Here is a 121,896-nt window from a genome sequence, read left to right as displayed (position 1 = left end):
TATTGAAGTGGAAAGATACCTCTGCTCCTACACAAATTCAGTGGTTTTCCCAAGTAATGTTATGTCTTAGTTTGGAAAAAATTAGAAGTAGAACTTATGATCCCCAATTCGATTTTGAGAGAAGGTGGGGCTCTTTTGCTAAATATTATCATTTAATTTTAATCAGTTTACACGGTTTCCTTCCAATTCTATATTATATAAATGTGATTTGGTGGTTGTTGTTTTCTTTTTCTTTTTTATATATACATATAAATGATTGTAAGATGTATCGCACTGGGAGTTGGTTCCTAATGGGTTTTTTTTCCTCTTTTTTTTTGTTTTATAGTTAGTGGGTTTTTTTTAGTTAGCTGGGGTTGTCTTTTTTTCCTTCTTTTTCTTTTATAATTTTTTTTCATTTGTATATATATGTTTTTTTCAGCTTTATTAATTATATATATATATATACTAATTTGCTGAATTTCTGTACTTTATAGCTGTAGATTATATTAATAAAAAGATTTAAAAATGAATAAAAATGAGATTTGAAAGTGGGAGGGGGAGGGGGAGATCTGAAATGATAGGAGAAGACAGGACCGATTTCCCTCTCCCCCTCTCCCTCCCACTTCCAAATCTCTTACTAGCTTTTCTTTCAATTAGTCCTGACGAAGGGTCTTGGCCCGAAACGTTGACTGTACCTCTTCCTAGAGATGCTGCCTGGCCTGCTGCGTTCACCAGCAACTTTTATGTGTGTTGCTTCTCAATACATCATGGAAACCAGCCTCCCCTCCATCTAGACTCTATCTACACTTTCCTCTGCCACAGCAAAGTAGCCAGCATAATCACGTTCCAAACACCACCCACTCTGTACGCTGTCACTTTTTCCCCTCCAAAAGAGCAGAAGATAAAAATGCCTGAAAGCATATACCATCAGATCAAAGGCAGCTTCTCCTACATTATAAGACAATTGCACCCTACTATGATAAGATGGACTCTTAACCTCACAAATTACCTCATTATAACATTGAATCTAATTGTCTACCTGCACAGCACTCCCTTTGTAACACTTTATTCTACATTGTTAATGTTTTACATTTTACTACCTCAATCCACTATGATAATAATCTGCATGGGCACTTTGCAAGACATGTTTTTCACTGTATCTCAGTACATGTGACAATAATAAAGCAATTTCCTTTCAGTCAGGATGGCACCAGGCTTCAATGTATGTCAACTTACTTTTTTATTAGTTTTCTTGAGATGGTTTTGGGGACAATGCAGGGAGTTAGGGGTCACATTAGGGTTTAAGGGCAGAGATGGGAGTTTGAGGCCAGGGGCAGAAAATGAATATTCTGGGCAGGAACCACTGTTTGGAGTGCTCTGAAGTCAAAGGTCAGCAATCCAGAGGTCATATCGCCAAGCACTGAGGAGACCCAGGTCGGCAGTCCAGACAGCCAGGACTCGGAAGAGCTGGAGACCCTCCAGGTCACTAGGTTCGGAGCTCCGTACAAGTCTAGAAGTTGGGGTCCGAATGTCAAACCCACGATCTGCGAGTCCTTAGGTTGAAACCCGAAGGTCAAACCCTTGATTGGTGAGTTCTGGGGCAAATACCTGGACGGCAGCGAAGTCCAGAGGCCAAAGCAAAAGATCAAGATGGTCCAGTGCTTAGCGAGTCTGGAGATAGAAGCATGGTCACAGTTTTATGTCAGTGAGCCGTGAGGTAGAGGCACGAATTAATCACAAGGGCCAGTAAACCTCTCAGGTCATCAAAGTAAGAGGTCTGTGCAAGTTTGGAACTTGAGACCTGAAGGTCAAACCCATGATCAGCGAGTCCTGCAGTAGACACTCAGATGACAGCAAAGTCCAGAGGGCTCAGAGTAAAGGTTGTGGCATATTTACTATTTAGAAAATTTATGTATTATATTCATTATCATAATTAATTATTGGGTATTTCACAATTATATTAACAGATTAAAAAATTATATCAACAAAATTCCAGCTGTGTGGCAACAAAGGCTATGTGTATGGGAACACTTCAGTTACTGTGTGGCTGCGCAGCTTACGGGAACAGTCCCCACCACCACCCCTGGAACCAGACTCCCATCTACCTGTGACACCTCACTTCCATCACTCCCCCCACCCCTATCACAGTTACTTCAGATGCGTCCTCACCAGTCATTTAAAATCAAAGGCATGAAATCTATTGTTGTTCATGTGCTCACACTGAAAGGCTGGGGATGAGGGAAGGGGAGAAGAGGGTGGAGATGAAGGGAGGGGGAGAGGGGGAGGGTTAGGGGAGGATGGTTAAGAGGTCCCGGCGCTCCTTTCGCGATCAGGCAATTGAACGGTCTCCTTAGCGACGCGTCGGTGCTGAGTGAGGACCCGCGTGGGGGTTAAGGGTGGCCGGCGGAGGCAAGATGGCGTCGCGATGGCTGCTAGCGGCAGCAGTTCGAGGACGTCGGAGTTTGGGGGATCTGCGGCCGCAGGTGGTGAGGAGAAAGGAAATCGAGATGCGGGGACGGTCGGAAGAGGGGATGGGAAGGGGATTGAAGGTCATGGGAGAAGATGGTCATAGGTCGCCGGGAGACTGGAGGTCATGGCAAGAGGGTTCGAGGGTATGGAGGTCACAGAGATATTGATTGTGGCAAGGTGCATGGAGATCATGGTAAAGGGGGATGGAGGTGACGGGGGTATGGAAGACATGGGAAGGAAGGAGGTCAAGGGGTGGGTTTAGAGATCTTAGGGAGAGAGATTAGATGCCATCGCAAGGGTGATGGATACGGGGGTTGGAAGTCACACGCTATATTTTAAATTATTTTTGATATATTAAATTAATGTATAATTATGTTTTATTAATTTATTTATGGTAATATTTAGGTTTGTGTGCAGTGCGTGATGTATGTTTTGTGGGTGCACCATGATCTGGAGGAATGGTGTTTCATTTGACTGTACAGTCAGATGACAGTAAACTTGAATTTGAACTTGAGAGAGTGGAGGTTATGGCAAGGGGCTGGGAGGTTACTGCAAGGAGGCTACCATAGGGGAGGTGGTGTTGAAGCTCACTGCAAGGGTGGTCACTGACTGAAGAGGTGTGGAGGCAGGAATTCTCACACAATTAGAAGTATGTGAATTGCCAAAGGCAATTGTTTAGGTGCTGGAAATGATAATCGTGTTGATGGGATCTTACTGATCATTATGGGCCAAAGGGCCCGTTTCTGTGCTGTGTGACTCTGCCTCCATGAGAGAAATGAGTAATAGTGGGGAAATCAAAGTAATGGAGATGAGACTGAATGAGTGGTCACTGAGTTGTGAGGTGCAATAGAGGCATGGGAAAGGTGAGTGAGATAATTACAGGGAGGACAAGAGGACTTCCTTTTGAAAATGTTGAACACTATCTTTGAGTTTGACACCAATTGGAGTAATTATTTTGTTGAATGAAGTCTGTGCACTTGTTCTGCCTGTCATTTTGAGCAGATTTGATCCTGTTATCTTCCTCAGTCCTGCCTACTGCATCTCATTATCTAAAAACCACCCAGTGGGGTGTATTAAGGTGATATGAATGCTGAATGTGTGGGAGCAGGAATCTGTGTGTAGCAGTTGACCGGAGGGATTGGCAGCAGCCACTGGAATGTGGGGGTAAAGATGGAGGGATTGAAGTGTGAGGTAGAGTAGAAGATCAGAGGGTTTGGATCCCCATGAGTGGGGATTCATGTGGCTGAAGGTGTTGGAGTTTGTTTTGGTGCAGGACGCAGGATGTACAGTAAGGGAATATCTTCGCAACCTTGTAGGCCTTCAGGTTTACTGCTGTGGGAGTAATACCAGCAGAGGGCTTAGAATGCCCAGGGAAGTTTTTCTGTGCTGCTTGAAAACAAAACAATTTCAGGCTTGCAAGCTTGGCTTAAACCAAGAGTACCCAGTCAAACTTTCTCAATGATGAAAAGTAAGAAAGAAATAGTTGTCACTCTTACAATTTACACATGAACATTATATAAAGTTGCATAATACTTGCAGTAAAGCTGCCCATCTAAACTTGTTCCATAGGTCTGCATGTGGTTCATACTTTTCTAAACCTTTTGTATCAATGTGTATATCCAAGTGTCTTTTAGGTATTATTAACGCACCTACTTGAATTATTTCCTCTGGCACCTCATTCCATGCCACCTTTTTCCTGATGAGAACGTCAATACCTCACACCATCCAGGGTTCCTTATTCCTACCAGTCTTGCCCTTTACATCTTGTCATCTTCAGAAGTTTTCGAATGACTCTGCCGTAGTTGGATGCATCAGGAAGGGAGATGAGGTTGAGTGCAGGGCTACGGTAGGAAACTTTGTCACATGGTGTGAGCAGAATTATCTGCAGCTTGATGTGAAAGAGACTAAGGAGCTGGTGGTAGACCTGAGGAGAGCGAAGGTACCAGTGACCCCTGTTTCCATCCAGGGGGTCAGTGTGGACATGGTGGAGGATTACAAATACCTGGGGATACGAATTGACAATAAACTGGACTGGTCTAAGAACACTGAGGCTGTCTACAAGAAGGGTCAGAGCCGTCTCTATTTCCTGAGGAGACTGAGGTCCTTTAACATCTGCCGGACGATGCTGAGGATGTTCTACGAGTCTGTGGTGGCCAGTGCTGTCATGTTTGCTGTTGGTGTGCTGGGGCAGCAGGCTGAGGGTAGCAGACACCAACAGAATCAACAAACTCATTCGTAAGGCCAGTGATGATGTGGGGATGGAACTGGACTCTCTCACGGTGGTGTCTGAAAAGAGGATGCTGTCTAAGTTGCATGCCATCTTGGTCAATGTCTCCCATCCACTACATAATGTACTGGGTGGGCACAGGAGTACATTCAGCCAGAGACTCATTCCTCCGAGATGCAACACAGAGCGTCATAGGAAGTCATTCCTCCCTGTGGCCATCAAACTTTACAACTCCTCCCTTGGAGGGTCAGACACCCTGAGCCAATAGGCTGATCCTGGACTTATTTCATAATTTACTGGCATAATTTACATATCACTATTTAACTATTTATGGTTCTAATACTATTTATTATTTATGATGCAACTGTAACGAAAACCAATTTCCCCCGGGATCAATAAAGTATGATTATGACTATTACCGGGAAGAGGTAGACCTTGAACTTCCATTTTCTCACTCTTTTGTGTGAAATAATATGTTGAAAATGGGCTGAAGGCCCATCAGTGTCTAGAGCAGGGGTTCCCAATCTCTTCTATACCATGGACCAATACCAATAAGCAAGGGGTCTCTGGACCCCAGCTTGGGAACCCCTGGACTAAAGAGATTTGTTTTATTTTTTTAATTGTTGTTCTTAAGTAATTTGGGTGAACATTTAGTTTTATTTTATGTGTTTGGTAGTAGATGTTTTTAAACTGGTAACATGAGGATCAGTTGCTCCCTGTGCGAAGAACAACTGCCCTACAGCGTAAAGTTGCAGGCTTGTAACTGCAGTTGTTTACATCCATTCTAATTAGGTCATATTGGAATTGCTCGGCCGTTGTGAAAGGAAGACATTGATTTTTTTTGCATCTTTCCTGAAGAGATCTTTTCTGTACTTGTTAAGTATAGTCATTGTGTCTTGGAAACACAGTAGATATTGGCGCTCAGCAAGACTCCACCAAGAAAATAAGAGCCGGGATAGGCTTGTCAGCCTTTCAAGCTTGCCCCAACAGAAACGATTTTGTTAAAATCTGAGCCTCAGTTGGAAGGCTCATTCCAAAGATATTACAGAACACCTTCAGCTCTTGCTGTAGGTTTCCAGGGTAGATAATGTGTCTGAGTCTGGTGTGAGGGTGGCAAGGTAGCACAGTGGTTAGCACCATCACGTTACAGCACTGGCAATCACCAGTCAGGGTTTGATTCCTGCTGCTGTCTGTATATGTGAAAAAGGAAAGTTTTCATGTTCTTGCTGTGAGCGCTTTGGTTACCTCTGGCTGCTTTGGCTTTCTTCCACATTCCAAAGACAAACTGGTGAGGGTTAGAATGTCGTGAACGTGCTGCGTTGGCGTCAGAAGTGTGGTGACACTTGGAGCAGTCTTGGATTTGTTGGTTAGATTTGATGTAAGTGCACATTTCTCCGAATGTTTCAATGTAAATGGGACAAATAAAGCTAGTCTTTCTGTAAGCTTTCTGATTCCTGACATGAATGGCATTGTCAAAGTTAATAGGAAAGCCAAGATATCACTGGGCTGTACCTTAACACAAGCCCTTCATTGTTTCTGTGCAGCTGGTGACCACTTGGGTACAGAGCCACCTGTCCTTTTGGTCAGGATTGGCTTGGAAAGGTGCTGCGTTGCTTGTACAACCTTGGCAAACATGTCTAACTGTAGTGGAGAAGTCAGGAGCGTTAACTAATTCACTGTGCACTACCGACGTTTTTTCCAGTAGTTCACCATTGACGTTGTGTTAAAAGAGTAGATTCTCCCCTGCACGTCTAACAATTTGTTCCCATTTCTTGCTTGCTCCAGGCTCAGATCCATACAAGTTCCCAGAGAAAGATCATCTATGGGTGGTGGGCCTACGTCCTAGGAGAAAGAACATTGAGCAAATTCAAAGAGAACAGTAAAATCATCACTGTTGAAGGGAACTTAGCTTCCGGGAAAGGTGACTTCGCCAAAAGACTAGCTAACAAACTAGGTAAAGTGTTGCTTTTGTTTTATATTCCAATCTGCAGTTAATATTAAATATTCCTCCTTAATGTATGGTTACGCTTCATCTTTTGTCCCTGTTGCAACGCACACAAAATGCTGGAGGAACTCAGCGGCCAGGCAGCATCTATGGGAAAAAATACAGTCGACATTTCAGGCTGAGACCCTTCGGCAGGGCATGTAGTTTAAGTTACTGATGTTGTTATAGATTGCAGCTACTACTATGCGATAGTTCAAAGTCAAAGTCAAGTTTACTGTCATTTGCCCAAGTATACACGTGTACACTTACAATGGAAAAACTTATTTGCAGCAGCACCACAAGGCACATAGCTTCATATAAGCAGCATTCGTAAGACCGTAGGAAAGCAGTGTCCATCATCAAGGATCCTCACCACCCAGGCCATGCTCCTTTCTGGCTGCTGCAGTCAGGTAGAAGGCACAGTGCATCAGGACTCGCACCAGCAACAGCAGTCACTACCCCTTGACCATCAGACTCTTGAACAAAAGAGGATAACTACACTCATCTATTGAGATGTTCCCACAATCAATGATCTCACTTTAAGGACTCGTTATCTTGTTATTTCATGCTCTCATTATTTATTGCTATTTATTTATATATGCATTTGCACAGTTTGTTGTCTTCTATGCTCTTGCTCTTTTGCTGACCCTGTTTACAGTTATTGTTCTATAGATTTGCTAAGTATGCCCATAGAAAAAGAATCTCAGGGTTGTATGTGCTGACATGTAGGTACTCTGATAATAAATTTTACTTTGAACTTTGGTAAATAAAAGAACATCATTTTTAATGCAAAGTGGTCATAGGGTTGTTAAAACTGCAGTGATTTGAGTTTTGCCAGTCGGCACAAGGACTGAGTTCTTGAAGGTGAGTAGCTGCTCTTGAGCCTGGTGGCGTGGGACTTCAGGTTTCGGTACCGATGGTAGCTGTGAAAAGATGGTATGGTTGAATGGTGAGATATGTTGATCAAGTTGTATGGTATAGAAATGAGTTTTTCCTATACTGTGGGGGGGAGGTGGTGTGGTGTGGCAGCACGGTAGTGTAGCGGTTAGCACAGCACTATTACTGCTTGGGGCTTGGGAAGTGCCGAGCTCAATTCCAACATCATCCGTAAGGAGTCCTCATGGAACGCGCAGGTTTTCTCTGGGTGCTCTGGTTTCCTCCCACAGTCCAAAGGGGTACCGGTTAGTAGGTTAATTGGTCGTTGTAAATTGTCCTCGGGTTAAATTGGAGGTTACTGAGCAGTGTGGCTCAACGGGCCAGAAGAGCCTATTCTGCACTGTATCTCTAAAGAAAGTAAAATAATCTGCACTCAGTGTTCCAAGTGTATTCTGAACAGTGTTTTGTAAAATTGCAATATAACATCCCAAATCTTAAATTCTGTGCTCCAACGCATGAAGGCAAGCATGCCATGTGCCTTTTCACCACCCAATCTACTTGTGTTGCCACTTTCAGAGAAGTGTGGACTTGAACGTCTGTTTATCAACATTCCTTACTGCTCTACTATTTACTGCGCGTGATCCAATTCTTATTTGACTTCCTGAAATGCTTCACCTGCACTTCATGGGATTAAATTCCATTTGTCAGTGTTTCACCCAACTTTCCATCCAACCTTTGTCCTGCTGTTGCTTTGGAAAGCCTTCCTGCTATGCCCCAATTTTCGTGTAATTTAGAAATTTGCATACTTATCGTACTCTTACTACTTGTGCTCACTTGTTGAACAGGAATTATCTACCATAAGTTACAGTTTCCTTGCAACTCTTGCCAATTTATCTCCTGGAAATGGTGAGTAATCACAAATACAACTTCATCTTGTCTCCCAGATCCAATTTTTACCTTTCGTAGTATTTTCAGCACTTTTCTTCACATGCTACAACCTTTGTATAAATTTTCTTGCTTCTAATGGAAAACTTGAATACTCTATATCTATCATTCAACTTCTCATCAATCCCGACCAAATTTCCTGTCCTTGCTGCTGAAAAGCATCTCCATAGCATGATGCTACCTCCACCATACTTTACAGTTGGAGTGGTGTTACCTGGCTGATGTACAGTATTAAATTTATGCCACACGTACATGCCGCTTAGAGTTGAGGCCAAAAAGTTCCGCTTTATTCTGTCATCCAACCACAAGATCATCTTCCACATCTTTCCAGTATCTTCTAGGTGAGACTTTGCAAAGGAAAGGATATGTTTTTTTTAGTGGTAGATGTGGTATAAAGCTAATACTGGTGGAGGTAGCATCATGCTATTGGGATGCTTTTCAGCAGCAGAGACTGGAAATCTGGTCAGGAAGAGGAATGCTGCTAAATACAGAGGGGTCCTGGATAAAAACCTGCTACCCTTTGCTAGAAAACAAACTGGGGAAGAAGTCCACCTTTCAGCAGGACAGCGACCCAATGCACACTGCCTGAACAACCATGAAGTGGCTTCAAATGAAGAAAAATATTGTCCTTCAGTGGCCCATTCAGAGTCCTGACCTCAGCCAGATCAAACATCTCTGACAAGACAAACAACACACATAAAAGTTGCTGGTGAACGCAGCAGGCCAGGCAGCATCTCTAGGAAGAGGTGCAGTCGACGTTTCAGGCCGAGACCTTTCGTCAGGACTAACTGAAGGAAGAGTGAGTAAGGGATTTGAAAGCTGGAGGGGGAGGGGGAGATCCAAAATGATAGGAGAAGACAGGAGGGGGAGGGATAGAGCTGAGAGCTGGACAGGTGATAGGCAAAAGGGATACGAGAGGATCATGGGACAGGAGGTCCGGGGAGAAAGACAAGGGGCGGGGGGGACCCAGAAGATGGGCAAGGGGTATATTCAGAGGGACAGAGGGAGAAAAAGGAGAGTGAGAGAAAGAATGTGTGTATAAAAATAAGTAACAGATTGGGTACGAGGGGGAGGTGGGGCATTAGCGGAAGTTAGAGAAGTCGATGTTCATGCCATCAGGTTGGAGGCTACCCAGACGGAATATAAGGTGTTGTTCCTCCAACCTGAGTGTGGCTTCATCTTTACAGTAGAGGAGGCCGTGGATAGACATGTCAGAATGGGAATGGGATGTGGAATTAAAATGTGTGGCCACTGGGAGATCCTGCTTTCTCTGGCGGACAGAGCGTAGGTGTTCAGCAAAGCGGTCTCCCAGTCTGCGTCGGGTCTCGCCAATATATAAAAGGCCACATCGGGAGCACCGGACGCAGTATATCACCCCAGCCGACTCACAGGTGAAGTGTTGTCTCACCTGGAAGGACTGTTTGGGGCCCTGAATGGTGGTAAGGGAGGAAGTGTAAGGGCATGTGTAGCACTTGTTCCGCTTACACGGATAAGTGCCAGGAGGGAGATCAGTGGGGAGGGATGGGGGGGACGAATGGACAAGGGAGTCGCATAGGGAGCGATCCCTGTGGAATGCAGGGGGGGGGAGGGAAAGATGTGCTTAGTGGTGGGATCCCGTTGGAGGTGGCGGAAGTTACGGAGAATAATATGTTGGACCCGGAGGCTGGTGGGGTGGTAGGTGAGGACCAGGGGAACCCTATTCCTAGTGGGGTGGCGGGAGGAGGGAGTGAGAGCAGATGTACGTGAAATGGGGGAGATGTGTTTAAGAGCAGAGTTGATAGTGGAGGAAGGGAAGCCCCTTTCTTTAAAAAAGGAAGACATCTCCCTCGTCCTAGAATGAAAGGCCTCATCCTGAGAGCAGATGCGGTGGAGACGGAGGAATTGCGAGAAGGGGATGGCGTTTTTGCAAGAGACAGGGTGAGAAGAGGAATAGTCCAGATAGCTGTGAGAGTCAGTAGGCTTATAGTAGACATCAGTGGATAAGCTGTCTCCAGAGACAGAGACAGAAAGATCTAGAAAGGGGAGGGAGGTGTCAGAAATGGACCAGGTAAACTTGAGGGCAGGGTGAAAGTTGGAGGCAAAGTTAATAAAGTCAACGAGCTCTGCATGCGTGCAGGAAGCAGCGCCAATGCAGTCGTCGATGTAGCGAAGGAAAAGTGGGGGACAGATACCAGAATAGGCACGGAACATAGATTGTTCCACAAACCCAACAAAAAGGCAGGCATAGCTAGGACCCATACGGGTGCCCATAGCTACACCTTTAGTTTGGAGGAAGTGGGAGGAGCCAAAGGAGAAATTATTAAGAGTAAGGACTAATTCCACTAGACGGAGCAGAGTGGTGGTAGAGGGGAACTGATTAGGTCTGGAATCCAAAAAGAAGCGTAGAGCTTTGAGACGTTCCTGATGGAGGATGGAAGTATATAGGGACTGGACATCCATGGTGAAAATAAAGTGGTGGGGGCCAGAGAACTTAAAATCATCGAAAAGTTTAAGAGCGTGAGAAGTGTCACGAACATAGGTAGGAAGGGATTGAACAAGGGGGGATAAAACTGTGTCGAGATATGCAGAAATGAGTTTGGTGGGGCAGAAGCAAGCTGAGACAATAGGTCGGCCAGGACAGGCAGGTTTGTGGATCTTGGGTAGGAGGTAGAAATGGGAAGTGTGAGATGTGTGAACTATAAGGTTGGTAGCAGTGGATGGGAGATCCCCATCTCTGACAAGACCTCAGGATTGCCATTCACCGCCACTCCCCAACTAACCTGGCACAGCTTGAGCAATTTTGCAAGGAGGAGTGGGCAATTCTTGCTCCATCATGTTGTGCAAAACTAATAGAAACTTACAGCCATAAAGACTTATGGCTGTAATAGTACCAAGCAAAGGGGGACCTGCTGACATTATAGTTTTTGAATTTTTGGTTTTTCATGCTTTACAGTTTTCCCTGTTTTTTGGACTCTACATTGAACAAAGGAGCATATGATTCACAAATAAAAATTCTCAGTTAAATTGATCAAAATCCCTGGTTGTAATACTCATTTATGAGAACAAGGAGTTGGTGGGGAGGAGAATACTTTTTCAAGGCTGTATAAATTTGAATTTTGGGTAACTCACTGAACCTAATTTGGAGAGTGGTCAGCAAGCTAAAGGTGACATTCAGAAACACTTTCTATGCTATTTGTGGTCTAATTATTTTTACTCTTCCACTCTGAGACACTGGTGTGAAAGGCAGCTCCGAAGAATCCTGACATTCCTTTTGTGATTTGCTTAAATTGTCATTCTTACTTCCAAGTTAATTTTGGGCCGTTGGATTTAAGAAGTATTGATCCTGTCCTTCCATGACCACCTTTCTTCCATTGATAGGCAAATTATCTTAGTTCTGATTGAAGTACTGCTTGTTTCCTACCTAACTCTGCAATTCATAGATACCAAGCATATCCTAATGGGCCCTGACCAGATGGCCATCTATAAACCAGAGATTAGAGCCAAGATTTTCCTGGTGTGTGCCACTCTTCTCTACCAAGAAGTTGGCACTATATCTGGATTCGCTGCTTTGAGTTATTGGGACATGATGTTTATGTCATGCATTTTCTATGATTATAAATGTAGTTCACACTTGCAAAGGTATGACAATGAATTTGTGGTTTTGAAGGAGTTTGTTTCCTTTGACACATTCCTACATGCTGTTGGTATAGGTTTTGAAGGTACGGTGCCAGTTCTTTAAAGAAATTATTAGTGGAAGCTGGAGATAGACCAGGTTTTGGTACAGCATAATGGGGTTAAGAAATGGCTGCCCTGCCAAGTAACTGAATACCGAGGCAACTGCATGATGGCATGTCAACTACAGTACTCTGCAGTAGTGGTACTGAATCAGAACCTTTCACTGTTAAGACAGGAGTAAAACAGGGCTGCATCATTGTATCCACCGTATATGCCATCTTTATTGCTGCCATCCTGCATCTCACTGGTCAAGACCTGCCGTAAGGAATCCCAATCGTGTCTGGAATGGACAACGGACTTTTCAGCCTCAACTGGTTCAAGGACAGAACCAAAGTCAGCGCCACTACTATCATGGAGCTTTATAACACAGATGACATCTCCATCTCAACACGCTCTAAAGAAGACCTCCAAAATATCCTGAACATCTTCACCAAGTCATATAGGGCCCTAGTCTTGTCTTGAATATAAAAATGTTACTGGTCCTATATCAGCCACTCCCCAACCCTTCATAAAAGTTGATGACATCACCCTTGAAAATATAGACCACTTTCCCTACCTTGACAGCATTTTCACCTCAAAAGCAGATATTAACTCAGAGATCAACCACTGCCAGAGATGTGCTAGTGAAGCCTTTGCAAGATTGAGGAAGAGTTTTTGAAGACCATGACCTACAGGTCCAAACAAAACTTTTGGTCTACAGAGCAGTTGCCCTTCCTATATTGGAGCTGAATCATGGACCATGTACTTTAGACACCTGAAAGCCACAGAACAATACCACCAAAGATTTTTACAAAAGGTTTTAAGGATCATCTGGAAAGCGTAATAGAGGAGGCCAACATGAACAGCATCTCCACTACGATAGATACAATACTACCTCTGCTGGATTGGTCATGTCATCCTCATGTCTAGCTCACGTCTCTCCAACAGATCCTTTACTCCCAATTGAAGGAAAGTCATTCAGCCCCTGGTTGGCAAAGGGAACTCTTCTAAGACCTGGAGGAAATCTGTTCAAGAATGACATCTGCTGTGAAGTGGCAGCTGTGAAAGGAAAGACTGAACAACCAAAACAACCAACCACTAACCACAGCCATCACTTACTCTTGTTCATACTGCATCAGAATATGTGGATCCCAGATCGGCTTCTATAGCCTCTTGAGGACCCACCAGTAGAGAATCCCTTAGGCAAGCATCATACTCAACCAAAATGATCACACTTCTGCTACTAGTGGCGTTAGAAACACAAAATGTCCAGAGCATTCAGCTTATCATACAGCATTTGTATAGAAAGAGTTAACATTTCTATGCAAATAGAGGGCTATGTGTGTGGAAAGGGTTAGCTTGATCTTGGAGTAGGTTAAAGGGTCAGCACAGCATTGTGGGCTGAAAGGCCTGTAATCTACTATGCTGTTTTATGTTGTGTATTTCATCAGAACTGGGAAAGAAAAAAAGAAGTTAATTTGATTTTTCAAGTGTTGGGACTGATGCTCTTAATTCTTTTGTTTAAGAATATTTAAGAGTATATTCTACCTGTTTTTCAGAACTTGGCCAGGTATTTAAATAAATCCATTGTGCTGCATACTCTCTTGCAACTGAATGGGTGAGTTTAGGGCTAAATACAAACCAGGAATTGTTCTGGCATCCCTAAAGTTAATCACAAAAGCAGATACACACTCTAGGAGAGACTATCCTTTTTCCTTCATCTTTTTTAATACTGTGACTCACTCACGTGAATAGCTGCTGAGATTCTGCCACTTGTTAGCCACGTCATTCCTTGTATTACATGTTCACTTCATATAACTGCATTCTGATATTTATGGCAGCTGACATGTAGATGTGAACCAATAAACATCTCTTTTTTTAATCCAGTATATGTGATTATTGGAAAAGGCATAACCTAACACTTTATTGTTTGTCATCCTGCAAGTTATCACTGATTCGCACTTTTCCAGACATGCTGTACCTCCCAGAGGTTGATGTCCATTACTGGGATTGGAAGACGGGTGATGGCAAGCTATTAAGTACCAAATTTAATGGTAACTGCAGTGTGGAAAAATTCTACGCTGATCCCAAATCTTCGGATGGTAATTCCTACCGGCTGCAAGCCTGGATGTACCATCTTCGCACGCTGCAATACTCAGATGCACTGGAGCATCTGCTCGAGACAGGTACTAATTTCGTGCAGAGTAAACTTGAATAAAGATTATGTTCCATTAAATCTGAGTCTAATTTTGTATGTAAAATGCTCTAAATACTTCAGATGTAGAATTAAGCAAAAAAAAAAGACTTCTTCAAGTATATATATTTTAGATCAGTTTCTACCTTAAAAATGTGGAGGATGCAGATATATTTGAGCTTTTCAAGAGGAACTGGATAAATATTGCGGGGGAATCAATTTGCATGGCTTTGGGATAGCAGGAGAGTGGGACAAATTAGATTAATCTGGGTAGACTCGATTGCTTTACTGGCCCCATGCTATTTTGTTTCTTTTATCTATATGGATTTACGTCATGTTTATTCACTGTCTGTGTAATTTTCATTAAAATCTTCTGAAGGTATTCTTCATTCAAAATCTGATCACATAGGCACAGAGTTTGGAAATAGTGAATTTCACTGTTAATCTCATTTTTATATTTCACTTTAGTACATTGCTTGTGGAAGGTTTAATTTAGCTGTCAAACCATTCTCTACACTGGTTTGTGGAATACTATGGTACTTCTGATAGCAATACCAAAGTTACCAAATACACAGATCTGAATCTTGTAGTCTTGAGTCCTTGTGTTCTTAAGTCCAAAATCAAAGGAATAACAGTGCAGAATAAAGTGTTACGGAGAAAGTGCAGTGCACAGACAGTGGTGGCTTCCTGGAATGCTCTGCCAGTGCTGATAGTGGAAGCAAATAAGATAGACGTGTTCATGAGGCACATGAATGTGTAGGAATGGGAGGATACGGACATTGTCTAGACAGAAGGGATTAATTTAGTTGTGCATTTGATTACTAATCTAACTAATTCTGCACAACATCAAGGGCTGAAACGTCTGTTCTTGTGCTGTACTGTTCTCATGACATTGGGCAGATGTCAGGAAAAGATCTTTATTCCATTGGCTATTCACAGCTAAGCTCCAATGGGTGGATAGACTAGAAAAGCTGTGCGTGGAAAGAATGAAGGGGTGTTACAGTAAGCAAGGGAAGCTGTCTTGTATGGTCAAACATTTAGTAGTTCTCAAACTCTTTGGGGTTACCACTCCCTTGGCTCACAGACCATCTCCCCAGAATGCCTCTCTCCCTTTTCAGCCATTACATAAAAACTATAAAGAATTTTGATTTATGATGCATAGTGAAAGAAAATAGGAAGTGCAAATTCAAGGTGGTAACAAATAATTACAAAAATTATTCAAATCTATTTAATGCTACAAACAAGTAAAATCTTTCTTTAATTATAGTAAAAACAATTTTCATCAACAATTTTAAGAGTGTACATTGGTAGTTCAACTGCTCACTTCTTCATTGCTTTTACACATTCCCCCAGCTACTTAGCAGCACCCTCCCAGCACCCCATTTATCTTTTTGCCCCCTGTAGAAACTCCCACTGCCCTAGGAGGCAGATAAACCACTGGTCTGAATGCTTCCTGCCAGCACAAATCACTGAATTTGTGCACAGGATGATGTACAATTGTAGGCATTTCACTTTCAAATATATTGGGTCAAGAAAAAAGTTGCTGCTGATTTGCCAAAATAATCATTATTGCTATGCAGAATTCATTCAAGGGAAGTATTGGGAATATGGAAGATGGAGCTCTTATTTGCTTGTAGTTTTTAGGATTTTGTAAGGAAAGAGGGAAACCTTTTTTACTGGTGGAATTCAGGATAATATATACTGTATTTAATAACAACAGAGTCGGAGGTTTAAGGTAGGGAACTTTTCCAGGGAAAGACAGAAGTGTGGAGTTCACTCACTAAATAAACAGTTCATGCTACTTCAGATAAATCTCACATCATAGAATTTCTCTTGGTCTCAATGTATGTAGACACATTGCAGTCTAATGGAAGTTGAGGTGTAACCACCCATAATCTCATCAAGTGACAAATAATATTTTGAGATCTGACTGACTTACCCGTGTTGTCGTATTTCACCATTGCTAATCCGTTGATCAGAAAAAAATTGCCCTTCACACGACCCAAGGTTGCCCGTGCTTTCATGTGCTTAATTTTTTTGAAATATATACGATAAATGTAATAACACTATAAAATTGCAGTTGGAATTTGCATAATTTTGGGATGTGACATATTCTGTAAATTGGCAAGCTTCACTTTTGGCACAAATCTGGTTGAATTTTCATTCCATTGTCACTGTTCACCTTCAATTTGTTTGCTGAAGTTCAGCAATCCTTCTCATGTACAGTCCTGGTGGCTAGCTGTCCAACATTAGAAAGCACAGTGGCTGACCATATACCTCCCATCCGCTGGCATCTACAAATCAGAGTTTTCTCTCTTTTTGCTTGGTTATCTATTCCTGTTCTTTGTACTTATCCCAGAGCAGTAATTCTTTTTTAAAATAGCAGTTGAGGACAGATTAGCAAACATAGCTTCAGCTGGTCAGATGTGACTTAATTACTTGTGCACCCATTGGCTCCCTGTTCGAGAGAACTTATGTTGAGCTTCCAACTGCCAAAGTGATTTACAAACATGGTAAAACAATATATAAATGTCGCATGATATTCCAGTCTCAGATGCAAGTATGAGAGTTAAATGAGATGTAAATGGCTTCCTGAAGGGTTGACAGTCACAAAAGGTTCTGTCAGCTATATCTTGGTATAGTCAACAGGATAAATACAGTTTGATCCGATTGCCTGTTTATGCCAACAGGGCAAGGTGTGGTGTTGGAGCGATCGCTGTATAGTGATTATGTTTTTCTGATGGCGATGTTCAAGCAAGGCTATATCCGGAAAGAATGTAAGTAGCACCTTCTGCAAGAAAGTCTTTTTACTCATTGTATTCAATAATTACTGAGGGTTGTTTCTGTTGTCCTGTTTTCTTGAAGTTATTTATTGCTGCAGGTCTTAAGTCTGGAAGAGCATGTAACATTGCTTAATGTGAGAAAGGACACAGGAGATACCTTACCATGCCATAATGTTGATGAGACCCATTTATTGTACACGTGTATTAATAAGTCTATATTTTGTTATAGTCCTCTGTGTTAACCTCATCTCGGTTTGGAAGCATCACAGATCTGAAATTGAACTTGTTGATTCTCAGTCCATGTAAATGCTGCTCAGGTATACTGTATACTTCTAATGCTGTTCCTCATGGAATTCTACTTCTCACAATTTACCAATACAAGTGACCCCCAAATGGCATAGAGCCTTGCTTATAATTTTGTGAACAGCTCTAGTCTCTTTAAGACAGAAGCACCGGATTGTTTCCAAAAAAAAATTACTGCATAATCTGATGCGTTTGCCATTGAATTGGATGTTTGTTTGTAAATGTAAAGAACCTTGTATTCTACTTCTCAATTAAGTGGCAAGTTGCCAACATTTATTGTCTTAAGCCTGAAGCAAATCTTTAGACTGTCAATCTGTTTGCTAACCCCGGGACAGTGGTGACCAGCTGAATGGTCAGTCTATCATTTCATTTTGCTGCAAGAAGCAGACTTGATCTTTTGCCTAATTCTGTGAGGAAACTATAACCATGATCTGGAGGATGAAGGGTATAGTGCCATACACCTGCCCTTTCTATCACTTTCACTTCACCTCACATTACTCCAGCCCTGGGGGGAAAAACACATTCTTTGACACTGAAAGCTAATGACAAAGATAAGTTGCAGAAATTTGATACTGGGGTACCCTCCACCCTCCAACTGTGTGGAAATTAATGGATAAAATCATTAAAGATCTTGTGGCTTTTAATACTTTTTGTTAGTGGATTTGTAGAAACCTTGTATTTCACATTACAACAGGACTGATTAACCTGAACTAGGTAGTCTTTGTTACCTATGTGGTAGATCATCTCCTTTGCCAGTCCTTTAATGTTTTGTCAGGGCCAAGCTAATTGCAGGTGACTTTATGTCAGTTATCTTCTGTAAGTTGCCTCCCTCTTCACCCTGATTTTGACATGCCATGCATGCTTGTAAATATGAAATCTACAAAGGTAATTTTAAAATTCTTAACCATAGTTGTGACTAAATTTTAACTTTCATTTTTAAGATATCAAGTCATTTGTATTGTGAAAGCAGATAAATCAGGGCAATTTTTATCAACGTTTTGATGTACATTTGTAGATTCCTGTTTTTCGGAAATTGGCCATCGTAAATGGTACAACATTTTACAAAGTTTTAATTTGAACTTTGCTGTTCACCATCCACTACTTTCCTTCTTTTGTAGTGTCTTAACAATTTTTGTATCCCTCGGCTGCAAGTTACTATGCTCATGCAGTGTTTGTTTTTTTAGGTGTCAATCATTATAATGAAATAAAAGAGAATAGCATTTGTGAGTTCCTGCCTCCTCACCTGGTTATCTACCTGGATGTACCTGTTGAGGAAGTAAAGAAGCGATTGAAACAGCATGGAAAGGTAAGATTTTAATACTTTATATTTATTTTATTAGCATATAACAATTCCACATACATATAATGCAAGTATACTGTACACGCACTGGCCACTTTATTAGATACACCTATACACCTCAGTAATGCAAATTTCTAATCAGCCAATCATGTGGCAGTAACTCATTGCATAAAAACATGCAGACATGGTCAAGGGTTTCATTTGGTGTTCAGACCAAACATCAGACTGGGGAGGAAATGTGATCTAAGTGACTTTGACTGTGGAATGATCATTGATGCCAGACTAGGTGACTTGAGTATCTCAGAAACTGCTGATCTCCTGGGATTTTCACACACAACAGTCTCTAGAGTTAACAGACGACGATGCGAAAAACAAAAAAAAAATCCAGTGAGCCGCAATTCTGTGGACATAATTGCCTTTTTAATAAGAGAGGACAGAGGAGCCTGGCCAGACTGGTTCAAACTGACAGGAAGGTAACAGCAACTGAAATAACCAGTGCTACAGCATTGGTGTGTGGGAGAGCATCTCTCAATGCACAACATGTGAAACCTTGTAGTGGATGGACTACATCCACTACGACCATAAACATGCACTCAGTGGCCACTGACAGTACTTTAGTGACCTTCTATTTTTACCAGCTTAGTTAGATATATTGTAATTGGATGAACAAACTTGCTTTTTTCATATAATGCTGGAGTTATTGACTGAAGGATGCACTTCTGTGCAAATTAAACTTCGGTATAATGGTACAGAAACTTAGAGGTGCTTTTAACAGAAGAAAATACAAGCAGGAGTCGGCCACCAGGTCCTGAAACCTACCCCACCAAAGTGACGATGGCATTCCATGTGATAGGCTGAATTCAACTCCTCTTCTGTGCCACTGTTTCAAATATTTATGTATGTCCTTACATATTTCTTTTGATCTGGCTTAGTGGTGAAGGGATGTTGTGTGAGTTTTCCTAGAAATACAGGCCAGCACTGTATTATGGGAAGTAGCAGGGTGTCTGTGTTGTGTTCCTAGAAAATGGTCCATATCTTAATTTTCTGTTAAATGAAGTCATGTCATTTATGCGTGTCAGGAAGAGAGAGATGAAAATAGTAGAAAACATAGAAGAAAGAGAATAGCCTTTCACTCGGCAGTGGAGTTATCGGGGCACCATCATGATGGTGTTTCTGTAGCAAGCTATTCCTGTTTCTACGAGGCGGAGTTGCTAGCTCGATGCTCAACCTGACTTGGATTCGAACTGGGGATCCTTCACTCCAGAGTCCGGCACTGATATTATTGCGCCACCAAGCGGGACTGTAGAAAACATAGAAATGTAGAAAACCTACAGCACAATACAGGCCCTTTGGCCCACAAAGCTGTGTCGAACATGTCCTTACCTTAGAAATTACCTAGGGTTACCCATAGCCCTCTACTTTTCTAAGCTCCATGTAGCCATCCAGGAGTCTCTCTGCCTCCAACACCGTTGCCGGCAGCCCATTCCACGTGCTCACCACTTACTGCGTAAAAAAAACTTACCCCTGACATCTCCTCTGTACCTACTCCCAAGCACCTTAAACCTGTGCCCTCTCGTGCTAGCCATTTTAGCCCTGGGGAAAAAGTCTGACTATTCACACGATCAATGCCTCTTATCATCTTTTTAAATCTTTTTATTGAGTAAGTATACAAAAAAGGTAAGCCATATAAACATTAATACAATGTTAAAGTATAATAAAATTCCAAAAGATAACAATACCAAAAAGAAAATACTACAAACAATGTAATTTAAGCATAAGAAACCAAGATAACATAATAGTATACTAGATTTTATATATATCAATGGAAAAAAAAAGAAAAAAAAAACCCCAAAAAAAAACCCACCGTGCAACTAACTAAAAGCAAAGCAAAGCAATGGGCTAACTTGAAACCAAACAGAGTTAAACTTAAAATCACGTCCTCAATCCCGACCTCCATTAAAACAGTGAGAAAAGAACAAGAAGGGTAAATATTACATTAAATGAAAATATCGAATAAAAGGTCCCCAAATCTGTTCAAATTTAAATGAAGAATCATAAAGGTTACTTCTAATTTTCTCCAGATTCAAACATAAAATCGTCTGAGAAAACCAAAAAAAGGTAGTTGGAGCATTAAGCTCTTTCCAATGTTGTAAAATACATCTTTTCGCCATCAAAGTAAGAAATGCAATCATTCTACGAGCTGAAGGGGAAAGATTACTAGAAATTTTAGGTAGTCCAAAGATAGCAGTAATAGGGTGAGGAGAGATATCTATATTTAATACCTTAGAAATAATATTGAAAATATCTCTCCAAAAAGTTTCCAAAGTAGGGCAAGACCAAAACATATGAGTTAAAGAGGCTATCTGCCCCGAACATCTATCACAGAAAGGATTAATATGCGTGTAAAAACGCGCTAACTTATCTTTGGACATATGTGCTCTATGAACCACTTTAAATTGAATTAGGGAATGTTTAGCACAAATAGAGGAAGTATTAACTAATTGTAAAATCTGCCCCCAATCATCCACAGAAATGGTAAGCCCCAATTCCTGTTCCCAATCTACCCTAATCTTATCAAATGGAGCTTTCCTAAGTTTCATAATAATATTATAAATCATAGCCGATGCACCTTTCTGACATGGATTAAGGTTAATTATCGAATCTAAAATATATATAGGAGGAAGCATTGGAAAGGAAGAAAGTATAGTACTTAGGAAATTTCTAACTTGTAAATATCTAAAAAAATGTATTCTTGATAAGTTATATTTATTAGATAATTGTTCAAAAGACATAAGGGAACCATCTAAAAATAAATCCAAAAACCGTAAAATACCCTTAGTCTTCCAAGTTTGAAAAGCGCGATCCGTAAAAGAGGGAGGAAAAAATATGTTACCTAAAATAGGAATCGCTAACCCGAATTGATTAAGATCAAAAAATTTTCTGAATTGAAACCAAATACGCAAAGCATATTTAACGATCGGGTTAGAGACCTGCTTAAGGCGTTTCGAATCAAAGGGAAGAGATGAACCTAAAATAGAACCAAGTGTATAACCCTGAACAGATTGTAATTCCAATGCTACCCATTTAGGAATAGATAGTATGTCCCGGTCAAGTAACCAAAATTTCATATGTCGAATATTAATAGCCCAATAATAAAATCTAAAGTTAGGTAATACTAAACCTCCATCTCTCTTAGCTTTCTGTAAATGTATTTTACCCAGTCTCGGATTCTTATTCTGCCAAATAAATGAAGAAATTTTAGAGTCGACTTTATCAAAAAAAGATTTAGGAACGAAAATTGGTAATGCCTGAAACACATATAAAAATTTTGGCAAAAAAAACATCTTAACTGCATTAATACGACCAATCAAAGTTAAATATAAGGGAAACCATTTAGATGAAAGTTGAGTAATATGGTCTATTAATGGTAAAAAGTTAGTCTTAAATAAATCTTTATGTTTACAAGTAATTTTAATCCCAAGATATGAAAGGTAATTATTAATCAATTTAAATGGAAATTTATAATATAAGGGAAGATGTTTATTAATCGGAAAAAGTTCACTCTTACTAAGATTTAATTTATAACCTGAGAAAAGACCAAATTGTGCTAATAACTCTAAAACAGCAGGAATAGATCTCTCAGGATTAGAAATATATAAAAGTAAATCATCAGCATAGAGTGATAATTTATGGGACTTTAATCCCCGAGTTATCCCAGTAATATTTGAAGATTCTCGAATAGCAATTGCAAGAGGTTCTAATGCAATATCAAATAATAGGGGACTAAGAGGACAGCCTTGTCGAGTACCACGAAAGAGAGGAAAAAAAGGTGAGTTTAAAGAGTTAGTACGAACCGAGGCTACAGGGGAGTGATATAACAGTTTAATCCAGGATATAAATTTCAAGCTAAAATTAAACATTTCAAGCACCTTAAATAAATAAGGCCATTCTACTCTATCAAAAGCTTTCTCGGCATCTAAAGAAATAACACACTCAGGAACATTTTGTGAGGGAGTATAAACGATATTTAACAATGTACGAATATTATAAAAAGAGTAACGACCTTTAATAAAACCCGTTTGGTCTTCCGAAATAATAGAAGGAAGTACTTTTTCTAGTCTATTTGCTAATAACTTAGAAAAAACTTTAGAATCAACATTTAATAAAGATATTGGTCTATAAGATGCACATTGAGCAGGGTCTTTATCCTTCTTTAGTATTAAAGAAATTGATGCTCTATTAAAAGATTCCGGAAGTTTACCAAGTTTCAAAGAAGCCTCAAAAACCTTATAGAGCCAAGGAATCAATAAAGAAGCAAAACATTTATAAAATTCAACGGTAAACCCATCAGGGCCAGGAGCTTTCCCCAGATTCATAGAAAAAATAACATTCTTAATCTCATCCATTGTAATGGAAGTATCTAATAAAGAAGACATATCCTGTGAAATCTGAGGGAAGTCTAACTTATCTAAAAAATCATTCATATATTTAGAATCTCGAGGAGACTCTGATTGATATAAAGAAGAATAAAAATCACAGAAGGTTTGATTAATCCCCACATGATCCAATATCAATCGATCATTTTGGTTATAAATCTGATTGATTTGAGATTTAACATAATTAGATTTCAATTGATTAGCCAGCAGCTTGCCAATTTTATCACTATGAACATAAAAATCACTTCTTGTTTTCTTTAATTGGTTTACAATCGAGGACGAGAGTAATAAACTGTGTTCCATTTGAAGTTCAGTTCTTTGTTTGTATAGCTCCTCAGAAGGAGCCATAACATATTTCTTATCAATTTCTTTAATCTTGTCCACAATTGCCATCTCCTCCTGCTTCTGTTTCTTCCTCAAAGCAACGGAATACGAAATAATCTGACCCCGAATATAGGCTTTAAAAGTGTCCCAAAGAGTGTTAACCGAAATATCTTCTGTATGGTTAATTGTAAAAAAAAGCTCAATCTGTTCATTCATAAAATTAACAAAGTCCGAGTCCTGAAGCAACAGCGAATTAAAACGCCATTGTCTATTGTTTGGTATATTGGCCATAATTTTAATAGAAAGCTTAAGTGGAGCATGATCCGAAATGGTTATAGAATCATAATCACATTTAATCACTGAAGGAATGAGACGAGAGTCAATAAAAAAATAATCAATTCTTGAATAGGAATGATGAACATGTGAAAAAAAGGAAAAATCTTTTTCCTGAGGATGCAGAAAACGCCAAATGTCCGTCGACCCAGAATCAGAAAGAAAAAAATTAATCAAATTTGCAGATTTATTAGGTAAAGTCCGTAAAGGAGCCGAACGGTCCAAAGCTGGAGATAAACAGGTATTAAGATCTCCGCCCCAAATCAATGAAAACTCGTTCAAATTCGGAAACTGATCAAACAATGATTTATAAAATTCCGGACAATCCATATTAGGAGCATAAACATTAACCAAAACTACTTTTTTATTAAATAGTAAACCACTAACCAATAAAAATCTACCATTCGGATCAGAGATAATATCCTGTTGTATAAAAGTAACTGAGGAATCTATAAAAATAGAGACGCCTCGAATCTTAGCATTGGAGTTCGAATGAAATTGTTGTCCCTTCCAGAATTTGAAAAAACGTAGTCTGTCCCCCCTCCGTACATGGGTCTCTTGTAAATATAAAATTTGTGCTTTAAGTCTCCGGAACACTTTAAAAACTTTTTTTCTTTTAATAGGATGATTAAGACCATTAGTATTCCAGGAGACAAAATTAATAATAGACTCCATAAATCCTAAAGTCAACCCACAACAAGGAGGATTGACAATAGGCGCGACCCACAAACCCGGAGAGGAAACAGAACATACAAAAGATACCGGGGAAAAGGACGCAACCAGTACTTCAATAATGTATATAGCCCAAAGAAAAACAAACTAAAACGTGAAGCCCCTCCCACCACCCCCCAGCCCAAGACCCCAAGGCAAAATCTAAAGCAGACCCGCCAGAAAGAAGCAAGCACTAAAACTACCCCCATGACTTCCGGTATACGCTCCCTAAAAAAAAGGTATAAATATGAAAAGGATCAGCTAATTGTAAAACAGTAAAAAAATAAGTAAAAAAAAGTTAGCTCAATTAGAATACACACAGAACAGAACAAAAGCCGGAAAATATATATTAAAAAAAACCACAATAAACCTCAAACTCATGAATAGACACAGCAACAAAAAAAAAATAGGATTATTAACATAAAGTGATTATAAAAAGCAAAACAGAATAAAATTTAAAAAAAACTACAAAATTTAAGGCCGCACAGGAAATACGTAAGATGACAAAAAGGAAGTAACCACCCAGAATCCCCTGGGAAAAGAAAGAAATGACGCAGTTAAAAAGAAAGTTTAGCAGCCATATTAAGAAATCAAAAGTAAACTTTTCTGCCCAAATAGGGCACAGAAAAGTTAAAACCAACCAATTCACAGCCTCCGATCAACGGAGAAAATTAAAAAAAAAAGGCAATTAAGATGTTGAAGATGAAAGTTGATCCAGATAACTCTGGGCATCCGATGGAGAATCAAAAAAACGAAGGGCTCCATCTAACATGCGAATCCTTAGACGTGCAGGGTACAGCAGCGCTGGTCTTAAATCCATCTTATAGAATTCCGACATCACGGATCTGTAACGGACCCGTTGGTCCCAGATTGGTTTACTGAAATCTTCCACGAATCGGAACTTAAGATCCGAAAAATCAATGAAACCTTTAGATCGAGCGAATCGAAACAGTCTCTCCTTGTCTTGAAAGTAATGAAAACATAAAATAACATGCCTAGGTCTATCTGACCTAGACGAGTATGATGGGATTCTGTGAACACGATCCAGTAGCGGTGGTTGATCAGGAAATACAGTAGGGAATGCATCTTTTAAAAGTTGAGAGAAATATTTCATGGGATTGTTAGCTTCAACGGCTTCTCTCACGCCGATCATTCGTAAATTCTGCCGTCGCATTCTAGATTCCAAGTCAGAGTTTTTAAAAGTCAAAAAGTCAAGTTTCTTCTTCATTACATTAATTGTTTCTTCGATTTTCCCCATCTTAAGCTCACTTTGTTGCGCGAATTTTTGAAGATCAGATATAGCCGACTGATGTTCCGCAATACATGTTTGCATCTTATCAATTAAATCGGCAATTTTCTGGAAATTAGTTGAGATTTCCGCATGAATCAGATCTTTAACAAAGCCTGCAATTTCCGTACGAATCATCTCCCTAACAGAGGTTGAAATTTCCCTCTGAATTAACTCCGATATCGCTTTCAAAGTCACCGGTGATTCAGTCGGAGGGAGATCCGTAGCTTTCGGTTTAGCCGAAGGTTTACCATCCTTGCCGTTTTTCCCGTTCTTAGACATAGCAGATCAAGTATCATCCAATTGTCAGAGAATTCAGTTTAATTCAAAGTATTATAAAAATTGATGCCTTAATGGTTAATTAAAGTATAGCTGACCATAGAGTAAAAAAACTCAGAGGTAATGGAGCGAGTCAAGAACGCGACTTCACTCCATGAGCGCTACCGGAAGTCCCCCGCCTCTTATCATCTTATATACCTCTATCAGGTCAGCTCTCATCCTCCGTCACTCCAAGGAGAAAAGGCCAAGTTCACTCAACCTCTTCTCATAATGCTTGCCCCCCAATCCAGGCAGCATCCTTATAAATCTCCTCTGCACCCTTTCTATGGTTTCCACATCTTTCTTACAGTGAGGTGACTAGAACTGAGCACAGTACTTCAAGTTGGGCCTGACCAGAGTCCTACATAGCTGCAACATTACCTCTCGGCTCTTAAACTCAATTCCACGATTGATGAAGGCCAATGCACCTACGCCTTCTTAACCAGAGTCAACCTGAGCAGCAGCTTTTGAGTGTCCTATGGACTCAGACCCAAAGATCCCTCTGACCCTCCACACTGCCAAGAGTCTTGCCATTAATTCTGCCATTATATTTGACCTACTAAAATGAATCACCTCACACTTATTTGGGTTGAACTCCATCTGCCACTTCTCAGCCCAGTTTTGCATCCTATCAGTGTCCCGCTATAACCTCTGATAGTCCTCCACACTATCCACAAAACCCCCAATCTTTTTGTCATCAGCAAATAGACTAACCCATCCCTCCACTTCCTCATCCAGGTCATTTATAAAAATCACGAAAAGTAAGGGTCCCAGAACAGATCTCTGAGGCACTCCACTGGTGACCGACCTCCATGCAGAATATGACCCATCTACATCCACTCTTTCCCTTCTGTGGGCAAGCCAATTCTGGATCGACAAAGCAATGTCCTGTTGGATCCCATGCTTCCTTACTTTCTCAATAATCCTTGCATGGGGTACCTTATCAAATGCCTTGCTGAAATCCATATACACTACATCTACTGCTCTATGTCCAGTGTTTTATGTTTTTATTTATTTACTTACACAAATTTCATGAGAATAAATTTTATTACTTGCATATATCAAAATTCTGAGTAGTGGTTTGTGAATTCTGTAAGAGCAAATGTCCTTTACCTGAACAAACAACACAGTGGTCACCTGTACCATATAGCCCTTCATTAACGCAGCTAGTGTCTGTTTTCCATGGTTGGGGTGTATAAAACAAGAGGAAATAAGTTCCTGTGAGAGGAAGGAGATTGGAGGATTATATTTTTCACACAAGTAGTTGGTATCTAAAATGAGCTACCTTAGAGGTAATCAAGGCAGGAAGAGTAACAATATTTAAGAGGTCTTTGGACAGGAATTAGGATGAACTGGGCATGGAATTAATGCTGGCAGATGGGATTTATGTAGGTAGGCATGATAGTTTGCTTAGATATGTTGGGCTGAAAGGCCAGTTTCTATGCTATACAGCTCTATTTGATTTTCATTTAAAAAACCTTCCCTTGAACTCAGCAGCTTGTTTTTAAATAGCACCTTGTATAGCAAACATTCCCACAAATTTTAGACTGTGATTTGGTGCCTAGCTACATAAGGCGATATAAGGGCACATGACTGAAAAATTGGTCAACACATTTTTTTTTTAAAGGAACCTGATAGGAGTTGAACAGCAGTAATGCAGAGGTTAATGTAGGTATTTCCAGAGCTTAGGGCATTGGCATTTGACAGCATGCTGTTCAGTGTTGGAGCAATTTTATTTGAGAGTGAACAAGCAGAGATGGAGGAGAACAATATCTCACTGTGATATGGGGCTGGATGAGATTTAAGTGTTTTGGAGAGAGGACTTGTAGTGATTTGGAAATGTGGAGTTTTGGATTCCAAGAGGTAAAATGGAGAAAGCCAACCTGATGGATGTTGGAACAAGCAAGTCTAATGGTAATTATTATATATAAATGAGCCGGTGAGCCAAGTTAGGAATGGAAGCAGTCAGTATGTGTAGTTGAAACATGAGTCAAACAAATATGAGCCCCAAGTCATAGGAATATTAATAAACTCCACACTGTTCACTGTAATTCTTGGTCTGCAGATTTAGAATATACATAACGAGAAACCTACCTCCATCAAGGTGTTCTGATCCCCTACTGCTTGAATGATGATTGTTCTTTGGCTCTCCTATAATCCTTCAACCTATTGGCTTAAAACTATGCCCTCTTCTCCAATATCATTGGAAATTTTGATGTGGTGGGCCTGGGGAATATTGGTTTCTGGGTGACATCTTACACCATTCCCATGTGTCAAGAGGCTGCATGTGAATCAGAATTAAGGATAAATCTTTTACGATACTGTATGCAGTATGTGGGCACGGTCAGAGAACAGTGATAAAATACATAAGTTTAGTTCCATCGTGATGATGTCCTATTGGAAGAGAAAAATACATTTGAGTACATTTGCTTGGATGAGGCTTACAGCCATTTACAAGATGTCTGCACTACTACACCAACCAATAATCAAAGTTTTCATTACAAAACATTTAATTGTGCTGCTGAATGCAATGAGATTGGAGTAGTACATGTTTAAACTCCATATATTAACCTTCACTGAAAATGCAAGTTTCCTCACGGTGCTGCTGAATACTTAGAGTGAGTGTGTGTGTTTGTTCGTTCCTAATGTTGGAATTAAAAAGATGACCAATTGCAATATCAACCTATTTTTATTGGAGCTAGTTTGAATTTTTAATGAGATAATGATCTGGGACCAATAATGTACTATCATTCCAGTAATATTCATCCTTGTGGAAGGTCTCTGAGGTAATCATATCTTATCTGGAACAGTTGAGTAGCGTGGGTGTTGAGGACAATCCAGTTTTACTTGTTTTTATTTTGCCTGAAGCCTTTAAATTACAGAGTGTCTTGCACTGCAGCAGATTTAACATTTGGCAAACTGGTGCAGAGTGAGAAGCAAAATAGCACTATTCGAAAAAACTGCTTTGACTGCTTCAGTTACTGTGACTGCAAGCTGCACTTTGGGGGTTTGTTGAGAATAAAATGGTGTTGCATTCAATGCTTATACAGGGAGAGACACGGTGGAAATGTCCAAAAAGAATATGAGCAATGGAAGTCACTGAAAGCAAGATCAGCTTAACAAGTTCTGTAAGGAAATGAAGTTTCATTTATCCTGTGCCATACTTATGGTCCTCCCAAAATACTTTTTTTAAAATCAGCATGTTAGCATTGATGCTATTCCATAAAGCAGATAGTTTAGAGCAAGAGTTCCTTGGTGGTTTTGAAGAGATTCTGAGAGGGCCAAGTGAATGAGGTTCCTTTTTATTGTGATGTTGCCTAATGTGCCACTGTAAAAATAATTGTGGGATGATTGGGAGTCTGGAGTGAGGAGGAATTTTTGAATTGGAGAGAATTTGATTAAAAGGATTTCAGTAAAATTCTCAACAGGTTTCAGGGATTTGAGCATCCTATATAGAAATATTATTTAGCTGTGCCTTGCCCTGAAAGCAGGCTATCTGGCAAGGAACACCTTCCATGGGTTTCTGCCTTTATCTATATGCAAGAAGTCTTCAGTCCTACAGCGATGACCCGAGCACTTGATATTCCTAAATATGGGCAAAAATAGACTTGGAAGCAGAAACTGGACTAAATTCTGGTCTTTCCTATCCACATAACTTAATGACCTACCACATAAAGAAATTTCAGCTCTGTAGTTCTGATCTTATTGCTGGAAAATGAAATCAGAAGCTTTTTATAAATAGCCATGTTTTTAGCCATTTACCTACACAATGCTGCAATTGCGTCTATTTAAAATCACTAATTCAAGTCGGATTACATAGTTAGCTCCATTTAAACAATGTTTTACAAACACAACAACTTAATTCCTCCTCCAGGAGAAATTTCAATTGCACTGCCTCTGTCTTGTGTCATGTTCCTGTCAATGGTTTTTGAATGCATTGACATAATTTCTTCTTGTTATTTTAATTCCTTCAGTCTGGGCCTTGACTTTCTGGTTATTATAAACCTCTTTAAATTGTTCAATAGTTGTGAGTTCCTCGTTATTCACCTCAATCTCTTTCTGACACAGAAAGCAAATTATGTTCACTCTGTACTCTGTGACTCTATTCTCCATTTAACCTCTCCTTTATATCAGTTCTTGTCTAGATATTTGCCTATCTTTTCTAAAATAGATTTCAGTGTTTTTTTTTTGGTGTTATCTCCCAACTTGACATGTGTTTTCCTCATTTATACAATGTCCTCAGATATTGTGTTGGTTCTTAGGAATACGCACCTTTATTTCCTACATTATGATAAAAGATGCCGTGAGAATTGTTGCAATCCAGTTATTCCTGCCAAGACTTATTGTTGTCACTTTTCTTGGCTTACTTGTTAACTTATCTGAACTTGCACTCTGGGTCTTCTCTGTGTTCTGATTAAGCTCTGAGCCATGTGCTCCTCATCAGCACTACTTATTTCAGTCTCCAAAACATCATTTACCTTTACTAATGAATCATCAAGCTGTTATTTGCATCTTAAATAAATTCCACTCTGCCTGCTTTCTATATAGGTTTAATAACTTGCTGTTGGGTGCATCTCCTGCCTCAGCAAGGACCTGGACCTGTTGCAATTTGCCTAACGCCACAATTGGTCAACGGCAGATACAATCTCAAGGGCTTTTCACGTGGCTTTAGACCACCTGGACAACACAAACACCTATGTCTGGATACTGTTCATTGACTATTGCTCAGCATTTGATACCATCATTCCAACAATCCTGCTTGAGAAGTTGCAGAACCCGGGGCTCTGTACCTCCCTCTGCAACTGGATTCTCGACTTCCTAACTGGAAGACCGCAATCTGTGGGGATTGGTGATAACATCTCCTCCTCGCTGACGATCAACACTGGTGCACCTCAAGGGTGTGTGCTTAGCCCACTGCTCTACTCTCTACATACCCATGACTGTGTTGCTAGGTATAGCTCAAATACCATCTATAAATTTGCTGATAATACAACCATTGTTAGTAGAATCTCACATGGTGACAAGAGGGCATACTGGAGCAAGATATGCCAACTAGTGGAGTAATGTCGCAGCAACAACCTGGCACTCAACATCAGTATGATGAGAGAGTTGATTGTGGACTTCCAGAAGGGAAGACAAAAGAACAAATACCAATCTTCATAGAGAGATCAGAAGTGGAGAGAGTGAGCAGTTTCAAGTTCCTGGGTGTCAAGATCGCTGAGGATCTAACCTGGTTGGTTAGATCTCTGAGGATCTAACCAAAATATCGATGCAGTTATAAAGAAGGCAAGACGGCGGCTATACTTCATTAGGAATTTGAAGAAATTTGGTATGTCAACAAATACACTCAAAAACTTCTGTGGATGTACTGTGGAGAACATTCTGGCAGGCTGCATCACTGTGTGGTATTGGGGAGGGGTGGGCTACACAGGACTGAAAGAAGCTGCAGAGGGTTGTAAATTTAGTCGGCTCCATCTTGAGTACTAGCCTACAAAGTACCCACTCTTCAAGGAGCAGTGTCTCAGAAAGGCAGTGTCCATTATTAAGGACCCCCAGCACCCAGGGCATGCCCTTTTCTCACTGTTACCATCAGGTAGGAGGTACAGAAGCCTGAAGGCACACACTCAGCGATTCAGGAACAGCTTCTTCCCCTCTGCCATCCGATTCCTAAATGGACATTGAACCCTTGGACACCACTTCAGTTTTTTAAAATATATATTGTTTTTGTTTTTTGCATGATTTTAAATTTATTCAATATATGTATACTGTAATTAATTTACTTTATTATTATTATGTTATTTTGTTTTCTTTTTCTTCTATATTATGTATTGCATTGAACTGCTGCTGCTAAGTTAATAAATTTCACGTCACATGCCGATGATGATAAATCTGATTCTGATCTTTAAAGCAGTGAAGTAGCTCAAAACTGGAATGGACTGTCGACTGGATTTTCATTAGTTTTTTGTTCTCAACTGTCTTCCATTTTCAAAGGATTTAACCCAAAACTAACTCAGTTCATTACCTCTTTCTCCTCTCACATTATTCTGCAGATTTCCATGTTGGGTATTAAAGCATGCAAGAGTCTTGACACTAACCTTTAGAATACATTCCATCTTGCTTCCTCTCTCTGTACTCAATGTTGACTATATTTTCTTAATCCTTGCTCACTGTTCTTTTTGATCTCTGGAGTCTGATAGAATGTTTTTCTTTATTAAAGATGTAAAATTAAATGCATGTTGTGTTATGATTAGCTAATTACAGACCACAGGATTGATTTGTGCAATCTGAACCACTCTGATGAAAACATTGTGAATGGCAAAGCCACGACAGTCAGTGTATCCAAATGTGACACATACTTCATCCAGATTTGTCTGTTGATCATTATCAGTACAGAGATTATAAGATTTTTGAATGTGGTTTTCCTTGCATTGCTTTATTTTTGTTTTAACAAGGTTTTGTGGACCAAAAAGTGCCACATCACAGAAAGTTTTGGATAGTTGCATCAGAATCTGTAGTTTTACTTCACTTGTATCTAACTGAGGTGTATGTGAGAAACTTCAGGAATAATAAAACTTCAAAACACTTAATTATTTTAATAAAATCTTGTATCTGCATTTAATATAGAGAGTTACACCAAGGAACTTAACTAAACAATATCAGTTAAAATATTTAAAACAAAAGGCCAAAGAGAAGAGGGAAACAGAGGGAACTTATAACAGGGTGGGTACAAAACCAATGTTCCCCCTGGCTATGGTGTTTAGAACTGGAGTTCAGATTCTCAAATTAAAGGATTAGCAATTAAAGGATCAGCCATTAAAGACAGAGATGAAAAGAGATTACTTTACCTAGAGGTGAAGTAATCTTTGGAATTCTCTGCCCATGAAAGTTATAAACCCTGTTTGAGCATATTCAAGACCAAAAATGGTAAATTGTTGAAAATTAAGAGAATTAAAGTATATGGACTTGGTACAGGAAAGTGGTGCTGTGGCAAAATAACAGCCTTAATCACTTTGACTGCATGAGCAGGCTGAAGAGTTAGGAAGCATATGCCTGCTTTGACTTCTTATGTTCTTACGAATTGCATAGCTTCGGACTTCACATGGTGTAACATCTGGCTGTCACTGAATGAGGTCCGTTCTTCCAGATGGAGGAGAAAATAGGGTAGCCAATTTTGGCAAAGGGTGCATATATGTGGAAAACAGAATTCTTGTCAAGATCTGTCACAAAGAATGTTGTTTTGTAACTTGAGAAAGAGCTGTTTCGATTTTCAAATGGAGCTGTTGTGGGAGCAATATCTGTCAAATTTAAATTTTTGGTTTGGTTTATATATAACAAATATTTGACAGCATAGATAAAAATCATGCCCATTTGCCCATCATCATATGTAATATACTGAGCACCAAACTGCCTCCCCCCCCCCACACAAATTGCATAAGTGGTCTGACCCCCATTTAGCAACAAAAGGCAATTTTGCATCTGAATACCAAACTAACATGTGACTAATTAAAGATGACTTTCCAATTTGTTTCTTTACCCCAGTGGGACTTGGGTTTTCCCATTGGACATTGGCACCCAAAGTTTACTCTGTCACTGTTGTACTGAAGGGAGTTTACAGTCAATATTTTCTATGTTGCTATATCAATCAACTCATTTAGTCCCACTTCAAGCTCAACACTTGTTTAATCTCCAGGCCAGATTTGTTTTCCTTGGAATAGATAAAACTCAGGGGAAATCTGATAGAGTATTGCAAAACTCTTAAATACAATAATTTTCTCCATAGTAAAGATGCCTAGTGCTGTAGGTCTTGGGTAAGTGAAGAGTAAGAATCTGAGGAACTTATCACAACTATTTTACACCCAGATGGTAGTCACAATCTGGAAAGCACTGCTTAAGGGGGTGGTGGAGGCAAGACTTAACAACATTTAAAAAGCATCTAAATTGCTAAGACATTGTAAACCATGGACTAAATGCTGGTAAATGAGATCAATATAGATGGGCAGCATGGCCTCTGTGGGCTGAAGGGCCTCTTTCTGTGTTATATGATTCTGTACTTATCATGCTTAAAAAATACCCACAATCAGAGGGAAGGATAAGTACTATTCTTTATTATGAATCCTTTGCAGTAGTGGAACTTGCCTTCACCTTGATCAGGGCACAACTTCCTCTTTGTTCTTCCTCCTTTCATCAACAGAACTAAGAAAGGAAAAGGGGCAGGATATCAGCATTATAAATGTTCCCGGTTAGGAAGGTACAGGATATTGGTATGACAGAGCAAAAGACTTCAGTTTCCTCCAGAAGATTGTAGCAGAGAGGAAGTGCAGAAGACACATCCACCTCTTTCAATGGCTTATTTCAATTCAGCATTGTCTGAAGGCGTGCTAAGTATTTCTACAAATAAAAATCTGCAATCAGCTCATTTTCTTTTTGAATTGGCCACTGGTTGAACGATGAGTAAATGGAAGAAATCTTGAAGCTCCTGACGGATTGGTTTTTATTGCTCTCTTCCCACCCACTCACCATCTTTCTCTGAATAAGGCACATCATCTTGGTGCATCCTCATTAGCCCTCTGGTGAGAAGAGAACTGATGTAATCAGTCCCAAGGAACAGTGAAGCTCCATCAGTAATATTTCTGATCATTCGTTTCAAGTCTTCATTGAGTATTGACCAACCATTTTACCTAATCTTAGGTTAATTCCACTTTTTTGTTCTCCCCCATTCTTGTCAGCTCCCCCTTATTCTATCAGTCACTCGCACACTAGGGGCTATTTACAGCAGCCAATTAACCTAACAATCCACGTGTCTTTGGGATGTGGAAAGAAACTGTGGCACCTGTTGGAACCCCGCACGATCACAGGGAGATCATACAAACTCCACACCCAGACAGAATTGAACGTGGGTCTTTGGTGCTCTGAGACAGTGGCTTTGCCAACTGCACCTCTGCGCTGCCCAAGATGTTTGTCTTGTGTATGCCTAGTTATCCATGGAGAAATGTATTCAATGTAAATGGAGCTGTGTTACTTAGAAACCCTATAGTGATTGACTGTTTTATGTTTTATATTCTAAAAGAGTATGATTTTCCTCAGTACATAAACATGAACTATTTATTAGCTGCATATTAAAATAAGATTGTTGGTATCACTTTCCCTTAGTTTTTCTGTGGTTTTGTTATGTACCAGCAGCAATAGATATGAAATTTTGAGTTGGGTTTTTATAAATAAACAGTGAAATTTATTAACCTCTACTCAGAAACATCGAAAAGTAAACTAACGACTAACTTAAGCGGAAGTTAACAGTGTTATGCGTCTATAGTTATCAAACATTCGAACTTAAAGACAATTCTTAACAGATCTTACTTAAGCACAGTCTTAAGGTGGTAGTTTAATGTCCATATGATTTATGAAATGAATGAGAGGAGAGACTTCCCGAACCAGCGATCAATTCCTGAAGCATAGATGAAACTGTGGACGCAGATTCCAGCCGAGAAGTACCTTTTTCCGAAGATACTATGAAGAGTGAGTTTTCTCAAAGTAAATGACCTTTCACCAAAGTGGTCACGGCACAACACCCAAACCATGTAAGGGTTAACAAAATTGCATGCCACATATGGATTGTGCCAAGTGTCAGCCACCCCTGAAATGCACTCAATGCTGCTGATTAACCCCAATCCTTGGGGTTCATTCGAAGCCTGCAATCCCTCCCTTCCCCCTCTTCCCCCCCCCAATTGCGTAACCACCAACTGTGACTCCCCAACAAAACACCTACGTAACAAACTATGATTTCCCCTTTATACTGGTTGGAACATGACATCATGTGACATCACATCGCCCCGCTATCATGAGACAATCACATCATGTCCATCACGAGATAATTACATCATGCTCACGGGACAGGTAACAGTGTGCAGTGGTGCCAGAAAGTTTGTGACCCCTGTAGAATTTTCTCTTTTTGCATGGATCTGACCTAAAATGTGATCAGATCTTCACGTAAGTCCTAAAACTAGATAAAGAGAACCCAATAAAATAAATAACACAAAAAATATTATAGTTCATTTATTTATTGAGAAAAATGATTCAATATTTCATGCATTCGTTGGAAGAAGTATGTGAACCTCTGGGCTAATGCCTTCTACAAAAGCTGTTTGGAGTCAGGTGTTCCAGTCAGAGATGAGATTGGCGGTGTAGGTTGTAGAGATGCCCTGCACTATAAAAAGACACACAAAGTCAGGTTGCTGACAGAAGCCTGCTCTGCTCAAGAAAGATCTGTTTATGTGCACCATGCCTTGATCAAAACAACTTTCAAAGGACCTTAGGAGAATAGTAGAGATGCATGAATCTTGAAAAGGCCACAAGAGCACTTCTATAAGACCTGAGTGTTTATCAGTCCACGGTAAGAGAACTACAAATGGCTACAAATGGACAAAACTCAGTTGCTAGTCTCCCTAGGAGTGGGCATCCTGAAAAGATCATACCGAGACCACAGTGTGCAATGCTGAAGGAGGTGTAAAAGAACCCAAGGGTTACAGCAAAGGACCTGCAGAAATCTCTAGAACTTGCTAAAGTCTCTGATCATGTGTCCACTATAAGAAAAACACTGAACAAGAATGGTGTTCATGGAAGGACTCCACGCAGGAAACCACTACACTCCAAGAAAAACATTGCTGCATGTCTGAAGTTTGCAAAAGACCACCTGGATGTTTTACAACACTTCTGGGACAATTGGACAGATGAGACAAAAGTTGGACGTTTTGGCAGAAATGCACATTGCTATGTTTGGAGGAAAAAGGGCACTGTACATCAACACCAAAACCTCATCCCAACTGTGAAGCTTGATGGAAGGAGCATCAGGGTTTGGGGCTGCTTTGCTGCCTCAGGGCCTGGACAGCTTGCAATCGTTGAGTGAACAATGAATTCAAAATTGTATCAGAACATTTTACAGGAGAGTGTCAGGGTAGCAGTTCATCACCTGAAGTTTAATAGAAGCTAGGTAATGCAACAAGACAACTCCAAAAGACAAGAGTAAATCAACAACAGAATAGTTTAAAAAGATTATTCATGTTTAGGGCCGAGTCAAAGTCCTGACCCTAATCCTACAGAAGTGCTGTGGAAGGACCTGAAACAAGCAGTTCATCCCAGAGTTGAATCAGTTTTGTAAGGAGGAATGGCCTGAAATTCCCCTAAGCGGATGTGAAGGACTGATCAACAGTACCGGAAACGTTTGGTGAAGTTATTGCTGTGCATCGGGGTCACACCAGTTACTGAAAGCAAAGGTTCACATACTTTTTCCAACAAATACTTGTAATATTAGATAATTTTTCTTAACAGATCAATGAACAGTTCTTTTTGTTATTTATTTAATTGGGTTCTCTTTATCTAGTTTTAGGACATGGCTGAAGATCTGATAACATTTTAGGTAAAATTTCTGCAGAAATAGGGAAAATTCTTTAGGATTCACCAACTTCCTAGTACCTCTGCATAGATTAGTAGGACAACCTGGGGGTGTGGTGGGCAAGATGAGAAACTTTATATTTAAAGAAAACACAATTAGATTAATGTAACTGGGTCTACATGGAGTGTGCAGGCTGAAGAGCCCGTTTCCACTTTGTATAGCTGTGATTTTTTTTAATGCCATTAATCTGTGATTGCTCAACCTTCTTATAGGATGGTTGGGATATAAAATAAACAAGTGACTTCATGTCAGTTGTCAATTGTGGAGGAGCTTCAAACTTCTGCTGGTCACATGCAGATGTGTTCCTAAAATCCTTGAGTCATAGTTTGGGTTATGCTCCCTAGTATCTCAGAGGATAAGAAATGATTTTTTCCTCATCAAAGGATAAAAAAATAAATGTTTTAGCTAAATGGCTTAGACTCTGTGTTTGCTGTTTGGAGTGCAGTTACTGAGGCAATAATTCAACATATATAATATAGAAGCTGTGTTTCTTTGCTTCAGAAATGAATGTTGAGTCTTCATGGAGAGCTAAAGGAGGGTGATGGAAGGAATAAAAGGAATATCTGTAATAGGGTGAGATAATGTTGCAGTTAAAGGGTAATTAAGCTCCATTAACTGTGCAATTTGTTCAAAGTTTCAAAGTACATTTATTATCAAAATATGTATTCAGTCTACACCCCTGAGAGTCATCCTCCTGCAGGCAGCCATGAAACAAAGAAACACCATGGAGCCCATTTAAAGAAAACATCAAAAATCCAATGCACTAAAAAAGAACGAATCAAGCAAACAGCAAAAAGACCATAAGACACAGGAGCAGAATTAGGCAATTCGGACCACCAAGTCTGCTCTGCCATTTGGTCATGGCCAATCCATTTCCCTCTCAACCCCATTCTTCTTCATTCTCTCTGTAACCTTTCACGCCCTGACTTATCAAGAATCTATTAACCTCTTCCTTAAATACACTCAATGATCTGCCCTCCACAGCCGCCTGTGGCAGTGAATTCCACAGATTTACTATCCTCAGGCTAAAGATATTATACCTCATCTCCATTCCAGATGGACGTCCCTCTATTCTGAGATTGTGCCCTCCAGTCCTAGACTTCCCCACTATAAGAAACGTCCATATCCAATCTTTCTAAGCCTTTCAACATTCGATTGGTTTCAGTGAGATAACCTACTCGTTCTTCTAAATTCCAGAGAATACAGGCCCAGAGCCATCAAACACACCTCATATGATAAGCCTTTCAATCCAGGAATCATTTTTGTGAATCTCCTTTGAAACCTGTCCAATGTCAGCACATCTTTTCTTAGATAAGAGGCCCAAAACTACTCTCAATGCTCCAAGTGAGGCCTCACCAGTTCCTTATAAAGCTTCAGCATTACATCCTTGTTTTTATATATTTGTCCTTTCAAACTGAATGCTAACATTGTATTTGCCTTCCTCACTACTGACTCAACCTGCAAGTTAACCTTTAGGGAATCCTGTATGAGGACTCCCAATTCCCATTGCACCTCAGATTTTTGAATTTTGTCCCATTTAGAAAATAGTCAACCCTTTTATTTCTTCGACCAAAGTGCATGATCATACACTTACCAACATTATATTCTATCTGCCACTTCTTTATCCATTCTTCTAATCTCTCCAAGTCCTCCTTCAGCCTATCTGCTTCCTCAACACGACCTGCCCTTCCACCTACTTACATATTGTCTGCAAACTTGGTCACAATGCCATCAATTCTGTCATTTAAGTCATTGACATACAAGGTAAAAGAAGCAGTCCCATTGCCAACCCCTGTGGAGCATTACTCATCACTGACACCCAATTGGAAAAGATGCCCTTTATTCCCACACTTTGCCTCCTGCCAATTAGCCAATGCTGTATCCATGCTAAGCACCCTCATGTGGCACCTTATCAGAGGCCTTTTGAACATCTAAGTACACAACATCCACCAATTCTCCTTTTTCTGTAATGCTTGCTATTTATTCAAAGTATTCCAACAGATTTGTCAAGCAACGTTTTCCCTCAAGGAAACCATGCTGACTTTGGTCCATTTTATCACATGCCTTCAAGCACCCCAAAACCTCATTCTTAACAATTGACTCTTGCGTCTTCCCAACCACTGAGGTCAGGCTAACTGGCATATAATTTTCTTCCTTCTGTCTCACTTCTTTAAGAGTGGAGAGTCATTTGCAATTGTCTAGTCTTCTGGAAGCATTCTAGAACCTAGTGATTTTTGAAAGATTATTACTGAAGCCTCCACAATCTCTTCAGCTACCTCTTTCAGAACCCTCACGTGTCGTCCATCTGGTCCAGGTGACTTTTCTAACTTGAGACCTTCCAGTTTCCCAAGTAGCTTCTTGGTAATTAGCAACTGCACTCACTTCTGTCCCCTCATAGTCTTCAACATCCAGCATCCTGCTACTGTCTTCTACAGTGAAGGCTGATGCAAAATACCTAGTCAGTTTTTCCACCATTTCTTTGTTCCCCATTGTTACCTCTTCAGTGAATTTTTCCAGCTGTCCAATATCTACTGTCAGCTCTCTTTTACTCTTTATATATCTGAATAAATTTTTGGTATCCTCTTTAATATTGTTGGCCAGCTTAACGTCTTTGCGCTCCTTATGGCTTTTTTAGTTGGCTTCTATAGGTTTTTAAAAGCTTCCCAATCCTCTAACTTCCCACTAACTTTTGCTCTATTATATGTCTTTTCTTTTGCTTTTACTTTAGCTTTAACTTCCCTTTCAGCACATGTGTCATTCTGTCTTTAGAATACTTCTATCCTGCGCCTTCTGAATTGATCCCAGAAACTCCAGCTCTGTCATCATCCTTGCTAATGTCCCTTCCAATTAACTTTGGCTAGCTCCTCTCTTAATCCTCTGTAATTCCCTTTAGTCCACTGTAATCTGATATATTTGTCTTTAGCTTCTCCTTCTCGAATTGCTGGGTGAATTTTATTATATTTTCACTGGCTCCTATGGTTCCTTTACCTTAAGCTCCTTAATCAGATCCGGTTCATTACACATCACCAGTCCTGAATAGCTGATCCCGTCGTGGGCTCAGCCACAAGCTGCTCTAAAAAGTCATCTCGTGGGCATTCTATAAATCCCCTCTCTTGCGATCCAGCACCAACCTGATTTTTCCCAACTTACCTGCATATTGAAATCCCCCATGACTATCGTAACATTGCCTTTCTGACATGCATTTTCTATCTTCCATTATAATTTGTAGCCTGCATCTTGGCTACCCTTCAGAGTCCTATATAACACTTCCGTCAGGGCCTTTTTACCTTTTCAGTTCCTTAACCTGTCCACAACAACTCTGCATCTTCCACTCCTACGTCACCTCTTTCAAAGGATTAGATGTAATTTTTACTTACCAACAGAGTCAACCCACCCCCTCTGCCTACCTGCCTGCCCTTTTGATATCCTTGGACGTCAAGCTCGCAGCTATAATCTTCTTTCAGCCACGACTCAGTGATTCTCACAATGCCATACCTGCCAATCACTAACTCATCTACCTATTCCATATACTGCATTCAAATATAACACCTTCGGGCTTGTTTTCAATTTTATCCTCCTGTTACACTGCAACTCATTCCACTGACTATAATTTTGCCCGATCATCTGCCTGTCCATCCTGACAGTCTCACTACACCCTGCCTGTGCTTGTATACCAACTGCCCTTCCTCAGCCCTATCACTCACTTTCCCATCCCCCTTGCCAAATTAGTTTAAACCCTCCCCAATAGTTCCAGCAAACCTGCGTGCAAGGATATTAACCCTCCTCTGGTTCAGGTGTAACCCTTTTTTATATGTCATACCTTACCTTGAAGAGTTCCCAATAATCCAGAAACCTTAATCCCTGTCCCCTGCACCAGTTCCTCAGCCACACATTCATCTGCCAAATCATCCTATTCTTTCCCTCAATTTAGTTTGGCACAGGCAGCAGTCCAGAGATTACTACCCTGGAGGTCTTGCTTTTCAGCTTTCTACCCAGCTCCCTAAATTCCCTCTTCAGGACTTCCTCCCTTTTACTACCTGTGTTACTGGTGTCAGTGTGTACCAAGACCTCTGGCTGCTTACCCTCTCCCCTTTAAAAGGCCATGGATCTGAACCAAGACACCCCTGACCCTGCCATCTGGAAGGCAACGTACCATCCAGGTGTTTGTATCGCATCCACAGAAACTTGTGTTCACTGCTCTAACTGTGGAATCCCCTATCACTACTGCAGTCCTGTTCTCTCCCCCCCCCCCGCCCCTCCCTTCTGAGCCACAGATCCTGACTCAGTGCCAGAGATTCGGTCGCTGCGGCTCCCCCAGTAGGTCGTCCACCCCAACAGTATCCAAAGTGATATACTTATACAGGGTACTCTGCATTGGCTGCTTATTTCCTTTCCCTCTCCAGACAGTCACCCAGGTACCTGCCTCCTGCAACTTAAGGGTGTCCACCTCCTTGTAGCTCCTATCTATCGATTCATCCTCCTCAGTTTCCCATATGAGCCAAAGGAGCAAATAACACACAGAATATTAAACATCAAATCACAGATTCCCCAAAATGGTCATGGTCACAGCCACTGAGTCAGTTCAGTTTAGCACTGTGTTGTTGACTGCAGGCTACAGCTGCAGAACCTGTTCTGTGCCAAAGCACCACAACCAAGTCGTGCAAATAACAAAAAAGGGAAACCAGAAACACACGGAACGTGAACCGTAGAGTCCTCCGAAAATGAGTCAACAGCTGCGGAGTGTGTTCAACACTGTAGACGTTAAACCTCAAACTGCAAACTCCTACAAAAACGAGTCCCACAGCCAGGAGCCACACTGAGGCGATTGAACCTACAACTCCCTCTGGCAGCAGCGAGAGGGAGAACGGTCAAACGAAGGCAGGCATGCTTAACACCCAGTCGTCTTCTACAATCCTCCTCGATTTCAATCTTCTTCAATGCTTTAATCAGCGAGGAGTAATGGAGCCAGCCATGGGTTGGCTAATGTTGTAAAATCTGGGTAATGTTCTTCTGTTTTGCCTGCAGCGGTATGCCCAATTCTGAAACAGAAAGAACGAGTTCAAAGTTGCGTTTATTATCATGCACAGGTACATGCATGCACATCTACTAAGGAAAAGCTTATTTGCAGCAGCAGCAAAGGCACATAACATCATATAAGACAATTGCTAATTTATTTTCTTTCTCAAATCTGTTCTCCTGCCTTCTCCCTGTAAGTTTTGACACCATTAAGAATCAAGAACCTATCAACGTTTGCTCTAAATATATCGAGTGACTTAATCGGAACGTCAGTTTAAATCGCAATCATGGTAAATGTAGGCGCAGTGTACTGAAGGATGTACTTTTACCCGAGGGGGACCAATATCCTTGCAGGCAGGTTTGCTAGAGTTTGTTGGGGAGCGTTTAAATTAATTTGGCAAGGGGATAGGAAGCAGAGTAATAGGGCTGAGGATGGGATAGTTGTTTTACAAACAGGGGCAGTGAGATGAACAGGTGAAATTTGCAGTCAATGGGATGAGTTGCAATGTAAACAGGGAACAAAATGGAAAAGGTTGATGAATGCAGAACTGAAGGTATTATATTTGAATGCATCCAGTATACCGGATAAGGTACTTGAGCTTCTAGCACTGTTAGAGATTGGCAGGTATGATGTTGTAGGTGTCACTGAACTGTGGCTGTAAAAAGCTGATAACTGGGAGTTCAATATCCAAGGATACACACTATAGCGAAAGGACAGGCAGGTAGACAGAAGGGGTGGGGTGGCTCTGTTGGTAAAAAAAAAACAGAGATCAAATCCCTAGACAGAGGTGACATAGGATCAGAAAGTGTAGAATCCTTGTGAGTAGAGCTAAGAAACTGCAAGCTTAAAAAGACCCTATTGGGAGTTATGTACAGGTCTCTGAACAGTAGCAATGCTGTGGGCTACAAAATGCAACAGGAGATAGGAAAGGCATGTCAAAAGGGCAATGTTACAATAGTCATGGGAGATTTCAATATGCAGGTAGATTAGGAAAATCAGATGATACTGGATCTCAAGAGGGATAATTTATAGAAAGGCAGGAAGATGCAACCATGGCTGACAAGGGAAGTCAAAGCCACCATAAAAGCCAAAGAAAGGGCTTATAATAGAACAAAAAATAGAGGGAAGTTAGAAGGGAAGCTAGCCAATATTAAAGCAGATACCAAAAGTTTCTTCAGATATATAAAGTGTTAAACAGAGGTGAAAGTAGATATTGGCTACTAGAAAGTGATGCTGGAGAGGGAGTAATGGGGAACAAGGAAATGGCGGATGAACAGAATAAGTATTTTGCATTGTTCTTCACTGTGGAAGGCACTAACAGTATGCCGAAGTATGAGAGTGTCAGGGGACAGAGTTGAGTGAAGTTGCCATTACTGGGGAGAAGGTGCTTGGAGAAACAAATGTCTGAAGGTAGATAAATCATCTGGTCTACACCCCAGAGTTCTGAAAGAGGTGGCTGAAGAGACCATGGAGGCATTAGTAATGATCTTTCAGGAATCATTAGCTTCCGGCATGGTTCCGGAGGATGGGAAAATTGAAAATGTCACCACTGTCCAAGAAGGGAGAGAGGCCGAAAAAAGAAAATTATAGGTTAGTCTAACCTCAGTGGTTGGGAATATGTTGGAGTTGATCGTTAAGGGGTACTTAGAGGCACATGATAAAATAGGCTGAAATTAGCATGGTTTCCATAAGGGAAAATCTTGCCTGACAAATCTGTTGGAATTCTTTGAATAAATAAGCAGGATCGACAAAGCAGAATTTGGTGGATGTTGTGTACTTGGATTTTCAGAAGGCCTATGACAAGGTGCCGCACATGAGGCTGCTTAACAAGTTAAGAGCTCGTGGTATTATAGGAAAGATAATAATATGGATAGAGCATTGGCTGATTGGCAGGAGGCAAAGTGTGGAAATAAAAAGAGCCTTCTCCGGTTGGCTAGTGGTGACTAGTTGTTTTCTGCAAGGTCTATGTTGAGACTGCTTCTTTTACATTATTTGTCAATGATTTAAATGTCAGAATGGATAGCTTTGTGGCCAAGTTTGTGAACGATACGAAGATAGTTGGAGGGGCAGGTAATGTTGAGGAAGCAGAGAGGCTGCAGAAGCACTTAGTCATAGTCATAGTCATACTTTATTGATCCCGGGGGAAATTGGTTTTCGTTACAGTTGCACCAACCAAGAATAGAGTATAAATATAGCAAAATAAAACCATAAATAATTAAATAGTAATATGTAAGTTATGCCAGGAAATAAGTCCAGGACCAGCCTATTGGCTGACCCTCCAAGGGAGGAGTTGTAAAGTTTGATGGCCACAGGCAGGAATGACTTCCTATAACACACTCTGTGTTGCATCTCGGTGGAATGAGTCTCTGGCTGAATGTACTCCTGTGCCCAACCAGTACATTATGTAGTGGATGGGAGACATTGTCCAAGATGGCATGCAACTTGGACAGCATCCTCTTTTCAGACACCACCGTCAGAGAATCCAGTTCCATCCCCACAACATCACTGGCCTTACGAATGAGTTTGTTGATTCTGTTGGTGTCTGCTACCCTCAGCCTGCTGCCCCAGCACACAACAGCAAACATGATCGCACTGGCCACCACAGACTCGTAGAACATCCTCAGCATCGTCCGACAGATGTTAAAAAACCTCAGTCTCCTCAGGAAATAGAGACTGCTCTGACCCTTCTTGTAGACAGCCTCAGTGTTCTTTGATCAGTCCAGTTTATTGTCAATTCGTATCCCCAGGTATTTGTAATCCTCCACCATGTCCACACTGACCCCCTGGATGGAAACAGGGGTCACCGGTGCCTTAACTCTCCTCAGGTCTACCACCAGCTCCTTAGTCTTCTTCACATTAAGCTGCAGATAATTCTGCTCACACCATGGGACAAAGTTTCCTACCGTAGCCCTGTACTCAGCCTCATCTCCCTTGCTAATGCATCCAACTAGGACAGACTTGGATAGATTAGGAGAATGGGCAAAGAAGTGGCAGATGGAATATAGTGTCGGGAAGTGTACGGTCATGCACTTTGGTAGAAGAAATAAAAGGGTAGTCTATTTTCTAAATGGAATGAAAATTGAAAAATCGGAGGTGCAAAGGGACTTGGGAGTCCTTGTGAAGGATTTGCTAAAGTTTAATTTGGAGGTTGAGTCACTGGTGAGAAAGGCAAATGCATTGTTAGCATTCATTTCAAGAGGACTAGAATATAAAAGCAAGGATGTAATGTTGAGGCTTTAAGGCACTGGTGAGGATGCCCATGGAGTATTATGAGCAGTTTTGGGCCCCTTCTCTAACAAAGGATGTGCTGACGTTGGAGAGGCTTCCGAGGAAGTTCACGAGAATGATTCTGGGAATGAAAGGGTTACCATATGAGGACCAATTAATGGTTCTGGGTCTGTACTCACTGGCATTCAGAAGAATGTGGGAAGATCTCATTAAAACCTGTCAAATATTGAAAAGTCTCGATAGAGTAAATGTGGAAGGGATGTTTCCTCTGGTAAGAGAGTCTAGGTCTAGAGAGCACAACCTCAGAATCGAGGCATGTCCATTTAGAATGGAGATGAGGAATTTCCTTGACCAGAGAGTGGTGAATCTGTGGAATTCGTTGCCACATTTGGTTGTGAAGGCCAAGTCATTGGGTATATTTAAGGCAGAGGTCGAGTTTCTTGATTAGTCAGGGCATGATGGGTAATGGGTAGAGGGTAGGAGATTGGGGCTGAGAGGGAAATGAATTAGCCATGATGAAATGGTGGAGCAGACTCAATGGGCCAAATGACCTAATTCTGCTCCTATATCTTATGGTCTTATGGTTAAGCTGCATTCACAAGAAGAACATAAATTTGTCATAACTTGTACATAGAAAATTTTATATTATACATTTGCGAGAAAGAAAAGTAGTTTAAGAAGGAAGTCCTTTTTACTGCAAGGTCGCAGTGTTCATAGTGTTGCTAAAATGGAGGGATGAGGGATTAGTGGTTTTCCAGTTGATTCAAGAACTGAATGGTTGAAGAGAAGTAGCTGTTTTCAAACCTCTGGTGTAGGGCTTCAGGCTTCTGTCTCTCCTGCCTGATAGTAGCTGCGAAAAGATGGCATCGCCCAAATGGTGGGGATTTCTTTGGAGGCAACTCCTCCTGTGAATACTACCAGTGGTATGGAGGAATGTTCTATGATGTTTTAGTCAGAGACCCACCACTCTGCAGCTTCTGGCATTTTTGTGCATTTGAATTGCCATACTAGACCATGATGCAACCAGTCAGGATGACTTCAACAGTACATCTGTAGAAGTTTGTTAGTGTTTGGCGAGAAGCTGAACCTCCTTAACCTCCTAAGAAAGTAAAGCTGCTGCCATACTTTCCTATGTGCAGGGCCCAGGATGTCAGTGTATGTCTTCATACACAGAATGCTGGAGAAACTCAGGTCAGGCAGCATCTATGGAAAAGAATAAACAGTCAAAGTTTCAGGCTGAGACCCTTCATCGGGACTGGAAAGGAAGGTGGAAGAAGCCAGAATAAGAAGGTTGGGGGAGGGGAAGGAGAGCAAGCTGGAGGGCAATAGGTGAAGCCTGGTGAGTTGGGGGAGGGGGTGGTGGGAATGAAGTAAGACACCAGGACATGATAGGTGGAAAAAGTAAAGGACTGGAGAAGAAGGAATCAGATAGGGAAGTAGAGTGAACCATGAGAGAAAGAGAAGTGGGGGGGGGGGCACTTGGGAGCTCAGAAGACAAGATGTAAGAGGGGGATCAGAGTGGGGAATTGAAAAATAGGGGAGAGACAGACAGGGGGAAAATTACTGGGTTGCAGATAGTTATTTTCACGCCATCAGGTTGGGGCTACTCAGACGGAATATGAAACGTTGCTCCTCCGATCTGAGAGTGGCCTCATTGTGCAGTATATGGGCCAACATGTCAGAATGGGGATGGAATTAAAATGGTTAGCCACTGGGAAGTCCTGCTGTTTGCGGATGGAGTGAAGGTGATTGACAAAGCGGTCCCCCAGTCTATGTCGGGTCTCACTAACGTAGAGGAGGCTGCACGGGAACGCCGGATACTGGAGACGTCCCAACAGATTCATAGGTGAAGTGTTGCCTCACCTGAAAGGTCTGTTTGTGGTCATGAATGAAGGTGAACGAAGAGGTGAATGGGCAGGTGTGGCACTTTTTTGGTGAATGGACATTGAGTCTGGAAGACAGTAACGTGCCCATACAAAAGATCAAGTGTTGTTCCTTGACCTTTCTTTGGGCCTTACTGTAAATGTGCAGGAGACCACAGACAAGGTGATCGGAGTGAGATAGAGAATTTAAACACAGGAAGTCAAAAGGTCAAAGTCAGTTCAACTTAAAAAGTACGTTACTGAAATACCAGCAACATGTCTCCTGTTTCACTAGGGGCCCAAACATTAACCATTGCAACACAACCATCAAAGATACTTGCTGAGTCAACTCACCTACACATTCATAAAGCAGACCACTTGGCTCTTGCTCCTTCTCGCTGCAATCAAACTACTAAAGTGTAGGACTGTGGCATTCAAATCAGGTGACCCATGCAAGAAATTGAGATATGATCTCCATAAACTTATCAGGAATACGAAGAAACAATACCAGTTGAAATTAGTCCCAGATCAGCTATCAATTGTGGTAGGCCTTCCACGTTATAATGGGCTACATACAAAGTTGGCAACAACAGCGCATCCCATTTTGATCAGCTTAACACGTTCTATGCATGTTTGAGTAAAAGTGACTTGGAATGTCACCACCCACCCAGACAGCCTCCAGTGCACCCAAACGCATAGTTGCAGATTTAAGATGAGTCTTCTTGAGAGTGAATCTGCGGAAAGCGTATGTCCCTACTTGTGTCTTTAAATCCTATGCAGATCAGCTGATGGGGTATTTGCAGACATTCTTAAACTCTCACTCTTTTAAGAGTGCTGTAATACAGATGCCTGAAGCAAGCTGATGAGCTTTATTGACAGTGGCCTGGTGGCTCTGACATCCACCATCGTAAAGTACTTTGAGAGGCTGGTGATGTCATGCATTAACTCCATCCTCCCAGACAACCTTAACCCATTGCAGTTCGTCTATGGCTGAAACAGACTATGCAGAGGCCGTCTTCCTGGCCCTAAGCTCATCTCTGGAGCATCTGAACAATAAAGACAACTACATTATACTATTGATTATCGACTGCATCTCTGAACTCATAGACCTGGGACTCAGAAAGTCCCTTTGCAACTGGATCTTTGACATCCTGAGCAATAGACCAAAATCAGTAAAGGTAGCAGCAACAATTCTGCTACAATTATTCTCAGCACTGGTACGTCATCAGGCCCTACTCAACACTGTGTACGCTCATGACTGTGTGGCCAGATTCTGCTCTAACTCCATCCACAAATTTGCAGGTGATACCACTGCACTAGGCCATGTCCCAAATGACAATGAGTCAGAGTACAGGAAGGAGATGGAGGGCCAAGTGACATGGTATCATGACAACAACCTTTCCCTCAATGTCAGCAAAACTAAACATTGGCTTCAGGAAGGGGTGAGGTGCATGTACCACTGTTTACATCAACGGTGCTGAGGTTGAGAGCTTCAAGTTCCCAAGAGTGATTATCACCAATACCCTGTTCTCTTCAGCCATCTTTCCCAGAGCCACTGGGCAATTGTAATTAAGAACATAAGATTATAAGATTCAGGAGCAGGTTTAGGCCATTTGGCCATTGAATGTGTTCCGCCATTTCATCATGGCTGATCCATTTTCCCTCTCAGCCCCATTCTCCTGTCTTCTCCCCATATTTCTTCATACCCTGACTAATCAAAAATCTATAAACCTCTGCCTTAAATATACCGAATGACTTGGCCTCCACAGCTGCCTGTGGCAATGAATTCCACAGTTTCACCACTCTGGATAAAGAAATTCCTCATCATCTCAGTTCTAAATGGCAATCCTTCTATTCTGAGGCTGATCTTAGATAGAAAACATCTTCTCCACATCAACTCTATTGATGCCTTTTAGCATTTGATCGGCTTCAATGAGGTCACCCATCATTCTTTTGAATTCCAGTGAGTAAAGACCCAGAGCCATCAAACGATTCTCATATGATAAGCGTTTCAAACCTGGTATCATTTTCGTGAACCTCCTGTGAACTTTCTCCAATGTCAGTACATCCTTTCTTAGATAAGTGACCCAAAACTGCTCACGATACCCCCATGTGAGGCCTCACCAGTGCTTGTTAAAGCCCCAACATTACATTCTTACTTTTATATTCTAGTCCTCTCAAAATGAATGCTAATATTGTATTTACCTTTCTTACCACTGAATTAACCCTTATGGAATCCTCCCATGTCACTTTGCAACTCAGATTTTTTAGTTTTCTCTCCTTTTAGAAAATAGTGTACTCTTTTGTTCTTTCTATCAAAGTGCATGGCCATACACTTCCTGACTCTGTATTCTATCAGCTGCTCCTTTTCCCATCCTCCTAATCTGTCTAAGTCCTTCTGTAGCCTCTCTGCTTCCTCAAAACTACCTGTCCTTCCACCTATCTTTGTATCGTCTGCAAACTTGGCCACAAAACAGACAATTCTATCATCAAAATCATTGACATATAACATAAAAAAGTGATCCCAAGACAGGCCCCTGTGGAACACCACTAGTCACTGGCAGCCAGCCAAAAAAGGCTCCCTTTATTCCTACTCTTTTCCTCCTGCAAGTTTGCCAATGCTTTATCCATGTTAGTATCTTTCCTGTAATCCTATGTTAAGCAGCCTCATGTGTGATGCCTTGTTAAGTGCCTTCTGACAATCCAAATGAACAACATCCTCCAATTCTCCTTTGTCTAACGTGCTTTTTATTTCTTCAAAGAATTCCAACAGATTTGTCAGGCAAAATCTTTCCTTAAAACCATGCTGGCTTTGGCCTATTTTAAAATGTGCCTTCAGGTACCCCAAAACTACATGGTTAACAATCGACTCCAATATCTTCCCAACCACTGACATCAGACTAACTGGCCCATAGTTTCCTTTCTTCTGCCTTTCTCCTGCCTTTCTCCCTTCTTGAAGAGTAGAGTGACTCTTACTAATCCCTCCTCAATCTCTTTAGCTACCTCTTTCAGATCTTCTGGTGCAGACCATCTGGTCCAGGTGACTTGACTGTCTTCAGACCTTTCAGTTTCCAATTACCTTCTCCCGAATTACCTTCTCCCTAAACTTCACACACTTCTGCCCCCTGGCACTCTCAAACATCTGGCATTCTGCTAGTATCCTCCTTCGTAAACAAAAACTGATGTAAAATACTTATTCGGTTCATCCGCCATTTCCTTGTCCCCCATTACTAGCTCACCAGCATCATTTTCCAGAGGTCTCATCTCTCTTTTACACTTCATATATCTGAAGGAACTTCTGGTATTCTCTTTAATATTATTGGCTAGCTTACCTTTGTATTTCATTTTTTGCTCCTTTATGACTTTTTTGTTTCCTTCTGTTTGTTTTTAAAAGCTTTCGAATCCTCTAACGTCCCTCTAATTTTTGCTCTATTATATGCCCTCATTTTGACTTTTATGTTGGCTTTGACTTGTCAGACATGGCTGCATCATCGTGCCTCTAGAATGCATCATCTTTAGGATGTATCTGTCGTACAGCTTCAGAATTGTTCCCTCTGAATTACTCCCAGAAATTCCAGCCGTTGATGTTGTACCGTCATCCCTGCCACTGTTCCCTACCTATCAATTTTAGCCAGCTCCTCTTTCATGCCTCTGTAATTCCCTTTACTGTAATACTGATAAAGCTGACTTCCTCAAATTGCAGGGTGAATTTTATCATATTATGATTACTGCTCCTTTGACCTTAAACTCCCTAATTAATTCTGGTTCACTGTACAACATCCAATCCAGATTTGTTGATTCCCAAGTGGGCTCAACCATGAGCTGCACTAAAAAGCCATCTTGTAAGCATTCTACAAATTCCCCCGCTTGGGATCCATCACCAACCCGATTTTTCCAATCTATCTGCATATTGAAATTCCCCATGACTATTGCTATTACACGACTTTTCTATTTTGCGTTGGTATTCATATCCCACATACTTGCCACTGTTCAGAGGCCTGTATATAACTCCAATAAGGTTCTTTTTATCCTTGCAGTTTCTTGGCTCTACCCACAACCATTCTACACCTTCTGGTCTTATGTCATCTCTATTAATGATTTGATTTCACTTTTTACCATAGAGTCACCCTCCCTCTCCACCTACCTGCTTGTCCTTTACATCCAATGTGTATCCTTGGACATTAAGCTCCCAGATATAATCTTCTTTCAGCCACGATTCAGTGATGCCCACGATTTCATACATACCAATTTATAACTGCTACAAGTTAATCTACCTTGGGCTGTATACTGCATGCAATAAAAACATAACTCCTTCAGTCCTGTATTCTCCCTTTTCAATTTTGTTCATCTTTTACATTGTAACTCAACCCATTGACTGCAATTTTGCCCTATCATCAACCTCTCCTTGCTAGCACTGTTGCTACACGTTGCCTCTGTGTGTAAACCAACTACCTCAAACTCAGTTCTATCACCCCAATCTCCATCCTCCTGCCAAATTAGTTTAAATCGTCCCAGACAGCTCCAGCAATCTGCCCACAAGAATATTGGTCCCAAGCACATGACCTTGTTTTGGGTACTATAGTGGTCGTCTTAAAGCAGGGATATGGTTTCAATTTGGCATTGGTCATATTGTCAACTTAGTCATGTTGACACCATGGCTAAGAAAGCTGACCATTGCCTCTATTTCCTCAGGAGGCTGAAGGAATTTGCCATGGATCCTCTGACCATCACCAATTTTCAGAGATGCACCATAGAAAGCATCCTACCTGGATGCATCACTGCTTGATATGACAACTGTTCTGCCTTTGACCACAAAAAAATGCAGAGTTTAGCACATCACAGAAATAAGCCTGCCATTCATGGGCGCTGTCTACATTTCCTGCTGCCTCAGTAAAGCAGCCAGCATAATCCCGCCCCACCACCCTACTGTTATAAGATTATTGAGCAGTTACCTATGATAAGATGGATTCTTGATCTCACAGTCTACTTTGTTAGGGTCTTGCACATTACTGTCTACCTGTATTGCACTTTGCTGTGGAACTGTAACACCTTATTCTGCCCTCTGTTGCTATTTTACCTTATACTACCTCAATGCCCTGTTGTAATGAGCTGGACAATGTCAAGCCATGTAAGTAGGAATAGGAATAAAACTGAACAAGACTTTCCCTAACTTGATTCCTAACTCCAAGACTTACGTCTAATTTTGATCTGAAATCTGTTTCAGTGTTTGAGATACTGCAGTTTTTACTTCATTGAGTCAATTGTTAGTTAACGTATTGCTAACTGTTCTTTTTGGGTAGATGCAATGTCTTCTATAGAACAGTTTGTACATGAGTATTCTGATCTTCTGATCAGTATTCACCATTCACTAAGTATTACCTTAAGAGCAGCAATGCTTTGTTTCTTTGCTGGTTCTTGAAGGTCAATTGATGGTGGATCAAGTTTGTTTCCTGGAGATATTTGATTTCAGTGAACTCTGCAAATTCTAGTTTAGAAGATTTTCCTTGTAGTTATAACCTTGATTTGCATCTCAGTGAACTGTCTTTTCCTATGCAGAAATATGAACAGAATATTTCTACAGCTTATCTGCAAAGCATCGAAGAGGTCTACAAGAAGTCGTTCATTCCAGAGATTCGGTAAGTGTAGTGCAAACCCTATATTAATTTTTGGGTGCAAAGAGTTTATGACTTTTCAACCAATCTGGTGTCACAGCACAACAGACTTTGTACTTTAGAGCATTAATAGGATTGCTGGGTTGAATGGCTCATACTGGTGTTTATGTTCCAAATATCTCTCTTCCATCCCTCTCCATCTAACCCATCATGATGTCCCTTTTTTCTCCTGACATTCCCAATGAAGTATTCCTACAGTTCTGAACTTTTTCTTTATTTGTCCATTTGTATTTCATAATTTTGAAGATCTTGTAATAATCTCCTTTCCACGAAAGTTGTGTCAACCTATTTAATCTTTTCTGATAGTCATAAGTTCTCAGTTGAGTATTATCCAAGTAAATTACTTTTGCATCTATGTATAATATAGAGACCAAGTACCTGTCCACAGTATTCTCAGAATGACTTCATGAGTGTTAGATTCATAGAAGGATTGAGCACTACAGCACAGAAACAGGCCCTTTGGCCCATTTAGTCCATGCCAAACTGTTATTCTGCTTAGACCCATTGACCTACACCTGGACTATAACCCTCCCACCCTAACTTTTTTTTAAACATTGTAATTAAACCCGCATCCACCATTTCCGCTGGCAGCTGGATCCAAAGTCACACCACTCTGAGTAAAGAAGTTCCCTCTCAGGTTACCCCTTACATATTTCACCTTTCTCCTTTAACCTAATGACCTCTACTTTTGCTCTCATCCAAGCTCAGTGGAAAAAGCCCGCTTGCATTCATCCTATCTATACTCCTCGTAATTTTGTATACTCCTATCAAATCTCCCGTCGTTCTATGATCCAGGAATAACATGCTAATCTATTTAAGCTTTCCCTATAACTGAGGTCCTCAAGTCCCAGCAACATCCTTGTAAATTTTCTCTGTACTCTTTTCAATCCTAGTGATATCTTTCCTGTAGGTAGGTGAGCAGAACTACACACAATGCTCTATTTGTCCTCTGCAAACTTAGATAATTTCTCTGTTTTTGAAATCAAACCCTCATGCTTTTATGCGTTTAAACAGTCTCTGTTTTGTGATTTGTTTATTTGGTCTCTGTATCCCTTTAACCCTTTTGGCTACACATTCTGACATTGTCGCATCCACTTATTACTTTACATTGAAATTATTTAATTTAAAATAATTTTACAAGTTTGTTAATATTGAACACCTCTGTATTACCCATCGATCCTTGCAAGACTCAAAATTTGATGTTACTGGCAAGCTTCCAGTATTAGAAGGAATTGTGAATCCAAGCAGTACATGTGAATTGTACTTAATAGTTGCGCACCAATTGTTGTGGAATGTCAGTTCTCAATGTTTTTAAATTTGAGCAATACTACCATTTACTTTTAACTTTGTAGTCAATTAAGTATTCTACTTAATCCAAAACTCAGTATTGTGACAGTCATGATCTACTGTACAATATTTGATCTGTTCTGGGACCCCTACTCTTTGTGATTTTTATAAACGACCTGGATGAAGAAGTGGAGGGATGTGTTAGTAAATTTGCTGATGACGCAAAGGTTGGGGGTGTTGTGGATAGTGCGGAGGGCCGTTAGAGGTTACAGTGGGACATTGATAGGATGCAAAATTGGGCTGGGTAATGGCAGATGGAGTTCAACCCAGGTAAGTGTGAGGTGGTTCATTTTGGTAGGTCAAATATGATGGCAGAATATAGCATTAATGGCAAGACTCTTGGCAGTGTGGAGGATCAGAGGAATCTTGGAGTCCGAGTCCATAGGACACTCAAGGCTGCTACGCAGGTTGACTCTGTGGTTAAGAAGCCATACGGTGCATTGGCCTTCATCAATCATGGGATTGAGTTTAAGAGCCGAGAGATAATGTTGCAGCTATATAGGGATCTGGTCAGACCCCACTTGGAGTACTGTGCTTAATTCTGGTCGCCTCACTACAGGAAGGATGTGGAAACCATAGAAAGGGTGCAGAGGAGATTTACAAGGATGTTGCCTGTATTGGGGAGCATGCCTTATGAGAATAGATTGAGTGAACTCGGCCTTTTCTCCTTGGAGCAACTGAGGATGAGAGGTGACCTGATAGAGGTGTACAAGATAATGACAGGCATTGATCATGTGGATAGTCAGAGGCTTTTTCCCGGGGCTGAAATGGCTAGCACGAGAGGGCACAGTTTTAAGGTGCTTGGCGGTGGGTACAGAGGAGATGTCGGGGTAAGTTTTTTACACAGAGAGTGGTGAGTGCGTGGAATGGGCTGGCAGTGGCAGCGGTGGAGGCGAAAACGATAGGGTCTTTTAAGAGACGCCTGGATAGGTACGTGGAGCTTAGAAAAATAGAGGGCTATGGGTAAGCCTAGGTAGTTATAAGGTGAGGACATGTTCGGCACAGCTTTTTGGGCCAAAGAGCCTGTATTGTGCTGTAGGTTTTAGACAATAGACAATAGGTGCAGGAGTAGGCCATTCAGCCCTTCGAGTCAGCACCGCCATTCACTGTGATCATGGCTGATCATCCACAATCAGTATCCAGTTCCTGCCTGATCCCCATAACCTTTGATTCTGCTATCTTTAGGAGCTCTATCCATCTCTTTTTTGAAAGCATCCAGAGACTTGGCCTCCACAGCATTCTGGGGCAGAGCATTCCATATATCCACCACTCTGTGGGTGAAAAAGTTTTTCCTCAACTCCGTTCTAAATGGCCTACCCCTAATTCTTAAACTGTGGCCTCTGGTTCTGGACTCACCCATCAGCGGGAATATGCTTCCTGCCTGCAGCGTGTCCAATCTCTTAATAATCTTATATGTTTCAATAAGATCCCCTCTCAGCCTTCTAAATTCCAGAGTACACAAGCCCAGTCGCTCCAATCTTTCGACATATGACAGTCCCGCCATCCCGGGAATTAACCTTGTGAACCTACGCTGCACTCCCTCAATAGCAAAAATGTCCTTCCTCAAATTTGGAGACCAAAACTGCACACAGTACTCCAGGTGTTGTCTTATCAGGGCCCTGTACTGCTGCAGAAGGACCTCTTAGCTCTTATACTCAATTCCCCTTGTTATGAAGGCCATTAGTTTTCTTCACAGCCTGTTGTACTTGCATGCTTGCTTTCAGTGACTGATGTACAAGAACACCTAGATCTCATTGTACTTCCCCTTTTCCGAACTTGACTCCATTTAGATAATAATCTGTCTTCCCGTCCTTACCACCAAAGTGGATAACCTCACATTTATCCACATTAAACTGCATTTGCCATGCATCTGCCCACTCACCCAGCCTGTCCAAGTCACCCTGCATTCTCATAACATCCTCCTCACATTTCACACTGCCACCCAGCTTTGTGTCATCGGCAAATTTGCTAATGTTACTTTTAATTCCCTCATCTAAATCATTAATATATATTGTAAACACCTGTGGTCCCAGCACTGAACCCTGCGGTACCCCACTGGTCACCGCCTGCCATTCCGAAAGGGGTCCGTTAATCCTACTCTTTGTTTTCTGTCAGCCAGCCAATTTTCAATCCATGTCAGTACTCTGCCCCCAATACCATGTGCCCTAATTTTGCAGACTAATCTCCTATGTGGGACTTTATCAAAGGCTTTCTGAAAGTCCAGGTACACTATATCCACTGGCTGACCCTTGTCCATTTTCATAGTTACATCCTCAAAAAATTCCAAAAGATTAGTCAAGCATGATTTCCCCTTCGTAAATCCATGCTGACTCGGACCGATCCTGTTACTGCTATCTAGATGTGTTGTAATTTCATCTTTTATAATTGACTCCAGCATCTTTCCCATCACCGATGTCAGGCTAACCGGTCTATAATTCCCTGTTTTCTCTCTTCCTCCCTTCTTGAAGAGAGGGACAACATTAGCCACTCTTCAATCCACAGGAGCTGATCCTGAATCTATAGAACATTGGAAAATGATTACCAATGTGTCCATGATTTCTAAAGCCTCCTCCTTAAGTACCCTGGGATGCAGACCATCAGGTCCCGGGGACTTATCAGCCTTCAGACCCAATATTTCCTATGTTTCTAATATCAAAAACTTTCTCAGTGTTCCATCTGGAAAAAGCAATCCTATGTTCCCAATTGTGAGTGTGTGATGAACATGTTTGAATTTAAAGATTGATCTTTCTGTACAAAGTAAAGAACCTATATCCCACCTCTCACTCCTTGCCACAGCCTCTCTTGAGCAGCTAATGTTCAATTCTCTCAGCTTTCTATTTATTTATTTATTGAGATGCAGCACAAAATAGGCCCTTCTGGCTCTTTGAGCCATGCTGCTCAGCAATCCCCCCAATTTAATCCTCACCTAATCATAGGATAAATTACAATGACCAGTTAACCTACCAACTAGTCTTTGGACTGTGGGAGGAAACCAGAGCTCCAGAGGAAACCCATGTGGTCACAGGGAGACCATACGAACTCCTTACAGTCAGTGGCAGGAATTGAACCTGGGTTGCCAATACCATGCTGTCCACTATGCTACAGTGCTGCCCTGTACCTGTAGCTTTCGATACTCATGCAACAGCAGTGAATTCCCTGACTCTTCAGCATTGTAACTGCACCCAAAACTTATTTTGAATTTAGAATTCTAACCCTTTCATATTTGTTTCTATTTTGCCAGTGTCAATGGGTGGCGATTTTAAATACTTACATATTTTGTGAAATGAGTGTGCAAGCTGAGCTTTCCAGACGTACAGCCTATTAACATAACCTTTCATTGTTTGTTTTTGTGACATTTAAGCTAAATGTCAAGCGGAATACTTCACAGAAATCTGCTCCCATAACAAAATCAAATAAGTCAGACACTGATGCCTTTGTTCTGGAAAAAATGACGAGGGTTTAAAAAATGGCAACAATGATGATCCTGTACTCTGTGTGTTGCTGATAGTTTGCATTTCTGTTTGAAGGCCTGTTTTAAATAAAATCCCACGACTGACTTTTCCAAAAAAAATGGGTTCGTGTGTTCATAATTCTTAACATATTGAATGATTGCGCATATACATTGCTGTTTAAGCAATGTTTATTTGCACATTTTGCCAAAGCAGCTTCCTTATGAAATACATTTTTTGTTTAAACTTAGTTTTGTAAATGTTCTTTTTATCCTGTACCAGTCTCTTGTCGTGAATTTGTTGCCATATGGTATTCCCATACCGCACTTCTATCCCACAGCAATCAAGTAATTAGTCCTGACTCATTGCGGATGCTTGCCATTGAGAATTTCCACCGAAGTTCACATTAATAAGTGGCAATAATAAGCCAGCTTAAATGTGAAAGAATGAAACTGCAGTGAAACACCAGTTGTCCCATTGTTTAGAATCCTGATAGTTCAGCATCTGCTTCAGCGGTGAGCTAAGAGTATGGACTGGACACTAAGGAGTCCCTGTTCCCAGTGCCTGCTCTGGATGCATCTCTTCACTGGAAAATTCATTAAACTGTTGTGCATCAACCAATTTAAAAAAGTGAATAGTAGTTTGTTAGCATTTTCATGGTAGTAATTTCCAGTGTTGGGTAGTGGGGTGGAGACGCATCTCTATCTAAAGAGGTGTAAGGTGCTCCTTCCCTCCACTAACTTGCAGGTCAAAGTATAGCACCTGCTTAGCCCCCCACTCGGGGTCACGTGAAGTCATGGGAGCAGATGGTGGATGGTTGTATGAGCAGCTGGTGCATATCACAAGTTCTGGTTATGTGACCACAGACAATCTCTGAAGAGCATTGACTATGGCTGGGGTCATCTGTTTGGAAAGACACGTTCCAAAAGAAAGCCATGGCAAGCTACTTATGCAGAATTTACCAAGAACAATAATGATCTTAGATCATGATCACCCACGTAATACGACACAGCACATGATGATGATCTGGTGTCACAGAAAATCTGTCAATGTTTGAAGGAGAGTGAAAGAAAGGTGAAGGCCAAGAGAATGGGCCTTTGTGGCAGTTCCTCATATTATCATGAAGATGCTTCATCTGCAGAAGCTACTAATAGATTACGGATGGACTTATTTATTTTAAAAAGTCTCTAAAACTGAATATCTGCAGCATAGCTATTTTAGGTCTAACAGTAATAACTTTGTTTTTCAGTGAGACATCTAAGGTTTTGCAGTATGAAGCTATAGAGCTTCCTGATGAAGAACAGGTAAGAATAATTATAATAATTGTTAAACTTTCCTGTTACAGCTTTAAACCATCTTTCTTGTTGCTCTGTTTTACTCATTGAAGAGTTTTGCAGCTTGGTTTTTTAGCAAGGGAAATATGCTTGCATCAAAATGGATAAAAAGAGAATCTTGTAGGCTTGAATCCTTGTGTTCTTCAGTCTGAAATCACTGGTGCTCAGCTATTTCAGAATCAGAATCAGGCTTAATATGAATTATAGTAAGTATAAAAAAAAGAAAAAGTAGTGAGATACTGTTCATTGGTTCAACATTCATAAATCTGATGGCAGAGGGGAAGAGGCCGTTCCTGAATCATTTGGTGTGTGCCTAATGGTGGCAATGAGAAGAGGGCATGTCCTGGGTGATGGGGGTCCTTAATGCTGGATGCCGCCTTTTTGAGGCATCATTCCTTGAAGATGTCCTGGATGCTGGGGCAGCTAGTGCCCATGATAGAGCTGACTGAGTTTACAACTTTCTATAGCTTATTCTGATCCTGTGCAGTGCCCCCACCTCCTACCAGGCAGTGATGCAGCCAGTTAGAATGCTTTCCATGGTACACCTATAGAAATTTGCGAGAATCTTCGGTCACATGGCAAATCTCTTCAAACTCCTAATGAAGTATAGAAGGCTGTCATGCCTCCTTTGTAACTGCATCAATATTAGACCATAAGATACAGGATCAGAGTAAAGCAATTTGGCCCGTCAAGTCTTCTCCACCATTTCTTCAAAGCTGATCCAATTTTCCTCTCAGCTCCCATATCTCTTCATGCCGTGATCAATCAAAAACCTATCAACCTCTGTCTTGTTGGGGTCAGGATAGTACCTCAGAGATGTTGACACCCAGGAACTTGAAATTGCTCACCCTTTTCACTTGTGACCCCTCGATAAGTACTACTGTGTATTCCCTCGTCTTACCCTTTCTGAAGTCAACAATCAATTCTTGGGTCTTACTGACATGGAATGCAAGTGTGTTGCTGTGACACCGCTCAACCAGCTGATTGATCTTGCTCCGATGTGCATTCTTGTCTCCATCTGAAATTCTGCCAGCAACAGTGGGTCGTCAGCACATTTAGAGATGGCATTTGAACTGTGCCTAGCCACTTATACATGGGTGTAGAAATAGAAGAACAGTGGGCTAGCCACGCATCTTTGAGGTGCACTATTGCTGATTATCAGCAAGGTTCAATGGTTATTTCCAATCCACACTGACTGTGGTCTTCAGGTGAGGAAATAAGTTGCAGAGGGAGTTACAGAGGCCCAGGTTTCGGAGCTTCTTGATCAGAATTGTAGGAGTGATGGTGTTAAACACTGAGCTCTCGTCAATAAGCAGCATCCTGATATAAGTGTTGGTATTGTCCAGGTGATCCAAGGCTGTGTGGAGAGCTAATGTGACTGCATCTGCTGTAGACCGATTGTGGCGATAGGCAAATTGAGTGGGTCCAGGTCCTTGCTTAGGCAGGAGTTGATTCTAGCCATTACCAACTTCTCAAATCACTGTATCACTAGTAGACGATGGTCACTAAGGCAGTCTCCCTGCTCTTCTCGGGCATGGTTATGATTGTTGCCCTTTTGAAGCAGGTGGAAGCTTCTGACTGAACAATAAGAGATTGAAAATGTCTTTGAACACACCCACCAGTTGGTGGCATAGGTTTTCAGAGCCCTACCTGGTACACCATTGGGGCCTGCCACCTTGCGAGGGTTCACCCTCTTGAAAGACATTCTGATGTTGGCCTCTGAGACAGAGATCACAGGGTTACCAGATGCTGCAGGGATACTCATAGATGTAGTTTTATTCTCCCTTTCGAAGCGCGCGTAAAAGACGTTGAGCTCATCTGGGAGTGTAATATTACTGCCATTTATGATGTTAGGCTTCACTTTGTAGGAAGTAATGGCCTGCAAACCCTGCCAGAGTTGACGTTCATCTGATTCTGCCTCATTTGGAATTGTTCTTTTGCTCTTTAGCTAGCCCTCTGTAAGTCATTCCTGGCCGCCTTGTATAGTCCTAGATCACCAGGCTTGAAAGCCTCAAATCTGGCCCTCAGCAGACTACAAATCTCCTGGTTCATCCACGGCTTTTGATTTGGGTACAGTGCCTATAAAAAGTATTCGCCCGCCCCCCACCCCCGGAAGTTTTCGTGTTTTATTGTTTTACAACATTGAATCTCAGTGGATTTAATTTGGCTTTCTCTGACATTGATCAACAGAAAAAGACTCCTTCGTGCCAAAGTGAAAACAGATCTCTACAAAGAGATCCAAATTAATTACAAACTTAAAACACAAAATATTTGATTGCATATGTATTCGCCCCCTTTATTATGACACATCAAATCATCACTAGTGCAGCTAATCGGTTTTAGAAGTCACATAATTAGTTAAATGGAGATCTGTTTTTCAATGCCTGTGTTCAGTTAAGGTGTTTCAATTGATTGTCGTAAAATTACACCCATAACTAGAAGGTCCAACAGCTGGTGAGTCAGTATCCTGTCAAAAATTACACCATGAAGACAAACAGACACTAAGCAACTCTACAAAAAATTATTGAAAAGCACAAGTCAGGAGATGGATACAAGAAAATTGCCAAGTCACTGAATATCTCCTGGAGTACAGTTAAGTCAATCATTAAGAAATGGAAAGAATATGGCACAGCTGTAAACCTGCCTAGAGCAGGCTGTCCTCAAAATCTGAGTCACTGTACAAGAAGAAGGCTAGTGAGGGGGACCACCAAGAAACCTATGGCAGCTCTGGAGGAGTTAACAAGCTTCAGTGGCTGAGATGGGAGAGACTGTGCATACAACAACTGTTGCCTGGGTGCTTCACCAGTCACAGCTTTATGGGAGAGTGGCAAAGTGAAAGCAACTGTTGAAAAAAATTCTCTCATGAAATCTCGGCTAAAGTTTGCCAGAAGGCATGTGGGAGACTCTGAAGTCAGCTGGAAGGAGGTTCTGTGGTGTGATGAAAACAAAACTGAGCCTTTTGGCTATCAGACTAAACTCTGCGTTTGGCATAAGCCAAACACCACGCATCATCAAAAATACACCATCCCTACCATGAAGCGTGGTGGTGGCTGCATCATGCTGTGGGGATGCTTCACTGTAGCAGGCCCTGGAAAACTAGTGAAGGTAGAGGGTAAAATGAATGCAACAAAATACAGGGAAATCCTGGAGGAAAACCTGATGCAGTCTGCAAGAGAACTGTGCTTGGAAGAAAATTTGTTTTCCAGCAAGACAATGACCCAAAGCATAAAGCCAAAGCTACACTGGAATGGCTTAAAAACAACCAAGTTAATGTCCTGGAGTGGCCAAGTCAGGGTCCTGACCTCAATCCAATTGAGAATTTGTGCTGGACTTGTAAAAGGCTGTTCACTCAGGATCCCTATGCAATCTGACAGAGCTTCAGCAGGTTTGTAAAGAAGAATGGGGAAAAATTGCAGTGTTTAGATGTGTAAAGCTGATAGAGACATATCTATACAGACTCAAGGTAGTATTTGCTGCCAAAGATGCATCTACTAAATACTGACATGAAGGGGGTGAGTAATTATGCAATCAATTATTTTGTGTTTAATAATTGTAATGCATTTAGACCAATATATGGAAATATGTTTTCACTTTGACACAAAAGAATCTTTTTTGTTGATCAGTGTCAAAAAAGCCAAATTAAATCTATTGTGATTCAATGTTGTAAAACAATACGTCATGAAAACTTCTGGGGGGGGGGGGCGGAGTGAATATATTTTATAGGCATTGTATGTACAGTGTTGAAGTGCATGAAGGAAGAACAGTGCAGAATAAAGTGTTTTAGAGACAATGTCATGCAATGACAGTGGTGGCTTCCTGGAATGCTCTGCCACTGGTGGTAGTGGAAACAAACATGGTAGATGCGTTCATGATGCTCTTAGTGGCTCTCGAGGCACGTGAATGTGTAGGAAATGGGAGGATATGGATGTTATCTTGGCAGAAGGGATTAATTTAGTTGGGCATTCGACTACTAATTTAACTATTTCAGCACAACATCAAGAGTGGAAAGTCCTGTTCCTGTGCTGTACTTTTCTAAAGATGTTAGGTAGAGGTTAGGAAAAGATCTTTATTCCATTGTTAAGGTAAGGAAGATTGCTGGTTATAGCTAAGTTCCAATGGTTGGATAGACTGTAGAAAGGTTGTGTGTGGAAAGAATGTATAAAAGAAAAAGACTGGAAAAGTAATCTCTTCTCCCTGATTCTGAAGCTTGGAAAACTGTGCTTTGTGGTAATTGTCATGGGATATTAAGGGATGTTTCACTAACCAGGTGGAGCTGCCTTGTGTGGTCTAAAATTTAGTGGTTCCCAAACTTCTTCAGGTTACTGTCCTTTTGGTTCCCAGACCACATCTCCAGCACACCCCTCTCCCTTTCCGGCCATTACATAAAAATTTAAAAAATTTGCTCTACAATGCATAGTGAAAGAAAATAGGAAGAGTTCAAATTCAAAGCAATGACAAATAATTGCAAAAATTATTCAAATCTATTTAAAGCTACAAATAAAATTATATATTTAATTACAGTTTAAAAACAATTTTCACCAACAATTTTAGAGTGTACAGCAGTAGTCAATTATTCACTACATTGCTTTTTCATCTTTCAATGAGATGGATGGGCTTGGTACAGTGATATCAGCTTCTCAACATCAGGCTGAATGTCATTCTGAAGTAGTCTCAGATCCCCATTTTCAGTCATTTACAGTCTGTTTCATTGCTTTGAGAGAAGTTGGGCAACTGCATTGAAACCATGCTCCACTAAATGTGATGTTGGAAAGGCAATAAAGAACATCTTGACTTTTTTTCCACAGTGCAGGATAGAGTTCAGAGACTTATTTCTGCAACCAAAAGACGTGATATGATTTTTTTTTGAACCTCGGCTTTAGCTCAAAAGTTACTTTGTAGCAAGATCAGTTCTTCTTCCATCCTTCCTATTAATACCTCATTAGGAGTGTTCAGGAATGGATTTATTACTCGATCTGGAATTTGGATCAAGGGAAGATCCTGAAATCTCTCTGATGTGTCTTTATGCAGCTCATCCTGGTACGCACAGTGTACTTGAAGATCATGATCTGGTATTTTTTCTTTCTCATCCAACTCAGAGTGGCTCAGAAATTGGAAGAGGTCATGATGGCCACTGCTGCACTTAAATAGGGTTAACTTGAACAAAAATGTGGGGATGACTGTTACATTTTGTAACTTCAGAAACTAATTGAAGAAAAAACGCGGGAGCCAGAAAACGGGTCTACTTTGTTTTTCTTTAGTGAGGCGCTCATATATGATGTGGTGGCGTTATGACCTATATCATTCACATACTTCTTACTTCTACCACACAGTACTCTCTATGATACTACTACTATATAGACGTCCACAGCATAATAAATTTAAAATTGTCCCATTCAGGCCTAAAGATTAAATTGCTGTGGAAGATTTCTTACTCAACATCTTTCCTGATAAGGTGGGTTCACCCTGCTTGGCAGGTGAAACTTGAGGCTGTGAAATGACCTCAGGTTCTGCGGCCTCTTCCTTGGTGGTTGTAGGAGTTGATTCTGGGCCTGCAGGAAGTGGTTCTGACAGGTCTGGATACTTTTCTTCTGGACATGTTGGCATCTCAAACAGTGCATGGCTAACTGCTCGATCCGCTGATTTACAGCAAGCCACCAGACAAAGCTTCGAGTGAATGCTTTCATTTTGACCACACCTAGGTGACTGGCACGTAGCTCCTCCAACATTTCAGCTGTCAGTTTGGATGTAACAACAATTCTCAATCCCCACATAAGGCAACCCTGTCAAGGGCAAGTTCATCCCAGTGCTGGTAAAAATGGGGTATCTGAAATTTCAGCTGAACATTCCAGCCACTTTGAGTGACCATGTACTCCTGAGTCTGTGTGAGGTCTTTTCAGATCTCCCTCTGGATGATCTGTGTCTGTGATTTGCATTGGGGAGAATACATCAAGCAAAGTGTCCTCTTTTGTAAATTTTTCAGGTATTTCTTTTTCCAAGGGATAACGGGCCAATCTATCAGACTTTCCATAATTAGTTGTCCTCTTGAATTTGATCTTGTAATTGTGTACCCCAAGAAACAGAGCCCATCTCTGCATTCGTGCTGCTGCTGTTAGTGGAGCACCCTTCCGTGGACTGAAAATGGACACCAGTGGTTGATGGTCAGTAATAAGGATAAACTCTCTCCCATACAAGTACTGATTGAAACATTTTAAACCCCAAACCAGACTGAATGCCTTTCTGGCAATCTGTGCATATTTTATTCTCTGGAGCAATAAGGGAATGTGATGCAAAAGCTATTGTGTGTTCCCTTCCATCACTCTTAACATGGGACATGATTGCAGATATATCATAAAGTGAGGCATAAAGGGCAATGTGCTTCATAATATGTCAGTACAGTGCCTGATGTCACCATTTCCTTTGTCTTTTGAAAAGTTACTTCACATTACTTTGTCCATTGCTATTTCTTCCCAATCTGTAGTAATGGGTTCAAGGGGTAGAGCAGAGCAGCCAGGTTTGCCAGGAAACTATTACAGTAATTGATAAATCCTACAAAGGATCTCAGCTGTGTCTTGTCCTTTGGTCTTGGTACATGTTTGAATTTTCTCAGCACACATGTGTAATCCTTGTGTATCAATATTGTGACCCCACAGAAACGAATGCTTGTTTGAAATAATTCACACTTGTTGCGTTAGCCCATAATCTTCAAATCTTTATAACATTGTTTTGAAATTTTGGGGCTGTTCCTTGTCATCCTCACTGGTAACAATGATGTCACCCAGACAAAACCGAGTGCCTGGGCAGCCTTGCAACACCTGGTTCCTCGCTGTTTCACCAAACTGCAGGTGCAGGTGTGGAACAATGAATAACAGTAGTGAAAGACTGGTGAAATTCTGTGCCGTGAACTATCTGGTCAAAGGAGGGACCCACTTTCCTCACCGTGAAATCCACAAACTGACATGGTGCTCACTCAATGACAAGAGCCAGATTTACCATTAAGTGATCAATGGTATGTGGAGCCAATCCTTGCAGGTTGTAAAGGTGAACAGAGCAGCAGATGCAGGAAGATAGCAGTGATGAAACTCAAGCTGAGAAGCACTGGGACCAGAACACATGTACAAAAATGTTTTAATGTTGAAAAGCTCAAGGACACTGGTGTGAGATCTGCCTTCAGCATTCATCTTAAGAACAGATTCCAGGCCTTGCAAAACCTTGAGAGTGTGTCAGTAGACAGGATCAACACAATGTGGAACCAGATTGCCTCAGTCTTCAAGGAGAGCAGTGAGGCTTGTCTAAGATATGGAGCTGGAAAGAAGAACAAAGAATGGATACAGCAGGAAGCATGGACAGCATTAGAAAAAAAGACAGAAAATTAAGAAGAAAATGTTAACATAAATTAAGGTGAAAACTTCAACTACATGCACTGAAGCTAACAAGAAAATGAAGAGATTTGTAAGAAAGGGTAAGAGAGTCTACATGGAAGTCCCTGCAGAGGAGGCCAAAGCAGCAGCCGGTTGAGGTGATCAGGGAAATATGTACAAGATTTCAAAATTGGTATGCGGGAAGTTCCAGGCCAGATAGTGTCCTGTGAGAATGGACAAAGTACAATGGACAGAGTATTTCAGAAAATTACAGAATAGTCCACCGGCAGAAGAAGAATCTGGCATTCAAGAGCCAGTAGAGGACCTTGACATCAACACAAATCCACCCAAGAAAGAAGAGATTGTTGCTGTGATTAAATAATTAAAGAACAGCAAAGCTCCAGGACATGACAATCGAAATGGCGAACTGTTCAAAGCTGAACCAGAAGTTGCAGCAACACACCTTGCAACCACTGTTTACGATAATCTGGGAATGGGGGCAATACTCAAGAACTGGACAAAGGGAGTCATTGTTAGGATCCCCAAGAAAGGAGTACTAACTTGATTGCAACAACTGGCGTGGCATCACACTTTTATCAGAACCCAGCAAGATCCTTGCCAAAGTCATTGTCCAGTGGATTACAGATGCTGTTGGTGTGTGCTTGAGGAAAGAGCAAGCTGGCTTCAGGAGGAACCAGGCTGTGTTGTCTAAACCCTCATATTGCATAGCATTATAGAACAGTGCACAGAGTGGCAGAGACAACTGTATGTGAATTTCATGGACTTTGAAAAGGCTTTGGATAACAGCCACAGGGAGAACCTTTGGCGAATTCTCAGATCATGTGCTATCCTTCCAAAATTGTTTAGCTTATCCAGAGTTTATATGCTAATTTCACCTGCACAGTTGGGGACTTCAGCTTGAGCTTTGAAGTCAAGACAGGGGTCAGGCAAGGCTGTGTGATGTTGGCAATATTGTTTAACCCGGTAATTGACTAGGATACGAGACCAATACCAAAAGATGAGCAGAGAGGCTTTGGGTAGACTCTGTTCTCGACTTTAGAAGACGGTGACTTTGTGGATGACCTCGTATTACTATCACATACATACCAGCACATGCAAGAGTAAACTCAACACCTGAGTATCTTTGATGGACAGGTTGGCCTCAGCCAGAGAAAGACTGAGACTATCACCTCAATGTAGAGTCTCCTCCTGCCCCCGTCATGGCATATGGCATTGACTTAACCAGCACTGGCAGATTCACCTATCTGGGCGGCATCATTCAGCCGGATGGTGGGACAAAGAGCGATATCTAGTGCAGTCTCAGCAAAGTTAGAAACATCTTCAGATCAATGAGCTACATATGGGGATTAATTAAGTATAGTATCCACACCAAGGAGAAGCTATACCAGGGCCGTGTTCTGTCCATACTCTTGTACGGGCCAGAATGTTGGCACATAACAGAGAACAACCTTGCCAAGCTGTTGTTGTTCCATGCCGTGAGCTTCCAGAAGGTTCTCGGTATTTTCTAGCTAAGAAAGATCTCCAGCCAAGTCCTACTCCTTCAGTGTCATCAAGAGGACATGGCCATAATCATCATGAGGAAACATTGGAGATGGATTGGGCATGTGATGACAAGAGAGGCCAACCCTATCATTAAGACAGCACTTCATTGGACCCCTGAAGGGCGGAGGAAATGTGAGAGACCAAAGACATCTTAGCACCATACCGCAGAAGCAGAAATGAGGACCCTGAACCACTCCTGGGGCACAATAGAGAAGATGGCCGCAGACAGTCAGAGATGAAAGACCTTCAATACTGTCCCAAACTCCAGCAGTGTGATGGACAGTAACTGCATTGTTATTTATGTGCCAAGTCTTATGCAGCTGTGATGAAATTTATTATACAATCATTACATTTGAAAATCTGAACTTTTGCTAGTAAGTTTTTATTAAAAACAATGCAGCAGTTTGCATTCGGGAAGATCATTAAAGTGGCAAAAGAGGCAGATATAATGGGTATGTGAAGGGCAGAATGATTATTTGAAAGGTTATTTCAGATGGTAAAGTGTGAAATATTTAGGGGAAACTTGAGTATCATCTTCACTCAGAGGGTGATATGAGTGTGGAATGAGTTGTCAGCAGAAGTAGTGGATGCAGTTTTGATTGTAACATTTTAGAGAAGTTTGGAGAAGTACATGGATGGGAGGTGTATGGAGGGCTATGTTCCAAGCACAGGTCAATGGGACTAGGCAGAATAACAGTTTGGCAAGGAATGGGCTAAAGGGCCTGTTTCTGTACTACAGCGCTCTTCGACTCTTTAACAATTTTATTTTGCCTACTGTCAAAAACAGGCCTTCAGACTTCTACTTCTTCCTTAATAAACCAAGTGTTAATATTTTGATTGAGGTACTATCATTTCAAACATAAAACCAAATAATTTTAGTTCTATTTTTGACGTCAGTAATAATTGTCAATAGAGACTCTGCAGACAGTTGATTCTGTATTATCCAAAAGCATAAATCCTTCTTTCTGTAACACTGTGTTTGGTAAGGAAAGTTGTAATGATAAAATCAACAGAATAGCTTTAATTCTATATCCTAATGAAAATTAATGCTAATCATAGTAGCTAATAAAGATTATGGAGAGAGAGAGAGAGAAGAATACAAGAACAGTTTTTTTTGGTGGCATTAGGCTTGTGGTTTTTGGTGATCACTGACATATGCCAAAAACAAAACTTTGTAAGTTGTTTTCAGTAAGGCCAACTATTTTGAAAATATATTCATAACCCTTTTCGAGTACAAAATGCTTGTATTTCAATAGGTTTTACTCAAAACAATTTTATTGTTATACTCATTCACTTTGGAGAGCTAAAGTTTGGAAGCATTGAACTGCAAAAGTTTCCATTTTAAGTGTTTGTTACTTACTTCAACAAATCCAATTTGACATAGTTTTTTTATTCCGGTATGAAAGCTATTAAGGTCCATATTTCATCTTGATTTATTTCACTTAAGATAAAAAAAAACTGCACCAGGCAAAGTCATTCAGCTTGTTTGATCTGTAAGTTGCTTTCTCTCCAAGAAGCAACTTCAGCAGTATACATTACAATACCAAAACCATTCCCTGCCAGAATAAATGAGTTGAAAAGCCTGCCTAAGTCCTGTTTGCTTAATTTTAAGTGATTTTGACATTACTAAAACCCATACATAAAAGTTAGAGTATTAAATTTATTACAAAGGAATACAAAGGAAATGGTCCACCCTATACACTTTTTGACCTCTTTCCCAAACAATTAAGGATATATTGCTTCAACAGTATTAAATTGATTGTGCAATTATGGTTGTGAAGTGCTTTGTATTTTGAACTGTAACAAGAGAAACCCTGTTATAATTTAAGGTATCCTTACCAGTAAGGTTTTTAAGATAAATTTTATTTTATATTTTTCATTTTTTGTCATTTTTCCATTGTTTTAATGTTAGTACTTTAATATTAGTACTGACTGGCATCTAGCCACTTGTTCATTCTAGCACAGACCAGGTGCAGTGTAAAGGCCCCTCAGCTACAGAGCTTAATCCCAGTCTCACAGGAGAGCCTTCTGCTACGTGATTGTGATGCTGCCATTTCTCTTGCCAGCCAATAATAAACTCTGCAAATGAAGCCGTCAGTTTTATTTCAGTTCTGGAGTTGGAGCCCAATTTTAAAATCTTTGCCAAAATTGACCAAGCTCATTTGTGTTCAACCTTTACAATTGTAGAAATAGGAAATTTAATCATACCAGGGATTTGAATCCAGGATCCAGATATGAAAATGAAATACACATACATATTTCTCAAATTATTCATTGTTCATCACCACAACACCTATTCTTAAAATGTAAGTTTAAAAATTTTTTTTTATGCTATTGAGTTCCATTCTTGAAAATACATTGAACAGCAGCGACCTCAATAGTCTGTTATAATATTAAGCATCCAGGTGACACAGTTTTCTTTTATTTCTTAGTTTCAGTGAGCTACTTCTAGCTGTACTCTATTTTGTTTTACTGTAGGTTAGTTTGGATAGAGTTGTCGTTCAGACATTTTAGAGATAGTTTCGTTCTGTCCCACAATACAGAACTTTAATTTCTCTGCACTGTGGTGGTTTGCGTGTTAAGTGCAGTGCAGATATCATCGTTTCCATTCCCAATCCAGTGTGTTGACAGATGCACTTTTAAGCAGAGCCAGGCCATGGACTGCATGATCTCAAGTGCTTTACTTCATTGTTCAGGGTAGTAGCCAGCTCGGATATCATCTGCAGGCTGTTAGTGAGCACTTTTGTTCTCCTCCTTTCAACCCCATCTTTGGACCACCATAGAAACTTAACAATCGAACAAGTTCTTTTACAGAATAGTGATCTCCCATCCTGTTTAAATATTTAGTGAGCCGATTTTGAATGTAAAGTGAAGCAGTAGAGACAGGGCTGTTGAATTTGTTTATTCTTGAAGAATATTGTATCTTGTGGTTGTACTTAGACATTAAACTTTGCTTTGAAATTCTAAAACTACAGTTAAAGAACCTTTGTGTTCAGTGTATTTAACTAGTAAGTAGTACTGTTAAATGGAGAGTACAATGTCCTTGAATCAGGGCTTATTAATGCCAATCAACAAACACCGATCAATAAGATGCTGTCTGACGTGCTGAGTTCCTCCAGCATTTTGTGTGTGTTGCTTTGGATTTCCAGCATCTGCAGATGTTCTTGTGTTTGTGAGACTTGTAAATGAACCTGCATCTCAACTCAGAGTCTACAGTGGCACTCATTGGATTAGTTTCTGTTCATTTCATTTGATATTGAGCAAGTCTTTTGACGGTAAGTTACAGTTCTAAGCCATGACGCTATGTCATTTCTATAGAGTAGGTCAGACCAAGGATTGACATGTTTTTTAAAAAGTGGCAAGTTTGCAGGGATTTTGTGCATTATCCTTTGCATTAGTGGGAGATGTGCAAGTCAGAATTTTCATCTGGGAAACTTTGGCTAAGCCACTTTTGGGGTATTGTATGCAGTTTTGTTCACCACATCACAGGAAGCATGTGGAGGCTTTGGAAAAGGGTGCAGAAAAGGATGTTGCCTGGATTAGAGAGCATTAACAAGAAGGAGAGGTTGGACAAGCCTGGATTGTTTTCACTGGAGTGTCAAAAACTGAGAGGTGATCTGATGCAGGGGTCCCCAATCTTTTTTGCACCGCAGACCAGCCAACCGGGGCGGGGGAGGGGGGTGTAGGAGCAGTGTTCAAGTAGGGTTGCCAACTTTCTCACTCCCAAATAAGGGACAAAAGTAGCAGTCAAATACGGGACACTGGTGTTTACCCCGAGAAAGACTACCATGGCCATAAAGCCTTGCACGGGCACCTGTGTGCACATGCGCGTACGTGCCAATTTTTTTTCCTACAAAGCGGTTTTGGCTTAATCTTCCCGATTCTGTTAAGTGAAACTACACTGTACTTACATTATTTCTGCTTTATAAAGGCTGTGTATTTATCATATCATTCCTGCTTTTACTATATGTTTGTGTTATTTTAGGTTTTATGTGTTATTTGGTAGGATACTTTTTGGGTCTGGGAATGCTCAAAAATTTTTCCCATATAAATTGATGGTAATTGCTTCTTTGCTTCACGCCATTTCGGCTTACGTTACAAACAGTTTCATAGGAACGCTGTACCTTAGCGGAGGAAATACGGGACAAGGGTGGTCCCGTATGGGACAAACCAGTTTAGCCCAATATACAGGATGTCCCGACTAATACAGGACGGTTGGCCTCCCTATGTTCAAGTTCAACAGTGCATGACAGGGAATGTGGAAAGGTGCAGCTGACTCGTATCGTTTCATATCGCCAAATCATATCGTTTCCTCGCAACCTGGTAGCACATGCTTTGCGGCCCGGTGGTTGGGGACCACTGATCTGATGTATATAAAATTATGGGAGGCACAGATATTTGACATTTCCACCCTGAGTAAAAGACTTGAGGGTAATGCTTGAGGGTGTGTCATGGGGAGGAGTTTAAAGGATATTTAAGAGGCAAGTATTTTTTTACACAGTGATTGTTGTTTAATATGCACTGTCAGGAGAGGAGATGGAAGCCGATACAATAGCAATGTTTAAATGGCATTTAAACTGGCACATAAATAAGCATGGAAAGGAGCAATACAGACCTTGTGCAAATAGATGGGATTAGTTCGATTGGCATTATGTTTGGCACAAGCATAGTGGGCCAAAGGGCCTATGCTAGCACACTACTGTTTTATATTGTATATTCTAATTTATGCACAGTAAAATCCCACTAATGGCGAGGTGTTCCTTTTAGTGATGTTGGTTGACGGATGGATTATGGCTCGGGCACACTAACTGCTTGAACCTGTGAGCCTCTACTGCTGATGCTGCATAAGTACAAATTGTTACTGTGTCGAACCTGATGCTTTGTAGCAGTGGTTGAGCTTGTGTTTTGTTAGCACCAGATATAGCCTTCCAATTAAAGCTCCCTCCTCTAACAAAAATATTCTTGCTATTTTTCTCCGTGTTCCACGAAACTGCCATGCTGCATCTGACTAGTACTACTGCTGTAATTACAGGTCATGGAAGACATCAGCCTCTTGAAGTGGGATAAGGGACCATGGCTGGAGCAAAGTAACATTTCCTTCCATATACTCAGACAGCTGTGAGTACAGTAATCACATTTAATTGGAGTGGGAAACAGGCTTTTAAAATTATTTCCAACTCATTGTTCTCTGAAGAGTTCACCATCCTGTTTATAAATATGTTGATGAAAATTTGATAACCTGAGAGCTATGTCACACTTGAAAAAAAATTTAGTGTTCTAATAGAGTCTGCATCTGAGATGTTCACCCAGGTTTTGTTTACTACAGATATTGATACACGTACTGTGCATTTGCAACGTGTCTTGTCTTTATTAATTCAGTTGCTAGTGGTTTTTTATATATAGAGCTAGGGTGCCTAAAATTTGCACAGTACTGTAATAATGTTATGTATTGCACTGTACTGCTGCAAAAAAAAAACAAATTTCCTGACTTGAGTGATGGGTATCTATTGTGGGCTGAGAGTGGGAAGGAGGAAGGGAGAGGGGAATCATGATTGGGAAAAGGGGAAGGGAGAGGGGAGAGAGCGGGAAACACCAGAGAGACATTCTGTAATGATCAATAAATCAGTTGTTTGGAAACAAATTACCTTGCGTGTGTCTTAGGGCTGGGTGTCTGGATCCATGCCAACCCGCCACTGGCACTAATCTGCCACCTGTCCCACAACCCTCCCACGGTGTTCCACCCTCACCATTCCCACATCCTTTGCTGCTGCCAGATTTACAAACTCACTCCCCATTCCACATTGACAAATGCAGTACTGTGCAAAAATCTTAGGCACCTTAGCTATATGTATGTATAGTCGTATATTACCAAAGGCTTTCCTTTTCAGTAAGTCATTGATGATTCATCTTGTTTTCTGAGCAGATTGGAAAAATACTGTATTTTAAAGGAAGGTTTCCTTACACACTAAAAATGAACAAAGACACGGCTGTTAAAGTGTATCGTTGATTTTTAATTTTTACTAATTTGTACAACTATATAAGACATTAGTGAGACTGCATTTGGAGAATTGTGTGCAGTTCTGGTGATCTGACCTGTAGGAACGGTGTAATTAAGCTGGAGAGAGTGTAGAGAAGATTCGCAAAGATGCTACTGGGACTGGAGGGCTTCAATTACAGAAAGAGGCTGGATAGATTGGGGCCTTTTATGCCTCATGTATAGAAGGCTGAGGGAGTGGTCTTAATAAGGTGCATAACATTATGAGTGTCACGAATAAGGTGAATGGCCACTGTCTGTTTCCCAGGGGAGAAGAGTCTAAAATTAGTGGCCATAAGTTTAAGGAGAGAGGGAAAGGATTTGAGGGGACTTAACAAGTAATTTCCTCACACAAGGTGATGTGTATATAGGATCGTCTGCTGGAGGAAGTGTCTGAGGCAAGTACATTTATAATCTTTAAAGATCATTTAGATTGATAATGGATAGGAAAAGTTTGGAAGGAAATTGGCTAATTGCAAGCAAATGGGGCTAGCTAGGGTAGGCACCTTGGTTAGCATGGATGAGCTGGGGCAAAGGGCCTGTTTCCATGCTGTAGAACTCTTGTCTATAATTGCTGTGATGCATTATCAGATTTCCAAATGGGGATAAAGTATTGTCCTGGAGAATTGCACCTTTCTTGTCTGTGACAGCTCTGGCTGTACTTCCTGAGGAAAAAATATTTCATGCAATGAGAACATTCAAAAATTGTAATGACAGCCCCGCTTAATGTTTTGGGATCATTATTTCAATGTGAACAAATATCCTAGCTGGTGAGAGAACAATTGGGATGGGCTTTTTAAATATTAACGAACAAGCAGCAGAGGCCCCTGAGCTTGGAATCTTAAGAAAGAAAGATAGTGGGACAGGATCTCTTAGTAATGGAGGCTGGTGGAAAACTTGTTGTGGCTCAGGGAAATCTCTTTGAAGGGCTCTTTGAGGGATGCCTACCCTAAAGAACTTTAAATCTTTATTTGACAGGAATTCAGTGAAACCCTCTCTCACTGCTCCCCCACAGCTGCCTGCCGAATCTTCACACCTATCATCTAACTAGTCCTCCTTCCCTCTCCTCTACCTTTTTATTCTGCCATCTGCTTCCTTCCTTTCCAGTCCTGAAGAAGGGTTTTGACCTGAAACATCAACTGTTCATTCATTTCCATAGATGCTGCCTGACCCGCTGAGTTTCTCCAGCATTTTGTCACTCTAGATTTCCAGCAACTGCAGAATCTCTTGTGTTTAAGGTTTAGGGACAATGTATAGTAGCAAAGACAAATATGCAAAAAACGGGATGTGTTTAGCTAAATCTCCAATTTATCATGGATAGTTTGTAAACTCGGCAGTGGACGATGGTGTCAGGGAAACTATAATGCACAGAGATGAAGAAAAAGGCAATTGAATTTTTAGATGATGTGGTTAGGACAAATATCCAAGTTGGTGATTCCGTTCACAAACACAGCCCATAAATTTCAAAAGTTCAAAGGTCAAATTTAATGTCAGAGAAATGTATACACTATACATCCTGAAATGCTTTTTCTTCACAAACATCCGCAAAAACCGAGAAGTGCCCCAAAGAATGAATGACAGTTAAACGTGAGAACCCCTACCCAGCAAAAAAATGCACATCAGTACCGTCACCGAGCCCAAGCATGTGCTAAGCTATAGCAAAGACACAGCCCAGAGTTACCCCAAAAGTTTTGCATTTCATCGGAAATTCGACAAACCACAGGTTCTCTCTCTCCCTGCCAAGAGAGAGGAAGGTGTCCCCAATTTTCACAGCGAGTGGGAGACATAACAACAGTCTGCTGGTTTATGATGTTAAAAGTCCGCCTTGTCACTTTTTCAAGCTCTGCGTCCAAAGATCGCAAAGACCTCGAGTCTTTGGGCCCACAGTGAAAGATTTTCCAGCCTCCCCGACGACACACAAGTCTCCTGCCTTGACACCGACACTCAATCTGCCTGTCTCCAGAGCCCTGAGATCTTAGACTTTCGAACACAATTGTGATTCTCAGGCCAAACCTTTGCCATGTCAAATAATGGCCAGTCGTGGAACCCTGAGAACGGGTCCCATTCCTGCAGAGAACCGAAGCTGCGTGTAACTCCAGATCAAGGTCTTCAAAAGAACCCTGAAAGGGAAAAATAAAGATATTGAAGGTAGAAATAGAGCTGTGTTCGAAGATGAAAACAAAGGAGTCGCCGTGAAGCACCATCATCCCTCCTAAGCTCCGCCTTAATTTTAAAGGCTGGATTTAGATGTAGATCAGGTAGAAGGAGGATTGGGTGTTTGAGGCAAAATTAATGTGGGTTCTCAAAATCAGGAAGAAACAATAGACACAGTATGAACTACAGGGACAGGAGTTGAGAGTCAAAGTGGAACTGGAACAGAGCTTGAGATTTTCTGTTTTTATTTTTAGTTCAATTTGTCTATGTTTTAGGATTTTGTCAACCATTAATTTTGTTACAGCAGGAGAAAAAGAAGTCAATTAGGATGTAACAATTTTTAGACTCTTTAAACATAACATTATTGATGTGATATGTCTATCTTTGAATTGGCTAACTACTGTTTTGTGATTTAAGGTTTACAAATTGATTTTCAAACTCTGTTGTGAAACCACACAATATTTAGACAAGCCAATGCATCTGGCCTTCCTCTGGGTAGAGGTGTTTAATTTGGTCTTCTGTGCTGGTGGATCGGAATTGAAATAAACCTACTTTCCAATTTGCTAACCGAGGAAAGTTTGCATTCAAAGGGATCATGTTGGCCGCTGTGACTCTTTGGTTTGCTTTCACCATTGCTTTAACATATTGCAGGGCGGAAGCCATTTGAAAACAACAAGTCTCATCTGAAATGAGTCTTATTTGAGCCAATAAAAAGAAGTGAGGTGTAAGTGGAGTGGCTATTGTGTGAGTGGGCCTGTGTTAGAGTGATCGGGCTTTGGCTCAACACACATCAGCGAGAACAGATGCACGTTCAAAGTGCTGAGGCATTTGGAATAATTTAGTTGATTGTGGAACTTAAGCTTAAGAAGTAGAGCCAAAAGTATAGCCAGTGTAGGCAGGATGGTAGTAATGTTCTTCCTGTAAGATGTAGGATTGCAGGGTACCTAATGGTCTTCCTCATGACTACATCTGCAGGAAGTACACCCAACTTCAGCTCCTAACTGACATGATCAAGGAGCTGGAGCTGGATGGACTCACGACCACCCAGGAGACTAAAAGCCTCATGGATGAGACATTTACTGAGGTGGTCACATTCAGAGTTCAGGCTTCAGATGGTAGATGGATGACCACCAGGAGAAGTAAGGGGAGAAAGCAGTCAGTGCAGGGTTCCCCTCAGCATCAACTATACCCCTTTGGATACTGCGGGGGGTGGGGGCGGAGATTAAAAGGCAGGCAGCCAGCATTTCAATGTCCCCCATTGCTTTAATCATAGAATAACGGAAGCTTTAATTGCGAAATGGATTTGAATATCAGCCTGCAGCCTTCCCGCCACGAGGTTCCTGCAAGCTGCCTGTACCTCCTGGAGTCCCCTCAGAGACAGCAGAATGCTGAAACACCCAAACAATCTCCAAACTGCAAAGCACAAGCTGCACCAGTTCCAGAATCACATTCAAGATGAAAAACAAAGATAAAAGACATAAAAGAAGTGAAAAATATGGTTTCACGACCTATCCAGAAGATGTTGACCAAAGGAGCAGGTGACATCTTGGCCAGAAGTCAAGTAATCAGAAATCCCAATGCAATGTGCTCGTCACGACAGGGATAGGGTGATAGTACTGATGAATGAGTGCCCGAGGAACTGGTGCAGGGTCAGGGGTTTAGATTTATAGATCACTGTGATCCCTTCTGGGGAAGGTATAACCTGTACAAAAAGGATGGGTTACACCTGAAGGCAAATAGGACCAATATCCTTGCGGGCAGTTTTGCTAGAGCTGTTGGGGACGATTTAAGCCAGTTTAGCATAGGTTATAGGAACTAAAGTTTTAGGGCTGAGATAGCTTAGGGTTGTATATTGTGAATGGGATGAGTTGAGATGTAACATCAGGGCAAAATCGCAAAGGGTGATGAATATAGGACTGAAAGTGTTCTATTTGAATGCACACAGTATATGCAATGAGGAAAATGATCTTGTAGTGTAGTTAGAGCTTGGCAGTATAATATTGTAGGTATCACTGAGTCGTGGCAGAAAGAGTATTACAGTTGGAGTTTAACATTCAAGAATATACATTGTGTCAAAAGGTCAGACAGAGGGTGGGGTGGCTGTGAGGGTAAAAAATGAAATCAAATGCTTAGAAAGAGGTGATATAGGATAGGAAGATGTAGAATCCTTGTGAGGAGAGTTGAGAAACTGCAAGAGTAAAAAGACCCTGATGGGAGTTATATACAGACCTCTGAACAGTAGCAAGTATATGGGATATTAATTACAATGGGAGTTAGAAAAGGCATGTGATAAGGACAATATTACAATCATCATGGGGGATTTCAATATGCAGGTAGATTTAAAGTAGATCAGGTTGGTGCTGGATCCCAAGAGAGGTAATTTGTAGAATGCCTAGGAGATGGCATTTTAAATCAGTTTATGGTTGACTCCACTGGGGGAAGGCAATTGGGATTGGGTGTTATGTAATAAACCAGGTTGATTAGGGTCCTTAGGTAAAGGTAAAGCAGGGATTAGATTAGATTACGAGGACACGCAGTCCTCTTTTATTATCATTTAGTAATGCATGCATTAAGAAATGATACAATATTCCTCCGGTGTGATATCACAGAAACACAGGACAGACCAAGACTGAAGAACTGACAAAAACCACATAATTATAACATATAGTTATAATAGTGCAAGCAATACCGTAACTTGATGAAGAACAGGCCGTGAGCACGGTAAAAAAGTTCAAAGTCTCTCGAAAGTCCCACATCTCACACAGACTCACGGGATTGGCTGAGAAGGAGCGGCTGATTTAAAAAGCCGGTCGTAAGCAGCGAGCTAACCAGACCTTCCAGGTTGGAGGAGGTGTGGCAGGTGAAGCTAATTACTCAAATTATCAGCTAATATAAGCAAGGCTTGCTCTAGGGGAGCGGCCTGTCGGGGGGCGGCCTTGTCGAGAGAAGTGCCTTGCGAGAAAAGTGCAAGTCTTCGGTGAGGAGGCTGAGAGTGGAGACTACGCCACAGTTGGAGAGGGTGAGAAGTGGAGAAGAGATGACCGCTAGGCTGATTCAGTGTGCTGCGTGCATGATGTGGGAGGTCAGGGACACTGATGGTGCCTCTGGATCCTACACTTGCGGAAAATGTGTCCAGATTCAGCTTCTGAAGGACCGTGTTGCAGCACTGGAGAGGTAACTGGATGACGTTAGGCTTATCCAGGAGAACGAGAGTTTTCTGGACAGGACCTACAGTGAGGTCGTTACACCCAGGATACAGGAAGAGAGAAAGAGGACGACGATGAGCAAGGAAAGGATGCTTGAAGTACAGGAGATCCCAGGAGATGTGCCTCTCCTAAACAGGTTCTCCCTCTTGGAAGCTGTCGGGACAGAAGACAGTGCCAGTCTGAGAGGCGGTCAGGTCTGTGAGTCAACAATTGGCGCTGAGGCAATGTCGAGGAGACAGACGTCAGGCAGAGACGTGGTAGTAGGGGACTCCATAGTGAGAGGTACAGAAAGGGGTTTCTGTGGCAACAGGCGAGATTTAAGGATGGTGTGTGGCCTCCTTGGTGCCGGGATCCAGGATGTCACAGACCGATTGCAGGGAATCCTCAAGAGTGAAAGTGAACATCCGGAAGTGGTGGTGCATGTCGGCACAAATGACGTGGGGAAGAAGAGGAAAGACATTCTACAGCGCGACTTCAGAGAACTCGGAAGAAGGCTAAAAAACAGGACTTCCAGGGTGGTTATCTCCAGTATGCTTCCAGTTCCCCGTGCTGGAGTAGTCAAGAACAGGGAGATAATGGATCTGAATGTGTGGCTGAGGAACTGGTGCAGGAATCAAGGATTTACATTCTTGGACCACTGGGGTATGTTTCGGGGTAAGGATGAATTGTACAAAAGGGACGGGTTGCACCTTAATAAGCGGAGCACCAGCATTCTGGCAGGCAGGTTTGCCTCTGCGACACGGGTGTGTTTAAACTAAGTAGTGGGGGAGAGGGGATGAACTGGAAACATAAGGATGGAGTAAAGGGAAAGTGAGAATAAGAAAAGTTAAGAATGACAGCAGAATCAACAGAGCAGAAAGCTCAAGAAGGGATCGTACAATACGGCCAAGTGAAATAGGAATTGATATGGGAGGTGAGGGGAGTAATGAATTAACAGTATTATATATGAATGCACGGAGTATAAGAAATAAAGTGGATGAGCTTGAGGCACAGTTGGAAATTGGTAAGTGTGATGTTGTGGGAATAACAGAGACATGGCTTCAAGTGGACAGGTCCTGGGAAATGAATATTCAAGGTATACATCCTATCGAAAGGACAGACTGATGGGCAGAGGGGATGGGGTGGCTCTGTTGGTGAGGAATGATATTCAGTCCCTTGCGAGGGGGGATATAGAATCAGGAGACATAGAGTCAGTATGGATAGAACTGCGAAATTCTAAGGGTAGAAAGACCCTAATAGGAGTTATCTACAGGCCCCCAAACAGTAGTCTGGATGTAGGGTGTAAGTTGAATCAAGAGTTAAAATTGGCTTGTCGCAAAGGTAATGCTACAGTTGTTATGGGGGACGTCAACATGCAGGTAGACTGGAGGAATCAGGTTGGTACTGGACCCCAAGAAAGGGAGTTTGTGGAGTCCCTCCGAGATGGATTCTTAGAACAGCTTGTACTGGATCCTACCAGAGAGAACTCAATTCTAGATTTAGTGTTGTGCAATGAACCGGATTTGATCAGGGACCTCGAGGTAAAGGAGCCATTAGGAGGTAGTGACCATAATATGATAAGTTTTAATCTACAATTTGAGAGGGAGAAGGGAAACTCAGAAGTGTCAGTATTACAGTTGAACAAAGGGAACTATGGTGCTATGAGGGAGGAGCTGGCCAAAGTTCAATGGAACAGTACCCTAGCAGGGATGACAGTGGAACAGCAATGGCAAGTGTTTCTGGGAGTAATGCGGAAGGTGCAGGATCAGTTCGTTCTAAAGAGGAAGAAAGATCCTAAGGGGAGGCCATGGCTGTCAAGGGAAGTAATGGACAGTATAAAAATAAAAGAGAAGAAGTATAACATCGCAAAGACGAGTGGGAAGCTGGAGGGTTGGGAAGCTTTTAAAGAGCAACAGAAGGTAACTAAAAAGGCAATACGTGGATAAAAAATGAGGTACAAAGGTAAACTAGCCAAGAATATAAAGGAGGATAGTAAAAGCTTCTTTAGGTATGTGAAAAGGAAAAAAATAGTTAAGACCAAAATTGGGCCCTTGAAGACAGAAGCGAGTGAATTTATTATGGGGAACAAGGAAATGGTAGACGAGTTGAACAGGTACTTTGGATCTGTCTTCACTAGGGAAGACACAAACAATCTTCCAGATGTAATAGTGGCCGAAGGACCTAGGGTAATGGATGAATTGAAGGAAATTTATATTAGGCAGGAAATGGTGTTGGATAGACTGTTGGGTCTGAAGGCTGATAAGTCCCTGGGACCTGATGGTCTGCATCCCAGGATACTTCAGGACGTGGCTTTAGAAATCGTTGATGCATTGGTAATCATTTTCCAATGTTCTGTAGATTCAGGATCAGTTCCTGTGGATTGGAGGGTGGCTAATGTTGTCCCTCTCTTCAAGAAGGGAGGAAGAGAGAAAACAGGGAATTATAGACCGGTTAGCCTGACGTCGGTGGTGGGAAAGATGCTGGAGTCAATTATAAAAGATGAAATTGCGACACATCTGGATAGTAGTAACAGGATTGGTCCGAGTCAGCATGGATTTACGAAGGGGAAATCGTGCTTGACTAATCTTCTGGAATTTTTTGAGGATGTAACTATGAAAATGGATAAGGGATAGCCAGCGGATGTAGTGTACCTGGACTTTCAGAAAGCCTTTGATAAAGCCCCACATAGGAGATTAGTGGGCAAAATTAGGGCACGTGGGGCAGAGTACTGACGTGGATTGTAAGTTGGCTAGCTGACAGAAAACAAAGAGTAGCGATTAACGGGTCCCTTTCGGAATGGCAGGCAGTGACCAGTGGGGTACCGCAGGGTTCAGTGCTGGGACCGCAGCTGATTACAATATGTATTAATGATTTAGATGAAGGAATTAAAAAAGTAACATTAGCAAATTTGCCAATGACACAAAGCTGGATGGCAGTGTGAAATATGAGGAGGATGTTATGAGAATGCAGGGTGACTTGGACAGGCTGGGTGAGTGGGCAGATGCATGGCAAATGCAGTTTAATGTGGATAAATGTGAGGTTATCCACTTTGGTGGTAAGGACGGGAAGACAGATTATTATCTAAATGGAGTCAAGTTAGGAAAAGGGGAAGCACAACGAGATCTAGGTGTTCTTGTACACCAGTCACTGAAAGCAAGCAGTGAAGAAAGCTAATGGCATGCTGGCCTTCATAACAAGGGGAATTGAGTATAAGAGCAAAGAGGTCCTCTGCAGCTGTACAGGGCCCTGGTGAGACCACACCTGGAGTACTGTATGCAGTTTTGGTCTCCAAATTTGAGTAAGGACATTTTTGCTATTGAGGGAGTGCAGCGTAGGTTCACAAGGTTAATTCCCGGGATGGCGGGACTGTCATATGTCGAAAGATGGGAGCGACCGGGCTTGTGTACTCTGGAATTTAGAAGGCTGAGAGGAGTTCTTATTGAAACATATAAGATTATTAAGAGATTGGACACGCTGCAGGCAGGAAGCATGTTCCCGCTGATGGGTGAGACCAGAACCAGAGACCACAGTTTAAGAATTAGGGGTAGGCCATTTAGAACGGAGTTGAGGAAAAACTTTTTCACCCAGAGAGTGGTGGATATATGGAATGCTCTGCCCCAGAAGGCTGTGGAGGCCAAGTCTCCGGATGCTTTCATAAAAGAGATGGATAGAGCTCTTAAAGATAGTGGAATCAAAGATTATGGGGATAAGGCAGGAACTGGATACTGATAGTGGATGATCAGCCATGATCACAGTGAATGGCGGTGCTGGCTCGAAGGGCTGAATGGCCTACTCCACCTATTGTCTATTGTCTATTGTCAGACAGGAGAAGGAAGAAAAACTCTCCCTGCCATACCCGACCACAGTCCGACTCTGAGTCGTCCGAAAACTTCGAGCTCTGACCAGCCCTCCATACCGAGCACCATCTCTGCGGAACACTTCTACCCCAGTCCCGGTCACCAGCAACAGGCAAAACCGAGGATTTTGGGGCCTTCCCTCCAGAGATTCTTGATCGCACAGTAGCAGCGGCAGTGAACTGGGCGTTTCAGAAGTTACTCCAGATATTCCTCTGTGTTCTCATGGCTGTCTCCATCAAATCAGAATTGTGCACAGCCCCTATTTAACAAATACGATATCATTTCACCGGAGAGGCTACGTGCGCTGCGAAGGGATGATAGCAGAACAACAATAGCTGGCGTTTCTGGGAGGAATTTGGAAGGTGCAGGATAGATAAATCCCAAAGATGAAGTTTTCTAAAGCATGGATGACGAGGGTAGCCAAAGACAGCATAAAAGGAAAAGAGAAGACATATAATATCGCAAAAATTAGTGGGAAGTTATAGGTCTGGGAAGTTTTTAAAACCAAAATAAGGCAATTATAAAAAGCCATAAGGACAGAAAAAAAGAAATATGAAGGTAAGCTAGCTAATAACATCAAAGAGGATACCAAAAGTCTTTTTCAGATATATAAAGAGTAAAAGCAAGGTTAGAGTGAATATCAGATCGCTGGAAAGGTAGAAATGGTGGATAAACTTAATAAGTATTTTGCGTCAATGTTTACTGTGGAAGACACCAGCAGTATGCCGGGAATTTGAGAGTGTCAGAGAGCAGAAGTGAGTGTAGTTGCTCTTACTAAGGAGAAGGTGTTTGGGAAGGTGACATATCTGAAGATTGATAAGTCACCTGAGCCAGATGGATTACACCCCTGTGTTCTGAAAGGGATTGCTGAAAAGATTGTACAAGCATTAGTAATGATCTTTCAAGAATCACTAGATTCTGGAATGGTTCCAGTGGACTGGAACATTGCAATGTCACTCCACTCTTTAAGAAGGAAGGGACATAGAAGAAAATAAATTGTAGGCTGATTTTACTCAACTTTCCTTGCCCCATCACTGCAATGTTCTCACAACCTGTGGACTCACATTCAAGGACTCTTCATCTCAAATTCTCAATATTTATTGCTTTCTTATTTATTATTATTTATTTATTTTTGTATTTGCAGAGTTTGTTGTCTTTTGTACACTGGTTGTGCGCTTAGTTGGTGTGTCCTTTCATCTATTGATTCTATTATGGTTATTGGATTTCAGAGGTTTCAAAGGTACATTTAATGTCTGAGAAATGTATACAATAAACATCCAGCTGCAAAGCAGTAATCCCCCTCTCCCCCACCAGCAAAGCAAAAAGCATTGGCACTTACCACCGAGCACTCAAGCATGCAGCAAAGCATCAGCAAAGACACAGTACCCCAAAGACTACCCGTTCACCCGCTATTCACCATACCACAGTGTCGCTCTCCCCAAGTTCTTCGGGCACTCAGCCAGCACCAGCTTGCTACTTTCAATCTTCCGTCTCCCACAACACAGCAGATTCCTGCAGAGGCACCGACCTTTAATCTGTCCATCTCCAGAGCCACGAGATCCTGGAACTCAGAAGGTGAGCTAATCTCTTAGACCACATCCTTGGCATACCGAATAACGGCCAGTTGTAAAACTCCGAGAGTGGGTCCCATTCCCACAAAGAACTGAAGTCAGCATATAACTCCAGGTCAGGGTCTTCAAAAGAACCCTGAAAGAGAAAAATAGAGATATTAAAGATGAAATAGAGCTGTTTCTGAAGATGCAAGTAAAGGAGTCACTGTTAGGCACCATTGTCTCCTCCTCCAAATGCCCACAAGAAAATAGTTCAATAGTTCCATTAAATATCAAAGAATATATTAAATCTACAACCTGAGATTCTTGTTCTTCTCTGATGTCCACGAAAACAGAAGGGTACCCCAAAAAATGAGTGACAGTAAAAATGTTAGAACTCCAAAGACCGCCCCCCCACTCCCCTTTCCCACGTACAAGCAGTAGCAGAACATCGACCCTCCCCTTCCCCCTCTACCCACCCCTACTTCAGCATAAAGCATCTGCACCTACCACCCACCAAGCAAGCAATAGCAAAGCCCCCAAGAAAGACCATGGCCAGCAGTACAACAAAAAATAATCATTCAAAGCTCAAAGTAAAATTTATTATCAGAGTACATGCGTGTCACCACATACAACCGGGAGATTCTTTTTCTGCAGGCATACTTAGCAAATCTATAGAACAGGAACTGTAAACAATCTGTGCAAATGCAGGTATTAAATAGATAGCGGTAAATAACGAGCATGAAATAACAAGATAAAAGAGTCCTAAAATGAGTGTATGATTCTCTTTTGTTCAAGAACCTGATGGCTGAGGGGTGGTAACTGTTCTTGAACCTGGTGGTGTGAGTCCGCAGGTACGTGTACCTTGTACCTGATGGCAGCAGCGAGAAAAGAGCATGGCCCGAGTACTGAGGATATTTGATCCTGGATGCTGCTTTTCTACGGCAATATTTCATGTATCTGTGCTCAATGGTTGGGAGGGTTTTACCTGTAATGTAGTGGGCCGAATCCACTACCTTTTGTAGGATTTTCTGCTCAAGGCCATTGGTGTTCCCATACCAAGCCATAATGCAGCCAGTTAGCATGCTTTTCACCACACATCTATAGAAGTTTTTGATGACATGCTGAATCCCTACAGACTTCTGAGGATGTAAAGGCACTGTTGTGCTTTCTTCACAATTGTTCATCTGATAATTCGACATACCACAGGCGTACACTCTCTCCCTCTCCCTCTCCCTCTCCCTCTCCCCCTCCCTCTCCCCCTCTCCCCCTCCCTCTCCCCCTCTCCCCCTCCCTCTCCCCCTCCCCCCCAATAAGGGGCAGAGAGGTGTCACACAGTGAGTGGGGAGACTAACAAGACAAAAAAAAACTCACTGATCATGGCTTTAAAGTCTGATGCGTTGCTTTTTTTTCCTCGAGTTCCCTGACTTAAGAATCAGCGAGAAACTCTCCCCCACCAACGGGAGAAAAAGAGAGAGGGAGGGAGAGAGTGATCTGAGTACAGAGGGCTCCGACAACCGATGCGCTGTTCGTGATATTCCATTTTGTCCTGCAATTCTTAAGTCGGTGACACCGGCATAGAATTGGTCTGTCCCCAGGGCTGCAGAGCCTCAGCACACTGAGGGTGCACTCGTCATCTAGACCGTATCCTTGGGATATCGAGAAATGGCTGATCGATGAGAATGAACCTCAGAATTGTGACATATATGCACTTTGATAAGAAATCTGCTTTGAACTTTGAACTTTTCAATGGTTCCAAAGATGTTGCAGTCCATTATTAAGGAAGAGGCTTCGGGGTACTTGGAGGCACATGATAAAATAGGCTGAAGTCAGCATGGTTTCCTGAAGGGAAAATTTTGCCTGACAAATCTGTTGGAATTATGTGAAGAAATATCAGGAAGGATAGACAAAGGATAGTCAGTGGATATTGTTTACTTGGATTTTCAGAAGGCCTTTGAAAACCTCAGGCACACATTCCCAAGCAATTTCAGGAAAATGTTTTTCTTTGCATAACCCTACACACTTTTGTTTTTCTGTCCCATTTCTGCAGAGTTTTAACTATTGTGGTTTTGTTTTGTCACTGTCAAGTCACTGGTCAAATCACTAATGCAATGGAATAATCTACATACAAGTTTCAAAAGCTGCATTCCTGATGCTCTGAAAGCAAAATCTGAATTTTCTGAGGCTGCCATTTATTCTTGGCACAGGGAAGAACCACATGGTTTTTCTAAGCAGGCATTCAGGGGTGCATAAAACTAACACCTTCAAGCCTTAGGCATATCCGATGAGCCGCTGGGGATTGTTAGGGCACATTCTTGTTCCCAGAGTAATGTTTTTTACCTGGAGGAAATGAACGGGGTGAAGGCGAGGTTGTTGAACACGTTGGGCGAAGCAGAGGGTGTGGGTTGTTACACATGGCTGCTGTCTGAGGAAGTGACAGGTCCATGGGGCATCCTGGAGGGAAGGAGATGATGTAAGAGATAGCCAGTAGAACAGGAATTTATTCTAAGTGGCAGATAATGACACCAGTGATAGTGAGCAGGAGGAGTGTGAGAAAGAGGAAACTAGTGGTGGTTTTGTAGTTCCAATCTTATTTTGGATCTTGAGGAGGAGCAATATGTTACTTTCCTGGTTTTAACCCATTCCATATTATCTAACTTTGTATACTGAGATTTGTTCTTCACAGTCCTACTGCACAATGACTTTTCATAACTTTATTCTGCACCTAAGTGTAATTGCTTAGTGAAAATGCAGTGCTAAGTGACCCTAAAGCCCTACTCCCTGCAGCCTTCTGAGCTCCAAGTAAATCCACAGCAATTCATTACAACTTTCTTACCAGGAGAATGCACCAGCTTCTGAGTGGATGTCTGTCTCTAACACCTATCAGTCTTCCAATTCGCGTTTCGCAAGCTTTACCTTCTCTGCAGGTTTGCTGAGTCCCAGAGCTCCAGCCTTAAACCTTTCTAGTCTTAAGTTTCCCTTTGTTCCTTTTAAAACTCTGTATTAAAGCCTGCTGTTGAATCCGCAGTGTTTCTGTCCCGTTGACGGATGTGGTCAACGAGTGAAAATTAATGGATCGATATTGTCTATTAGCCTTCATAAATGTTGTTGTTAATGCTTTCTCTGAGGCATCTGAGTACGTCAGATGTTAATTGTATTGGGTTAGTTGGCTTGATGATGGGTCTCAGCCCAAAACGTTGACTCTTTATTCCTTTCCATTGATGCTTCTTGACCTGCTGGGTTTCTCTAGCATTTTGTGTGTGTTAGTTGTGTAACCCTCAGGTTTGGCCAGCGTGCGTTTGTCTTAAGGGAAGACAGCCTCCAGCCCAGCCAAACTGAGTAATCTTGTTTGTTTGGATGCTGTGTGACGTGTTGCCCAGTTACAAATCCGTACCGCAAAATATCAGACAGTACACCATATGCAATTAAACGACTGAGTTTTATAATTCTTAGTCTGACTATAGGGTTAGTAAAGAAAGTAAAAAGAAAAAGGTCCCATTTTAATGACACAGTCTAACATGCATGTTGGAGCTTACAGTTGTCCGTCCATTCATTCCTCATTGACCTCCTCCAAGCATCGTCAACTCATGGACCCTTGCTCTGTTCACTCTGTCCTGCAGTCTACCGACTCTCTCCACTCGTGTCTTCTCCCTTCATCTCTCACCAACACAAAGCCCGTGAATACCATCTCTCAGACACACAAGAAGAAACAACACACCTCTCATTGGATGGTGCACATTCCAAAGCCACTGTTATCTCTAGTCATAATCCAAACACTGCTGCTACAGAGAAACCATTACATTAGCAGTGAAACCTTACAGTGCGTTACAGTTGTATTGTGTCTGTTTGAGACAGGCCTGCAACAATAGCTGGTCTCATGATTATGCATTCCAGTAACTAATGTTCCTTGTCCTGCTCCAAGGAAATTAACTTTCACCATGCTTAAGAGGAACGCCATTTCTGTTTCTGTCAGAACGAGGCTGTTGTTGTCAAAGGCCCTACAACAGGAAGCTTTACAAACCCCTGGGATTGGAAATGCTTCATGGCATTACATGCAATAACAACAATAAATAATAGGCAGCTTAGAGAACAGAAAATCCACAATAACGTAAATGTTTGTCTAGGAATCCATGCTGAATTTTGCAGCATTTTGTTGTTCCAATAAAATCCCTGCCCTCTTTTGTTGAATTTTATATTCATCATGTGCTAGGGTCAGACTGAGTAAATTTTTCACGAGATAAGTTAAATGGCTGTGGAATGGGGCCCTCTAAAGGGCAGATCTAGTTTGCAGTACAATCAAAGCACACCACATGAACTCCTACTGATGAGCAGTAACTAATCCCATCTGTGGAGTCACTGACTGGCTACATCCCTGCATTCATAAAGAGATGAAATTCTTAAAATAACCCAAACTGCCCACATGATGTAAAAGATTAATTTTATCAGGTTGTAAGGAAGTCTTAAAAAGATCAACTGCATTGTAAGGCTATGCACCAGTGTTAGTAGCAGAGCTGTAAGCTGACTAGATCATAAGGTGGTATACAGATGACTTGCCTTTCTTGAGCCACGTATAGTAAGCAAGAACAAGAAAGTTTATATTGGCTCCGTATAATACAAGGAAAATCTATTGCCCACAGTTGTGACTGTGCCAGGATACCATTGTGCAATGGTATTAGGGAAGGAACAAAGGATTTTATCAAAGAGAATATCAAGGTAGGGACTTTTACTGAAAGGTGAGACTTGGATGGCACATAAAATGATGAGAGTTCTGAAAGTTGAATAAGATGAACCTTTCTCTCTCAATGGAGCTGTTATTTAGTGAGGTTATGGATTTAATGGTATCAGTAGAAGAAATCAAGGGGACTGGAAAGATTTTTTTTCACTATGGGCTTCTTTCAGCCAGAAGACTTCACGGAACTCAAGAGGTATTTTGCGTGGTGTAACCTACTGAAATGCATGTTCCCATTATTTTTATTTGGCCTGGCATGTACATGATAGGCTGATTGGTCACCTCTCGTGTTGTAAATTTTTGCAGTTCCAAATTTGTTATTTCTTCTCTGCTGTCTACCTAGTTTTAATGCTGCTTGCATGGATTTTTTGCCACCGAAGATCACCTCTGTATTCCAGTGTGTTAAAGGGGTTGATTTGTCGGTATGTCTTCTTAGTTTGTTCCCTACTCAGGTTTGAGGGCAAGGTACCAGCACTGGGTGACAAACTGGTCGGTCAAGTATTGTGATATCAGGTTATTCATTTCAGGGCAATTGTACATACTGTAAAAATGCATTGGGTAATAAAATAACACTAGCTTCCAGTCCTGTGCTCTACTAAAACTGCTGAAACCAAGACATATGAAAAGGCATGTTAGAATTCAAGGGACTTTGAAATTGTACACTTGACACATGTTGTTACATTGGTCTGTGTTTGTGTGATTCATAGTTTGGCACTGATCCAGAAGAGATTCCTTAATCTGAAAAACTAGATCAGTATCAGTACACAGTCTCTGTATAAAATGCTGTTTGTCTAACGAGGATAAATACAGCATGCTAAATTTGCTTTTGTTTTAAAGCTACACTCTACAGCAGGATTTCTCAGCCGGGGTTCCGTGAGTGATAGTAATTTTTTTAAAAGGCATCCTTCTTCGAACTTTGCATGACATGTGATGCTAGTGCTTGCAGTGGTAGGCAGTGACTGAGCAGCCCCGTTAGCAATCTTGTTTGGGGTCTCTCAGACCAGTATGGCAGTGCACAGTAGGACTCTGTTTATTTGGTTGAGTCCATTCTCAGTTTCTGATGCAAGATGGGGGACGCGATTGATAATTGGTGAGCGCTGTATTGCACGGAGGGGAGGACGGTAGGCTGATGAGCATAAGTATGTCTTTCAAGCAATGAATAGACTCTCCCAACCTGGGCTGTGACATCAGCCTCTCCCTCCCGAATTACCTCCCCAAAATTCCCTTGCGTGTTGATGAATGACTTATGGGAGCAAACAAGCTACCAGTATAGTAGAAAATTGGAGGGAAATTTCCATTCTAAAGGCTCAGCTGCTGGCTTGCCAATTTGCTGTTGTTGTAAACGTTGCAAAAGGTGGATTGTGTAGGTTAGAAGTGAACTGTATTGTGGTTTTTGTATTTTTTGCAGTTTCCCCGTTTAGTCATTTATTATGTTGTTCTTATTATGCAGTTCTTCTTATACAGTCCACCTTTACAATGAAAGCTATGTATCAATGGGTTTTACATGGACTGGTGATCCAAGTTGTCCTATTCCATTTTGTCTAGTCTGTGACAAACACTTACAAATACAGCAATGGCTCCAGCAAAATTGAAGACACTTAACTACATATCACACCTATACGACACGTAAAAGTACTGATTATTCTAAACAGCTATTGGAATTTAAAAACAGAGTAAAGCTTTTGTTAATAAAGTAACAGTCAGTAGAAGGGTGAAGGAAGCAAGTTATTTAGTAGCTTGGAAAAGGAAAGGTCACATAGTTGGTGAGAACCTAATAATGCAAGCATGTAAAATTATAGTGGGTAAAATGCTAGGGCAAGACACACTACAAGAAATTGAAAGGTTTCCCTCTCAAACAGTACGATACGTCGACGTATTGATGACATATCACATGATGCTGAAGAGGCCTTGTGTGATAGACTGAAAAACAACAGGTTGACGAGTCAACAGATTTCAGCAATAAATGTCATTTTGTAGTGTTTGTAAGATTTATAAATGATGGTAACATTCAAGAAAAGTTTTCCTGTTGCAAAGAGCTGCCAGAAAGGCCAAGATGTATATAATGTTTGATCTTCCTAGCTGGAAACAAAAGGTCTGTCTTGAGGGAACAGTGTTGGCATCTGTACTGATGGTGCCCCATCAATGGTTGGTTCCATGAGAGGTTTCATTTCTCTTTTTTAAAAAAAAGAAAATCTTGACCTTGTCACAACACACTGTTTCAACATTGCAATTTTTTTAATGTTGTAAATTACAATAATTAAAATCAATTTACAACTTACATTTAAACTAAATATACCGAGCCTACCTTTAGAAAAATTAAATCCCACTTTGGCTTAGGCCAGTTCTTTAACAGAAATTTATTATGTTTGCCTTATGAGTTTTTAAAATTTATGAAAGGGAAAGAAAAAAATTAATTTCAAGAAAGGTAAGCTAAGCTTAACTTTTTTTTTCCAAGGAAGGTTGGCTGAACATTTATTCTCTACTCAAAAGAGTATTGACAATTATTTTGGGATTATTATGTCTACAACTTACTGATCATGGTAAGGTACCGTGAGCTGTAGATATAAGAATTTTTAGCAGGGGTTCCCTATGATCTGAAAATTATTTCAAGGGTCCCTCCAGGGCAAAAAGGTTGAGAAAGATTGCTCTACAGGAATAGCTGCACTATTTCTAGTGTTTCCCAAGGAATGTGAGTGGTATAGACAGCAATAGATTCAGGAGTTTATGTCATTAAGACCATCTGTGGTACTGTGAATAGTTGTAGGTACCGCACCTTGGGTGGGATACATTGTCCCTGGATGGTATGTAGACCAACACTTGGACCCAAATGATGAAAACAAAAGCAATGGCTGAGTCCCAAAGCAAAAGCCTCAAGACATTAGGTTTCTGAAATAAAGTGAAAGATGCCAAGTCAAGCCTTATCTGCGGAGAACAAAATTGAATTTGCATTTCATCCTTTTATTAGTTTAAAAGCATGTTTTAAGTTGCAGAAGAAGAGAAGGGATCAAGAGAACAAGACTCTCTGATTTTGTGGAGACCAAGAGAAGTTGAATGGCAAGGGTTGAGAGAGAGTGGTGAAAGCTTTTTAATGCAGGTGAATGCTCCTCTCTACATTTGTGAAATGGTGACAGGGACACTTTTTTTCAGAAAGAGGTTTCCATTTAGTAGAAGCTGAATTATTTCCTGAATCCCTGAGCCTAAATTTTTGAGACATTTGATTATCTGGAATTGTGAAATAAGACTGATGGCAGTGGACATCTTGGACTTATGTGTGTGACAGGGCTGGTGATATTTAAGAGTGGCAAGAAATAGGGTGAAAATAACACGCAAGAGTAAAGGTAAGGAAATAGATTAAGAGGGAGGAAAGAGTGACAAAGGAAAATATATAAAAGAAAAATACTGAATGTAATACTCAATTGTTTTGTTTCTTTTCCAGATTTGTTGGTTGTGTAATTCAGGCACAAGGCTCATTAACTGTGTCCTAACTCCTTGAATACTATTCTCAGCTTTCTGCAGCTAGCTAACTTCATTAATGGAGTAAAACAAGAAAATATTGCCTTATACTGAGATAATTTCCCCTTACAATGTCACATTTGCCTTTGAATCGCACTCTGCCCTGTGCCAAATGTTCTGTTTTTCCTGACTGGTGTGTCCAGAAGCAGCTTCAATAGACAAAACTTATGAAAGACTTTGTAATGTGAATTGCATGGGGGCACATGCACTAAAATAAAAAATGATCGCTCATTTCAGAAAGTTGCTTGCACCATCAGTTACTGCTTTTACTAACTTCAAAATAATTATCTAAGCAACACTTAAGATGTCACTCATAAAACAATTGGCAATTGATGGTCCAAGTCTAGTGCTAACTTAACCAATTATACCCTGAGACAGGAGGGGAATAAACCATTGACAATTCATCAGGGCTGGAAAAGAATCGGGTAGGAGCCAGAGTAAGGTGGTGGTAGGGGAAAGAGTACAAGCTGGCACATGATAGGTGAAACCAGGTGAGGGGGGAAAGGCAGGAGGATGGAGTAAGAAGCTGAGAATTGATAGGTTGAAGTAAAGGGCTTAAGAAGGAGAAATCTGATAGGAGGACAGTGGGCCATGGAAGAAAGGGAAAGAGTAGGGGCACCGGAGGGAGGCGATGGACAGTTGAAGGGAAGATAAAGAGTGAGAGGGGAACCAGAACGAGGAATGGAAAAAGAGGGAAGGGGAGGGGGAGGGGGAGAAATGACTGGAAGTTAGAAAAATCAATGTTCATGTAATCAGGTTGGAGGCTACTCGTGGGTAGAGGCAGGAGCAAATACAATAGTGCCATTTAAGAGGCTTTTAGATAGGTACACAAATATACAGAGAATGGGGGGATATGGATGCAAGCTTTAACTGACATTGTGTTCTGCACATCATGACCCGAAAGGCCTGCTTCTGTGTTGACTGTTCTACATAGATTGACGTTACTAATACTATTGTACAATCATTATATACATATACTTATCATCATACATTAACGTAATGGAGTGGTTAAAATCAGCAGAAGGAACTTTGAATGAGCAAGCTCAGATTGTTCTGTAAAAATTCAATCATAATGTGTGGAATGTAGCAGAAACCCCTTTAATTTTTCTAGTCTTGTTACAGAATCATTAAGTTTCTCTTGAAGGAGAGAACACCACGATAGCTCAATGTTTTTCTCTGCATTTGAATTTAATTAAAGATAAAGTTATGTACCCAGCTCTTGACCACTTAATCTTTTAAGCTGAGTGCTGTCAGTGGTAGATTGTTCATTTTATTTCAGGGAAGGCTCCATAGGGCAGCTTCGTTTAAATTCTGCCCAAATGCTGAAGATTGACAGAAAAATGTAAGAAAATGGAAATTTTCAACCAAAGGTTTTGATGGAGTAGGTTCCACCTCTGAAAATAACGTTCTTGCGAAGTAATTAACTATAATAATTCAGTTTTTGCTGATATTAAGATGTTGAGTTCCTTGCTGCACCACAGAAAACCACTAGGGGATGCTGTTGCTGCATGGTTTAGGATATCACTTGCAAGCTCTTCTGCCCCAGTAGTGCATCAGTGTGTCAGACCCATCACTGGAACGTGGTGCTGGTGTTGCGATAATTAGTGGGCACTTTAGCAGCCATTATGTTTTCTGACCCACCAGTTCCTTCTTGATCATAGTTGGGACCAGCACTAAGTTCACAGATGTGATCCAAAACAGTAACAGAGTTGATTGACATTTATTTTTTTCTCCTTCAATAGGGTTCAGGACAAATCACGCATAGCTGACCTGACATCAATCCCCAGATTCCTTCCGGAGATCACAGTGGGAGCCCATGAGTTTGATGAAATGTATCACGCTTACAAGCAGGTAAGAACATGGCGTAATCCCATATTCTTTGTTTCCGGTTTTATAAATTTAGTTTGTAAATCATTCGCAGGCTGACTGGACGTGCAGTTTGTCGCTGGGGATGGTTGATGTTTCTTCTTACACAGGCTGCATTTTGTTCTACACATCCAGCGTCATCCTGGTCACTGCCCAGTAAGCTGCAGAATCAATTGGCTGTTGTCCCAGGCCAGCAGGATATACGATGTGGAGGTGTAATTTCCCTTACACTCTTACTTGCCACAAGCAACCTTAAAATCATTTGCTCCGCTTTAACACAAGGGCAATAAGACTGGCTGCTTCTTCAAGAGAGCAGAGACCTTCAACTGAGGAGAGAAAGAACAATTCTTTCTATGGAAAGTTTTACCCTGTTTCAAGATGAAAGATAAAAGATTAGCTTTATTTTTCTATCTAACTATACAGCATGGAGTAGACCTTTCCAGCCTCTTGAGCCACACTGAACTGGCAACCCTGGACAAACCCGATTAGCCCTATCCTAATCATGGGGCAATTTACAAATGACCAATTAATCTACCCGGTATATCTGGGCTGTGGGAGAAAACCAGAGCTCCTGGAGGAAAGCCACGCAGTACAAGTTCCTTACTGGCAGTGGCAGGAATTGAATCCCGATCTTATAGCTGGTGCGCTGTATCGCTTTACACTACCATGCCGCCCCCATCCTCTCTGATGATGTTACAAGGAGAATTGAGTATAGTGTATAGGTGACTGGCACAGGTCCCAACACTTAGAGATTTTAACAGTTTCTTTGGGTTTGTTCAGCTATTGGCACCTCTAACTGCTGCTGCTTTCCATTGACAATATCTGGGAGAGTGCCTGCACTATCTATCATTGTTCATCTGTTCACACGTTTCAGTGCTAGACTTTTCCAGGCATTAATATTATTTAGTTTGACTCTGTGTTCTGTCGTGTATTAGGCCTGGTTTCCGTGGTTGTAACAATAATAAAACTATGAGTGTTTGTTGGCAGTAATAAGCTTGAAACTGTCAGACATTTCTGGGCAACACACACGCATATTTAAATATGAAAATCTGAACCTCACTGACTACGAATCTCTACTCTCATGAGCTGCACAGTTTGGCATCTTATTCTGGCTTTATCAAGGGAAGCCAGTGAACTGATAAAGATTCATAAGTATATTTGTGGTTATTAAACTTTAGGGGACTTGTGGATTATATAGATTGGGCAAGAAAATGGGTTTGAGACCAAAGTTTGATTGGACAAGATGGTGTTGAATGGCAGAGCAGCTTCGACGACATTTGACCTACAACTGCTATTTCTTGTAATTTTTATGTTCACAGCCTCAGGTATTTCTAAACTATTTTTGTAGACTTAGTGTTTCATCTAGTCACCTGCAGTGAGAGTTTCTAATAGTAAATGTTGGCAACTATTATTGTTGCATGGCAAGCTTCCTGGACCTAAATAAGCTGATTTTACATGCATGAATTGTAAATGATCGCTAAATAATTTATAACAGGTTTTTAATTTTCCTCAGAGACTGCAGATGCAGGAATCTCGAGCAAAAAAAAGACAAACTACTAAACTGGCAGGTTGAGCAGTATCTGTGGGGTGGAGGGGGAGAGAGAGGAGGCAATTGTTGACGTTTGGGTTGAGACCCTCCATGCAGTTCCTTTGCCCTCCCCCAAATAATGTTGCTTGACCCACTGAGTTTCTTCAGTAGTTTTTCAGTGATTTTCTTTTATTCTCTAAGTTTTGATAGTTATCTTTCAAATGTTACGCCTGTGCTTCAGTCTTGAATTCCTTCTGCATTTTTACAAAATATTTGTTAAAAATTGTGTTGAGAATTTTTCAAGGGCTGCTCACTGAGAATGACATCATTAGTGCTTGAAGCCAGGAATACCCTGAAGCAAAATCTGACAGCATATTTTGCCAGACTTCCAGACACATTACAGGAATCATTACAAAATTCAGGCCATAATGAATATTTCTTGTTCTACCCCACCATGACTCAATGATATCCTGTCACCTACTCTACTTCGCATCATAAGACTCTTTGGAATTCTAATTATTCCAACTAATATAGCATACAATCTTTTCAGCAATTTTTTTTTGTTAAATTGATTTTTGGAATGCAGGCATAGCTGGTAAGGCCAGTATTGATTTTTGATCATTGCTATTGTGGATTTGTGGCCAAATTGACGCAGCAAAGCATGAACTGGAGAGCGAGGAATGAGCCAATGTTTGGCCAGTTTAAGTGCAGGGCCAGATTGAAGGAGGGGGACGGGCCAGTGTTCAGTTTGCTGCCCCTCGAGGTTTACTAAACACTGAACTGAGGCTGTGGCTTGCAACTAACGGGCTCCTGGTCTGGCTGCAGCAATGAATTGACTTTGTGGCTGTGGACTCACTTTCGTAAACTGTAGTTCTGTGTGTTATTCGTTTACTTTCTACTGTTTGCATAATTTGTTCTTTTTTTCCCACACATTGGGTGTTTGACGGTCTTTTTTAATGGGTTCTGTTGGGTTTCTTTGTTTTTGTGGCTGCCTATAAGAAGATGAATTTCAAAATTGTATATTGTATACATACTATGATAATCAATGTACTTTGAACTTTAATTGCAAATCCTTAATTACTATCAAGAAGGTAGCAATAAGCCATCTTTTTGAATTATTGTAGGTGTTTCATGAAGGTTGCCTCACAATGCATGTTCCAGGATTCGGAGTGAAAGTAATATATTTCCTAGTCAGGATCATATGTGACTTAGAGGGGAATATGAAGGTGCTGATGTTTTCTTGTACCCACTGCCCTTGTCCTTGGTTACTGAGGTTTAGGAGGAACAGTCAGAGTAGCCTGGATGCATATTGTAATCCATTTTATAGGTACACCGTTGGTGGAGAGAGTAAGTATTTAGGCTGTTGGGTGGTGTAAAAGTCAAGTGGATGCTTTGTCCTTGAGAGTGTTGAGCTTTTTGATGGTTGATGGCAGAGGACTCGTACTGGCAAGTGGTAAGTTTTCCATCATGGCTGATGATGGGAAAGCTTTGGGGAGTTGGGAAGTCGGTCATCGTAGGATACCCAGCCTCTGGCCTGCTCGAGTAGTTGCACCGCTTATCTGGTTGGTCCAGTAGAGTTCCTAGTCAATGTGACCCCCAAGATTGTGGGAAGTCAGCACCGCTTATCTGGTTGGTCCAGGCTAGGTGGTTGAACGTAGAATAATTCCTTTGATTTACGATGCCAATACAAACCAATCTCTTTTATCAACACATGGTTCATAATCCCTCTGTTACCTGTCTGTTCATGATGTGCCTATCTAAATGCTCGTAAATGTTGCTGTTATGTCTGCTTCCACCACTTCCTCTAGAAGCACTTTTCAGATGCTTGCCACTCTAAGAAAACTTGTCTCGTATATCCCCCTTTCACCTTAAAGCCACATCCTCTGGAATTTGACATTTGTACCCAGGGTAAAAGACTGACTATCTGTCTCTTTCTTTTTGAAGTTGGCCTTGCATGGGGTGAATTAAATTTGATCATTATCCCATGCCTGAATGTTGTCTGAGTCTTAATGTTATTGGTCTATGGTTGTTCATTAGTCAGTTGAAGCTCTCACCCTATTTTTGACCTGATGACCTTAGCAGCCTTAGACAGGAGTCCAACAATGCATACTTAATCAGCTTGTGAACTGCTAAATTGATGCAACATCAGATAAAAATCTGAATTCTCTGCATTGAAAAAGGATTTTTCACAGTTGGAGGTTAGATGAACAAAGAATGCACTGTGTTTCTCAATCCACCATCTACCATGAAAACCAGTATTGCTGTTGTTTGCTCTGAAGCCACATTAGACATTTCTCAGAAGTAAGCAATGGCACTTTTAAGCAGTCATTAAAGACACACATCTGTAATTTCTTGAGCATAGAAATAAACAAATTTCTATGATACAGAATCTCTCTACCCCATTCCTACCTAACTGATTATCCTTGTCACATTTTCCTGTTTAGATGTCTGTAGGATTCCTAGCAAGTCCCTTGGGTATCCCATCCAATGTCAGCTGTGTTCATTAGTTTATAAAGCTTAGCAAATAGGAAGATCTCATTATATACTAATGAGGTGGCTTCTGTTGAAATTTTACCCATCATGGTCCTTGATCCATTCACTGGATTTCCCCCGTGATCCTGCTTCCTCTGCTCGACCTTCTTGCTTGCAATAGAATGGCACCAGCAGATGTTGAGAGAGTTAAACCTACAGTCAAAGCCAAAGTCATGCGAGTTCTATATTCCTATCTGATTTTCTTCCCCAGTTTCATGAAATACTTCTTACTTTATATAACTTAGATCCTTCTTTGGAGAAGCCTTTCATAATATTCTTTGCTTTTTTTCTGCTTCCTGTGTTACCCTTTACTCCAAAGTCACAGTCATTCAGCATGGAAACAGGCCCTTCAGTCCATTGAATGGACAGGGATGGCACAGTAGTGTAGTGGTTAGCATAATGCTTTACAACACGCCAGCTGTAGGATTGGGCTTCGATTTCTGCTGCTGTCTGTAAGGATTTTATACACACTACCCATGACAATATACAGTGGGTTTTTTTCCAGTTGCTCTGGTTTCCACCAAGTTCCAATAAGATGTGTGGGTTAGGGTTAGTAAGTTCTGGGCTTGCTATATTAACATTGGAAGCGTGTCAACACTTGCAGACTGCCCGCACAATCCTCGCTGATTTGATTTGATGCTAAAGGCGCATTTTACTGTATGCCTCAGTGTACCTGTGACAAATAAAAGCTAATCTAGTGAATCCATGCCTACTACCAAGCACCCATTTACACACTAATTCCATTTCATTGACCCCACATTCCCAAGAACTCCCAGCTCACCCCCAAATTGTACCACTCACACGCTAAGGACAATTCGCAACAGCCAGTTAATTTACTGACCTGCACATCTTTGGGATGTGGGAAGAAACCAGAGCACCTGCATGGTGAGAATGTGCAAACCCCACACAGTCAGCAGCAGACGTGAGGCTTGAATCGAAGTTAGCTGGATCTGAGAGGCGGTCGCTCTGCTCATGCACTCATGCCAGCCTAAGCTTGATTAAATCATGTCTGGCAGTGTAATGATTTCACCAAACTCAAGTCTGCTGCTGGAGCAATTAGGCCACGGTATCCTTCAGGCCGGGAATACCTTCATGTTTCTTTCCGCTACTGTCCTGCCTTCTTGTTCTGCCTCTATAGCAGGGGTTGCCAACCTGAGGTCCAAAGGCCCCTCGGTTTATGGTAGGGCATGGCATACAAAGTGTTGGGAACCCCTGCTCTAGACCTTTCCCAATAGCTATCCGATGGAAGCGGCTGGTGGGTAAGCTAATGTTCTCGTGTCCAAGAATGAGAAAAACTCTTCTTTCCACCGTGTCCCCAGAATTTGGTGGGAGTGCAGGAGTTTTCTCTTTCTCCTTCATCAATCCCCATGGTGAAGTGGCCAAAAAACCAGCACTCAAATTGGGAGGCCAGGAGGGCAGAGTGATATCTGGTTCAGATTTGTTCTCAGTATCTTTCGGTGGCTTGGTGAAATGTTTAAAGTTTAAAATGGTAATTCAAAATTTTGGAATATATTATGGATATGAAGGACGGATTTTATGCATTGGAAAAGATGTATTTTCCGGTTTTTAGGAATTAGTGTTACGTTCAATTGTACTGTCCATTTCCCTCACAAGTAGGTCAAGTATCAGTTAGTGGAAAGAATTTCCAAGGCAGAGTGCATCAATTAATGTAGTTAGTTTTATTTCCCAATCCAACTCCTTTTGTATAATTTGCCAAGTTTAGGACGTGGCTGTTGACCATCAAAAGCTGGAGTCCGTGATTATTGGCAAACTGGTCGGGGACTTTAAGGACAATGATAGAACTGTTCCTTATCCAGGCTGGATTTTAGAGCTAGAAGGGCATATTTCATTATCCAGGACCCCTGCCCCTTGCCCCACACACAGAAACATCAAACCATAAATGAGTAAACTGCGGATTTAAATCAAACTAATTAAAGACGTTGACTAAGGACCTTCAACTGAAGTGTCCATTGCCAAAAATACATTTGGGTTAGTGTAATGAGTGGTGACCAAAGAGATTTTTGTCAAAGCTGTGTTTTTTTTTATGATTAATGAAATGAAAAATCTGCCATGGGAAAGCAAAAGAATGTTTTGAGCCAGTCACAGTGTCCAGCACAGAGACTGCACATTTCTGTTCTGGCCGCAAACCACAACTCTTCTATGCAGCCTCTCATGTTAAAGGCATTTTTGGCAGCGCAGTTCAAAGCTGGCTATTTTTAGTCTAGCCACAAGCTGAGTTGTTACTGTGAAGGAAAGAGGAAATGTGATCTCAGGGGATGTGTCAGGGTTAATGATTCTGTGGAAAGCAATGTAAGACTGACATTAAACATAAAGATGAAGCAAAAAAAAAACCCACAGAATATTGTTCACCGGAAATCTTGCTTTTACTTCTGTTTTGAACAGAGGTTTTGCTCCCCTTGGGACTAAATTTATCTCTGACCTTTTTATATTGTTCTAAGATGTTTAGGGTCATTGGGGTGCTTTGCACTGAAGATGAGAGAAGCTTTATAAAGGACAACTGATTATTCAGATGTGATTTTTATTTCGTATTTAGCTGAGGTTGTCTTTGGGGATTGAGTGTCTTTAATGTATTTACTTTGCCCAGTTCTTAAGGCTATTTGGCTGAAATATTTGGGAAATACATGGAAGGTTGTAAACGAAAAGGGCAGGGGCGCTTATTGCATACTTGCAAACTCTTGTCCTCTTAAGCACCACATTAAATAATGGATGGAACTTACCACAGATGCATGTGACTCCTTCTGGGAATAATCAACTAATCTTTTTGTTCTACCAAAAATATGGGCAGTTGCTGAAGGGTGCTGTGATCTCAGCACGAGACTGACAGGAGCTGCTCTGCCTTCCTCTCTACTTCCTACCCTGGGAGTATTGATGTCAGGACTTATTAAAGCCTTAAAATAAAAACAGAAAATGTTAAAATATTCAGTAGGCCAGTAAACACCTGTGGAAAGAGAAACAGTTCGTGTTTCAGGACCATCCGCCAGAATCTAGAAATCAAGTTTTAATTTGCAGAAAAAATGGGAGAGAACAGGGGATCAAAGGGGAAGATCCAGGACAGGCAAACACTGGAAGGAATTAAATGGCACAAATTGTAGTGGTGTTGGTGAATAACAAAAGGTATACCGGGGATGGTGTAAGTAGCAGGCTGTGAATAGCAGGGAGACGAGGAGGAGCAAAACAGTGCTGTTTCTGTGAAATTAATAAATTTGATGTTGAGTCTTCAGCCTGTAAAGTAAGAACTCAGAAGGTAAGATGTTGGGCTTCATTGGAGCAATGTAGATGGGGATGGGATGAAAAATTACAGTGACAGGAAACTGGAGCCTCCAGATGCCCAAATACTGAATGGAAGAGTTTTTCAAAATGGTTACCTGATTTGCTTGTGGTCTCTCTAATCAAGAGGAGACCTCTTACCGAATTGCAGACAGTACGTGAAATTGGAAGAGTGATAAGTAAATGAGTGCTTCACCAGGAAGGAATATTTCAGTGTGAAAATTATGGGAAGTGTTTTGGGTATTGGTAATCTATCAGCTATGATGAAATGGGTTCCCCTCTGCATCCTGCTTCACTCTCATTAAGCCTCTTAATTTCATTTCTTCCTTGCTGCCATAACCCTAGTTCTTGCTCTATTTTCATATAAAATTCTTCGCAAATTTTAGTAAAATGGAAAATGCAGTACAAATAGGGGAATTTGCTTTCAGAATTATTACAACATAAAAGTTGCTGGTGAACGCAGCAGGCCAGGCAGCATCTCTAGGAAGAGGTGCAGTCGACGTTTCAGGCCGAGACCCTTCGTCAGGACTAACTGAAGGAAGAGTGAGTAAGGGATTTGAAAGCTGGAGGGGGAGGGGGAGATCCAAAATGATAGGAGAAGACAGGAGGGGGAGGGATGGAGCCAAGAGCTGGACAGGTGATAGGCAAAAGGGATACGAGAGGATCATGGGACAGGAGGTCCGGGAAGAAAGACGGGGGGGGTGGGACCCAGAGGATGGGCAAGGGGTATATTCAGAGGGACAGAGGGAGAAAAAGGAGAGTGAGAGAAAGAATGTGTGTATAAAAATAAGTAACAGATGGGGTACGAGGGGGAGGTGGGGCATTAGCGGAAGTTAGAGAAGTCGATGTTCATGCCATCAGGTTGGAGGCTACCCAGACGGAATATAAGGTGTTGTTCCTCCAACCTGAGTGTGGCTTCATCTTTACAGTAGAGGAGGCTGTGGATAGACATGTCAGAATGGGAATGGGATGTGGAATTAAAATGTGTGGCCACTGGGTGATCCTGCTTTCTCTGGCAGACAGAGCGTAGATGTTCAGCAAAGCGGTCTCCCAGTCTGCGTCGGGTCTCGCCAATATATAAAAGGCCACATCGGGAGCACCGGACGCAGTATATCACCCCAGTCGACTCACAGGTGAAGTGTTGCCTCACCTGGAAGGACTGTTTGGGGCCCTGAATGGTGGTAAGGGAGGAAGTGTAAGAGCATGTGTAGCACTTGTTCCGCTTACAAGGATAAGTGCCAGGAGGGAGATCAGTGGGGAGGGATGGGGGGGACGAATGGACAAGGGAGTTGCGTAGGGAGCGATCCCTGCGGAATGCAGAGGGGGGGGGAGGGAAAGATGTGCTTAGTGGTAGGATCCCGTTGGAGGCGGCGGAAGTTACGGAGAATAATATGTTGGACCTGGAGGCTGGTGGGGTGGTAGGTGAGGACCAGGGGAACCCTATTCCTAGTGGGGTGGCGGGAGGATGGAGTGAGAGCAGATGTACATGAAATGGGGGAGATGCGTTTAAGAGCAGAGTTGATAGTGTCGGAAATGGACCAGGTAAACTTGAGGGCAGGGTGAAAGTTGAAAGTTGGAGTCAAAGTTAATAAAGTGCAGGAAGCAGCGCCAATGCAGTCGTCGATGTAGCGAAGGAAAAGTGGGGGACAGATACCAGAATAGGCACGGAACATAGATTGTTCCACAAAGCCAACAAAAAGGCAGGCATAGCTAGGACCCATACGGGTGCCCATAGCTACACCTTTAGTTTGGAGGAAGTGGGAGGAGCCAAAGGAGAAATTATTAAGAGTAAGGACTAATTCCGCTAGACGGAGCAGAGTGGTGGTAGAGGGGAACTGATTAGGTCTGGAATCTGAAAAGAAGCGTAGAGCTTTGAGGCCTTCCTGATGGGGGATGGAAATATATAGGGACTGGACATCCATGGTGAAAATAAAGCGGTGGGGGCCAGGTAACTTAAAATCATCGAAAAGTTTAAGAGCGTGACAAGTGTCACAAACATAGGTCGGAAGGGATTGAACAAGGGGTGATAAAACAGTGTCGAGGTATGCAGAAATGAGTTCGGTGGGGCAGGAGCAAGCTGAGACAATAGGTCGGCCAGGACAGGCAAGTTTGTGGATCTTGGGTAGGAGGTAGAAACGGGAAGTGCAAGGTGTGGGAACTATAAGGTTGGTAGCAGTGGTTGGGAGATCCCCTGAGCGGATAAAGTCGGTGATGGTGTGGGAGACAATGGCCTGGTGCTCCTTACTGGGGTGACAATGGCCTGGTGCTCCTTAGTGGGGTGACACCTCCCTCCCCTTTCTAGATCTTTCTGTCTCTGTCTCTGGAGACAGCTTATCCACTGATGTCTACTATAAGCCTACTGACTCTCACAGCTATCTGGACTATCCCTCATCTCACCCTGTCTCTTGCAAAAACGCCATCCCCTTCTCGCAATTCCTCCGTCTCCGCCGCATCCGCTCTCAGGATGAGGCTTTTCATTCTAGGACAAGGGAGATGTCTTCCTTTTTTAAAGAAAGGGGCTTCCCTTCCTCCACTATCAACTCTGCTCTTAAACGCGTCTCCCCCATTTCACGTACATCTGCTCTCACTCCATCCTCCCGCCACCCCACTAGGAATAGGGTTCCCCTGGTCCTCACCTACCACCCCACCAGCCTCCAGGGCCAACATATTATTCTCCGTAACTTCCGCCACCTCCAACGGGATCCCACCACTAAGCACATCTTTCCCTCACCCCCCCCCCGCATTCCGCAGGGATCGCTCCCTACGCAACTCCCTTGTCCATTCGTCCCCCCCATCCCTCCCCACTGATCTCCCTCCTGGCACTTATCCTTGTAAGCGGAACAAGTGCTACACATGCCCTTACACTTCCTCCCTTACCACCATTCAGGGCCCCAAACAGTCCTTCCAGGTGTGGCAACACTTCACCTGTGAGTCGACTGGGGTGATATACCGTGTCCGGTGCTCCCGATGTGGCTTTTTATATATTGGCGAGACCCGACGCAGACTGGGAGACCGCTTTGCTGAACATCTACGCTCTGTCCGCCAGAGAAAGCAGGATCTCCCAGTGGCCACACATTTTAATTCCACATCCCATTCCCATTCTGACATGTCTATCCACAGCCTCCTCTACTGTAAAGATGAAGCCACACTCAGGTTGGAGGAACAACACCTTATATTCCGTCTGGGTAGCCTCCAACCTGATGGCATGAACATTGACTTCTCTAACTTCCGCTAATGCCCCACCTCCCCCTCGTACCCCATCTGTTACTTATTTTTATACACACATTCTTTCTCTCACTCTCCTTTTTCTTCCTCCGTCCCTCTGAATATACCCCTTGCCCATCCTTTGGGTCCCCCCCCCCGGTCTTTCTTCCCGGACCTCCTGTCCCATGATCCTCTCGTATCCCTTTTGCCAATCACCTGTCCAGCTGTTGGCTCTATCCCTCCCCCTCCTGTCTTCTCCTATCATTTTGCATCTCCCCCTCCCCCTCCAGCTTTCAAATCCCTTACTCACTCTTCCTTCAGTTAGTCCTGACGAAGGGTCTCGGCCTGAAACGTCGACTGCACCTCTTCCTAGAGATGCTGCCTGGCCTACTGCGTTCACCAGCAACTTTTATGTGTGTTGCTTGAATTTCCAGCATCTGCAGAATTCCTGTCGTTTCAGAATTATTATTTGTTTTTTTTCCACAGGTCAATTAAAAATAAAACAAAACAAATTGTGAAACCGTGACTACACTGTGTATACAGAATATCAATTATTTGTGTGTCCTTTAGCTGGAGTTTACAGAGAAGCAAATAGAAATTTCAGACTGGATTTCCCACAACTTGTACAAAGCATTCACACCTTGGTACCTTTGATGATTTTATTTTCTCTCTGTTTCAGCTCCCGGGTCGAAAGTATGAGAAAGGTTTCAATGCTGACGTTGGGGACAAATGGATCTGGTTAAAGTAACTGTGCAGCTTCCAAAAGAACAATTAAAATTGATTTAAGAGGAACAGAAAGTGGTAAGGAGAGGGAACTCTTTGCTCTCATGTGAAAAACTGGTGTCCCACTGAGCTAAGCACAGCAAACCTGTCTGCAGTTGCTCTCAGTCTGTTCAGAATTTTGAGCACCTTATTAATTGACAGGTATCTAATAAAACTTAACATTGAACTCACTGGTGTCCTGTCAATCTAAATGAAACAAAGTGTGATGACATGTAGCAGACTTACAGTAGATATGAATTCCATATGTAAGATAGATATGGCACCAATGTGCTATGGGAGATTGATTGAAGTGGTATATCATCGTTCTGTAGTCTAGTGAAAGGTGTGCTCCCTAACCTGGAGAAACACTTCTGATAAGATGTGCCCACTTACATTATCTAAGAGGTTTGTGTTTCCTAAACCTGTTCCCTGATGGTGACCAGCTACACTTCAACAGCTCTCATAGCCCTTCCATTGATATTGTTAATCTAACTGTCCAACATCCAGGCTCGGGCAGAATTTTTCTTGTTGATAAAGGGGAGGATTAAATAACATGAGATCTAGAACATTATTTCTTCATGGTGGATGATTTGCAGAGAATCCACGGGAGAGTCATTTAATTAATTTTCAATATGTCACCTTATTTGGATGAGTTGGAACCCACCTCAGAAGAGTGTTGCTGTAGGAACTTTTAATTAAATATTCTAAGATGCTACAGGGAACTTATGCATGGCAATTTGTTTCAAATATAATAGTTAAGAAGGGCCCGGAATCCAAATGCAAGTTATCCAAGGCCTGATCTAGGTTGGGTATGGACCTTTGGAATGGGCTATTCTCTAATAGATATGATCTCTTGCATTCCTATAAGTGAGTGTGGTTTTGTTTCTAGCTGGTATTGTATAGGGTTGTTTTGGGCTCCTAACATTTTTCATATTGCTATGTTCCTATAATATGGGCATTTTCTAAGTTAAAGTGGAGCCCTGTTTTCAGAATTAATTGGCTTTGGAAGCTGTGCAGAGGAGGTCCACCAAGTTGATTCCAGAGATGAGGGGGTTAGACTATGAGGAGAGATTGAGTCACCTGGGACTGTACTTGCTAGAATTCAGACGAAGAGGAGATCTTATAGAAACATATAAAATTATGAAAGCTATAGCTAAGGTAGAGGCAGGAAAGTTGTTTCCAATGCTAGGTGAGACTAGAACTAGGGGACATAGCCGGTAGGTGGAGATGAGTCCATAGTCAGAATAACCATGGTCTTATTGAATGGTGGAGCAGGCTCGACGGGCCAGATGGCCTACTCCTGCTATTTCTTTTGTTCTTATGTTCAGCTGTATGAACTCCGCCTTCCTCAACACCATCAACTTTTAAGGCTCCTGTTAAAACCTTATGGTCACGTGTCCCAATAAGTGCAGATGTGTTGTCAGATTTATTTTTATTCTGTTTCTGAAATAGCCTGTTACAGGCGCTTAGTACAATTCGGATATCAAATAATGTTACATTATACAATAAAATTGTGGTAAAATGAACATAAATCAAAAACAAAATGCTGTCACAAAGTGAAAGAAATGAGAAAAAGTTGAAAATACTCATTAGATTAGGCAGCAGCTGCTGACTTTTGATGCAAGGTTATTGTCTGGATATGTTAACTCTGCAGATAGAGCTGCCTGATCTACTGAGTGATTTGTTTTGCTTTATTTGAGAGATGTTTGTCTCTGTTACCCTATTCTGCTGAAAATGGGAATTCAATCTACATTTTGAAATGAATCCAAAAAGTCACATTTGAAATGCACAAGGTTTTTACAGTTGTTCAAAGACAATAATCCTTTATCTGATCATTCTTTTATCTGATAAAGGATTATACAGCCAGACCCTGCTTAATGCGAGGATGTGTTCCTCGGAGGTGGAACACGATGTAAATCAGTGCTGTGCAAGGTCATTATAACATTACGTAAATGAACATGCATGCCTGATTTTAAAAAAATCAAACCCAAGATATATGATATATTACTTACTGTGTGCACAGTAATTCGTGGAGTAGAAAACATGCAAATAGGCCTAACCTGCACATCAGTGGATCAGCAACACATCGCAGCAGCAGCGGAGGGAAGTGGGTGGTGGTTGCGTCTTAGAGGAGGGACCAGTCTGTGGATCCTCCTCTAACTTTGATGGCTTCTTCAAGTAGGTGTCGAGATTTGACTGCATTTTCTTAAGTTTCTTCTTATGAAGCAGTTCTCGGTAGCAGGAAATCGTGTCAAGAGCATCTCTCTTTGCTTTATTGCTTCACTCTCAGTCAGGGTCATTATCAATGAGCTGGTCCATGATTTGTGTGATTCTGGTGATGCTAGTGCTGAGGAATTTTGTGATGAGGCTTCTTGCTGGTGTTTCCTCTTCTCCATCCAGGTACTCAGATTCACCCAGGATGCGTTGTTCTGCCAATTCTCAAAGCTCTTCATTATTAACGCTCTCACCATGACAATGCAGTAACTCTTCAACATCACTGTCATTAGCATCCTGTAATCCCGCTTCATTGGCCAGTTCAACGATGTTTTGGATGACTGGTTCCGCCTGAAATCCTAGAATATTGTTGCAAGCTTCTGGCCATAGCTTCTTCCACACTCCATTCATGCAGTTTGAAGTTACTTCATCTCAGGCTGCTCTGATATTGTCTACAGCTTTCATGATGTTGTAGTTTTTCCAAAATTGCCTGATGGATTGTTCGTCTTGCCCTTTTATTTCCCCTGCAAGTTGCCTGAATGTGCAACAAAGGTCATAGGCTTTAAGATTCGATATTGTTCCTTGATCCATTGGTTGGAGTAATGAAGTGGTGTTGGGTGGAAGGTAAACCACTTCTACAGGAATGCAGATCTGAAATGTGTCAAGATTCTCAGGGTGACCTGGGGTATTATCGAGCACCAACAATGCTACTTGTCCAGTGACAGCAGATTGTCCACAAAGTCTATCATTGATTGAGTTAGCTGTGGGAAGATTACGGACAGCCTGGGAGCATGCACTTTCTCTTGTACGGCATCATGATGGAACCAAAATTGGGTGTGAACTTTTCCCCATTATGGTGTCACCTGGACTTGTATAAGAGCAAGGTTAGAATGCAAAATTGCTGTTCCACCATTGCCTGCAGCTCTTCTAAAAATATTAGCTAAGGCCAAAAGCCCAGTGAACGTATGTGCTTATTTAATATAAAATCAGATTTAGTGATAACACATTCCTTTATTTAAATGATTTGTAGTCTACCTGGAATTAACATAAATACTTTTACATATGCTGGAAATCCAGAGCAACACGCACAAATTGCTGGAGAAACTCAGCAGGTTGGGCAGTGTCAATGGAAGTGAATAAACAATCAATGTTTTGGGTTGAGACCCTTCATCAGGACGTTTCCTCTGGAATTAACACACTGTTGTTAATGCAGCATGAAAAATATAAGATAATGGGTGTTTTTATTATGTTTATATCATGTCGACAAAAAAGGCCTTTATGGGCCGAGTTTTTCCCACGGATACCTGCATCAACTCGTGTTGTGTAGAAGACTTGCTGAGTGCCAGGCCTGCCCTTAGGCTCTCCTTCCACTTGCTTTGGAGCCGGGGTCTTGTTCCTGCTGAGAAGTTCCTCATTACGCATTGTACAACCACTTAATTTTTTTTAACCTATTTCCTTAGGACAAACCCAATAAGCACGTGTCTTCTGAAGCACAAGTTCAGAGTGCACCAAGCAATAATGGGCAATAAACGCTACAGGTGGGGTTCCCTCTCGCTTCAGAGAGGTGCTGCCAGCCCAGATCTTTGAATGTTTGGAAGTTCATAAAGTGATGCCGCATGTACACTTAAATGAAAATCAGCTTAGACCCCAGACGTTGAGCAAAACCTACCCCACACACGTTGACACTGTGTGCTGTGCATTTACAGAGATTGCTTCCCATTCTGTTCTACAACAGCATTGGCTGAGGCACAGGACAGATGAAATGATGTAAGCATTATTCTATTTCTATTGACATTCTTCCAATATTGTGGCCGTATCATATTATAAGAAGCCTCCGAACCAGGGAAGCGATTAGATAAATAGTCTATCTGTACCCCCTCTGCTTTCCTGCCAATTACAATTGTTGGTTAATGCTGACCTATGGCTGGTTGCTGGGCCCAAATTAAGAGCTTTGGTTTCAATATCAGGCAGAGTGAATGAATTCATAAAGGAAGAGCCACTTTCTTAGATATGCAATATTTTTCCACTAAACACTTTGGATTCTTGTTCAGGAAAGCTTCCCACGCACCTTGTGAGTGTCACAGCTTTTTGCTTAAGTCCTATCATTAAGCCGTTCACAGGCACCCATCCAGTGTGCGCTCCAAACGTGTGACTTGAAGTAGAAGCTTTGCCTTTGAGCGTGAGCCTAAATTCAGCTCATGATTGACAGGGATTGAATGTACTGCTGCCTACATCCACCCTCATATTTGCGAGAAATTTTGAAGCAGACTTCAGACAACATTACATTTTACTTAAAATATATAATTATCCACTAAATCTAGTGTCGACCACTAAGCATGAAAGGAAATAAATAGACATTGCATTATGTTCACACATAATACTGGCACATTTTATTTTAATGTTTAGCCAGCAACCATCTGGAAGTTTGAGCATCTTTTAAAATCATACATCGATCATTAAAACTTGCTGATTTTGATTTATTTTCTAGCTGATAACATGCACCTAGATTTGAGAACATATTTCAAAACATAAGCGACCATGTATCTCTGAACGTTATACATGCTTTTTTTTATTAGAGTCATTAATTACAGGCAAATGTTAACTGGAAGAATCATGTTGCGTTACTTCTGAAAGCATTATTGAAATGGCACTTTAGTGTATGTTTTATTTTTTTCCTTTTCCAGCTTGATATCACCAGAATGGTATGGCAGAAGGGACCCATTTCTTGGCAAGTGTAAATAGCCATGGGTCTCAGAGATATCAGATGTGCATTAAGAAGTTTTGTCTCACTGCAAGCAAAACAGTCCTCGCTGCACGATACATGTTGAAATATTCACCATTGTTTAAAACAAAACCTTTGTAAAAATAAATGAATGGGTGGGGAGTCTGGCTCTTTGGAATGTGCTGCTGAATGTTAATGTACACAGGGAATGTGAGCATTTATTGTTGCCAAGTGACTTTGGTTGGTTGCCAGGTTTTTGAAATGGTGTTGCTGTAACTGTAATCTCCACTGATCTCAGTGAGCTTTTCCCTCTTGCTCAATCAAAATTTCGACATTCAAATTGCTCTGGAAATTTAGAATACAATCAGAGAATGTTGGAATCTCTCAGCAGGTCAGGCTGAAGCTGTGGGGCAAGGAACATCGTTGAGAATGCTAAAAGAAAAGACAGTCAAGCAAAACAGTCAATTGCTATTCACCCATGCACAGCAAGATCCCACAAATAGCACTCTGGAATGATCAGGCTATCTGATTTGGTGCTGCCATTTTAAAAGAGAAAGATCATCTTCCCTGAGGGAACCTTTTGCATCCACGTGATTAAACAGTCAGATTTCATTGTGTAGTCAGCTCGTCAACCAGAACAGTATTCCGTCAGCCCTGCACTGCATTGTCAGTTTATTGCCAGGCTGATGTGAACCCATAGCTCCTGATGTAGAGGTGAGAGGCTCTCTAGCTGAATATGGTGGTAGGAATTAAAAACAGAGGCACAGTTTGATCGGTCAGTTATATGAACACACCAGAGACTTTGAGAGTAGGATTTAGGCAGTGCAGCAAATAGAGTTGTTGCCCCATAGCCCCACTGACCTGCTGTTTGTGTGGAGTTCACACCTTCTCCCTGTGACCAACGGGGTTTTTCCCTGGGTTTTCTGCTTTCCTCCCACACCCCAAACACAAGCAGGTTGGTGGGTTAATCAGCCACTGTAAATTGCCTCTAGTGTGTAGGTGAGTCAGGGAAGGGATACAGAAAAATACACTGGCCCAGCTCATTTGTGCCAACCCAGAGTCAATGAAAATGTGTGGAGAATAAAAATGGATTTAGTGTAGGCTACACCGGCCTACAAGGCTCGGGACAGACTTTTAACTTTTTTAACATATGAATGGGTGGGTGATAGTCAGCACAGGCTCAATGGGCTGAAGGGACTGTTCCTGCACTGTATTTATGACTAACAGGCTGAATGTCAGGAGATAAGAATGGAAAGGTGAAAGTTGAGCGAGAATTGCAAATGATTACAGTGTCTGTAGCTGAGTCCTGGTAGACAGTCCAGCACAAAAAGGGAAGCTTAAACAGTGAAACTCAGATAATCTGCCCTGCCTATTCAGAGATCCTGATGTTCAGCATCTGGCTTGCCAGATGATATTTGCTGAACATGTTTCCAACTCGCTGCGACTCTGATCCCAGACTCCCTTTAAACCTATCGGGTTTACTGGAAAATAGAGTACTGTCTAATGGCTAACAAAAAGTGAGTGTGGAAAATCTGCTGATCCAACCCCACCAAATGCTGTGCTTGTCAGATCAGTGGCGTAGGGAAGGTAAATGGAAGACAGAGAAACTTTATCATAATGAAGAATAGAGGTTCTTCAAGGCAGCATTTCAGGAAGCAAAAGGACCATGAGTTACAAGTTGTGGATAGTAGAAATCTGAAATAAGAGGAAACATTTGTTGAAACTCAATGTGTCAGATGACACCCATTAATGGAGAATCCAGCAGGCTGGAGTATTTCTGTGCTGTATCTCAATAAACTAGAACTGGTAACCATAAGACATACAGAATTAGGCCATTCAGCCCATCAAGTCTGCTCTACCATTCCATCATGGCTGATTTATTATCCCTCTCAATCCCAATGACTTGGCCTCCACAGCTATCAATGGTGATGACTCCCAACAGATTCAGGCTAAAGCAGTTCCTCTGCATCTTTGTTCTAAAGGGACACCCCTCTTCTGAGGCTGTGCCCTCTGGTCCTAGATTCCCCTGCTATAGGAAACATCCTTTCCACGTCCAGTCTATCTAGGCCTTTCAATATTCAAAAGGTTTCAATGAGATACCCCTCATTCTTCAACGCTCCAGCAAGTACAGGTGCACACCCATCAAACACTCCTCATACATTAACTTTCTATTCCCGGAATCATTCTCAGGAACCTCCTCCGGACTCTACAATGCCAGCATATAAGGGGCCCAAAACTGCTCATAATACTCCAAGTGCCATGTTACCAATGCCTTATAAAACCTCAGCACCACACCCTTGCTGTTACATTCAAATCCTCTTGAAATGAGTGTTAACATTGTATTTGCCTTCCTTACCACTGACTCAGCCTGCAAGTTAACCTTCATGGAATCCTGCACAATGACTCCCAAGTCCCTTTGCAGCTCTGATTTTTGAATTTTTTTCCCGATTAGAAAATAGTGTACACTTTCATTCCTTCTACAAAAGTGCATAACCATACACTTCCCCACACTATATTCCATCTGCAACACACACAAAATCCTGGAGGAATTCAGCAGGTTGGGCAGCATCTATTGAAAAGGGTAGACAGTTGATGTTTCAGGCCGAGACCCTCCATTGGGATCAGAAAGGAAGGGGAGAAGTCAGAATAAGAAGGTGGGGGGAGGGGAGGAAGTACAAGGTCACAGGTGATAGGTGAAACTGGAAGAGGAGGAGGGGGGTGAAGTAAAGAGCTGGGAAGTTGATTGGTGAAAAAGATAAAGGGCTGGAGAAGGGAATCTGATAGGAGAAGGTTGAAGACCATGGGAGAAAGGGAAGAGGGAGGTGATGGACAGGAAAGAGGAGAAAGTGTGAAAGGGAAACATGAATGGGCAATGGTGAAAGGTGGGGGAAATTACCGGAACTTTGAGAAATCAATGTTCATGCTATCAGGTTGGAGGCTACCCATTGGGAACGTAAGGTGTTGCTTCTTCATCCTGGCAGCAGAGGAGACCATGGACTGACATGGTAGAATGGGAATGGGAAGTAGAATTGAAATGGGTGGCCACTGGGAAATCCCACTTTTTGTGATGGATGGAGTGAAGATGCTCGATAAAGCAGACTCCAAGTTGGGGCTCACCGATATACAGGAGGCCAGACTGGGTGCATCGGATGCAACAGACTTCAACAGACTCGCAGGTGAAGTGTCGCCTCATCTGGAAGGACTGTTTGGGGCCCTTGGTGAGGGAGGAGGTGTAGGAGCAGGTGTGGAATTTGTTCAGCTTGCAAGGATAATTGCCAGCAGGGAGATCAGTGGGGAGGATCAATGGAGTCATGTAGGGAGTGATCCCTGTGGAAAGTGGGGCAAGGGAAAGGTGCTTGGTAGTGGGATCCCGTTGGAGATGGCAGAAGTTACGGAGAATTATGTGGGGTGTTGTGAGGACAAGAGGAACCCTATCTGTGGAGTGGTGGCGGGAGGAAGGGGTGAGGGTAGGTGTGCGTGAAATGGAAGAGATGTGGGCGAGAGCAGCGGTGATGGAGGTTGCTTTGGATTTCCAGCATCTGCAGATTTTCTCATGTTTCTGACTATATTCATCTGCCATTTCTTTGCCCATTCTCCTAACCTCTCCTTCTGCAGACTCTCTGCTCCTCCATATCATCCACAAAACTGTCAATTCTGTTATCCAAATCATTGACAAATAACGTGACATAGTCCCAACACCGATCCCGGCAGTGGAACACTTCTAGATACTGAGTTTCCCCTTAAGGAAACCATGCTGACCTTAGCCTATTTTATCATGTTCCTCCAAGTACCCTAAAACCATATTCTTAATAATGAACTACAATATCTTCCCAACCACTTGAAATCTGGCTAACAGGCCTATAATTTCCTTTCTTTTGCCACCTTCCATTCTTAAACAGTGGAGTGGTATTTGAATTGTCCAGTCCTTTGGAGCCATTCCAAAGCCTAGTGATACTTGAAAGAACACTACTGGCACCATGGTAGCATAGTGGTTAGCACAATGAAATCACAGCTTGAGGCATCAGAGTTCAATTCTGGCTCCATCAATAAGGATTTTGTCCCTGTGTCTGCATGGATTTCCTCCAGTTGCTCCAATTTAATCTCATGGTCCAAAGTTTGTAGGATAATTGGTCATTGTAAACTGTCCTGTGATTAAGCTAGAGTTAGATAGATGGGTTGTAGGGTAGCATAGCTCATTGGGCCAGGAGGATCTGTTCTGTGCTGTATCTGTAAACAATAAAAAATAATATGGCCACAATCTCTTAAGCTTCCTCTTTCAGAACCCTGTGGTGTATTCCACATGGTCCAGCTGATTTATCTACCTTCAGACCTTTCAGCTTCCTTAAGACCTTCTCCTTAGTAATAGCAACTACACTCTTCTGCCCCCTGACATTCTCAAATTTCTGGCATTCTGCTGGTGTCTTCCACAATGAATGATGATGCAAAATACTTAGTTTGACTACTTTTCCTTTGCCCCCATTACTACCTCTCTAGTGTTGTTTTCCAGGGTAAATTATCCACTCTCGCCTCTCTTTTACTCCATATATCTGAAAAAAAACTCTCATTATTGGCTAGCTTACCTTCATTTTTCATCTTTTCTCTCATTGCTTTTTTTAGTTGCCTTCTGTTTTTAAAAGCTCCCCAATCCTCTAACCTCAATAATTTTTGTTTTTATGCTGTCTGTGACTTCTCTTGTCGGCCACAGTTGCCACATCCTTTCTTTAGAATGCCTCTTCTTTGAGGTATATCTATCCTGTGCCTTCAAAATTGCTCCCAGAAACTCCAGTCATTGTTGTTCTGCCATCATCCCTGCTAGTGTCCCCTTCCAATCAACTTTGGTCAAATTCTTTCTCAGACTCTCTCAAAGTGAATCTGACAGCAACACTGATCTTACTTGTGTTCCATAGTGAAAGAGAAGTAAAAAAGCAGTAGCATAGAGGCATTTAGACACCGAAAGAGGACTAGAGGGATATAGATGTGCCATTGAATTTGGCATGATGCTCAGGATGGACATCATGAGTCAAAGGGGCCTATTTCCATGCAGTACTGTCCAATCTCTATGTGTTAAAGACAAGAATTAGGAACAGGAAATACGGTTGTAATGAATTTTGATGAAGCTACTGTATGTGGAGAAACTGGAGGAGAGATTGTTCTTAGTGCAGAGGAATTGAAGGATCATTTGACAGGAATTATTGAGTGACCAAACTGACTTTGAAGGACAACAGCTGCCTGCATGATTCTACAGTGCTGCCAAAACATCTTGGAACAAGCCCTTGTTTGTTCAATTTATAACTGCAACTCACACCATTGGAAGAAGGCTCAGTAAATACATGTGTGAAATTGGCACCACCAAACAGAAGGCCCCCAGTCAGATTGCTAAACTGGATTGGGGCACTCTATCATGTAAGAGGGATACCTCGGTAAAATTCCTACTATTAGCCCCTGTCCAGAAAACAATAGGTTGTTCTGTAGTTCAGTCCCAGTACCACCAGCAATTGCACTAACTGGTCTCTCTGTATGCATAAGCCTAAGTAATGAATGGTAGGATACTTGAGTCTGGCTGGGAACTTCTTGAACAGCCAGTTCCTTCTCTGATACTCACACGTGCTTGCTGTTCTGGGAAGTATCACTAGAAATTGATCAAGGTCTTTCAGATGCTGGGATTAAGATGGACTAAATTTGCCTTGTTAATTTTCCTAGGGCTTAATTTAAAAGTAAAGGATTAGTTTGCATAGCTGCCTTGTTTAATTGTGCTCACAGCAGAGTCTAACTTAACCTTTCTGACCCATTACAAAGTTGCAGTCTTGCCAGCACAGTGGCCAAATATCATGGATTAGGACGATTATCTGGCACTCCTATTTTCCCAATCCTCCCAGTTCACAGATTCTGCCATATTTTGGCTGCTTTCAGCCCTGACTTTATTTGGAACAGGCGGTAAGATCAGTACTGCGGTATGGCTTCCTTCACAAAGGCTCCACCTTGTTTTGTGATAACCATTTTTAGGTTATTCTGAAGTGATGCAGAAATGTTGCTTGCTGAACTCGCATGTACAGCAGCAACAACTTCACTGAATTGAGCTGCAAACAGATGGCGCTCAAGGTCAAAATACTTAAGATTTGTTGCAATAGTAAAATCCATTCGTTAAAACATGCTGCTCCTTTTTCATATTCTTCGCCCCCCGCATTGTTATAAAATTGTGAAATAATAGAAATCGGATTCAGATTTATTTTTTTATTTATCACACACTGCAGCATACAGTGAAATGTGTAATTTGCATTAACAACCAACATACCTGACGATGTGCTGGCGGCAGCTGTAAGTGTCGCCACACATTCTGGCACCTACATAGCATGCCCAGAATGTTCAGCAGAACAAAACAGAACATACCAAGCAACAAAAGTGAAACAAGCCCTGCTCCCCCTTCCCTCCCATCATCCACCCTTCTGCACAAATCCTATACTAATCCCATTTTATTCTCCCCACATTCTAATTAGCTTTTCCCAGATTCTATCACTCACCTATGCACTTGCTGCAATTTAACCTACCAACACGTAAACTTTTAGGATGTGGGTGGAACCCAGAAGCATCAAGTGAATCCCGTGCAGTCAGAGGGAGGATGCACAAACTCCACACAGCAAGTAGCCTGAGGTCCAAATTGTTTCTTCCCACATCCCAGTGTTGTGCGGGATGAATTGGAATCAGATCAGGTTTAAAGTCAATGCAAAACTAATAAAATCTATAAATTACAATAAGAAGTTTACATAAAGCAAATAAAGTGCAAAAAGAGAGGGCAATAAAATACTGAGGGAGTGTTCGTGGGTTCATTGTCCATTCAAAAATCTGATGCCAGAGGGGAATAAGCTGTCCCCGAAACATTGAGTTTGTGTCTTCAGGCTCCTGTACCTCCACTGAGAAGGGCTGGTGGGTTAATCTGCAGATGTTGATGGGAATGTGGGGAGAATAAGAAAATAACAAAATGCTGGCAGAACTCAGCAGGTCTGGCAGCATCTAGGGAAATGAATAAACAGTGGATGTTTCGGGCGGAGACCCTTCATCAGGACGGGGAGGGGAAAGAAGCCATAATACACCAGAAGCTGCAGAGAATAATGTGTGGATGCAGAGGCTCATGCGGTGGTAGGGGAGGAAAGGAGGAACTCTATCCCTGTTAAGGGGGCAGAATGATGGAGTGAGTATGAATGTCCAGAACATGAAGGAGATGCTGGTCAGGGCAATATCAATGGTGGAGGAAGGGGAACCCCATTCTTTGAAGAAGGTTGACATCTCTGGTGTCCTGGAAAGGAAAGCCTCACCCTGGAAACAAATGCGGTGGAGAAGAATGAGCTGAGAAAAAGGAATTGCATTTTTACTGGAGACGGGTAGGAAGAAATATAGTCAAGATACCCATGGTAATGGGTTTTGTGTAGGTTGGATATAACTGGATGGTTGATGGTTTGCATGTATTCAGAAAGAAATGATCTGTTTCTATGCTGACTCTATGACTCCTTCAGTACAGCCTAAAAGTATCTTGTGCATTTATTTTTTATCGAGTCTCTAGGTAAAAGTTGAATTCACAATCTGCAGAATCAGGTGCAAATGGTAGCCACTAAACCACAGCTAAAGCTGCAGCTAGAAACATTTTCTTAACTCCATACCAGAAGAAAGACAAATTGGCCTTGAAGACAGAGCAACATAGATTTATCGAGTGGATTTTTAGATGAGAAGATTGCATTGTAAGAGTGATTGAAGTAACTTGATCTATTACCATGGGATTTAAGAATGAGAGCTGATCTCATTAGAGGACAAGATTCTGAAAGGGAGCAACTGGATGCCAATTCCTTTCAGTGAAGAGTTCAGGACTGGAGGAAGTCAAGGAATATTTTGGAGTGAAGAATGAATGAAGATTTTGGACTCACACAAGAAACTTCTTTATGCAATGAGTTGTGAATCTCAAAAATACTCAGGTGGACATTCTGTTGTGGAGTCTTCTCAAGGGATCTTGGTGATGGGTTAGAAAGATGTGTGCGAGGGACTGGATCAGGGAGAATATTGAGCACAGAGGTTGATAGGCCATCTGACTTACTCCTGCTGGTAATTCTAATGTTCTGATTGTATGTTCACAGAACTGTAATCACATTATCAGCCATTACATGGTTACTCTGAGTCATTCATTTTCTTTAGTTATAATCAGAGGAACTGAATATTTCCCAGTAATTGCCAAAAGTAATACCTTCAGACCAAAGGAATCCAACTGGGGAGAGCAAGGAGCAATGGAAATCATCACTAGAAAGGGCAAGTGTTATAATGTAAGGAAAACAGTTGTTTATATTGATATCTTCAAGAAGTCAAGATATCTTGTTAATTATTTTCACTATTTTAAATTAAAACTGGCATAAGGAACATGAGAGAACTGCAGAAACACTGCTGTCAAAATAGTGAATTAGAGTTAAAATTGTTCTGCTAATGAACTACTGTATGGGAATCCACAATGAAAGGTAAGTGGGTTGGTTTTCATGTCCGTGAGCTCAGTGTGAATGGTAATTCTGACTGTGTGCCTCTAAACCTGCCAGCGAAGCTCAGCCAGATATTCGACTCCTGATCCTTGCACTGAGATCTCAGGTGCACAAGGAATCCCGTCTGCGGGCAGGTCTCACCACCTCCCACTTGGGATTGGGCCAACACTCCTTGCCCAGTTCATCAAGTATTTCTTAAACATCTGCTAAATGGGGAGTAATGACCAGCTCTACACAGAGACAGCAATACACCATTCAGTTCGCCTACTCCCTCCTGGATCTAGCCATTATTGCTCAGACTATGTCTAATCTTTCCCATAACTCTCCATCTTCCCAACCCGCTTCCATAAACCATAATATCTTTGCTTGACAAGTATCTCACAATCTCAGATTTTAACTGTTCCTTTGGTAGCCAATAGAATGTTTCATGATTCCTATTTGACCTCCTAATTTCTTAAGCACGGTCTCTCCTCCGACCTCCTTTGATTCCAGTAGCCCATATCATAGCTTAGTTTTCTTTTTCCTGATCATATTTTCAATGAATGTTGCCATCCAAGGTTCCCTCTTCTTGCCATGTTTTCCATTAATCCTTTCTGGTATATGCTGGCCTTGAAGCTCTTACTAACTTTCTTTTAATAAAGGTTCCCACTTGATAGATGTTGTTTTACCTGCAAATGTCTATTCCTAATCTACTTTTGTGAGGTACTGCCTTACACTATTAAAATCAGCTTTTCCTCAGTTCAAGAACTTAAGCTGAGGATCAGCCTTATCTCTTTCCAGAACCAACTTGAAATTTAAAATAATTTTGATCACTGTTTCCAAAGAGTTCTGCCACCAACACTTCTACTATCTGCCCAACTTCATTTCCCAAGATAATATAGAGGATAGTCTTGTTTCTTGTAGAAATGTCTACAGAATGTCTCAGAAAATACTTTATTCAGCGCCCAAAAGTATGGATCACTTCACAAATTTTAAAAAGGAACTGATGTGGGAAAGTGTACTTTTCTGACTGGGTTATTGGTTCATAGTCCAAAAATGATGCTAATATTAAAAATAGAAATGAGCTTTACAATTGAATTCAACAGAATGGAAATGCAGGTGGATGAGACATGATAGAACAGAGCTGTGAGTGGAAAGTGTGCTTTGATTCATAGTGAAGCAAGGAAACAACCTTGTGGGTTTGAGTGTTATGCCTGGTTGACATATTCCCACGTATCACTTGGCTTTGTTCATTGGGACTGTCCTCAACCAGGGACCTGTGCATAAAATTTAGCTTGACACATGAGATCTGTGTTGCATTGTCAGAGGTGCCCTTGATTTGATGGATGTGAAATTTTGAGGCAAATAAGACTGTTTGCAGAAGAGCAGAGAGTTTTGTGGTGTCCCAGATAACGTCACTAATCCTGTAAAAACTAACAATAGACCTGTCATTGTAGTTGTCCTACAGTTTCTACTGTATGTGGTTGTGGTGGTTTTCAAATTTTATTGCTTGCTAGGCAAATTCCAATGTTGTAAAGCACTACCTGTGATTATTTGCTCATATCAGAAAAGACTTGTGGTTCCCAAGCAATAAACAAACTGCTGGAGGAATTCAGCAGCTGTGGAGGGGAAAGGAATTATTGATAGTTCAGGATGATGTAGTTTCTTAATTTGCAACATTAACAATTCTTCACCCCCCACCCCCATAGATGCTGCTGAACCCATTGATACCTCCCAGCAGTTTGTTTTATGCTCCAGATCCCAGTAGCAGTCTCTTGTGTTTCTGAATCCTATTTCATTTAAAATTCTTACAACTAGTAGGTTCAGGGA

General features: G+C 41.5%; 1 protein-coding gene across 1 annotated transcript; it reads left to right on the top strand.

The window, feature by feature from the left end:
* The first annotated feature begins 2,331 nt into the window (after positions 1 to 2,331).
* Positions 2,332 to 106,852, top strand: ndufa10 (NADH:ubiquinone oxidoreductase subunit A10). Its single transcript, XM_063051794.1, has 10 exons — positions 2,332 to 2,465; positions 6,461 to 6,629; positions 14,144 to 14,359; positions 17,058 to 17,144; positions 18,638 to 18,759; positions 53,273 to 53,352; positions 59,434 to 59,488; positions 73,472 to 73,557; positions 95,204 to 95,312; positions 106,559 to 106,852. The coding sequence occupies exons 1-10, from the start codon at positions 2,394 to 2,396 to the stop codon at positions 106,625 to 106,627; spliced, it is 1,065 nt and encodes a 354-aa protein (XP_062907864.1). The 5' UTR covers positions 2,332 to 2,393; the 3' UTR covers positions 106,628 to 106,852.
* The last annotated feature ends 15,044 nt before the right edge of the window (positions 106,853 to 121,896 follow it).

This window comes from Mobula hypostoma, chromosome 6, assembly GCF_963921235.1.
Source record: "Mobula hypostoma chromosome 6, sMobHyp1.1, whole genome shotgun sequence".
Taxonomy (NCBI): Eukaryota; Metazoa; Chordata; class Chondrichthyes; order Myliobatiformes; family Myliobatidae; genus Mobula; species Mobula hypostoma.
This window is presented reverse-complemented; position numbering and strand designations above follow the sequence as displayed.

What these genes read in the sequence shown, in the direction of transcription:
- ndufa10 (XM_063051794.1), top strand. Translation starts at nt 2,394, where the DNA reads ATGGCGTCGCGATGGCTGCTAGCGGCAGCAGTTCGAGGACGTCGGAGT. An exon ending in GGAGCATCTGCTCGAGACAG is followed by an intron (nt 14,360 to 17,057) that starts GTACTAATTTCG and finishes TTATGCCAACAG; the next exon opens with GGCAAGGTGTGGTGTTGGAG. An exon ending in TCGTTCATTCCAGAGATTCG is followed by an intron (nt 53,353 to 59,433) that starts GTAAGTGTAGTG and finishes TTTGTTTTTCAG; the next exon opens with TGAGACATCTAAGGTTTTGC.